General features: G+C 32.2%; 13 protein-coding genes across 27 annotated transcripts; 9 read left to right on the forward strand and 4 right to left on the reverse strand.

Moving 5' to 3' along the window:
• Window positions 1–2,457: 2,457 nt before the first annotated feature.
• On the reverse strand, window positions 2,458–8,920 carry LOC107906189 (uncharacterized). 13 transcript variants are annotated; one of them, XM_041093524.1, is made up of 15 exons: window positions 8,739–8,920; window positions 8,249–8,347; window positions 7,982–8,109; window positions 7,740–7,893; window positions 7,539–7,648; window positions 7,230–7,313; window positions 7,086–7,134; window positions 6,867–6,958; window positions 6,253–6,394; window positions 5,918–6,000; window positions 4,354–5,846; window positions 3,919–4,026; window positions 3,101–3,798; window positions 2,824–2,980; window positions 2,458–2,721 (listed from the first exon to the last, which is right to left on the reverse strand). In XM_041093524.1, the coding sequence occupies exons 2-13, from the start codon at window positions 8,339–8,341 to the stop codon at window positions 3,746–3,748; spliced, it is 2,589 nt and encodes an 862-aa protein (XP_040949458.1). In that variant the 5' UTR covers window positions 8,342–8,347; window positions 8,739–8,920; the 3' UTR covers window positions 2,458–2,721; window positions 2,824–2,980; window positions 3,101–3,745. The 13 variants fall into 13 exon arrangements, with proteins under 13 accessions (XP_040949458.1, XP_016688598.1, XP_016688599.1 ...); XM_016833109.2 differs by having other exon boundaries at window positions 3,919–4,029; XM_016833110.2 differs by having other exon boundaries at window positions 2,458–2,745; window positions 3,919–4,029.
• An 8,913-nt stretch (window positions 8,921–17,833) lies between these two features.
• On the forward strand, window positions 17,834–20,292 carry LOC107906191 (L-ascorbate peroxidase, cytosolic). The gene is made up of 10 exons (XM_016833118.2): window positions 17,834–18,098; window positions 18,202–18,325; window positions 18,414–18,588; window positions 18,688–18,753; window positions 19,155–19,203; window positions 19,313–19,398; window positions 19,501–19,580; window positions 19,675–19,777; window positions 19,902–19,960; window positions 20,058–20,292. The coding sequence occupies exons 2-10, from the start codon at window positions 18,207–18,209 to the stop codon at window positions 20,071–20,073; spliced, it is 753 nt and encodes a 250-aa protein (XP_016688607.1). The 5' UTR covers window positions 17,834–18,098; window positions 18,202–18,206; the 3' UTR covers window positions 20,074–20,292.
• A 1,545-nt stretch (window positions 20,293–21,837) lies between these two features.
• On the forward strand, window positions 21,838–23,974 carry LOC107906192 (mitogen-activated protein kinase 3-like). The gene is made up of 6 exons (NM_001326970.1): window positions 21,838–22,021; window positions 22,126–22,255; window positions 22,445–22,582; window positions 22,661–22,993; window positions 23,333–23,516; window positions 23,742–23,974. The coding sequence occupies exons 1-6, from the start codon at window positions 21,849–21,851 to the stop codon at window positions 23,912–23,914; spliced, it is 1,131 nt and encodes a 376-aa protein (NP_001313899.1). The 5' UTR covers window positions 21,838–21,848; the 3' UTR covers window positions 23,915–23,974.
• A 13,184-nt stretch (window positions 23,975–37,158) lies between these two features.
• Window positions 37,159–37,917, forward strand: LOC107902734 (secreted RxLR effector protein 161-like). The gene has a single exon (XM_016828861.1). The coding sequence runs from the start codon at window positions 37,159–37,161 to the stop codon at window positions 37,915–37,917; it is 759 nt and encodes a 252-aa protein (XP_016684350.1).
• Window positions 37,918–39,654: 1,737 nt separating this feature from the next.
• LOC107906193 (protein NRT1/ PTR FAMILY 2.7) lies at window positions 39,655–42,125 on the forward strand. Its single transcript, XM_016833121.2, has 4 exons — window positions 39,655–39,804; window positions 39,932–40,149; window positions 40,239–40,780; window positions 41,184–42,125. The coding sequence occupies exons 1-4, from the start codon at window positions 39,675–39,677 to the stop codon at window positions 42,025–42,027; spliced, it is 1,734 nt and encodes a 577-aa protein (XP_016688610.2). The 5' UTR covers window positions 39,655–39,674; the 3' UTR covers window positions 42,028–42,125.
• A 25,250-nt stretch (window positions 42,126–67,375) lies between these two features.
• Window positions 67,376–70,337, forward strand: LOC107906194 (protein NRT1/ PTR FAMILY 2.7). Its single transcript, XM_016833122.2, has 4 exons — window positions 67,376–67,569; window positions 67,771–67,988; window positions 68,078–68,616; window positions 69,274–70,337. Exons 1-4 carry the CDS (start codon window positions 67,515–67,517, stop codon window positions 70,112–70,114), a joined length of 1,653 nt encoding a protein of 550 aa, XP_016688611.2. The 5' UTR covers window positions 67,376–67,514; the 3' UTR covers window positions 70,115–70,337.
• Window positions 70,338–71,200: 863 nt separating this feature from the next.
• LOC107906195 (serrate RNA effector molecule) lies at window positions 71,201–77,402 on the reverse strand. 2 transcript variants are annotated; one of them, XM_016833123.2, is made up of 13 exons: window positions 77,245–77,402; window positions 76,747–77,171; window positions 75,733–75,845; window positions 75,044–75,101; window positions 74,804–74,890; window positions 74,628–74,702; window positions 74,504–74,551; window positions 74,253–74,321; window positions 73,347–74,150; window positions 73,214–73,262; window positions 72,845–73,122; window positions 72,591–72,767; window positions 71,201–71,963 (listed from the first exon to the last, which is right to left on the reverse strand). In XM_016833123.2, the coding sequence occupies exons 2-13, from the start codon at window positions 77,148–77,150 to the stop codon at window positions 71,903–71,905; spliced, it is 2,223 nt and encodes a 740-aa protein (XP_016688612.2). In that variant the 5' UTR covers window positions 77,151–77,171; window positions 77,245–77,402; the 3' UTR covers window positions 71,201–71,902. The 2 variants fall into 2 exon arrangements, with proteins under 2 accessions (XP_016688612.2, XP_016688613.2); XM_016833124.2 differs by having other exon boundaries at window positions 74,804–74,878; window positions 77,245–77,401.
• Window positions 77,403–77,690: 288 nt separating this feature from the next.
• LOC107906197 (60S ribosomal protein L30) lies at window positions 77,691–80,342 on the forward strand. The gene is made up of 5 exons (XM_016833126.2): window positions 77,691–78,782; window positions 78,902–79,007; window positions 79,336–79,437; window positions 79,966–80,034; window positions 80,122–80,342. The coding sequence occupies exons 1-5, from the start codon at window positions 78,762–78,764 to the stop codon at window positions 80,160–80,162; spliced, it is 339 nt and encodes a 112-aa protein (XP_016688615.1). The 5' UTR covers window positions 77,691–78,761; the 3' UTR covers window positions 80,163–80,342.
• Window positions 80,343–80,596: 254 nt separating this feature from the next.
• LOC107906196 (uncharacterized) lies at window positions 80,597–82,971 on the forward strand. The gene is made up of 3 exons (XM_016833125.2): window positions 80,597–81,120; window positions 81,442–81,769; window positions 82,538–82,971. Exons 1-3 carry the CDS (start codon window positions 80,973–80,975, stop codon window positions 82,740–82,742), a joined length of 681 nt encoding a protein of 226 aa, XP_016688614.2. The 5' UTR covers window positions 80,597–80,972; the 3' UTR covers window positions 82,743–82,971.
• Window positions 82,972–86,352: 3,381 nt separating this feature from the next.
• Window positions 86,353–91,675, forward strand: LOC107906199 (probable inactive receptor kinase At5g10020). Its single transcript, XM_016833127.2, has 3 exons — window positions 86,353–88,025; window positions 88,601–90,169; window positions 90,786–91,675. The coding sequence occupies exons 1-3, from the start codon at window positions 87,122–87,124 to the stop codon at window positions 91,397–91,399; spliced, it is 3,087 nt and encodes a 1,028-aa protein (XP_016688616.2). The 5' UTR covers window positions 86,353–87,121; the 3' UTR covers window positions 91,400–91,675.
• Window positions 91,676–94,999: 3,324 nt separating this feature from the next.
• Window positions 95,000–96,792, forward strand: LOC107906200 (NDR1/HIN1-like protein 13). The gene is made up of 2 exons (XM_016833128.2): window positions 95,000–95,376; window positions 95,825–96,792. The coding sequence occupies exon 2, from the start codon at window positions 95,849–95,851 to the stop codon at window positions 96,629–96,631; it is 783 nt and encodes a 260-aa protein (XP_016688617.2). The 5' UTR covers window positions 95,000–95,376; window positions 95,825–95,848; the 3' UTR covers window positions 96,632–96,792.
• Window positions 96,793–100,524: 3,732 nt separating this feature from the next.
• Window positions 100,525–104,070, reverse strand: LOC107906201 (protein ETHYLENE INSENSITIVE 3). The gene is made up of 2 exons (XM_016833129.2): window positions 103,586–104,070; window positions 100,525–102,727 (listed from the first exon to the last, which is right to left on the reverse strand). Exon 2 carries the CDS (start codon window positions 102,609–102,611, stop codon window positions 100,773–100,775), a length of 1,839 nt encoding a protein of 612 aa, XP_016688618.2. The 5' UTR covers window positions 102,612–102,727; window positions 103,586–104,070; the 3' UTR covers window positions 100,525–100,772.
• A 4,018-nt stretch (window positions 104,071–108,088) lies between these two features.
• LOC107906202 (leucine-rich repeat protein 1) lies at window positions 108,089–111,510 on the reverse strand. Of its 2 annotated transcripts, XM_016833130.2 has the most exons (7): window positions 111,298–111,510; window positions 110,952–111,198; window positions 109,901–109,972; window positions 109,536–109,679; window positions 109,246–109,317; window positions 109,065–109,136; window positions 108,089–108,346 (listed from the first exon to the last, which is right to left on the reverse strand). In XM_016833130.2, the coding sequence occupies exons 2-7, from the start codon at window positions 111,158–111,160 to the stop codon at window positions 108,274–108,276; spliced, it is 642 nt and encodes a 213-aa protein (XP_016688619.2). In that variant the 5' UTR covers window positions 111,161–111,198; window positions 111,298–111,510; the 3' UTR covers window positions 108,089–108,273. The 2 variants fall into 2 exon arrangements, with proteins under 2 accessions (XP_016688619.2, XP_040949464.1); XM_041093530.1 differs by having other exon boundaries at window positions 110,952–111,379.
• Window positions 111,511–116,560: the final 5,050 nt, after the last annotated feature.

Consider the following 116,560-nt stretch of genomic DNA (forward strand, 5'->3'; position numbering starts at 1 on the left):
TTCCCTCCAAGGTGGACCAGATTTCTAAATCCAAACAACCTATGAATCTTTGTAACATATTTTATAATTAGTTGTTTATTTTTTTTAAAATATCCGTATTGAAGGAATTAATTTTTGTTATTAACGAAATATGTGTTTGAATAGTTTAAAGTCTCAAAAGTTAGTTCTCAACTTTTCAGTCGAAAAGTAACATCAACGAAGATGTGTGGATGCACTATTTCGCAACGACGAATTTTTCTTTATTTTGAAGATCAAGAATCAATTATTATTTTTGTTCCAATTTTTATCTCCTCTTATCCCTATGAATTAAACTTTTCATATGGAAAAATCATATGAGGGGTAAAATACTTATTTAAGGTAAAGAAGTTCAGTCAAATAGAAAAGCATTTTAAAATGAGTTCAAATTGTGGTGAAACTAAATTCAAAACTACTGTTGAGTGAAGAAGCTCCATTTTCACATTTTTTATCTTTTATTTCTAACTTCTTTTTTGGAGTTTGTAGTTGACATGTTTTAGAATTAGGATCAAATGGCAATTAAGCCTTTATGTAATTTTATTTTTTTAATATTTTATATTTTTAAGTCTTTTATATAATAAATTATATTTGGACTAAATTAAAAATTGTGTAAATATCGATGGTTAAATTTGTTAAATTTTTCTAAAATTAAAATCAACTTGATAGAATGAGTAAAGTGTTAAATGCTAAGTTTGTTATTATATACCAATAAAAAGACTGTCAAGTCAACATTCCATTCATTGACCAAAGCATTTCAACAGTGGAGTGATTTATAATTACAGTTAATATTAACGAAGTGACTAAATTAACAAAAAAAGAATCAATGATCAAAATAGGAATGCATTAAAACTTGGGTGACTATTTGAGTAGTTTACCTTTTAAAATTTTTAAAATTATTATTAAGAAATTTTTTAAAATTGTTATTTTAGTTATAGTTCAGGGACTAAATTGGTTATTATCCTTTTAAATTAACATGCCATGTCATTTTCTTAACGGAAATGTAAATTTTTTATATCTTTAGTGACAAGTATATAACTTTTGAAAATTCGGTGATTAAAATGTAATTTTAATAGGAGAATCGGTGTAGTTTAACCTTTAATTAATTATGTCAGTAAAAAGAAATAGTGATTAGGTTGAGGTTGTTGACTACTGATTCGGATGCATATAAATAGGAATTAAGTGGAGGAGATAATTTTAGTAATTAAAGGAGACAAGGCAATCAGGCTAAATTAATAGAAAATGTTTTTTTTATTAGTCATTTAGGTCAGGTTTTTTTTATTTAGAAAATATGTTATTTTTTTGAGAGTATGTGAAAGTGTGTCTAGTTAAATTTAATTTTTTTTAAGTTGTAATTTTTAACTTTTTTAATATAATTAAATTTTTTGGTCATATAATTAAATATTAGTGTTTTTATTCTTAAGTCTGAAGTTCGATTTCTCCCTCACTCACATTAATATTTTTTATTTCAACTTGTTTTAAGTGTTTTTTATTAGTATTTCCCTAAATAAATAAAAAAACCAAACTTTAGCCAGGCAATCAATTGTTTTTTTTTCATGGCTTATACCACAATAATGTATGCAAAGTTTAAGACCTGGTTCTCGAAACAATCAAACAAAACGACAAAGCCAAAACAGTACGTTTAATACAACGGTTATTATTACGATTCTGGTTTCTGATAAAAAGTCATGCGAGTTATGATGATTGAAGAGGTGGTGGACCCAAACTCCACCCTCCTTTTTCATTTACTCCAAATCTATCAATCTTTCACTGATCTCCCCTCCACTCAATTTTAGGAGGGGGATTGTGTGGGCTTGGGTTGCATTCCCAAATACCAACACAATTAATGTGTGGCTGACACCCACCTCCAAAATTGATGGGCAACCTTTCGTTTCCTCTCCACGATAAAAACAGAGATGGATTTAGGGTTTCTCATGCTTCTGTTTTCTTTTTGCTCTTTCAGTTAAAGTTTCTGTTCCGTGTTGATAATAATGGTGAAACAAATGTCGCAACGAAATGGTTCTGACATCGATTTTTTTTTAAAAAAAGAGAGGATCCAACTCTAACCGGACCGAATTTATGAATGATGAAAATTGAATGAAAGCAGAAACCCCAATCCTTTTTAACTGGATGGATAGCCCTGCCTCATCTCCCGAAAGTTGGAAAAGGGATTCTTACAAATTACAGTTAAATTGGTATCTCCTCTTTACCCAAATTTTGATGTGTTGTTTCCTTTGCAGACATCAGTACCAAACTGATCTTGTTTAGCCATTCTACACATTCGGGTATTGTCTTCACTTGAGAATATCCAACAAAAAAGCCAATCTAGTATTATAGGCCCAAAGATTTATATATAAAGACATATCAAGAGTTCCTCCTTGATTTTATAGTGACAATTGTCGCCAAATAGAAAATAAAAAATTTTGTAAAGCAAGAAATAACAAAGAACAGAAACGATCATCGTTTTCTATATATTGAACGGAGCCTTGTTGCTTCCACAATATGCCTGTACAGACTCTTAAGAGACGGAGCAAAAAGAAAAATGACAAAATGCTTCGGGGAAAATATATCCTTGTCGTTTAGACAATGACCACTTCGGCCTCAAAGCTTGGCTCACTGTTATAAAGAACTTCACCCCTCACAGATTAACAGGATAAAGATTATACTTACCCGAGATCTGGGATTCCAAAGGTTGCCAACGAAACGCCACTGTAAAATACACATACCAACTCCCTATTAATTTAATTAATTAAATTCATTAATAATAATATGTAAAGAACTATTTAAGTTGTCAGAGCCAAAAGCAACCACCAAATTTTACTTCAGGAGGTATTTAGTACAAAACACTAGGCACCAGGAGTGGATCAACCTGCCTGCCAGTTAAAACCCTTTCTTTTTTTAATCTTGTACTTCTGAGGTACAATCAAACTATATATATAGATTAGATTATAACGGAAGTTCGCTTCACCTGCAATATTCAAGAAAACCCCAATCAATTAACACAACAAGATGTAGGCTTTTATAGAAGTCAGGTGCAGACACAACAGGAATGAACAAAAAGCATTAACTTAAAATATTCCCTCAATACCTGCACGTTTCTTCAGACGAAACTTTTCTGGCTTGGTCACCGGTTACAAGGATTCAGGAGATTTATCCCTCATGAGGCTGCCCAAGGAGACTCGGCATGCATGCAAGATTGCACAAAAATTCTTATTAGCAAAGAAATGCCAATTAAGCAACAACTTCGTTCCAACATCTGGAAGCAATCACATCCCAAATGTTCTACTATACAGATCACCCGAAGTGGGCATCCTGTACTTATTAGAATCTTCATAACCGGAATAAAACTTGTTAAATCCCAGTCTCTGATTTTGGAGGAGCTCAGCAACACCAATACCGTTTCCACCTTCGACCTCATTCCATCCATCCCAATGACCATTTGTATTTCTTGATTGTGGGAGCGACAGCTGAGCAAATGGGGAGATTTTGTTCACTTGTGATTGATCCATTAGCCCAGAAGAAATCCCTTCAAAATAAGGAGAGCTATCCCCACCATCATATCTCATGTTTTGGTTAGGAGAAAGGGATCTCTGCATCAATAGTTGAAATCTGGCCTCATCTTCATAGGGATCCAACTGTGGTGGAAAATTTGATCTCATGTCTAAGCCTGAACTGTTTAGTGCTCCCTGAAGTCTACCCTTACCAACTGCTAAAATAGCAGGATCCATAAACTCTATATCCCCAGGGCCACCAATCCCACCACTTGCCAGAGCCTGATAAGAATTTCTTAACAGCGATGAACAGTCCATCAAATGGTTTCCCACATAAAAAAATAGTTATCATTAATTTGCTAGAAACGAAATTCCAAATATAAATTTGAGCCAAATGATAAATAAGAAAACTTACCAGATGTGGTGTCATAGGCATGGTCAATTCTCTCATGAGAAAAGCCTGGAGGCGGTGTCCTGCTAGGAACAGAGAAACCAGGAGGGGCTGAAATTTGAGGTCTTGAAACTGCTAGACAAAATCAAACAGACTACATCAATATCAAACTTGGAGATTAAAAAAAAAAAAGACAACAAATTAAAATTTTTAAAAAGAAAAAAACAAGTCACTTGGTGTTACTCAGAAGCCAGAATGAAACAAATTTCAGGTAGAGAAGAAAACAGTGGATACAAAAAAAAATGACAAACTAACATATACATAATGCTGTTAAAGATCAAACTATCAAAAAGCTTATTGCATTATTATTAAACAACATACAGAGAAAGTAAAGTTCACCAAATTCAATAATAGAATTGAACCGAAGATAGCAGAAGTGGAGTAAATTCCTACACTCACCAGAAAGCTTGTTAGAAGAAAACACTGAAGGACCGCTGATTGCATTGTCAGATTCCGCAAAGTGATGAGATGAAAAACCATTGGAAATTCCAAACTTATTTTGATAGAGATCCGTGCTTTCTGCAAATTCCTGGCTAGAAGGGTTCTGTGGCATTTGCCCAAAAAGACTAAATGAGGACTCCATATCAAATGGATGATATTTGGAATCCTCCTGTCTTGCAAATGAAAATCTGGACTGACCATTATTCGGAGCTTTCCAGGAAGTACATAATTTGAGTATGTTTGGCTGCTTGACAGTGTCACACAACAAATTAGCCAAGTTATGAGGAGAAGCTAAGGATTCATCCCAAGTATCAAAATCTAGTGACAATATGTTAGAAATTATACTGCTCTCTCCTGTTTCTTTAGCATCATTACCCTCAACATAATCAAGGAATCTTCCAATCTGCTTCCCTTTCCCCTCACTTGGAAGCAGATGAGAGCCATCTACGGTAATATCAGAACCGATACTACTGCTTATGTACTTCTCAGGGTATCCATTTGATAAAGAAGAAACACTTGATCCATGAAGATGCAAACTGTCACTAACTTTATTGTCTACATTGAATGCATCAGCATCCAAATTAACAGCACCACGTTGAAACCAATGGGGCCTAGATTGGTTTGATAAATGAAGTGATATTGGTGAATTTGGAACATAACTTGAACGGCTAATTACTTTCGGATCGTTGAGTCTTTGATTATCAAAAGACAATATGTCTTCCTCTATGTCAGAGCTTCTATTTGCCACTGGTTGAGTTTGTCTATCATTTATCCAATCAGACTGCTGTTTAGAAACACAAAACCCACTGGGAGACGTCACAGTTCTCCCAATGGCTAGTGAACTTAAAGGTTCTCGGTAATCCTCGGTATAAAATTGTTGTAAGCACAGACTACTAGGTGAGCCGCTCGATCCATGATCAGAATCTGCACTGCTTGGTCTAAGTACATTAGATGGTCCACCATAGACATTCCTATCTACTGTCAACTTCTGCATATCAGAGCACAAACTGTGTATCTTCCCATCAGTAGAGCCAGTACATCCTGGTTTTTCACTAGAGGAAATAAAAGACTGCTCTGCATGGAAAAAGGTGGAGTTTGTAACAGTTGATGGCATATTACTTCCCTGTTCATAATGATTGAATACTGGTGGACAAGATAACTCGCAGCTCAATGACTTAGAAGCAGAAACTCCACCAAGTGTAGTTGGTTTCTCTAGTACAGTTGTTTGACAATCCAAATCAGCATTCTGCTGTTTACCCTTCATTTGCATATCGTGAATCTCCTCAGATGACTTCTTTATAACATCTCCATGTACTGGGTAATTCTGATTTGTGTTTGTTACTGCAGATGAAAATGGTAATGCGCTTCTAACCGTATCAGATTTCTGCTTAGACGGTCCATTTGATGACGCTAAACCAGCTGTTTGAGGATGGTTTAAAGCACGCATTCCCCTGGCAGAATGTCAGAACTTTTAGCCAAAGAAATAGACATAAAAAAACAAAACAACAATTAAATGTCATACCATGACGCTCCAGCAGGAAGAGCAACAGATCTTCCAGTGCTTCCATTTGGCGGAGAACCTTTAGGAATGCACACTGTTGTATTCTGTACCACAACAAAATCAATAACGATCATGAGCAGGAGCCAAGGACAAGTATACATAGTGCCTTAACCTAAGCCATCTGAAACAACTCACACCATTGTGGAAAAAGTTCTTTAGCGACCCAAGATAAAACAAACTACCAACAAGCACGGAGGTCTGCTTGCATGTAGAGCAGATCATTGTTTTCCTAGTTTTTTTTTAATATAATATTTGAACTTCCCATTTTTGTTAGGAAGGTGAAAAAATGAACTTACATTTGGAGCATTTTTAGAAATGGGTTTTGCTGCAGAAGCATAACTGGGGGTGGGGCAATAATCATTCACCGGCGGAGGTAACATATTCCCAGCAGGCCACAGCATATTGTTTGTTGCACCAGTTATCTGTTGAACCCTGCTCCTTTAAACAACTAAGTAAGTCCTAATCAAGAGAATGCATTACTCAAAATTCAAGGAGAACTTGGTTTACATGCTTGGAATTGAAAAAAAAAAGAAAAAAAAATTTCAAAGACAACAAAGGGAGTCAATTAATCCAGAATTTGATTTAGAGCTTCTATTTGGACTGCAAGGACTAAAGTAGTTAACCAATTTTTGAAGAGATTCTTTTAAAGTAGGTGATTACAAAAGAAAAGATGACAACCAATAAGTCTTAACAAAGACGACAGAAAACCAAATACCAGAGACAAATTAGGCGAAATATAAATAAAAGCTGTCAACAGTCTTTTAAAAATGTTAGACTCTGTTATAGAAACATGTGGAAAAAACATTTGGTAAAATAAAATTTTATTTCTATAATAGTAACATGAGAAATGAAATCCTAAAAGTTGGATGCAACAACTACAACTAGAGTAGCAAAATTAAAATGAATATACCTTGTGTATGCCGATATAATCTCATCTTTTGTGAAACTATCCTCTTGAGAACCAATCTCATGCAAATATAGACAATCAGGATTGTTGCAAGGCTGATACCACCAGAGAAAAAAAAAACACTTCAGACTACACTTTATTCCTATTTTCTGAACTTAGCAGCAATAAATGACTTTCTCCAACTTAAAAAACAAATTAGCAAAAAATCTCTTCTAAACATACCACATTTCTCAGCCATGCATGACAATACTTTGTTGTACCAAAGCAAGCCCTGAAATTAATATTCCAAGTATTATAGATTATAACCAAGACCAAGTATTCGTTCAATGATCAAGAAAATAAAAAAATTCCATAACATTCTCATACTTTAATGGTCTACCCTCCAAAACAAATCCATGTATAGACCGGATACAATGAATTGCTTCTTCTTCTTTTGAATAAGTAATATATCTGCACACAGGATAAGCAAATGCAAAATTAAAGAGAAAAAACTAAATAACAGAGAACAACAGAGCAGCAGGAAAACAATATCTTCAAATTAATAAGATACGATGTTCCTATTCAAAGAACTCAGCTACATAATATAAAATACTTCTATTTAAGATCCAATATACAGACAGGTATATCTTAATATTTGAAAGATTTAAATCAAATAGATGAGATTTATGCACTTACACACTACATGTATTATTTGGAAATTGCTGAATGACACCAGTTGCAGTCCGAGACATAGATACTTTCAAAACTTTTCCATATTGACCAAAATATTCTCGCTGTTGGAGAAGCTGCAGAAAACAGTTGTATATTTAGATCATGATACAAGTAAAACAGTTAGCTTGTAAATGCAAGTATCTGAAAAGTGGGAATGGTGAGTACATCTTCATCTCCCAGATTAAGTGGCAACCCAACTATGTAAACAAGATTCCTTTGAATAACCCGCACACTGCTCAGTTGCCTCCTTCCTTCAGATGATTTAGTCTTTGCCTTTGTTGACTTACTTTTTCTCTCCGAATTAATTTCAGCAACCAACCTGCTTAGAAAAAAAAAGTACATGAGACAATGCCAGGTAAATATTGCACTATCTTTAAGGAGAACAAGATCTAGGGGAGCTTGACAACCTCTCACAATTAGCAGCCATCCCTACAATCCTGTCTTTGTCATAAGCACAACGACATGCTGGACATTTCCCCTCTGTCTCATCCTTCTCAGCCATTTCCATTATGTGATGCCAACACCAAACACATATCTGTCGCAGAGAGAAATAAAAATAAGAACAATGGCCAACCAATTCTCATCCCTTTAAACTCTCTCACTTGTTTTTTTACTTAGTTTTTGGATTTGAATCGCCAAAGAAATTTAAAAAAAAGTAAAAGAGCAATTCAAACCTCGTAACCACATTTGCAAGGCTTGAGCTGCTGATCAGTCAAATCCATCTCCTCGGCGCAAAGGGGGCAAGTCTTTTCTCCCTCATCACTCATGATTGCCTGAATCAGGAACTAGAATCAATTAAATAAACCCTAGAATTCCATATTCCCTACTTAAATAATCTAAACCCAAAAATTTTCCAAGAATTAGAATCAATTAAATAAACCCCTGCCGCTCAATAAATCAACATAAAAAGACACATTATCATATCTCCAACGAAAACAATTAACAACCGCATTCCTAACCAATACCAAACCAATAGTTACCCTCGTACCATATAATAAATCGAGAAAAAAACTTTAAAAATCCAGATTAATCGTCCTAATGCAATTTGGAAAGGAAAAAAATCAAGGATCTTAAAAAAAATTAAAACAAAACTAAAAAGATCGAAGAGCATATACGAAGATTTAGGGTTCCAGATTGCTAGAGGGAAAAGGTGGAACAACTTACAGTTGGGTGAAGATCAACAAGATGAAAAATCTGTGAAGATGAGATAGTGTGATTAAAAAAAAGAACAAGCAACACCACACCACCAAGAGAAAATCACCGTTAGGGAAATAATATAGAGAGAGAAAGAGAGCGAGAAAGAAAGAGAAGAGAGGGATTTTTTTTTTTTTGGCTTTTTTATTAATATTTTCATCTTAAACGTCGCTGTCATTTAAATATTGTGAACTTCCTAACCTTACCCTTGGATTTTTGTTTTATTACGGGATTGTGCCATTGCCTTTTCCTGTTTTTGTCGAGGTCTTTTTTGTTTTTTCCTTTTTTTCTCTTCTAGTCGGATTCTGTTTAGCAAGGATACTACTTCTAATGACTTTTGACGTGATCCTGATGTTTCCGATCTGCGCCACGTCGATATAGTATTACATCAACGGCTCATGTTAGTAAATGAGACATCCATTTGAACCGTTTGATTTGAATCCACGGTCCCAGCTACTTTTTTTATTGGTACGTATTTCTTCTAAAAATACATGCTTTCAACGCCCCCCAGAAAAATCAAATCATATATTATATTTGTAGTAGACTTTTTAGTCAAGGCAATTTCAAGTAAAATTATTAAGGCAATGCGTATAATCGCAATCTAAATTATTCGATTCACTAATAATTATTACTAAATAAATATTATATGATTCAGTTTATTTTCTTTATACAGAATTAGTAAAATTGAAAGAAAAAAAAGTTCTATGTCATTCTTCAATAATAATAAAAGGAAAAAACTTATAATTTAAATATGTTTTTAGTATTCCTCGATCACCTAATTGAAAATAGGGTAAATTCCATCAGTGGTCACTAAACTATTGCTGGCATTTTATTTTAGTCATTAAACTTTTAATTTTTCTTATTTAATTACTGAACTATTCAAATTCAATTTTTTTTTATCACCGAATGTTAACAGTCGTTTGAAATTTTATGCATGTTCTGAGTGGGTTTGTTTTATTAGTCTAATAACAAAATTAGCTATCTAATATTTACACATTCTATCATTTTGATCTTAAATATTTAAAAAAAATAACAACAACAACAAATTTAGTCCTCAATATTTACAAATTTTGTCATGTTAGTTCAAGTTCTAAAAAGTTCAATAAATTTAGCCCTCACATTTACAATTTGACAAATATTTATTTTTTAAAATTTTGTACAAAATAAAAAAAATACAATATTTACAAAAATTTTAAAATATAAATAGTTTATAGAAATTAACTTACAGTTAAAACTCAATAATTGAAGACTATATTATCTAAATATAAAAGGTTCAACAAATTTAGCACTCAATGTTTGTAGAATTTATCATTTTAGTTCAAAATCTTAAAAAATTTAAAAGTTTAGTCCCCAATCTTTACAAAATGACAATTTTTAATTTTTAAAAGATTTTGTAAATTTTGTAAACCCCAAACATATATGCCCAAGTAGATTATGATGGATCACGCGAGAATCAAGCTTTTAAACTGCTAACATTGATTACAAGAATAATGAAAAAGAACTCCATGAATCAGTGACAAAGAATAAGAAAAAATAGAATTCCCTCATCCACAGACCATTGTAGGCTCATTAAAGTAATCCCCTTTGGAAAAAATTATCGATTTATGAAATTGTGATTTGTGCGGTAGTCAAACTTGAATTTGTTGCGAGAGGAATTTCTATTTCTATTTCTATTTGGTTCAACTGTAATTATTGGACTTAGCAAGTGTTTAGTATTGCTTCTAAAAAGTATTTTTAAGTATTCTTAAATAAACTGTTTTTTAGAGAAAAAGTGATTCTCCTAAGTCAAAAATTAACCTAAAAACTTTTTGTTTTTTGAGAGACTGATTTTAGTTTTTTCCCAAAAAAATCTTTTGGTTTTAGTGTAAGCTTTTATTGCAAAGGAATATGCATGAATGCCAACATTTCCAGCTTCTTGACGTAGTAATATAGAAGCAGGTAAAGAAAAGGACAGTCTTAAGAATGTGAGAAAGTGAACTAGAAAATAATATTTCTAAAATCAAAATTGATAGAATGTATAAACATTAGAGGGTAGAATTTGTTATTAAATGTAACCCTCTAAAATTCTCAGCGTCACTAATAGTAGTGTTTCAAAAGAAAAATAACAAAATTTCCAAAAAGTAAAACTTTATCAATTGAATAATGATAATAAAAATTAAATTGAAAATCTATGAAAGATGGACTAAAAGTGCAATTTTTCCATTTAAAAAAGGTGCAAAATTTTAAGAAATGTTTTTTTATGAATATGAAATGGATATGAATTGATAGGTGGAGTCGAAAATTTGATATATGAACTAGATTGAAAACTAGTGAAAACTATAAGGACTAAGGTGTATTTTTTTCATTTTGTGGAGGAGGCACCTAAATTTAATACAATATAAATATTTAAAAATGTTGTTTTTACCATAATTTTCACAATTTTATTTTTAATCCCTTGACTTTTAATTTATACCCAAGTAAATCCACTTATACCTAGTGTAATCAGTCTCACCAGTTGGTCTGATCTAGTTTTTAAAACCAAAGTAGCGGTCAAACTGATTAGGTCACCGATTTGTTGGTCCAATTGGTTCGATTAGTTTGACTGGTGCATCCATCTTATAGATCCGTCTGGTTTTATTAAATAGAACTTTAAAAAAATTAGTTCAATCACCCAATCAACAGGTATGTACATGTTTTTGGGTCAATCATTCTAATTCATTTTTCCAAATTGATACATTGGTCGGTTCTTGGTTCAACCAGCCAACTCAATTGGATTCAAATAACAATGTTTAAAATCCTCCTAAAATAATTTGATTTTAAAATAATATTTTTAAGGCTTAAAATTAGTTGAAATCCAAATCTAAATTTGAATCATCTACGTAATAAATTTAAATCAAGTTAAAATTTTAAAATTCAAATTTAGATTCCACTTCCTAAAAATTACATTAAAGAATCATAATTGAAGGATGAAAAAAAACCATAATTAAAGAAAAATAGAAAAGTTGTAGTTTATGCCTATTATTATTATGGTAAAATATAATATTTATTGTTGTAAGATAAGATTCATTTATATCCAAGAGCAATGAAAATTTTTAAAATACATTACATTAATACAAGGAGCGTCGCATTGGAAGGATTTTCCTAATCACGGTAAAATCGTTAATATATTGAAAAGAAGGGGCAAAATATGAAGACCTATTAATAATCTCGTTTTCATTTTACACGAGTACAATCTTCACGAAACTTTCCACTTACTTTCCCTCCCTCCAAATCATTATCACAGCAACAGAAAAAGAAGGAATTCCATCCAAATCATTATCACGCCGTTTCCGATCCAAGAGAAGCCGGAACGGCTGATAATTATCAGTGATGAGTAATAAATAATAATTGCTCAATCAAATCCCATTATTTTTTATATTGCGCTGTAAATGTTTGGTTAGCATGGATTTTTTTTTTGTGTGTTAAAACCTTTATTTCTTCTTCAACCATAGTTTGAGTTTGGTTGCGGAGAAAGAATATTAAGGAAAAAGGATACAACTGTATGGATTTTGCTGCGAAGTGATCGGCGAGCTATTTGTTTGAGGGCAATCTGGATTCCATCTATTTTTCTTGCTTATCAATTGACCCAGATGTTTTTATTCGGCAATTAATTTTTCTTTTTTCAAAACTATAAAAGCTTTAAGGATCCCTAGCAAGTTGTAACGCTTCCATTTGATCACATAGACTAAAAATTGTAGTAGTTTTGTGATCCAAAGTTGGAAGTTTTAGACGTTAAAAAGTTGGTGTCAGCATTCTAGGTTGTCTCTTAGTCTAATTTCTTCTTTGCACTGAACATTTATCACTGCATTGGTTTGCTTGACAAGGGTAAAGATAGAGAAAATTTGATGTTTGAATCAGTATGGTTTCCAGCTTGAAGAAAGGGACTAAGTTTGTGTTAAATTTATGCACATGCATAACCTATATCTTTAATGGCATTTTTTTTTGTTGCTAAATGCTAGTTGAATTTTTTTTTTGAAATGAAAATTACACGTCTCGTCCATGCATGGGCTGATATGACCTAATGTTTAAGCTATATAAAACTGATATTGACTTTGTCTGGAACGGAAATTGCATGTCTCGATTGACTTTCCTGTCAAAAACTGAACATTTTGTGATTTTGGATTAGTAAGAATAAATTACGATTATCAATTTATATTTATATTTTTCAAATATAATAATAGTTAAATTAAAGTAGAGTAAAGATAAGTATAAAATTATAAAAAATTAATATAAAAACAAATTAATTTAACAATACAAATAAAATAAATAACATGTAAGAAATTATTAAGACTATTGCTTAAATTATAATATACAAATATTAATATTCAAATCATGATGAATTTTTGTATTATTGTAATATTTAACATTTTTAAAATAAAATAACATTAATATAACGGATTCTAAATTAGTTAAATATTTTATAATTACATTAATATGACAGATGATGGACTTTATAGTCTAGACGACTGAGCCAAGGTTATAGCTTCTCAAAGGGGCATATGTATATCGGAAAGTAATGCATGTGAAGGCATATCAACAGATAATGCTGCCACCTACTCCAAACATCAGACTATGAATACGCATCATAACCATGTCTCCATGGTTTGTGTCTATTCTAAAACTCAAAACACAGAGAATTATAAGACCCTTTGCATCCTGGGCCGACTCTAATGCATTCATTTGAAAGATCAATGGCAAATGTTGCAAGACCCTCGCTTGCTGGGCCCAAAAAATGTTACGGATTACTTAGCTGTCAGCTTAATGGGCCTTGACAACGGCAATAATTTGATCTAAAAGGGCAGCTTTCGGGGCATCCCCCAAAACTGTTACTCCAATCTGAGTTTTCTTTTTCATCTTCTACTTCCTTTTTTTGCTTTGATTCTCATGAGACACTGAGACAGGTATAAAAAACATAGACCAAAATTTCGAACAAAAAAAAGGACCAAAATTCTTTGTCGTGCAAATAATGCTTTTATAATTTTTAATTTTTTTAATAAAGTCTTGCCTTAGTAATTTTGTATGATAGAACTTGGAACTAAGAAATATTTACGTTCAGATTTGGGACTACTCGATGAACCACTAATACTGTTGAGAATTTGAATAATTCTTTCACTTTATTTTTAATGAATATATTTAAAGATTGGTCGTAACTTTCAATCGTAATTTGATTTAGGGTTCGCATATGATTCTATTGTTTTTTTAGATGAGATATTCAAACGGTTTAATCATATTTTCATTTTCATGTTATTTTTTGATTATGCCATGTCTTAATTTTCTCATTACAATTTTTTATTATATTTCTGCTTATCTCATATTTTTCGTATTTAAAATGTAAAATTAAATTTATTTGCATATGATATGAAATATCAAATATTTAACAATATATTTAAATAAATCTATCGTATTGTTCAAATTATTTCTTTATTTTTGAATATTAATCTCATTATCATACCTATTCTTTTTTTTATACAATGTTTAGAACTTCCTATAACCCCTTTTCCAACTCTTAAATAGAAGAATAATGCGGTTTACAGCACCCAAACCCATGTCTTCTTGCACTAGCAATAATGGTAAGACTAAAATGGACAAAATATATTGTGTATGTTAAAATAAAAATGAATAGAACATATCAAATTTAAACTTTGTAAAGTGGTAAATTTAATTTTTTACTAATCTAACTGATGTGGATTTAAAATCCCATCATATCATGTTTTTGTTTTTATTGGTTTTTGTTAAAGTAAGAATATTAAAGCATAATATAACTTATTTTAATTACAGAATGATATTTTTATAATTTTTTAATCGAGTTGATGTTTGGTTGACTCGTGACACCAACTCAATCAATAACTTAAACAATAGTATAGATTTAAATAATATTTAATTATTTATAATTAATTTTTAAACCCCAAGCATAGTGGAAATTAAAAATAGGATGTGCAAAATTTGGGTCAAATCTACTAAACTAACCAAACTAGTCTGTTTCAAAATTTTCCATCTTTGGTTTTGGTTTTGGTTTTGCTTTTAAAAATCCAAAACTAAATCAACGGACTTTAAAATAAATATTAATTTAAAATTATATTTTAAAATATTTAAACCCAATTAAAATTTATTTATACACAATAAATTTAAAAATATAAACTCAATTGATATTTTTATTTACCAGAATGCGTACAAACATTTTAGACTCTTATAAAGATACATTAAACAAAATAAACAACCACCCTAAAAAAACCCATTTGGCCACAAGTAGTAACCTCATCGTCATGCTCCTCCAATTTCCTTCACGCTTCTTTCTTCCACTTACTCTAATGTTGATGTTCCTCCCCTTTTGATCCTTGTTTCAATTATTTTGTATTTCTCTTGCTAGAGAAAATAAATATAGAAATATTCCAAGAAAAAAAATTGCATTGCAAGTTGGTTAATTCGAATTTTTGATGGACAAAAATGAAATTGATTTATTCGGGGTTTTTTTTATATTTCAAATATAATAAATCAAGTTTTAATTTTTTTGAATTAAACAGCCCCTCACCCCTAATAATTTAATAAAAATTAAATGTTGAAGTGGAGGAGTATTTTTTATTTTTAAAAATAAATATTATAATAGTTTATTGATCATGAAAAGGTTTGTTTTTTAATGCATAAACGTGCAAAGTGGCACAAAGTGCGTTTCGATTTGCTTGTGGTGTGAACGTGGGTTCGGTGGACACCTCGTAAACAAAACTCATGATTAACACGTCCCACGTGGCGAATACCAATTGGCAAGGCTCCAGTTCCTCGAGAAATGGGATTATTGCAGCTTTTGATTCAATAGGAAATATGCGGGTGATCAACATGGAGCTTCTGCGTACGCTAAAAGAAAAAAGAAAAAGAAAAAAAAAAGTTTATGATTATATCGAAATCTATTATAATTCTTTTTCAACTTATAAAAAAAGAGAATATTACGTTTACATTTTATTAATTTAATTGGTTATAAGTTATTTTGTGTGTATGAATCAACAAGGTAATTATGTAAATAGGTTTAGTAGTATATATTATAGATTTTAATCATTTTTTATATATTATAGATTTTGTGACATTAAAAAATTATATAAAATTATTTGTTGGTATTATAAATTTTAATTTTTTAATTAATAAATTTATTTTACAATCTTTTAAAGTTTTTTTTATAAAGTTAGGTTTCCAATAAGATTTTGAGTATTTGATTATAAAATCATGTTTCTTTTAGAAATTTGAGTAAATAATCAGTGGTTTTTGTAATTGTTATTTAAGTAAGTATTTTGTTATCTATTATATAAATAATTTTAAACATATTGACTTTAAACATTTATCAGTGTTGATCGATTAACGTGTCACATAATTGGTTCACATAAAATATTTTCCTAAATAACAATTACAAAAACCATCAACTATTTACTCAAATTTCTTCCTCACAAATTTGTAACCAAAATGTTAAAGTTGGTAAAAATTCTTCAAAAATTATAAAATGAGAAGTAAACAAATATTTATTTTACAATCTTTTTATAAAGTTGAGTTTTGAATATGTACAAATTTGTGTTTTTATTAAATATAGTAAATATTTATTTTACTCATGTAAAGAAGCAGACACAAGATTTAATCTTCTTTCCAGCGTATTCACACCGTATTACAGGTATTTTCCTTTGTTTTTAAAATTTTGGGGATAATAATTGAATCGACCAAAACACCCTGCATGCCGTTTCTATCCTATGCGGCCGTTGTAGTGAAACCTGCCATTCAGAACTTGAAATCTTTTTATTGATTTTTCTTGAAAACATTATACCATTAATAAATCAGGTTGGGAGATATAAGATGATCCAAAAACAACTATCTAACTGCAAACTTTGTATACATAAAATAAAAATAAAAATCTATGCAACTAAACCTTTGATGAATACCAAAACCTCAAAACATTTGATTTTCTTTATCTTTTGCAGATAAATTATTTCTAACATTGGGTTAATTTACATCTTCTGATTCACACTTGTGGTTTTGATTTTTTTCATTACCAGGATAACACTAAATTGGAATTGTAAATAGTAATTTGTACCAATTTAAAATTAAATTAATTATGTATATGGTGAGGAAAAAGGGATTCTCATGCTTTCAACCTAAATGTTTTATGTTAATCAATACTTGATTTTAAGATTAGTTTTTTATTACCGCGCCACAAGTTTAGTTAATTAGTAACTTTTAACTTAATATAAACACAAAAACACACTACTTAACTATGTTGATTTAAAACTTAAAATCCATCGTGCTTCAATTTTAAAACAATATAGATACATCAACATTAGTTCAAATGAGTTAGCGAGATATTGATTTTCGATATCAATTGATGATTTGAAACCAATATCCGATCTAATTGATGGTTGGATTGATTTGATTGTTTCAATGTCCATTAAAACTGTAGAGATTTTAATTTTACCATTCACGTAACATGTTTGAGAGCTAAAAGGTCTTGATAGACGAATAAGTAGTTGATTTTAAATATTATCGCATGAATGTCATTTTTAAATTACTCATGCACTTGACATTATATCTTTATATACATGTTTTGGTTTACTATCCTTTACCTATGCTGTTTGAAACGATAACAAAGTTATATATTATATCAAATTGATTATTTTTTTATAACTGATGATTTAAAAACTCTAATTTATGCAAATTGAACATTTATTCCAATAGAATTGTCATTGTTAAAAGTAACCTCAAGTATTAAAGATAGCACAATTATTTAGTACGCAGGGTACTAAAGTTTTTTATTTAACAAATAATTGAGATTTTTTATCCTAAAAAATATTAGGACAATTTTAATTTTGAGGATGTCAAAGAACGCCGGAAAAATACGAAACTCATACTTAAGGGTGTACGTAATCCGCAGCCGCAGCAAATCCCATCTCCTTTCCTCGTTGTAGGGCAAACCTGTCATTTCAAAATTCCACATATTCACTTTTCCCCGACGTTCCGACAAATTTTGACTATTTATTTTCTTAAAATAAAAAGCACAATTAACTTCTTTTAATCAGCTCACCAACCCCAAAAGCACAACCGCACATCATAGGTTTTCAACCCAAATCAGAGTTGTCAATTCCTAAAAGAAACACCAACCACAAGATCGTAAATTAATCCAACGGTTATTAATAATATACTAGAAGTCTAGAACCTTCCCTCCCTTACCCCTCGTTTATATCTCCCCCTTCCATTCGGAGTGTGCTTGTGCTCAGCTCGTGCCATTTAGTGGTTTAAGGGATTTTTTCATTTGTTTCTTCTTACGCTCGATTACCTCACGAAAAGGTTATTTTCGATTTGAGTTCGGATCTGGATTTTGAAACTTTTTTAATTTGATTTCAATGTTCTTCTGTTAATACGAATTTACTTTCATTTAAAAAAAACCCAGAGAAAATGACCAAGTGTTACCCAACTGTGAGCGAGGAATACCAGAAGTCAGTTGAAAAGGCTAAGAGGAAGCTCAGAGGTCTCATCGCTGAGAAGAACTGTGCTCCACTCATGCTCCGTCTAGCGTAAGCTTTTCTTTTCTAATCTACTTTTCTTTTTCGAAGTTCTGAGATCGATTGTGTTGATGGATCGAACGTTAATGGTGGAGGACAGGTGGCACTCAGCTGGAACTTTTGATGTTAAGACCAAGACAGGAGGTCCATTCGGAACCATGAAGCATCCTGCTGAGCTCGCACATGCTGCTAACAACGGCCTTGATATCGCCGTCAGACTTCTCGAGCCGATCAAGGAGCAGTTCCCTAACCTCACCTACGCTGACTTCTATCAGGTTTTAATTTTTGTCCATTATTTTCCTGATTTATTTATTTTATGTATGATTTGACAGATTTTGACTGGATTGTTTTTCGCGTGTTCGAATTATTTGTAGCTCGCTGGTGTCGTCGCCGTTGAGATTACTGGTGGACCTGAAATTCCCTTCCATCCCGGAAGAGAGGTCAGTCAACTTCTACAGTTCTACTGCGTCTTTTTTTCTGCGACTGTTAAATTTAAGAAATGTTGATGCTAATTTTATGTGCTTACGACTTGACCATGGAATCTGGCTTGACTCTTGAATGGAATTTGAAGTTAACAGTAATTGATCTAATTGAAATTATGTGTCTATTTTGCTTTTACAGGGGAATTGATATTTACATCTGAAAACTAATGGGTTTACTTTGTAAAAATCTTTTTAGACAGTTTTTCACTTTGTGAAATGGTTAGATGTATAGAAACAGATATAGACACAGTAGTTAGCTTCCATTGTTTCGAGCAAAAACTTAAGTAAAATTCAATCCTTGATGTTGTCGATGCTGCTACTCTATTTACCTACAATTTTTTTTTTGTGACAAATTCCAGGACAAGCCTCACCCACCACCTGAGGGCCGTCTTCCTGATGCTACCAAGGGTTTGTTGATACTATTTATTCTGAAATGCCTTCGTTACTACTGAGTATAAGATCAGTGGCTTTCATTTAGCGATGATTTTGGTTTAAACTCTTTATAAATATCATGCAGGTTCTGATCACTTGAGGCAGGTGTTTAGTGCTCAAATGGGTCTCAGTGACCAGGACATTGTTGCTCTTTCTGGTGGCCACACTCTGGTATGTTGTTAACTTAAAATTCCCATGTTTCCTTCAAAGCTTGATATGTTCTTTGTGTATTCGGTTAATGATATATATGTTTCTTCTTTGTCTTTGATATAGGGAAGGTGCCACAAGGAGAGGTCCGGGTTTGAGGGACCATGGACTACCAACCCTCTCATCTTTGACAACTCTTACTTCAAGTGAGTTTTAGAATTAATGGGTTATGCATTTTTCTCCATCTTTTTGGCGTATACAATCCCATTGAGTTGGTGCTAATTGGGATACACTTTGTAGGGAGCTTTTGTCGGGAGAGAAGGAAGGCCTTCTTCAGCTACCAACTGACAAAGTTCTCCTGTCAGATCCTGTTTTCCGTCCATTGGTTGAAAAATATGCTGCCGTATGCAACCCTTTGCTTCAGTCATCTCTTTCTGTCCATATCAATGGCTTGAGAATTTGATACAATCCCTTGCTGAGAAGTTGGATTTTATTTATTTATTTGGATGAATCTCCTGTGTTTGCAGGATGAGGATGCCTTCTTTGCTGACTACACCGAAGCTCACCTGAAGCTCTCTGAGCTAGGGTAATGTTTGAATTAAATTCATTTTAAACTTAAATTATGTTATACATGTTTTCAGTTTTCTCGTTACGGTACTGATGGTTACCATTTTATGTTGCAGATTTGCTGATGCATAAGCTGATGGTTGCGGAATAGAATGAAGCCAACAACATTTGCCTCCACAAAATGAATGTATTGGGTTTTGTCGTCTCTTAGTAGTTTATAGGCAGTTGTTGCTTGATGAATATGGGTATTTGCAGTTTTATTTTGTTGAACATGTTGAATTGAGTTTGTGGGAGATTTCGATGGACTAACTAAAAAGCTCTTTCGTAATAAATAATATACAATTTATTCCATATAAGCGTACCTATTTTGCCTCTTAATTTTTTGCTTTTCGAGTGGTTGATGCTCGTATATGAAATGCTAAATTCATTGCCGCAGCCATGCGACCTTTCAGCAAATTCTCTGTTACTGCTTGACAATGCTGTTCTGTATGTAATGTTTGACCGAAAATGGATATATGGTATTGATTAATCATCGCTCTCTTACTAATTTAAAGTGGTTTGGTCATGTGTTGCAAAAAAAAATAGTCCGAGTTTGAACAACAAAAGAAAATGATTCTAGCTCATAGTTGCACTTGCACTGCCAATCGTAGGATTGAACCCTTCGGGAAAATACAGCTGTGGATTGACTTGATACTTGGTAGTCGTAGATCTTTCTCATGCTATGTATCCATAGATAATAACAAAACAATAAACAATTTAAAGGAAATTAACATAACATTCTATTCTCCTCTCTCTTTTTTTTTTCTTAAAATAATAAAAAAATTATCCAAATAAGGAAAAAGGAAATTATTTTCCTTGCTTTCTTCCCTTTCCGTTTCTTATCCAAACATGGTATGACAGGCAGGCTCAGCGGTAATCGGTCTGAGTTTGGACATAAACTTTTTTCCTTAAAATACTTAATTGATAACAGTGCCTTTGGTTTAATTTAGGCAATTACTAGCCAGATGGCTAGACAGCAGGTCACCAATAAGATTGGTGTTTGTTTCACTCACAATTAAGGGAAGAACACGTGACCAAAATGTTAGTACTAATAGTTTAGTATTGGTTTGGATTTGAAAACAGACAATGTGAAGTTTAGTTACTACTCAAAACAATTACTTACTGTTTTTTTATTGAATACAACAATATTAGCCTGTGAACGTAATTTTTTTCAATTTAGTCTCGAAATTTAGTTTTGGTTAAAAATGTATTTGATATTATTACCTACAAATTTTTTTAAAAAGTTGAAAAATAAAAACTGGTAAACTTCAAAATTAATGTGGAAAAAATTTTGAAGACAAAAATGGAAAAAATTGTTGAATTTCAGAATTAGTTTTAATCTTTCACAAGTTTTGACAAAAAGAAAAGAGAAAGTAATAATATTATGTAAATTCCGTACATCTCTTTGCCGCGTGGCACGGAAGGGATAGATTCGGGGTCAAAATTTGGGGCACTGTGTAATGTGTATCACCATTGAGGAGAGATATGAGACGTGTAGAAAAGTATGTTTTTTCCGCAAAGGTCAGAGTTATCATGCATGCATTGTAGTTACCTTTGATTTTTCTTGTTTAAACCTAGCTTTTTTTAAACTCCACAAAGTCTAAAAGGTCGGTGTAGTAATCAGGCGAGTAAGAGACCATTCACGCTACTCCATCAAATCTCAACCATAGATGTAGTGGCGGCTACAATCTCAGCCCTCTCGCGCTTTCCTTCCTCTTTCCTCCTAATACACACCACCCTCCTAACTCTCTCACTCCAACACATCATTAACTTTTCTTCTCTCTCTTTTCTTTTTAATTTATAAAAAGCCCTTGCGTTTCTTTCAATTCCTCAACACATTAAAAAAAAGCAAGTCAACAGAATACAAAATGGCCAACGTTGCTCCGGGAAATGCCGGCGGTCACTTCGGAGATTTTCCGGCGTTTCATACCTACGGCGGTCAATTTATTCAGTACGGTATTTTTGGAAACTTATTTGAGATCACGTCTAAATATCGGCCTCCCATCATGCCAATCGGTCGTGGAGCCTACGGCATCGTCTGGTATGTTGCGAAATTAATTGTACTTTTTCTTTTACTTCATTCTTTTTCCTTTCGGTTTGATTATAGAACTTCTTTTTGTTTGTTTATATTTTTGGAATTTAAAGCTCGGTGTTGAATTCGGAGACGAATGAAATGGTAGCGGTAAAGAAAATCGCCAACGCTTTCGATAATCACATGGACGCTAAGCGTACGCTTCGTGAAATTAAGCTCCTCCGACATTTGGATCACGAGAATGTAAGCTTTTATCTGTTGTTTGAATCATATTACTTGTTAAGATGCTCTCGAGCTTCATAGGAAAATAATCGATACCTTAATTCAAAATTTGACTAAGTCCTTTAAAGTGAAGTGAAGTTGGAACCATATACAAGAATATTGAGCTTTAGTAGATTCAAAAGTAGCTAATGGTTTTGTGCACGATAACAGGTTATCGCAATTAGAGATGTCATTCCTCCGCCTTTGCGGAGAGATTTTACTGATGTCTACATTGCCTTGGAGCTCATGGATACCGATCTTCACCAAATAATTCGCTCCAATCAGAGTTTATCTGAGGAGCATTGTCAGGTATTACTCAAAGATGTAATGATGGCGTATAACTACGTCTATTTTGATTGGATTTTGATTTTATTGTACGGTATGCAGTATTTCTTATATCAGCTTCTTCGAGGACTCAAGTACATTCATTCTGCAAAAGTGATTCATAGAGATTTGAAACCCAGCAACCTCTTGCTGAATGCTAATTGTGATCTTAAGATTTGTGACTTTGGTCTCGCTCGACCTGCCTCCGAGAATGAGTTTATGACGGAATATGTTGTCACGAGATGGTATAGGGCACCAGAGATATTGCTGAACTCTTCGGACTACACGGCCGCCATAGATGTGTGGTCTGTTGGTTGCATTTTTATGGAGCTCATGAATAGAAAACCTTTGTTTCCTGGAAATGATCATGTACATCAAATGCGTTTGTTGACAGAGGTAAATTATGATTTGAACAAGTATTGAATAGAGCTAGCTGACTTCGTAGATATGCATAATTATATGACCTTTGTTTACAAGAATTGCAACGAGGGGAAAGGTTAATCAATGGAGAATCCATGAAATAATATCCAACACAAGATACATTTTACAGCTAATTGTCTAATTTGGATTCTATGCTGATTATACCTTTAATTGAAGTAGCATTTTACACTTCAGACAAAATACTTATAGCTGAGGGTATCTAAGTTAGTATACGTGGTATAGATTTTAAATTTGAGCTGCTTTCTTTCCATGTTATCTTTTTTGTTGTTTGGATGACTACTTTTTGCTTTATAGCTGCTTGGCACACCAACTGAATCTGATCTTGGGTTTCTTCAAAATGAGGACGCGAGAAGATACATCAGGCAGCTACCTGCATACCCTCGTCAACAGCTAGCTAATGTTTACCCACATGTTAATCGGTTGGCTCTTGATCTGATTGATAGAATGTTGACATTTGATCCAACGAGAAGAATTACTGGTGAGCGGCATTTACCGTCATGCTCTTTTGGGTTGTTGAATTTAATGTATTTGCTAAAATTATATGATATTATTGAAGAATAATGTGAACCCTGTTTGGTAATCATCATGGAAAAAAAAATCCCCTTCCTGTTTTGTGGTAATTTAATTTAGACTAGATTTTGTACCGACTGAATTAAGCAGTTCCTTCATTTTTCTTACCTGGAAGTAATTTGTGTGTGGACAGTTGAAGAAGCATTGGCCCATCCTTATCTTGAAAGGTTACACGACATAGCTGATGAACCAGTGTGCCCTGAGCCATTTAATTTCGATTTTGAGCAGCAACCATTGGGAGAAGAGCAGATGAAGGACATGATTTACCGGGAAGCCTTAGCTCTGAATCCAGATTATGCTCGATAACAAAATAGAGTTATCTTCTAAGTGCGCCAGTCCAAGTAATCTTTGATGTAAGAGTGTGGTGGCTGATGATACATACCGACCAGAATATGCCGATGGGTTGCCCACCTTGATTTTAGCTTTCACGAGGTCAGTCCCTTGCAAGCCACAAGACTCTGTGCTTTCGCCATTTCTGATGTGTTGATATGTTATTTCTTTGACCTTGATTTTCTGAATGTCTCACATGTATTATTTATTTATTTATTTATTATTATTATTATTATTTTCTGATTGACTGTAACACGGGAAAAAGATCAATCCTGCTGTAAGAAATATAAAAAGGATGTTTACATTATTTTGTATAAATTTGTCAATCAAATAGTATTTTGTATGTCAAACTGAATCCAAGTTAAAGTCGAGTCATAGTTGAATATCATTGCCAATTGCCATCCCACATCCTCTGCAGTTTGTGGATGTAGTAAAAGAACAAGGCGGCCTTTAATTTAGTCTTTTATGATTGATAGAACATCCACATCTGAATATACAAATATAGAATAGCTAAAAAGCACTAGAATCTAATTTGAAATTGGTGTATAATTTAGGCTCTGTTCATTTTACTGAAAATAGCTTCCAGAAAATGATTTCTGAAAATGATTTACTTTTCTTGAAAAATTAATATTTTCTGGTATTTAGATGAATCTGTGTAAAATAATTTCTTTTGTTTGGTAGATTCTTTAAAAATATTTCATAAAAGTTGTTTTCAATTAAACAAATATACATTTGATATTTTTTTTATTTTTTCATTGTTTAATTGAGTTTATTTTATATCTATAATTTTATATTTTACATTATTTTTACATATATTAAAAATATTTTGTTAAATTTAGATTTATTGACACGATTATTTTTTAGTTACATGATTACCAACTGAGTATTTTTTTATTTAAAAATGGGACTTTAGCAAAATTGACAAAAAAATCAACAATGTCAGCAGTTGGACTTGATTTTTAAATCTGGAAAGTAGAGGTACTAAATTCTTAAAAATAAAAGTACAGAAACTAAATTACAAATTTGTGAAAAGTATATAGACTTATGACATATTTTAACATTTATACTACAAAACGTTTATTATTAATATATTTATAATTGTAATAAATATTTAGTATTAAAATATTAATATTGATATTTTCAATAATATGTGAATAATATTATTTAAAATTATTATTTTTAAAATTTACTATTAAAATAAAATTTAAATATTAAATAATTTATTAAAAATAATAAATTATATTAATTATGTTAATAATTTATTATATGACTAAATATAAATAATTAAATACGTATGTTTAATACTATTAAAAAATATAATATTTTATATTAATATTTTAAATATTTTTAAAAATAAAAATAAAATTTATTATTAACATAATAATATTAAACTTGATTTAAGTTAATTTTTATATAAAAATAAAATTATCTATTAAGGAGCTTTTTTCTAAAAAATTACTTACGCTTTTCGAAATGGTGTGTCATTTTATAAGTAAAAAGACTTACTGTTTTCTGTGAAACAAACACAAAAAAATATAAAAAATATTTTCCGTAAAACTTTTTACATGTAAACTCTTAATTAACTCAAAGTCTGAAACCATAAATATGACTGTGTTTGCCAGCTTACAAAGCGTTTTCTCAGTGCAGCAGATGACGTCATTGCTCGTGATTCGCGGCATGCATCATAGATTCATGAGTATGCTCCGCATTTGATTGTCTTGGTAATTTTAACCATAGGAAAGAGCATTTATATGATTGACTGATAAACGCAGTGGTTGGATTAGTATTAAAAAAAAGTGTTAAATTACATTCAAGGTCACTAAACTATTAGTAAGTTTACGTTTTGGTCACTCAACTTAAAAAAGTTACAAATGGTCCTTGAACTATTCAAAAGTTTTCATTTAAGTCAATGACCTATTAAAACTATTGTTATACGGCCTTCTCTGTTTGCACCGGTTGCACCAATTCATGAAATAACTTCGAATGTCATGAATTTGCGAACTAAAATCCAAATAGCTTACTTCTCTAATTTTTGACACTAACTGTCAGATCGATTTGGACTTAAAGTATGTTCTTCTACTCACCAATGGGTACTAATCCACCATATTAATTGTTGAAACGTCACTTTGAGCTTGCTAGTCGGACTTTTAAAAGAACTTAACAGCCTAGTGACTTAAATGAAAACTTTTGAATAGTTCAATGATAATTTTGTAACTTTTTAAAGTTGAGTGAACAAAATATAAACTTATTAATAGATTAGTAATCTTGGATATAGTTTACCCTAAAAAAAATTCCATTCTTCTTTCATCCTTACTAGACATTTAGACTCCCTTCTATAATTAGTTAAATTGACTCATTCGAGATTAAAAATAACAATGATAGTGAAATTAACTATTGTAGTGATTGGTGAGATGTGTTTGAACTCAAACGCAATGATGACAATAAAATGATAATAAAAATTTACTATTAAAGACATTAAATGAATATATACAATAAATTATCAAAAATTTTAATTAAACGATAAAATTAGTAAAGTTATAATTAAAATTTATTAAATTTTTTATAATAAAATTTTAAATTATTAAAAGAATTTGTATTACATTTATACTAAATATTATATAATAAAATCATATTATATTAATATTAAAAATAAAATAAATAATATCATAAAAACTAAAGGGTAAAAAATAATTACTTCATTTATTGGATTTTCATGGATTCCCTCGAGGGGTATGTTAAAATAAATAGAAGACAAATGAGTTTTTTAGGTTGGAGATAGAGGGGCTTGAACTCTCACGATTTTTAAAGTGGACGAATTTTACTTTTTACTTTCTATCTTTATTCTCATTCGATTAATTAATTTTTCAAAAGATTTATTAGATTATGAAGTGAATGATTTGATTAATATTATTCAATTCGATTCTTTCTTCAACTTAAAATCGATTCAAAACAATTTCTTTTTATTTTTCATATAAATTGGTTTTGCATGTAATATAAATAAAAAAATGAGTTCAATTCATTTTTTTGAGATAGTTTTTCATTAATATAACTATTTTTGTTTTATAAGTATACGTTAGAGTTTCGATATAAAGATTCCTTTACAAACAATCAACCGTATTTTCCATTAAATCGTGGATATTTACATATAGTGAAATTTCACTACTAGATTGTTGATATGTCAAACACTTACATTTACCACTTCGTTTCGGTCGAAAAAAATAATTTCACATTTCAACGCCTTACAAGTACGTTTTACATCCAGGAAGCCTAACTATTAAAAATTCTTGATTTCATATTTCGGTCACATTTTGTTATTAGACCCTGTACTTTGCATAAGTTATGGATTTAGTACATGCACTTTAATTTGATCACTTTCAGCCCATAACTTTTAAATTTATTAAGTTAAGTTCTATTATTTTAAAGTTTGATGTGTCAAACATATTATCATTTTTGTAATGCTATGTTTGTTTATTATTTTCATATATTACTCATAAAAAATTAATTAATAGCTTTAATGACTGTTGTTTGCATTAAGATTAAAATTTTGAAATTAAAAAAATATAGCCGCTAAGAATGATCCAGTTGATCAAACGTAGACTAAAGCTATAACTTTACGCATAATACAGGATTAATGACATAATTTAACCAAAAGAAATTTAACTGTTATCATTGGGTCATGATTAAAATTGATCGAATTAAAATACATATACTAAATCTATAAATTACACAAAATATAAAGTCTAATGGTAGAAGTTGACCTAATATTTCCAAGTAAATGGTTCTCATATATATATATATGCAAGCACAGCTTGATTTTCAAACGTAAAATCCAAATTGGTTTTATTTTGATAAACAAGTTGCATTGTGTTAATACTAAATAGTCAACCCTATTTGTTAGCAACAATTATTTCAGCTGCCATCACACGTGAACCAGAAAACAATGAACCAATCACATCTGGATTAAGAATTTAAATATTAAATAATGTATAAAAGACACAAGGAAATATTAAATTGTATTATTTTTTCAATAAAATATTGCTAACACTTATTATGGACATATGCTGTTTATCTATTTTATGAATTCAACGATTATTTCAATTAAGAGTTAGTAATATGATTAATCATAATTTCATAGTTTTTTATTGATATAATGATATGTTTAATCTTCAATGCTTATACATTTTATTATTTTAATTTTAATTTTAAATAATTTAATAAATTTAATCTTCCGAATAATTTAATCTTTAAACACATATAATTAAATGAAACGAAAATTTGATTATTCATCCTAAAAACATCTTACAACTAAACAAAACGAAAAGCTCTAGAGAGAAATATTGTGTCTCCAAAATTGTAAATTGTTCTTTGTTATTGTTGGTTTCAGGTTTAATTTTTCCATCTTGTCACTGCTGTTTTCTAGCAAATTTTCCGAGGAAAAACAATTGGTAGTGGCAGCAAGGGTATGGTAATTGTTTTTTTTTTTTTTAATTTGAAGCTATTCCTTAAAGCATAGAATAGTCATCTTAAGTGGGATTTTTTTTTTTATAAAAATAATCTCAAAAAAACAATTAATTATTTAAATGATCTATTTTTTGATAAAATACGAAAATAATCTAAAATTTATAGTAAAAGTTGGTGGAGCTAAGTGTTTGGTGCCACCAACATGCCACGTCAACAATCTGCATTAAAAAATTATTTTTTTGGTGGAGCCATGTGAAATAGTATGGAAACAATTATGGTAGTTAGCAGGTAGTAGTTAGAAGTCTTGACAGTTAGTAGTTATGGTTAGTTAACAAATGTATTATAAATAGTATGATTTATGTGATGTAAAGAAAATAATCATTTTCAATAATACAGTTTAAGTTTTCAATCTCAACATGGTATCACAGCCATAATTTTTTTCGACTATGGCAACAGATGCAGTATCTAGTAATGATGGTGATCATCAGTCCGTTCACACGGCCACACCTGTAGCTACTTCTTCTCCTGATCTTGGATACGCTTCCTCGCGCAAACTTCATCAGTTTTCTAAACATGACATGGTGAAACTTACTGTTAAAAATTTTCTTTTATGGAAACAACAAATCTTGCTAATTCTTAAAGGATATGGTTTGCATGAATTTGTTCTTGAAACGGTTCAGGTTCCTCCATAGTCTGCTCTTGACAGTAATGGTTCTCCTGTTTCTAATCCTGATTTTGTCTTTCATAAGCAACAAGACAAGCTATTGGCTTCTTGGTTGTTGTCCACCATTTCTGATAGTATTCTGGTTCATCTTACTGGAGCTGGTTCGAGTTTTGATGTGTGGAGAACTGTTCTTAGAAGGTTTGCTGCTAAAACTTCTTTAACAGTGTCGACTCTCAGACATTCGTTGTATTCACAGAAGAAAGGTCAGTTGTCTATTCAAGAATATCTAGTCAAGATTCAAGGTCATGTGATACTTTACTTGCTGCTGGTACTAGTATTTCTAACCAAGAACAAATCAGTATCATTATTGCTGGTTTACCAGTGGAATATGAGTCAATATGCATTGTAGCATCAGCAATGAACGTTTTTCTTGATTATCTTACCGAAATGCTGACAGATTGTGAGGCTCGACAGCAAGATTGTAACAACCCTATACCTGGTCTAATCGTACTGACCCAGTATAAGGCTATTACATTCGGTGCCAAAACGGTTATAGCTAGATATTGTTTAATTAAAACATTTATACATAGCATTTTAACTTACCAACCATATTTGTAAACATACATATAGCTTTACTAATTCATTTCATATATATATACCAAAATACGTAAATTACCTAAAAATAGATAGAAGTTCAAGAGTTTACATTTTAGTTCCTAACACATGGAAGCATAACTGACTGTCTATGTACATGCCATTTTAATTCAAAACATGGTACTACTTTTGAAGCTCTTGAGGATGTGATGAGATGAAAGATCTTCTATTATGACTTTACCTCTTCGGGTCAAACTGTACCTACGCGTTAAAATTAAACGCGTTAAGCCGGTGAAGGCTTAGTAAGCACTACAAGAATAAACAGATAAATAAATCTAAACAAAATATGTCAAACTCATTCTGTTATTACGTATTTACGTACGTACAAGCTTTATAAAACTTACCTTAGCATTTTAATGATTCGCTTTTATCCACAAATCATAATCTTAGCCCAAAGTAGATTTTATAGAACACACCGGATATACGGAACAAATACAGAGGTGCATTATTATGCACTAATGAACAGAGAGCATTAAAGTGCTATACAGAGAGCACTGACATGCTAAATATCAGAGAACACCAACGTGCTAATAGTCAGAGAGCACTAACGTGTTAAAAATCAGAGAGCGCGCTAAAGTTCCTTAATGGCATGCCACTAATATCCTGGTAGTTCTAAATTCCATCTACTTGGGCATTAAAACTGAATCTCATTCATTTAAATACTTTATGGAATTATTTCGAAAAAGATTTCTCATTTCTCCTTCATTACAATTTAGTGCACAATTCATAATTCACAATTATCACACCATTTTCACATATATATACTTTTGTCACAATATTTACTTAATGTTTAAACAATATATCATCTTATATTTTCCATCTATAATTTTCTTTACAAATTTCATAGTTCCATAATATTTTATTTTACTTTATTTTATGTTATTTCTAAATAATTCTATACTATAATATAGGCATTTAAATAAAACAATTTAAAGAAAAAAAAATAATCTTGTAGTACTTACAACAAAAAGGTTGGGATGATGTCTTCCTTCACTCCTTAGCCTTCTCTTTTCCTTTTTCTTCAATTAGGTCCTTTCCTTTCTTTTCTTTCTCTTCAATTTCATATAAAACACATAACATTTATATATTAGAAAAACAATCAAATAACTTTCCTATATTATTTAATAAAAATAAACATATATGATATAATAATTTCATAATTTCTTACCTTAGCTAATATTTCAATTTAATTCATAACTAAATTTATTTCTATTTCTATCACAATCTATACCTTATTTTTACTTAAATTCTACTTACAACTTGACTTAACTCTCAAATTTTCACTAATAAACCTGAAATTTTGAATTTCTTACAATTTTACATTAAACTTATAACTTATTTCTCAATTTAATCCTTTTCCCAATCCTAGTTTGAATTTCCATCAATTCAATCTCTAATTCATCCACTAATTCAATATAAACTACATAAAAAAATTCTACGAACTTTCAAAATTTCAACATATACCTACTAGTATTTTGATCTAGAATCATAAAAACTCAAAAATTTCAAGAAAAAGACTTAATTTGACTTACCAATTTGAAATTGAACCTTAAAAACCCTAATTTTCTTCTTTACTTTTTCTTTCTTTCTTTCTCCCCTGTTTCTCCCCTGTTCCGTTTCAAATTCTATTCTGTTTCTTTCTTTCTTTTCATTTCATTTCTTTTGTTTTATATATAATAATAATATAATATAATATAATATAATATAATATAATATAACAACTTACTTATTAATTAATTAATATAATATATAATATATATTTTAAATTAAAAAAATATCTTAGATATTTCATTTGTTATGCCGCCTCAATTTTAGAAAAAGGCATAATTGCCTATTTGGTCCTTTTAACTTTCTTTAATTTATAATTAAACTTTCACACTTATTTCAATCTAATCCCTTTTTCCTAATTTCTTCTAATTACATCAAATTCTCCTAGTCAAAACATAATTAGACACACAACTAACTTCGTAAATATTTATAATAAATATTTACGAATCTGATTTACCGGAACAAAGTCCCGAAAATGCATTTTTTTATTTAACCTATTTAAATAAATTTTACCATATAATCAATAAAATTTTATTATCAAAATTTTAATGCAACATTCCTATCATAATATAGACCATACCACAATATTAAAATAAATTTTCTTTCTAGCTCGGATTTGTGGTTACGAAACCACTATTCCGATTTACTGAAAATGGGTCATTACAAAGATCTTGTTTCGAGTATGACTTTACAGGCTAATGTTGTTCAGCACACTGAGCCCGATGCTAGGCAGGTTAAACAATTTGGTCATGGTTCTCGATCATCTTATAGAGGTGGTGGCTTCAGAGGCAGAGGTCATGGAAGGAAGTTCACGCATACCAAACCTCAATGCTAACTTTGTGGTCGGGTTGGACACACTGTGCACAAATGTTATTACAGATTTGATGAATCTTTTGAGGGTGTGTCTCATCAATCCATGCAAGTCCAGTGTCATCAGTTTCAAGAGTCTCCTAATCTGCCTTGTGCTTCTTCACCTTGTTACACTCATAAGGGGTCTTTAGAAACCTCTGATTTGTAGGCTAATATGGCCTCTACCTCGGGTCAATTGTCTTCGAATAATATGACCTCCAATGTTTGGTTTCCTGATTCAGGTGCCACCAACCATGTAACAAATGACTTGAAGGGTCTGCGAGAGGTGACTTAGTATACAGGTAAAAATAAACTTTTTTATGGGGAATGGTATGTCTATACCAGTAGACAATATTGGTTCCTCGTCATTTGTTCATTCCAACAGGAATTTCCATTTGAAGAATGTGCTTCATGTTCCTTGAATATGCAAGAACCTAATGTCTGTTGTGCAGTTTGCTAGTGACAACTGTGTTTATTTTAAGTTTCATCCACTTCATTGTTTTGTGAATGGCATCAAGACAGGGACCATATTACTGGTGGGGCACATGTATAATGGAATGTATCAGTTTGATCTCTCTTAGCATCTTAATACTTCTGAAAATCTCTGCACTTCTGGTGTTCCAACTGCAGTTTATACGGCACAGTCAGGGGTGTCTTCTCCTGGTGGTTCAGTTTTTGAACTGTGGCATAGGCATCTTGGACATCCTTGTCAGAGGACTGTTGCTACAATCCTTCAAAACTGTAATGTTGTATCAAAGAATTGTAAATTGAGCTCAATTTGCACTGCTTGTCAACTTGGAAAATTACATAAACTTCCTTTTTTACCTTCAAATACTGTTTATTCAGCTCCTTTTGAGCTGATTGTTTCGGACCTTTGGGGAGCTGCTCCTATGATCTCTGATGGTTGTCTTTATTACATTTCATTTGTGGATGCTTACTCTCGACACACTTGGTTGTATTTGATTAAAAGCAAATCTGAGGCTGTGACTAAGTTTCTTCAGTTTCAAAAACTTGTTGAAGTACAGTTTGGTTGTAAGATACGGGCTCTTCAAACAGACTTGGGAGGAGAGTATCGTCCATTTCAAAAGATGTTGGCTCAGCTTGGGATTCAGCATCGGCTTTCCTGTCCTCACACTTCAGAACAAAATGGGTTAGTAGAGAGAAAGCATCGCCATATTGTCGATACTGGTTTGACTTTAATGCCTTTATGATTTTGGACTCATGCGTTTACTAGTGCGGTGTATCTCATTAATCGACTTCCAACACTAGTTCTCAATGGCAAATCACCTCATGAGGTTCTCCATAAGACTATTTCTAATTACCAGCATTTGAAAGTCTTTGGTTGTCGATGCTATCCGTATCTTAGACCATTTCATGCTCATAAGTTACAGTTTTGGTCTCAGCCTTGTGTATTTCTTGGCTATAGTATGGTACATAAAGGGTACAAGTGCCTTGCTGGGAATCATAAAGTATTTGTTTCCAGACATGTCATTTTTGATGAGGGTTGTTTCCCTTTTATGAGTGGTTCTAATTTTGCAGGTGATTCACAGTCTGCTCGTGACGTCACTAAATTTCAACATCAACAGTCTGTTGTTCCTATTGTGGTGCCTATCTCAGGGTTGGTCAGTTCTTCAAATTCAGCTATGTCTTTATCACCTCAGAACACTTCTGTCAGTATGCCAAGATCTGATAGTCCACAAGGTCGCCCACAAGTACCTTGCTCTCCTATGAATATGGTCCCTAACAGTCCTTCTTCCAATTCTCCATGTCAGAATCCAGCATCCTCTTGTTCCTCGTCTGGTCTGAATGGTTGTCTGCCTAGTCAACCTGCTCAGGCTTCTCCAGTTAATTTGCATCCCATGCAAACGAGGTCCAAAAGTGGGATTTTCAAGCCCAGGATTTTTTCCGCAAAGCTAACAGCAGCTGAACCTGTTACAATTGAACAGGCGTTCACCAGTAAAGAGTGGACTCTTGCAGCACAACAGGAGTATGAAGCTTTGATGAAGAATCACACGTGGGACTTGGTTCCTTTACCTGCCGATGGGAAAGCTGTGGGTTGCAAGTGACTTTTCAAACTTAAAAGAAAATCAGACGGTACTATTGCTTATTACAAAGGTCATTTATTTGTCAAGGGTTATCTTCAAGAGGTAGACATCGATTTTAAAGACACCTTCAGCCTAGTTGTCAAGCCAACTACTATTCGAGTCGTCTTGTCCTTATCTGTTAAATTTGGATGGCAGCTTCGACAGGTGGATATTAGCAACGCTTTCCTCAATGGAGAGTTGTTTGAAGAAATCTATATGACACAACCACCTGGCTTCGAGCAACACAGTGATGAAGGGTTGCGTGTGCAGACTGAAGAAAGCATTGCATAGTCTCAAACAGGCTCCTCGGGCATGGTTTTCTAAGCTACGTGAGTTCCTGATTGGCTCGCAATTTGTTTCTGCTAAATCTGATTGTAATACCCCGAAAATTACTACAGTAAGAAAGTAGGTATCCTAGATAGTAAAATAAGGAAATAAAGTGACAAAAAGGGAAATTTTGAGTTATGGAAACATTGGGAATTATATTATGACATATTAATTCAAGAAAGGATTAAATCGCAAAAGTGAGAAAAGTTTTGTTGCCCAAGAGTAAATACTCAAAATTTGAGGGATTAAAGTGTAAATACAAAAAATTTAAAGGACTAATAGTGTAAATATTTTAAGGGTGGAATAATCTAGAAACTACGAAAAATGGATGAATTAGGACCAAATTGAAAATGTGAAGAATTTTGAGGGACTAAATCATAATTTTACCAAATTAAGTGATGACTCAAGAATGAAATTTTTAAATATTATAAAGGGCAAAATGGTCAATTAGAAGAGAGAGAAATCTAAAAAATAATGATGATATTAGAGATATTTTATATTAATTAAATAAATATTAGTTTATTAATATTTTAATTTAATTTTTAAATAATATTTTATTATTTTATTACTATTTTATTTAGTATATATAAGAAAAGGAAGATGAAGAATCATTCATTCCACCATATTTCCATGCAACTAACGCGAGAAGAGAGGAGAAGAAAGAAAGTTTTGCTTTCTTTACAAAGAAAGAAAGTTTTGCTTTCTTTACAAATTGGTCATTCCACAAAAAAATTACCATTTTCACCTAGAAATCAAAAGAATTTCCATAGCTTCCAAGAGAGAAGAATAACAAGGAGACAATGAGGAGCTAGAATATCAAGTTAGATTCAAGAAATAGAAGCCGGATGAGAGAAAAAATCAAGTTAAAGATTGAAATCAATAGCACAAGTTAAGAACATCAAGATTTTAATATATTTTTAAGTTTGATATTATTGAAAAAGCATGGAAATAATGTTATAGTAGAGTTTTCTTATATAAGTCTTATGTTCTTGATATATTAGTGAAGAGAAATAAGTGAAAGTGATGGGAAATATTATAGAGAAAGGGAATAAGGGAGTTATACACTTAGTAATCAACATTTTGCACTAAAACAGTTTTGGACAATAGCAGTAGGTTAAACTTGAAAAATCACCATAAATTGTGGAAATATAATTAGAGTATGAATAAAATATGTAAATAAATCTTATTTAACCTAGTTTCTCATAGAAGAAACGGTGTAAGTAATGGAATTGTAAATCATGAGATATAATAAATTTTGTGAGACAAGGTCAGAATGAATTTGGGTTCCCCTATTCTGACTTGGAAAAATCATTAAAAATTTTACAAAAATAATTATGGGTTATAATTTATATGTTTAAAATCCTTAATGATTCTTTTTTCAATAGAAACAAACAGAAACATCATCCAAATTTTTTACAAAGAGATAATTAATTTTTAGTGAAGAGGGGTCGGAACTGTCAAACAGTGAAACATGGGAAACTTTAAAGAATAAACTGTACTTATTGGCTAAACCAAAAATTCTGAAAATTTTATGGTAAAAATATATGTGAGTCTAATTTTATAGAAAATTTTGGGATCTCAATTCGGAGTTCTGTAGCTTAAGATATAATTAATTTAGTGGCTATGACTCAAGTGAATAGCTTGGTATGAGTAAACAAGTTAATAGTGGTATTATGTATATATCAAGGATGTGGAATAGAGTGGAGGAGGAGGAAAAATATATGTGAATATTCAGCTAATATGAGTTTATTTTAAAATAGCTAATTTACATGTTTTAGGTTCAGGGACTAAATTGAATAAAAGTAAAAATTTAAGGGTAAGTTTGTAAAAATGTCAAAAAGTGACCAAATTGCATGAAATGAATTGTTTTATTATTTAAATTAATAAATTGAATGAAATATTAATTTATATCAAGATTGGGTGGAAATTCGAGGAAAATAGAAAATTACCAAAATGTCTCTAAATTTTGGTATTTTTGCAATTTAGCCTGGTAAGTTCGTGTAACTTGAATTATATTCTTAGATGACTGAAATATATATATTGGATTGAGAAATTGATTTGAATTGTGAACATGAGAAATTGTGAATTGAATGAAATTGAAATAAAGCTTTGAATTACATGAGTAAATACCGGGTCTCGTAGGCCCTATTTGTTATGAATATAATATTTCAAGGATATGTTGTAAAGAATTATGAAAGCACGTTAAAAATTTGAAAGTTTTAATTCGGATGAAATTTTGTAACTCGGTTTAATACGTATGCAAATGTATGTCTTCTAGTAATGCCTCGTACCCTATTCCGGCGTCGAATACGGTTAAGGGGTGTTACAATGTGACATCGCCAGATTCGGTCATAACGTTTAGACCAGGTTTGGGGTGTTATACTGATGCTTCTCTTTTTGTTAAGAAGGCTGAAGGGGTGATCTTGTATGTCCTAGTCTACGTTGATGATATAATAGTCACTAGAAATCATCAACAAAGCATTGACAATTTTGTTTCGTCCCTGGACACTCAATTTGCTTTAAAGGATTTGGGGTCTCTTGGTTATTTCCTTAGTATTGAGGTAACCCCTACTGCTACTGATTTTTTTTAAAATCAGTCAAAGTATATCATTGATCTGCTGAAGAAAGCCAATATGGATCAAGTAAATAGCTCTTCTATTCCTATGGTTGCCACTTCCAAACTATCTCAGAATGATGGGTGTACGATTGAAAATGAGGCTGAATATCGTAGCATTGTTGGTGCTCTTCAATATGTGGTCATCACCAGGCCGGATATTATATTTGCTGTGAACAAGGTATGTCAATTTATGCATCGCCCCCTTGATCAACATTTTAGAGCAGTCAAACGCATTCTCAAATATCTTCAAGGCACTGTTGATTATGGTATTCAATTCACAAAGATTGCTACGTTGGATGTGGTTGGATACTCCGATGCGAATTGGGGTACGAATGTAGATGATCGAAGGTCTACTACGGGTTTTTGTGTATTTCTTGGAGGTAACCCTATTGCATGGGGGTCAAAGAAGCAGCTAGTTGTCTCCAGGTCCACAGCAGAGGCGGAGTATATGGAGCCGGCTCATACAATTGCGGAAGTTGTTTGGCTCGAGTCACTTTTGTCAGAACTGCATGTTCCATCTTTGCGAAAACCTACAGTGTGGTGTGATAGCTCAGGAGCTGTTGATGTATCTGCAAACCTAGTATTGCACTCCAAATTTAAACACGTAGAGTTGGATCTTCTCTTTGTCCGTGAGAAAATTGCAGCTGGAAAACTTGCTGTGGGTCACATTCCAGCGCATGAGCAGATTGCAGACGTGTTCACTAAGCCACTGTCAATATCCTTGTTTACGAAATTCAGATCATGTCTTAAGCTAGGTCTAAAAGACTCCGTTTAGCAGGTGTTGTTACCAGAAGTCGAAGAGAATGGTGGCATATTAGAGTATGGAAATAGTTATGGTAGTTAGCAGGCAGTAGTTAGAAGTCTTGACAGTTAGTAGTTATGGTTGGTTAACAAATGTATTATAAATAGTATGATTTATGTGATGTAAAGAAAATAATCATTTTCGATAATACAGTTTAAGTTTTCAATCTCAACAGTCGCCACTTGTATAAATAATAGGGAAATACTATAATTTTTGAAAGTATAGGAGGCTTAAGCAATTTTACCTTTTTCTGGTGGAGCCAAATAAATTGGCGCCACCAGATTCCAAGACACTAGTCTGTTCTGCCTATTGAAACAACCTAAATTTTTTATTTTTTTTTCATTCCTTACTTTTTCTGATTCTTTGTCCTTTTTCATTTTTTAAGTTTTTTTTTGTTCTTTTTAAATTATCATGTTTTTTTAGAGTGAACAATTTACTTAATGAGAAGGGATTGTATGAAAATAAGATGCCACGCCATTTATATCCATTTCCAATAGTTTAATGTTACATCAACTTTTTTCTCTTGAATTTTAGCATTTCCCTCCTAAAAAAATCAAATCAAACTGAAAATACTAGAATTTAGGAGGAAAAAAAATTAATGTAACATTAAACTATTGGAAATGGATACAAATAATGTGTCTTAAAAGAAAATCAAATTTGAAAAAGATGGAAAAAATAGTTTTATAAAAAAAAAAAGATTAAGAAAACAAATTCTCAAAATCAGACATATTCATATAGGAATTATTGAAATGGAAATAAAATCATTATTTTGTAAAGGAGTAGACAGCCCTATAATAGTAACACTACTAAATATAAGGAATGCAATCTAATTTAATTATTGAAGTAAACCTAATTATCAATAATGATGTGAATATAAAAGAAAGTTTAATATTAAGGCTTCAAATCAAAACATTTGAATGAATGAAACCAATAATGATTTAGCAATCAAATGGAAAACAATTCAAGAATTTACTGCAAATAAGTGTATTTAAAGTTAATATAAAATTTTCAACAACTAAAATTGAAAACCTCAAGTTGAAATTCATCAATGGTGGGTAGCATGGAATTTTGGAGTCCAAGTTGATGTTATGGTTTTTATGTATTCTTTTTTATACTCATGAACATTCATCCTAATATTCATTTTTTCCTTTTTGATCTCTGCTTATATGTTTGGTTTATTGTTGTTGGTATGTAGGGATAAAAATAAATTTATAAGAAATTAACAAAAGTTTCAAAATGTGGATTAATGTTATTTTCTTTAAGATTCTATTCGCTCCACCTATATTATGATGTGCAAAAGAATGATTGTCTACATTTTGCTCTCATGAAAGCAGTCCACTAATCAATTAAACGGTGCATAATAAGGATACCAATTTCTATATAAAATTTCTACAATAATTCTTTATAGAACAATTTAAGAATATAAAAGATAGTGAAAAATAAGAATTAGTAGTCATATATCTAATTTTGATAATCAATATGTTAGTAACAAATTAATAGAAGTCAATGTACTCTCTAAGTAGTTTGCCTAGTAGTATTATTCAATTGATTTGTTAACACCCACTGAATCAAATAAATTATAATTAGTAATAAATATGTCAGTTTACTTTTTTTTTTTAGAAAGTAAAAACTCAAAAAATGTAAAAGTTAAAAATTATGTAAAAAGATGTAATGTATATAAAAAGACTGCCAAACACAAAGCATCTCTGATCCAAAACTCCAAAGCCAAAATGTCATCCATAGAGTTGCAGCAGCCAACTGCTACTGGTAGCAACAAGAATGGTGACCATGAATCACAGTCACAGATGTTAAGTCCTGGCCATAAACGTGGTGGTTGGTTCACCTTTTTCTTTGTTTCAGGTTACTCTCTCTCTCTCTCTCTCTCTCTCTTAATTCTCAATTTCAGACATGTCTAAAACAACCTTGTAATGAAAACGTGTTCGTGTTGTGTCATGTCGTGTGTGTGTGTTTCTTTCTCTGTCACCAGCAACTTTGACAGGATTGATGATAGCTGGTTGGGGATGGCTGACGAATTTGATTGTGTATCTGATCGAGGAATTCAATGTTAAGAGCATTGACGCTACTCAGATAAGCAATGTAGTCAACGGTTCCATCAACTTGATACCAATTATTGGTGCTGTTTTGGCTGACTCTTTCCTCGGCTCTTTCCATGTCGTTTCAATCTCTTCATTCTTCTCTCTACTGGTCTGTATACCTCAGTCATCCTTAACTCACAGATCTTAATTCCCAGTTCACTAAATTCGATTTCTAATGTCCATTTTAAACTTTTCCAGGGAATAATTGCTCTAACCTTAACAGCGACACTTAGTCACTTGAGACCACAACACTGTGGAACTGGTTCAACCTTGTGCCACGCTCCATCGAAACTCCAATTAGCTGTTTTATACACGGGTATTGCTTTGGCATCAATAGGCCTGGGAGTGGTTCGTTTTACTTTAGCATCCTTGGGAGCCAATCAATTTGATAGTCCTGAAGATCAAGGAGTTTTCTTCAACTGGTTTTTCTTTATATTTTATTCTGCCTGTGTCGTAAGTTCTTTAGGCATCGTCTATGTTGAGGATAGTATTAGTTGGGGACTGGGATTTGGCATGTGTGCAGCTTTTAATTTTCTGGGCTTGGTTATTTTCTTCCTGGGAAACCGTTTCTACCGCCATGATAAGCCTCAAGGTAGCCCTTACACGAGTTTGGCTCGTGTGATTGTTGCTGCAATACGAAAGAGGAACGTCTTGGTTTCATCTGAAAGCAAGTATTATTATCATGAGATTAATGATGGAGCTAATAAAGCCATCGCTGCAACACCTAAACGCAGCTTCAGGTATGAACTTGATTATTCTTTTGATATAAGCATATAAAATTGCAGTCTTTTTCCTGCCGATAAATCATATTATTGCTTTTGTCAGAAGTATGCTCTTTTTCTTTGAATTGGACTCGGAAACTTAAATAGCAGGGCAACCTGATATTACGATAATGCACGATAACAGTCGGCGCCGTATCAAAAACACTTTCACCTACCACCCACCGTAACTTGAGGATTTGGAATCTTAGAAATTTCCTTACTTTTTAATTTCTTTGCATAAGGAAAATACAAAAATTGACTTCGGTATACTACTTTAACACTTAAAATAGCTTTTTGGATTTGAACCTCTAAAAATCCACCAAAAACAAGACAATTATCATTTACTTAACCTAATTAAAATCCCTTAATTTCATTTCTGTAGGTTCTTGAACCGTGCAGCACTGATAACTGAAGGAGACATTAGTTCAGATGGATCCATAGCCAAGCCGTGGAATATAAGCTCAGTTCAACAAGTTGAAGACTTGAAAACTCTGATTAGGATTCTCCCATTATGGGCAAGCACAGTATTTTTAGCCACCCCTATTGTAATTCAGACCAACATGACAATTCTTCAAGCTCTAGCAATGGATCGTCACCTCGGCCCAAATTTCAAGATCCCCGCCGGTTCAATCACGGTCGTGGTTTTAATCTCCTCAGCCATCTTTATCGCCCTGTTTGACCAGTTTCTTTACTCCACCTGGCAGTCCCTGACCGGCCGCTCATTAACACCCTTACAAAGAATCGGAGCAGGCCATGTTTTCAACATCCTAAGCATGGCAATCTCCGCCCTGGTGGAGTCAAAGAGGCTAAATGTAGCCCATGATAACCACCTCCAAGACCAGCAGGGCGGCGCCGCCGCCGTGGTGCCAATGCTCGCCTTATGGCTGTTTCCACAACTCATCGTAGTTGGGATGGGTGAAGCTTTCCATTTTCCGGGAAACGTTTCATTGTACTATCAAGAATTCCCTGTCTCAATGAAAAGCACAGCAACTTCCATGATTTCCGTAGTCATCGGCGTCGCTTTCTATGTCAGCACTGCTGTGGTTGATCTGATAAGGAACGTTACCGGATGGTTGCCGGATGATATAAACGATGGAAGACTAGACAATGTTTATTGGACTTTCGTTGTGTTGGGATTGCTTAATTATGGCTACTTTTTACTGTGTGCCAAGTTTTACAAGTATCAAAATCTCGAACAGGAGGCGGAAGCGAACACCCAGATTTGATCAGAACGTTTAATTCAATTTAAGTTTACTGTAATTATAGGAGAACGTAAGATTATGGACAAATTTCTAATAACAGCGATTAGTATGATTTAATTTCATATCACATCACACTTAAAACGGTGAATATTCATGTAAAAGTAAATTTTATTATATAATTTAATAATTTATAATAATTTAATAAATTTATTTTTATTTACATTTCATTTTATTATATAAATTTAATGAAACAACCATTAAATATTAAAATTATGATAAATGATATCTCTTTGCTTTATTAAAGAAGTTATGTGCCCAATTAATAAATACTATTTAATAAAAATAAATAAAAATTGAGATTATAATACTATAAGGCAATAATAAAAGAAATTATCTTAAAAGGCTTCGGTCATCGCACACGTAATGTTTTCGTTCAAATTTTTATATAATAAGCTGAATATGATTGAAAATTTTCAACGAAGAAATTATTTGAACTAAGAAATCTATAATAAATCATTTATTTCTTTTTCTCAAAACTCAATTTATAATTATTAATTTTAAAATTTTGCAATAAAGAATATGAAGATGTGAACTATTCGATGTGAACTCAACTGGTTAAAAAAATATTCTAACATGATTTTTTTTTGTTAAATTTCAAGTATAATTATTTAACTATTAAAATTTCTATTTTAAAATACTCAAAATAAAAATTTTATAATTTAAACATTTACATTACATAACGATAAGTTGAAATGACAATTTAAAAAATCAGTATAATAATCAATTTAACTATTAATTTTTACATATTACCAATTTAATCATAATCTTAAAATTTAAAAATAATCTTAAATTATCCTAATTCTAAAAAATATATAAATATTTTAAAAATATAATAATAAATTTAAATTATATAATAATATTAATATTAAATAAAATAAAATCCCTCCCCCCACCATCCCCTCTCCCTTCCCTAGTTATATATCTCACTCCTTTTCACGCGAAAACACCGCACGTCTCTCATTTTCCCCCATTTTTTTTTTCTTATCTTTCATTTAGCTTTCAAATTCTTCTATTTCTCAAATTGCTTGCATTACTTTCGCATCTTCGAATTTTTGTTTATGTTTTCAGAGCTCTTTACTCTGCCTTTCTGTTTTGCGTATTAAATGTGTCCATAACTCTTTGAAGTCAATTTGAGTTCAAATTAGTTTGTGTTTAGGATTTGAATTTCTCATTTCTTGCGTTGCATGTCATTTTCTTTGAGTGGCATTTATTTATAAACCCATTTTCCAATCTGGGTTTATGTCAATTTTTGTTATTTACTGGGAATTAATTCTTTTTTAAAAAAAAGAGGTATTTGTTTTCCTGGGAATTCTATGCATTTTCTCTTTGTTTGGTAGGTTTTGATTATATTAATGTTGTTTGAAAAACAAAACCCTGATGTGTATGGGTGTTTTTGGTGGGGGTGGTGATTTTAATTTTATTTAATATTAATATTGTTATACAATTTAAATTATTATATTTTAAAAATATTTATATATATTTTTTGAATTTTTTAGAGTTAGAATTAAATTGAGATTATATATAAATTTTGAGAATTAATTTTGAAAATTATGATTAAATTGATATAAAATGTAAAAGTAAAAAAAGAGAGGCTAAATTTATTATTATATTCATTTTTAACTGTGACATTTATTTGTAAATTGTAATTTTAATGGGAGTAATTAAAATAAATGAACGAATATAAATATTTAAATTATAATCTTTTATTTTAAAAGTTTAAAATGGAATATTTTAATAATTAGATAAGTTTATCCATGATTTTTTTTGGGTATAAAATGGTGAAATAGAATTATCTTCATTAATGGTGATGGATGCCAGCTACTTTACTTGAAAGTTAAAAGACCTGATTCCTTCCCAAAATAATTTTTCGAGTTTTGAAAGCCTATGTCTACATCCCTTCATCTTTTATTTGCAAAAACCTTTTCAATTTCTCCTCTTTGTTGTCTCTTCAAAAAGATCTTTTCAAAATCACTTTTAACTAAATTCCAAATATAAGCTAGCAACAAAAATAAATGTCGTTAAAAAATAATAATTCACCTTTCACCAACCAGATCTCATTTTGGCGGCGGCAGTGGCAGGAGAGGACAGTCGGCACAAAGGCTAAAGAGGAAAAAGTAACAACTACAGATCTTTAAATTACATTAGTGGAAAATTTTTATGGTAGAAAAGTAATAAAATAATTATTTAATTATTTACTTTTGTTTTTTTATTTATCAGATATTAAATGGTTAACGGGAGAATGATGTTTTAACTTTTTAAAATTAGTATAATAGTAATTTTAATTCTTAATATTTATAAATTGTGTCAATTTAATCTTAATTCTAAAATATTTAACCTATAATATTTACACATAGTATAATTTAGTTTTTCTTTCTGTGACTCTTTTACTTAAAAAGTTAAAAAAAAGTTATATTTTCATTCTTTTAAAAATAACCCTTAATGCCAAAAACATAAAATAAAACTGTAAAAAAAAATTTAAATTATACAATGTGTAAAATTTGAAGATTAATTTTTTTAGAATCAATATTGAATTGACACAATATATACATGTTAAAGGTTAAAGTTGTTATTATGTTAATTTTAAAAAATTATCAAGTCATCTTTCTGTTAGTGTTTGATAAAAAAAATTTTAAATAGTTAAATAATATTTTGTAACTTTTCTTGGTTAAGTGGTCAGAAAAATAATAATTATAATTAAATAACTACTAATATAATTAATATTTTTGTTTTGATATTTTAATTTGGGTTAGGTGCTTCTTAAATGTTATTCGGCCAATTTGAACGGGAAAAAGGCTTCTTTTTTTTTGAGCTAGCAAAATTAGTCCAAAAAGTAATTAAAAAAATCAATTTTGTATTTTTGATCGGTTCATCGATTTATGATCTAATCATAGTTTGTAATTGAATCAGTTCTCTCTCTTATTCAAAATCGATATATTGATCGATCCAATCTAATTTTAATAATTATAATGTATATTTATTATTTTAAAATTAAATTATATTTGAATTATATTTTGGTTTTCAAAATTGATAGAATATGAAAAAGAAAACATATATTTTTGTTTATAATTACAATTAAAATGATTGTGTGTGAAAAAAGGTTATACTAACTAATATAATAAAAATAAATGATAATTTTGTTATAAATTTTTAAACCCACTTAAGAAAGGAATGATAACGAGATTACAATGTTTAAAAACATAAAATTAAATATTTAAAAATGTGGAGAATGTAAATATTAAAATTCCATCATAGTTGAACCATACCATCAATTATGTTATGAAATGGACATGAGAGTGGACAAGTACATATGGATAAAGCTGTTGAACAGATTCCTTCTTTAAATGAATTAAAAAATGGGTGTGAATGAAGGGCATAAAGAGCGGCAAACTAAGACACCAGTTTAAGACAAAACAATGCTTCCAATTAAATAAACAAAAAATATTTTATATAGTGTCAGTTATTAGAACTCGGTTACGAGGATTAGGTATAGATATAAATATATCTAATTTCGAGTTTTTTTTTCTAAAAAATTGAATATATTTTAAAAAAACATTTGAAGAACCAATCATAATTGAGTAATTATCGCATAAAAATAAGAATAATGTAAATTATATGCATTGCGAGCCATACCAAAATTTTTGAAAATAAAAATAAAATTTTGGGTTAATGGCATGAAAAACCTTTTTAAAATGATTAATTTAACTATTCTGATTTAGAATCCTAAAGTTATCTTTTTTTACTGACATACCATATCGTTCAATAAGGGGCCACCATGTGGTTGTTTATTGACTTTTGACCAGCTAATTGAGATCTTTTTTAACCAATTTTCCTTTCTCTTTTTCTTTTCATACATAATAAAACCTCAACTTCTCTACTTAGATAATACAAAAAAAAATATTTAAGGTTAAATTTCACTAGCAGTCACTTAATTTTGATACAACTGACAAAACAGTTACTTCAATTTCAATTCAATTACTCAACTTTTAAAAAGTAACAAATCAGTCACCAACGTTATTGAAAAGTGACAAATCAATCACTCATTAATATCGTTATCGAAAAGTTACAAATCAGTCACTCATTAACATTTTCAGTTACAGGCCTAACGGGACAGGTGATGTGGTCAGTAAACTAACTGATGTGGCTAGTTAACTTGCCATGCTAGACGAGACAAAGTTGAGTGACTGTTTTTTTTCGTCTTTCCTTTTCCTTTGTTTTAATAAATTTCCTTTTCTATTGTTTTAATAAATTGCCTAATATTTTTACTTTTTTGCATAAATGACCCAATGTGTTCATACTTCTTCTTCTCCATCCCAACAATCTCACCGTCGCCGCCTCCGCCACAACCATCTTTGGCGTCACCATTGTTGACCTCCAAACTACCATCCTATCCTCTCTTTTTTCTTTCTTTTTTAACCCCCCATTAGAAAAGCCACCATGGTTGGGATCCAACTATCTTTTTCAATTGCCCAAAGCCATTAACTCTGAAAAAACCAAATCAAAATGGGATTGGAGATAATTTTGGGTCAAACTATCATAACCACAACCAAGCAGGTGAGGAGAAAATCCTCTATAGCAAAATTCAAGCGATTCAAGAACCAAAATGACTTGGATTTTTCGAGATCTTCATGGGATATGATGATATAAACAAACGAGTCGTCAATTAAACTAAACAACACTAACTTCATTGCCAAGATTATCAAGTTGCATAAAATAAAATCAGAAGCAAAACAAAAGGAACATTCAGACAAACCAAACAATTGATTGAACCCATGATTTTTAGGAAAAAAGGAAGCAGTTCCTCTAAAGGGACAGCCAAATACCGACAAGTGCAATTCTGGGTCGAGTGGGTGATTAGCAAGATCCCAAAGTTGAAACCGGACTAGGTATTGTAGCGAAAGAGGATGATTTGAATGGTTTGTCTATAACGGAATGGTTAGTAGGACTGATTTGTTATTTTTTGAAAGTTGAGTGATTGAATTAAAATGAGAGTGACTATTTTGTCAGCTGCATCAAAGTTGAGTGATTGTTGGTGTAATTTACCCAAAATTTAATTACAAAAATGGGATATGTTGTAGATTAATTATAAAATTGGTACAATTTTTTTACCCTATTATTTAACAATCATTCCAGGTGGAAAAAATATTTTTTTAAGTAGTGCTGCCATTTTATCAGGCAACACAAAAAATACGAGTATTTTATTTAAATACATAACAAATATCGTACGTGTAAGAAAAAAATATTATTTTTTAAGGTGGTGTTGCTTGACACGGTGGCACCAGTTGGGGATTCTAAAAAAAACTACTAATTTGTGAGATCGGAAGGTGCAACCGGATAGTGTGGCGACACCAAATATGTGTTTATACCCCCTTCCCAACCCAACAAACAAATCTATTGTTGTTTCGAGAGAAAAATATTGAGTTGTTAAAGTTAAACAATTGAAATATTAAGTTTAAAGCAGTTACAAAAGTCTCGAACTTGGGTCCTACAGCTATTAGAAATCAAGATTGAAGATCAAGAATATTTGTTTTCATTTCATAAATCAAAATTATTATTTTTACTTTAGAAATCAAGTTTCAGCTAATAATGTTAGTTTGTAATTATTTTTTTATGGAATTTCATTTTATTTTACTATTATGTATAATTATGTGACTATATATTGATAATTATTTTCTAGTATGAGATGCAAGTTACATCATTTGACAAAAAGTTTTTATTGGTTTAAAATGTTATGAATTTTTTTGTAACAACTAATATATATATTTTTATTTTAATTTATTTTATAGATTTAGTATTGAAGATGAATAACCAATTTTTCGTATATGTCAATTTCGATGAGGTAATTTTTCAAACGAAAGTTGGTTGGATATTTGAATCGAGGCCCAATTTATGCAATAGAAACAAGTTGGGACCAAATCGAGAATTTAGAGAATTTTTCACGAAGTTTTAAAATTTTTCTTAGGTGCAGGGGACACACCCCCGTGTGGCCAGGCCGTGTGAGTGACACACCCGTGTTTCAAGCCATGTGGGCATTCGATGTGAGGCATACAAATAACATGCATCCAAAGCAAATTGGCCAATTGCCTAAACACATACACTTAATCAAGCAAGTTAGTCATGAATTCCAAGTATTTTTTTTCAAGTAATAAAGATGAGCTCATCGTATAAAAATTTCCATGTATTTTTAGATAGATACAATTTTTGATTTATTCAAACCTTATCTTAACTTGTATCAGAAATTTGCCCGTTGAACCTTATGAAATATCGATAGACATCGGGTAATACACATAAAGTGTACGAATCTATAATCCGTCAATTCATATTCAGAAGTGTTCATGAGAACACTTAAACAGGAAGCATTCTCTCGAGCCATATAACGGGAAGCTCATGTGAGCCATGTAACGGGAAGCTTATCCAGGCTATAACAGGAAGCTCATAAGAGCCATAATCAGGAAGCTCATACGAGCCAATAACAGGTAGGTCTGAAAAGCCATTAATCAGGAAGCTCTAGATAGCCATATATCGGGAAGTTCAAGCGAGTCATATCGGGTAGCTCCGGAGTGCCATTAATTAGGAATCTCACAAAGAGCCTTTAATCGGGAAGCTCATGAAGAGCCATACATGGGGACGCTCATAAGAGATGCAGTGTGTCCACAACACATGCAGGATCACAACCGATCGAGATGCTCCGAAGAGCTATTAACAGGAAGCTCGTAAGAACCATATAACGGGAAGCTCGAGAGGGCTAATAACAATATGCTCTTTTGAGCTATGGTGTGTTTGCAACATATGCTAGATCACAACCAATCGGGAACCTTGTATCCATCGAATTTCATTTATTCAAACGGAACTTAATATTTTTCGGGCATGTCGCATATAAGTATTTTCACATGCATAACAAATTCATAACTCACATATAATATTCAATTCAAGTATGAAAGTATACACAATTTAGTTACACGAATTTACCTCAACACTTGCTCGTGTATGAAAGTATATAAATGAATTTAATCATTAATTTATTATATTTCACATTCAAATCAACGCAATTCACCTCTTAGGCAAAAGTACCATTTTTCCCCTATACTTTTCATTAATTCAAATTTCATCCCTAAGCTCGGAAAATGAAATTCATGCAATTTAATCCTTATTCCAAGCCTAGCTGAATTTTTTGTATAATAATAACAGTCCATGTAATTCAAAAAAATCAAAAATTTTCCATGAATTTTAAATCTTTACAATTTAGTCCCTAAATCACAATTTCATCAAAATGTACTTTACAGAAGTTTATCTATCAACAACCTTTTATTTTCTACCATAAATTTCAAAATTTCAGAGCACTCATCCATGGCAAGATTTTAATACTTTGATAACTTTGCAAATTGACCCCCAAAATAGATAGATTAAGTTATTAGGATCTCGGAAATATAAAAATTACTAAAAACAGGACATGATTACTTACCCAATTAAGTTTTCTTGAATTTATCTCTCTTTTCTAGGGTTTCCATAGAAAAATTTAGGGAAGATGATATAAAATGATGATATTTTCTATTTAATTAAAATATCCATCTTTTATTATTTCATCTTTCCAATTTAGCCCTTTTCTTTATTTAAATTTTCCATTGATGGCTAAGCATGCTTATCTACTAACTACATTTAATGGTTTAATTGCCATAAAAGGACCTCAAATTTTAAATTCCATAGCTATTTGATCCTTCTAGCTACTAGAATTCAACTTTGCATTTAATGCAATTTGGTCCTTTCTATAATTGAACATGAAATCGGTAAAATTTTCTTATCGAAATTTTCATACGTCATTCCTATCATAATGCAGATCATATAATAATATTAAAATAAATTTTCTTTCTAACTTGGATTTGTAGTCCCGAAACTACTGTTTCGATTTAACTAAAAACGGGTTGTTACATTCATGACCCATATACAAAGGTCCCAAGAATGTTTGTGGATAGATGATCTTTTGTACATAAGTTTGACTTTGATCTGAATGTTGGGTGGGTTCAACTGTACGATTATGGGCAACATCAACATCGGACGACAATCTACAAAGTGCTCCTATTGTGTATAATAACCTTAATTAAGGTCCTTGTGTGGTGACTAATATTGATGCAGATGGTGAAGAAGAATCTTATAATAATAATGGTTCCGATCAATAGGGTTAGGATTTTAGTGACCTCGATCTCGATGAGGTTCCGAATGATATTGATAATGGAGGCACAAGTGATGATAATGTATACATCCTTCTGCTCGAGAATCAGACTCGTGCCATTATTATACGAAATGATCCTTTAGCCCATATGCTAAGCGTAGATTCTGATGTTGTGCATGTGTAATGACCCGATAGTCACGGGTGTCAAAAAGTACATTTTCGAGACTCCGTTATCGTAAATCAGACTCGTAAATATTTATTAAAAATATTTATGAAGTTAGTTATGTAGTTAATTAGGTTTTTGTTAGGTGAAATTGCATGAATTAAGAGTAATTAGGTAAAAGGACTAAATTGTATAAAAGGTGAAAGTTGAATTATAGATTAAATAAAAATTAAAGGGACCAAAGGAGCAATTATGTCAATGATCATAATTGAGGCGACATAAGTGTATGTTATAAATATGTGTTTATGTTTGAGGTCATATTATGGCAAGTTTAAGTTAATGTTTAAATGAACATGAAATAGGTAAAATAGATTGAATTTAACATGTTTACAAATTGGATTTGAATGATGTTTTATTGATATGTTTTGATGATATAATTGTGGTTCTTATGAGAATACATTGGTTAGGCACCTAGGATGATTGTTTTGACATATTTTGTGTAACACCCCTAACCCGTATCCGTCGTCGAATTAGGGTTAAGAGGCATTACTAATCAAAACACAACTTAGAACAGACATTCATTAAAGTTAAATAATTATAACTGTTATATATGATAAGCTAGGTCTAATATTAAACATGCAAAATTTTAAGCTTCTCTTTTGACCATTTAAAACAAAACAAACACATTACAAACTAGCAAATCAATAAGGAAATAAACTATTTTCGTATGGCTATTAAATTCATATACAATATAACAAATTACGACCTTCAAAATATTTATCTAGTCTGTACATGCCATAGTTAGAATTTAAACATTTTAATACCGAGACAGTAGATAGAGTGATGATCTTGCTGACGATCCCCGAGCTTGAAGCTTGATCTTTAAGTCTATAAAACGAAAAGACATAAACAAACAAAGTAAGCTTAAGTCTATAGCATAACTAAACATATATATATAATATAACTTTTAAATTTAATTCACTGAGATTGCAATTAACACATATAACTAATATTCATACATTTGTTGTATTCAGACCTTTTTATTTATAATCAAATATGTGTACCTATTGAATGCGTTCAACTAAATATATGTATATTTATTTCAAACAACATTACAACCGAATGTATATAACCGAGCATATATATATGTTAAATACATATCATATCCGATTGTGTATGTATACTCATGATAAACTTATAACCAAATACAAATCTAATACATATGACCGAATGCATTCATCTCCATCAAATACTTATAAACAAAGGTATATACATATCAATTTCATATGTAGATACTTATCAAATACATATACCGAATATTTATACGTATACATTTATCAACTGCATAAACCAAAAGCGTATATGTATACAAATGCATAGATCGAATATATACATATTGATTAAACACACTTAATCGAATGTATATATGCTCATCAATTAAAGATAACCAAAATCATATAACTGTACACTTAATCACATACTTTAAACAGATTCACCGGCACTTAGCCTGCTAGGCTTAAAGCCTGATTCAGTACACCGGTACTTAGCCTACTAGAAATATAGTCTGAAATGTTTCACCGGCATTAACCCTGCTAGACGTAAAGTCTGATATTGTTTTACCGGTATTAAGCCCACTAGATGTAAAGTCTGAAATTATTTCACCGGCATTAAGCCTGCTAGACGTAAAGTCTGATATTGTTTCACTGGCAATAAGCCTGCTAGGCACTAAGCCTGAAATCTCAATTTCGCATACACAAAATAATTCCTCGAAAAATTCTTAATAGCACACACATGTTCGTTGTAGTACATGTTCAATCATAAAAAAGGTTTACAAATCATACTTTCAATTCAATTCAAGTATTTATAAATTTATAAACATATATATATAATCAAACCTCACATATAAAAATATAAGATTTTATATCTTTAATTCAATCCAAGAACCTATATACGAATATACATATAGATATACTCAAACTCCCATGTACGTATTTAACATTTATACCTTTAGCTAAAATCATAAACTCATACATGTATATACATTTATATTCGAATATTTATGTATATATATACACATTATTGTCTTTATCTAAGTTCATAATTTATTCATGTATATATATGATTACTTAACTAAATTCAATACAAGAAATTTACATGTATATATATACGCTTATTCGAAAATAACATATATATATATTTAATTTCATACCTAAGTTCAATATAAAAACATATACATGTATATTCATACATATTCAAAACTCCACATGCATACTTAACATTCATGCTTTAAAATATATTCAAGATTTATTCAAGTATTTTCATATACATTCCAACCCACATATACATACTTATTCAAAATTACCTATACAATTACAATATACATACCTTTAATTAAGCCAAGAATTTATACATGTATATACATATATGTATTCGAACCTTGTGTATACATATATAACCCTCACACAATCAACTAAATTTAAGAACATATACATATAGATACCTATATAAATATTAGAACATTATATATATATCTATATACCATTCATACTTTAACTTAATTCAAAGATTTATATAAGTATATACCTATATATTCGAACATTGTATATACATATATACCATTTTTACTTTAATTTATTCAATCAAATTACTTTTATTTATAGCTCAACAAAAATACAATAGACATACATACATACTGATTTAATAACATTAAATAGCTAATAAACTTACCTCAGACGGTGAAAAATAGAAACCGGACAATTAGTCGACGACTTTAGCTTTTCCCCAATCCAATTTCAATTTATTTGGTTCTTGATCTAAATATATTAAAAATGAGCTAGTTTAAATATTATTACATTCAATTTAGTCCAAAAACACATAAATGGGCAAATTACCATTTTGCCCCTAGCATTTACACTTTTTGCAATTTAGTCCCTATTGCATAAAACACAAAATACACAAACTTTTCCCACACTATATAAGGGCCGAATATTCCTAGTACTTTTACAAATCCACACATTTAATTTATTTTGCATTTTAGTCCCTCAAAAATTTAATTTCACAATTTAGTCCTAATTACTCAATTTCACCAAAAATTCAAAGACAAAACATGTTAATCTTTCACATATCTTTCATATTTCATCATTAACTAACAAAAATCTCAAGCATTCATCAATGGCATAACACAAAATCAACACCAAATTCTAAAATTAAAGCATGGGTCTTGTAGTACACAAAGCAACGATCTAAAAAACGTAAAAAATTTTAAAAAACGAACCTCTAATTTTGGATGAACATAGCCGAACCTTTCAAAGCTTCCATGGATTTTTATTCTCCTACTTTCGGCTAAAGAAGATGAAGGCTAATGTAATTTTTATGTTTCAATTAACATATATATTAATATTTAGCCATTTACTTAATTAACCTTAGTTTCTAAAAATATAATATATAAACATTAAGGTTAATTTAGTCCATAACCATCTACTATCTATATAGTGAGCTAATTTCACTTTTAAGCCTCCTAATTAAAAAGACAACCACAAATAGATGCTTTTAAATTAAAACCCTAAATTTTCATATTACGCGATTAAGCCCTTTTTATTAAATTGAGCACTCAAACGATCAAATTTTCATACGAAATTTTCACACACAGTAATTCACATACTGAAAATACCATAAATAATTTTAAAATATTTTTTTGACTCAGATTTGTGGTCCCGAAACCTCTTTGTCCGATTAGGGTCAAAATCGAGATGTTACATTTTGGATGTGTTTGATTGTGTTTTGAATTGGTTAAACGATTGATTTTTGAGTTGCTTATTGTTAAATATTGTAAGGAATGGTAAACTTATTGTTAAAGGTACATTCTGAGTCCATACGGCCAGACACAAGGGCATGTGAACCCTACAGCTTTGAAATTTTTTAATATTTTACAAAAAATTCTTTGAGTCTCCGAAATAGTCCCGATTTGTTTCTAACACTTATTTTGGGCATCGAGGGCTCAAATAAAGGATATTATGTATGAATTTAATTGGTTTTTGACCTGAATATTATGTGGTATCAATGTATAAATTTATGTCTGTTTGAGCGATAAGTTTTGGTAATGCTCTGAAACCCTATTCTGGCGATGGATATGGGTTAGGGTGTTATATTTAGTGGTATCCGAGCTTGGTAGGTTTAGTCGATTCTCAGGCCAAATCGAGCTCGAAATCGAGTCTAGAGGTACATGCCATAATTGAGTCGAATTGACTCGAGATTTGGATGCTGATATATTTGTTTTTGTTTTATAGTTGAAAATGTCGAATGATTATAATGATTATGTTGATGATAAATGTTACGTTATATGTGTGTATATATGAGAGTCAAATTTTGAGGCTTTACGACCTTCATCCCCTCACATGTGCAGTCTTATACAACGGAATTTACAAGATTTATATTCATTAAGCTTACAAGTGTGAAACTTAAGAGTTCAATAGCTGAATGAATAATAACGCGGCTAGCGCTGAGGATGGGTTAACAAGTAAAGAGAGTTCTAGAAAAGATATCAGATTTTTCTGAAGATTATTCGGGATATGCGATGTCGCTATTAAGGAAAAAGTTATTCATGAGTAATCGACTTATTCAGGTATGGTATTTAAAGAACGGGTTAACCATAATTTCTTCTAAATTAATTTCTTTAGTGATTGGGATAATGTGGGATCATTGATGACTGTAGTAGTCAGTGGGATAGAGTTGAAATTACAAAGATATCTGAATGCAGCTGTTATAGTCGAATATCTTATAGTGATCTTTTCTAGGTATTCTATATGTTCATTTATTCTAAGAGGTATATGTAATAATTCGTTTTCGAGAGGTGGTGCTAGAAAGGGAAGTGATGTTATTACTCAACAGTTGGAGGCCAGAACGCCAGTTCGAGCTTATGTTGTGGGGACTCGTGAAGATGGTGATGCTAATGATGTTGTGACAGGTATATTTTTATTCCATTCAGAACATGTTTATGCTTTGACAGATCCGGGATCTTCACATTCATATGTTAATACTAAATTGGTTGAGTCAGGAAGCTTAAAATCTGAGACGTCTAGAGTATCGATAGTGGTGTCTAGTCCACTGGGACAATTTGTGTTAGTGGATTAGGTGCGTAGGAGATGTCCATTAATGATATAGAATATGACCTTCCCTGTTGATTTGTTGATAATGCCATTTGGTGATTTTGATGTGATTTTGGGAATGGATTGGCTTACGGAGCACGGGGTGATTATGGATTGTTGTAAAAAGAAGTTTGTTGTTCAGAGTGAAAGCGGTGATAAGATTGATGTGAATGATGTTTGAACAAGTGGTTCATATAACACCCTAACTCACATCTGTCGCCAGAATAGAGTTTCGGAGCATTACCGATCAAACAGACATAATTTTAAAACATTTCATATCATATAATATTCAAGTCAAAACCAATCAAACACACCCAAAATATGTCAAAAAAATCATCCTAGGTGCCTAACCAATGTACCATCATAGGTACCATAATTATATCATCAAAACATATCAATAAAACATCATTCAAATCCAATTTGTAAACATGCCAAATTTAATCTATTTTTCCTAATTCATGTTCATTTAAACATTAACTCAACATGCCATATTATGACCTCAAACATAAACATATATGCTGACACAAAAGAAAAAGCATCACCACGTTTGAGTTTGGGATTGTTGTTGGATTCTAAATCGACGATCAAAATTAAGTACCTAACCTGCGCACGGAAAATAAAACCGTACGCTGAGTAAAACTTAGTGGTATTTCTATAATCTGAATGCTTAAAAGTAAAATAATATAACATACAATAACTATAGTCATACAATTATTCAATTCATAAATAAGGTATTTATAACACATTCAATTTTTATCATTTGCTATCCCAGATAGCTTTTCACAATATGAGCACAAATCATTTGAAGAACAATATTGTCCATTCATATTCAATATTGTTCATTCATATTCAATATTGTTCATTTGAACAACCATATTTCAAATCACCAACCAATATCAACCATAACACTATTTTAATCAATAACCCTTATTAACATGACACGGACTCGGACGAATACACGGATCCAACCAAAACACACCAGTTTGGCACCGAGTGCCTCATCGGATAATTCGAAGCAATAAGTTGACACCCAGTGTCTCATCGGCCATGCCGAAGTAAATTGGTACCCAATACCTCATCGAATTTATCCGAAGTAATAATTTGACACCCAGTGTCTCATCGACTCGAAGTCGAAGTATTCCTAAACTCTTCCAATCCTATGGCATGCCATCTATATTCGACTCAGCCCGATACAGTTAATTAGGTTTCAATTCACTTTTCTAATACCACAATTATCCAATAGTCAATTATCACATAAATCACAATTTCACATGCATTCAATTCAATATAAAAAATGCTAACACTTACCTTATTTACTTACCATACACATTTAAATCAAAATACAACAATTAATAATTAAATTCGGATTATAAAAATACAAACCAGAAATTCCGACCTATTCCTCGTCGACTTTATCTTTTCCCTCTTTAGTCGAGAATTCCGGTACAAAGTTAGCTATGAAATTAAAATTATTAAAATTTATCAATACAATACAATTCAATTTCATATTGAATATTTCAAATTTTTACTCAATATTTTTCTAAATTCCAATTTAGCCCCTAAACTGAGACTAATTTTATTTCTTCACAATTAATTCTATATTTTCATTCAATTTTCACTTTAAAATAGATTTAAATCTCTAATTTCTCTTAAATCTCTAAATTTTGAAATTTCACAATTTAGTCCCTAATACTCAAAGTTTATACTTTATTTTACAATTCAATCATTTTTCATTTCTAACTTACAAATATATCAATTTAGTCTATAATACTCAAATTATTTAACATAGACAACATCTAAAAACTCAATAATTTCTAAAATTTCGACATGGGTCGGGTATTATTTAATACCAGGATTCTAAAAACATAAAAATTACAAGAAAATGGACTAAATTGACTAACCAATTAAGCTTTGAACAATTGAAACCCTAGCTTTTTCTCCTTTCTTTCTCTTTCTCTTTCTCTTTTCTTTCTTTCCTTCTCTAGTTTCGTTTCAATTTATTTCTTTTTCTTTTTCTTTTTCTATTTCTTTTTCATTTTATTTCTTTTGTTTTAATTATTATAACAATATAATATAACAATATAATAATATTTACTTAAATAATAAGTAAGTAATAATTATTATAAACGTATGTATTTAAATGTTACACATGTACTCACCAACACCATCCACTTGTTGAAATAAGGATTAATTACTTTTTTAGTCCTTTTATTTTATTTAATCTGTAATTCAACTTTCACTCTTTAATTACTCTTAATTCATGCAAATTCACCTAACCAATACCAAATTAACTACACAAATATCTTCGTAAATATTTATTAATATTTACGAGTTTGTTTTACAAAAATAGAGACCCAAAAATACATTTTTCGATACTCGTGACTATCAGGTCGTTACAATTAAACTCGTATCATTTCAACAATTCGAGCTAATAAACTTCTTAATAAAGGTTGTGAAGCTTTTTTAGCTTATGTTATCAATTTGAATTCTGTTGATAGTCAGTGCAGTAAGATTCGAACTGTTTGTGAATTCCCTGATCTGCTTCTCGAGGAATTACCAAGATTACCACCGGATCGGGAGGTTGAGCTTACAATTGTAGTGTTTCCTGGTACGGCTCCGGTGTCAATGCCCTCTATCATATGTCACATATAGAATTGAAGGAATTAAAAGTACAACTGTAAGACTTATTGGACTGTGGTTTTATACGCCCTAGTCTATCGCCTTAGGGAGCTCTAGTGCTTTTTGTCAAAAAGAAAGATAAATCAATGCGGTTTTGTATTGATTAATGATAATTGAATAAGTTGACAATTAAGAATCAATATCCTCTACTTCGTATTGATAATTTATTTGATAAACTAAAATGACATTTTGAACATGGTATGGTCATTATGAAGTTTTAGTGATGCCTTTTGGATTGACGAATGCTCCGGCAATATTTATGGATCTCATAAATCATATTTTCCAACTGTATTTGGATCAATTTGTAGTAGTTTTTATTGATGATATATTAGTCTATTCGAAATCTGAATCCGAGCATAAACAACATCTCAAAATTGTTTTGCAAGTGTTACGAGAGAAACAGTTATATGGGAAGCTTAGTAAATGTGAATTCTGGTTATCAGAGGTTGTATTTTTGGGTCATGCTATCTCAGCAGATGAAATTAGAGTTTATTCGAAAAAGATCAAGGAAATTGTTCAATGGAAAACACTAAGGAATGTGTTAGAGGTTCGTAGTTTTCTTAAATTAGCTAGTTATTACCGAAAATTTGTAAATGGATTTTCGAAGATAGCCTTGCCGATGACAAAGTTGTTGTATAAGAATGTTCAGTTCGTCTGGGATGATCAGTGTCAATAAAGTTTTAAGAAATTGAAGAAGATGTTGATTAAAGCGCCAATTTTGACTTTCTTAGAATCGGAAAAGGACTTTATCGTTTATAGTGATGCTTCTTTGAATGGTCTTGGTTGTGTTTTGATGCAAGATGAGAAAGTGAGTGCTTATACGTTTCGTCAGTTGAAAGCGCATGAATGCAATTATCTAACATATGATTTAGAGTTAGCTGTTGTGGTTTTTGCTTTAATACATTGAAAAATGTTATATTTATACCGATCATAAGAGTCTCAAATACCTTTTATCACAAAAGGAGTTGAATTTGAGACAGCGTCGTTGGGTAGAACTTTTGAAAGATTTTGATTGTGTTAATGATTACCACCCTGGTAAAGTTAATGTTGTAGCTGATGTGTTGAGTAGAAAAGCAACAATTGAATTGTGAGCAACGTCTACTCAGCTCAGTATCAATGATGATGGAAGCCTATTGGCTGAATTAAAGATTAAACCAATGATGTTTGATCGGATCAAGTAAGTACAGTCAGAAGACGACAAGTTGGTGAAGAAAAGAGAAATGGTTCAAAATGGTACATTAGAAAATTTCAGTATTGATGATTATGGTTATTTGAGATTTTATAACCAAATTTGCGTCCTGGATGTTTCTGAATTGAAAGATTTGATATTTCGCGAAGCTCATGATAGTCCTTTTACTTTGCATCTTAGAGGAACGAAAATGTATCGTGATCTACGAGAATCTTATTTGTGGCCAGAAATGAAAAGAGATGTGGTTGAGTATGTGGCTAAATGTTTAACTTGTCAACGAGTTAAGACAGAACATTAGGTTGTTACTAGATTACTTACACCTCTTTCTATTCCTAAATGGTAATAAGATTGTATCACGATGGATTTTGTAACAGGGTTACCTTTATCGGCATGTAAGAAAAATGCTATTTGGGTGATTGTTGATCGACTTACTAAATCGGGTCATTTTATTGCAGCCAGGACTGATTGGTCACTTCAAAAACTTGTTGAAGTTTATATTCAAGAAATTGTAAGATTGCATGGTGTTCTTATGTCGATAATTTCTGATCGGGATTCGCGATTTACATCAAGATTTTGGAAACAGTTGCATAAATATCTTGGTACACTACTTAACTTTAGCACAACTTTTCATTCGCAGACTGACGGACAATCTGAGCGAGTTATTCAGATTTTAGAAAACATGCTTCGTACTTGTGTTATTGATTTTGAATTAGGTTGGGAGCGTTACTTACCTTTGGTTGAATTTGTATACAACAATAGTTTTCAATCAAGTATTCAAATGGCTCCGCATGAAGCTTTATATGGTTGTAGATGTCGATCACCTATTTGTTAGATGGAATTGAGTGAAAGAAGAATGATCGGGTCGGAATTAATTCAAGAAACGAAAGATATTGTTAAGAAAATTCCAGATAAATTGAAGACAACTTTTGACAGATAGAAATCATATGCAGATTTGAAGCGTCAAGATATTGAATATTATGTTGGTGATAAAATATTTCTTAAAGTTTCGCCTTGGAAGAAAATTTTGAAGTTTGGCCGAAAAGGGAAATTAAGTCCTCGATTTATTGGACCGTATAAGATTACAGAAAGAATGGGACCAGTTGCATATCGCTTGGCCTTGCCTGCAAAGTTACAAAAAATACATGATGTTTTTCCGTTTCAATGCTTAGAAGATATCAATCAGACTCATCTCATGTTATTTTGACAGAGGATATTGAACTTCGACCTGGTTTGTCATATAAAGAAGAGCCGGTTGAGATTTTAGCACAGAAGTAAAAGAATTGCGTAATAAACGAGTTCCATTAGTGAAAGTATTATGGCGTAGTAATAGTATTGAGGAAACGACTTGGGAACCGGAAGAGATAATGAGATCTCAGTACCCCTACCTCTTTTCAGGTAAATTTCGGGGACAAAATTTATTTAGGGGGAGGATTGTAACGACCCGATAGTCACAGGTGTTGGAAAGTACATTTTCAAGACTCCATTACCGTAAATCAGACTCGTAAATATTTATTAAAAATATTTACAAAGTTAGTGGTCTAGTTAATTAGGTTTTGGTTAGGTGAAATTGCATGAATTAAGAGTAATTAGGTAAAAGGACTAAATTGTATAAATGGTGAAAGTTGAATTATATATTAAAGAAAAATTAAAGTGACTAAAGGAGCAATTATGCCAACGGTCATAATTGAGGCGGCATAAGTGTATATATTATAAATATTTAAAGTTAAAAGATATATATTATAATATTATAATATTAAAACTTAAAAGTTAAGTATAAATATTATATTATAAAGATAAAGTAAAAGAAAAAGAAATAGAAAAGAAGGAGAGAAAGAAACGAAACAGAAAAGGAAAGAAAGGAAAGAAAAAAAAAAGAAAGAAGGAGAAAAGTTAGGGTTTTAAGGGTTCAAAGCTCAATTGGTTAGTAAATTATTCCATTTTCTTGTAATTTTTATGTTTTTGGAATCCCGGTATTAAATGCTACCTAACCTATGTCAAAATTTTAGAAATTATTAAGTTTTTAAGTGATGTGTATGTTGAATAATTTTAGTATTAGGGATTAAATTGATAGATTTTTAAGTTAGAAATGAAAAAGGATTAAATTGTAGAATAAATTGTAAATTTTGAATATTAAGGACTAAATTGTGAAAATTAAAAATTTAAGGATTTAAGTGAAATTAGAGAGTAAATCTAGTCTAAAGTGAAATTTGTATGAAAATATAAGATTGACTATGAATATAAGATTGACTGTGAAGAAATAAAATTAGACTCGGTTTAGGGACTAAATTGGAATTTAGGCAAATATTGAGAAAAATTGAAATATTAAATATGATGTTGAATTGTGTTGTATTGATGAATTTTAATTTTTTTAATTCTGTAGCTAACGTCATACCAAAGTCCTCGACTAAAAAGGGAAAAGATAAAGTCAACGAGGAATAGCTCAAAATTTTTGGTTTGTATTTCTATAATCCGAATCTAATTATTAATTGTTGTATTTTGATTAAATGTTATGGTAAGTGATTAAGGTGAGAATTATTGTGTTTTACAATTGAAATGGATTGATTTAGTATGTGATGAATTTATTGAATTTATCTTGATTGAATTGGTATATATATTGAATATATTGATTATTTGAATTGAAATGAATATTGATTGTATTTGGAAAGTGAATTGAAACCCTATTAACTGTATTGGGCTGAGTTGGATATAGATGGCATGCCATAGGATTGGAAGAGTTTAAGGATTTCTTCGACTTCGAGTCGATGAGACACTGGGTGCCAATTTATTACTTCAGATTAATTTGATGAGGCACTGGATGCCAATTTACTTCGGTTTAACCGATGAGACATTGAGTGTCAATTTATTACTTCGAATATCCGATGAGGCACAGGGTGCCAAACTGGTGTGTTTTGGTTGGATCCGTGTATCCGTCCGTGTCCGAGTAATGTTAATAGGGGTAAATGAATAATAAAGTCTTATAATTGATATTGAAATGGAATGATATGAGAAATGAAGTGGAATAGTGAATTGAATATGGTATGGATAAAGCAATTGCATAAATGAAATGTGATTAAAATTGTGAAAAGCTATTCTATAACAAGTGATGGAATATTTAGTATTATATGGTTTTAAATGTTCAATTGTGCTTAACATTTTATTATACATATTATATTGTTTTATTTTTAAATATTCGGATTATAGAAATACCACTGAGTTTTTACTCAGCATACAGTTTTTTTTCGTGCGTAGCTTAGGTACCTAATTTTGATCACTGATTCAGCATCCAATAACGATCCCGAACTCAAATGTGGTGAAGTTTTTCCTTTTGTGTCGGCATGTACCTAGGGTGTCTAAATATTAATCATTTTGTGGGTTGATTGTAAATAAGATTATAAGTTAATATTGGATGGTTATATACATATAAATATGTGTTTATATTTGAGGTCATATTATGGCAAGTTTAAGTTAATGTTTAAATAAACATGAAATAGGTAAAATAGATTGAATTTGGCATGTTTACAAATTGGATTTGAATGATGTTTTATTGATATATTTAGATTGTTAGGGATCGACCCGATTAAGCACCAAGTAACAAAAATAGCGGAATAAATTGAGAAATTGAATACACGGGCAGAGATAATTTTACTATAATTTTACTATAATGGCAAAAGAACGAAGAGTACAAAAGATGGAGATAAAACTACACCCCAAACCCCAAAAAGCAAAGAACCCTCAAAATGTAAACACAAAATTCTCTAAATGTGTTATGAGTTCTAATATCTAAATGGGATGTTTTTTCTAAGGTTGTAAAAGAGCCTATTTATAGGCTAAATTCATATGTCAAATAATAATAAAACAATCTAAACTAATCAGTGTTTGATTGAAAGAAATAAACAGAGTTTAACTAGAAGATTATTTTTCAAATTTGACTAAAAATAGGAGTCATACTTAACAAATCTCCATCTTGACTCATATTTCTACAACGCCATCTTTGCCAAATCCTGTCACGAGCCTATCTTGAACTATGCAAGGAATTAACTAAGTCGAATCTGTGCTTAGAAACTGGAAGACTTCTATCCTTCGACTTGTACACTGCCAAATCAAAACTAACCCGTGTCTGATTTTCACGAACACAATGCCCTAACTTTTCAAAACCTGTATCCACAAGAGAACCTCTATTCAACGAAACGGTCATACATTTTTCCCTCTTATGACCAAGTTGCCTCCGCTCCAAACGAGTTGACTTCGACTCTGTAACGGGCGAGGGACGTCCGATTTTACCGGTCACTGTAGAACCTTCCAGAATATAAAGACTGCCAGTTCTTTTACCTTTTAACAAAACAAGAGCTCCACGAGATACTTTAATGTCGCTTGACTCAATGTTGATTTTGCGTCCTTTCAAGTCTAAAATACTCAAGGAGATGAGATTCTTTCATAAATCAGGTACATACCCGACATCTGAGAGTGTCCTAATCGTCTCATTATGTATCCTAATTTTAACAGTACCAATACCAATTACCTTGCTAGATGAATCGCTTCCCATCGCACAACTCCACCTTCAACCGAACTGTATGTGGAGAATCATTCTCTATTGGGACACATGTGGAAAGAACATCCTGAATCTAGGATCCACTCGGACGTGAACTTGGAGCTATCGCTCGTTGACACTAACAAGAAATCATCACCGCTTTCATCGATCAAATTAGCACCAGCTACATTTTCCTCGTTACTCTTAGCAGCTCTTTTATTTCGCAATTTATAACAATCTGCTTTGACGTGACCTAACTTTTTACAATAGCGACACATTTTGTCTCGTTTCTTTGATGCCATCAAAACGGAAGCTTGCCTATCTGCCTTGCTATCCAAATGAAGCTCATTGTTGAGTTTATCTCTACTCAACAAATGACCCTTCACATCTTCGAACGAGAGTTTGTCTCTTCCATAAATTAGGGTATCCCTGAAAGACTTGTATGAAGGGGGTAAAGAGCACAATAATAGCATAGCTTGATCTTCATCATCAATATGAACATCAACGTTCTTTAAATCATTTAAAAGAGTAATGAATTGACTGATGTGATCTCTGAGAAGCTCACATTCGTTCATGCAAAACGTAAATAGACGTTGTTTCAACACTAAACGATTAGCCAGAGACTTAGTCGCATAAAGAGTTTCTAACCTTTTCCACAAGGCGGATGAGGTCTTCTCCATCAATATCTCTTGCAATACCGTATTCGCGAGGCACAACTGGATTGCAGACAAGGCCTTTTCATCAAGCTCTTCCCATTCTATTTTATTCAGATTCTTAGGCTTTTTCCCAGTAACAACCTTTTTCAAACCGGATTGAACTAGAATTGCCATCATCCGAACTTGTCACAGATTGAAATTTGTCTCACCATCGAACTTCTCAATTTCAAACCTTGTTGCTGCCATATCTGAATGGGCTGATCTATGAAAATTAAACTAGCTCTGATACCACTTATTAGGGATCGACCCAATTAAGCAACAAGTAACAAAAATAGCGGAATAAATTGAGAAATTGAACATACAAATTTAACGTGAAAAAACCCCTCCAAAGAGGATAAAAAACCACGGGCAAAGATAATTTTACTATAATGACAAAAGAACGAAGAGTACAAAAGATGGAGATAAAACTAAACCCCAAACCCCAAAAAACAAAGAACCCTTAAAACGTAAACACAAAATTCTCTAAATGTGTTATGAGTTCTAATCTCTAAATGGGGCGTTTTTTCTAAGGTTGTAAAAGAGCCTATTTATAGGCTAAATTTATATGTCAAATAATAATAAAATAATCTAAACTAATCACTGTTTGATTGAAATAAATAAATAGAGTTTAACTAGAAGATTATTTTTCAAATTTGACTGAAAATAGGAGTCATACTTAACATAGATGATATAATTGTCGTACCTATGAGTGTACATTGGTTAGGCACCTAGGATGATTGTTTTGACATATTTCGGATGTGTTTGATTGTGTTTTGAATTGGTTAAACAAATGATTTTTGAGTTGCTTATTGTTCAAGCTTGTAGAGAATGGTAAACTTGTTGTTAAAGGTACATTTTGAGTCCATATGGCCAGACACACAGGTGTGTGAACCCTGCAGCTTTGAAAATTTTTAATATTTTACAAAAAATTCTCTGAGTCTCCAAATTAGTCCCAATTTGTTTCTAACACGTATTTTGGGTCTCGAGGGCTCAAATAAGGGAAATTATGTATGAATATAATTGGTTTTTGACCTGAATATTATGTGATATCAATGTATAAATTTATGTCTGTTTGATCGATAAGTTTCATAAATACTTTGAAACCCTATTCCAGTGACAGATGTGGGTTAAGGGTGTTACAGCATGCATCTGATTTCCCAGAATACTCAAATATAATACCTTTCCAAAGGTTGGCGCCAAATCCCAAATCAAAAGAGTTGGTTGTAAGTCAACAATTCCCAAATAAGGAAAAATGTTTAGTTGTCATCAAGAAGTATAACATAAAAGTGTTGTGGACTACAAAATCGTTATATTTAAATTGACATTATATATCGGGGAGTGTTGAAGGTCTACAGAAGGTTGCAATTGGCAGTTACAAGCTACATTGATGCATATGTCACAACTATGGAAGATTCAAAAATATGTAGGGCCTCATACATGTACTGCTACTAGAATGACACAAGATCACAGGAAACTATATTTGACATTAATTTGTAATTGCATCATGCCACTAGTGAAAGACATGCCCACCATTCTTTTATCGATCTTAATTATCGACATACAATCCCGGTTTCAATATAAAATGCCATACATGAAAGCGTGATGGGCTAAATAGATGGTGATGGAATTGTTATACGGTGATTGGGTTGCATTCTACAATGAATTTCAGGGTGGTTAGCCATGATATAGGAGTACATGCCAGAGACTATGATTGACTTGTAGATACTGTCTACTTATGGCCCGGATGACCAACTAGATCCAAGGAAAAACAATTTCCACCGTTTTTTTCTGGACATTCGATCCATGCATTAGGGTCTTTTCTTATTGTAAGTCGTTTGTGCAAGTTGATGGAATTTGGTTGCATGAGAAATATACACAAATCCTCCTTATTGTGGTTGCATAAGACGATAATCGGAACGTACTACCGATAGTGTTTGTCATTGTGGAGAGTGAGAACATGGAATCGTGATAAATTTTCTTGATGAACTTGTAGAGGCATATTGTTAGACAACATAAAATTTGCATTATTTCTAATCTATTACAGGGGCTAATTGTGACGATTAGACGTTCCAAAGTTTCGTGTACTGCATTCGACACATTGCAATTAACTTTCATAGGGACTTTAAGAAATGACATCTTGTACAATGTCCAAGATTGCAACAGTAACAAACAACTGTCTATATCTTGTGCATCGTGTTTGTCGCCAAATAAAGTTCACGATATAACATTATTAATACCGTTGAACCGCAACTATATGAGCGAGAAATTGAAAATCTACCAATATAGGCAAGTACATCAGGTGGACGTTATTGTTACATGAGTCTGGTGTGAGTACCCCCTATCAACTCCATTATATACGTTCGAGTAACAAACATCTTCTCCCACTCAAAGACAGTATTCGGTGAAGTTCTGAATTTTAACAGCACAATCACCCGGTGATCGTCCAAGCAACTGATAACAAAGCAACGCAAGTTTGATTAGTTTACCTGAACCCGTGACCGTTGCACCGCCAACCGAGAGCTCAAGTTACAATGCAACATCTTTTAAAGTAATGGTGCACTCCCCACATGATAAATGAAATGTGTGGTCTTCGGACGCCACCTCTCAACTAAATTTGATATCAAGTCGGCCATGATGCTGACTTGAGTTGGTATATTTGGTTGTACAGTAATTATTTTAACTGCTACATGCTGCTACCTTAATTTTCGGGCTTGATGCTAAGAGGGTTGACACAAGAACAAGCAATTTATGAGGCACATTCAAAAGTTATAACAGCACCATATCTCTCTGCCTATAAATTGAGCGCCTGATAACAGCTCTTCAGCAACAGCCATTAATGGCAAAACCACCGAGCCCAAGCTAGTCCCTGCTGATATTGAAGCTTCTGAAATGCCAGATTCCATGACCAAAAAGGGTGGTTTCATCACCTTATTCTTCATTTCAGGTCTCTCTCTCTCTCTCTCTCTCTCTCTCTCTCTCTCTCTCTCTCTCTCTTAAGATATTCTAAGCTCCCGCCTACAGTTATGCATGTTACATAGACTTGGAGCAACATTTGGAGGGTCTTAAGCATATGATTTCTTCTCAGACTTTAAATAGCATGTTAGAGATTGGGACTAACATTTGTGTATTGGCACGCAATAAGCAGGGACACTGTCGGGAGTGATGTTGTCTGGTTTCGGATGGTTAGCAAACCTGATCGTTTATCTGGTTCAGGAATTCAATGTGGAGAGCATTAATGCCACTCAAATTGCCAACGTTGTTCATGGTTGCATAAACTTGCTTCCAGTACTTGGAGCAATCATTGCTGATTCATTCTTGGGAAGTTTTCATGTTGCTGCAATTTCTAGCTTTATATCTTTTCTGGTAAACTTAATCTTGCTTTACATTTCATTCTTCTTAATCCTGGCCGGTCAAGTAACTTCATTGATCAATTTTAAACTTTTCTTTTTCAGGGGATGATTCTGCTGATTTTAACAGCAAAGCTTAGCTCTTTGAAACCTCCACCATGCGAGATTGGTTCAAGCTTCTGCAGAGCTCCATCTAAACTACAATATGTAGTCCTGTATTTAAGTATAACAACGGCGTCTGCAGGGTTAGGAGGAAGCCGATATACGCTAGCAACATTGGGAGCAAACCAACTTGATAAGCCTAAAGATAAAGAAACTTTCTTCAATTGGTTCTTCTTCACTGTTAATGCATCTAGCATAATAAGTTCCACTGCAATTGTCTACGTCGAGGACAGCATTAGCTGGGCTCTTGGATATACCATATGTTTTGCTGCTAATTTCATTGCTTTAGCTGTTTTCTTGGCCGGACAACGATTCTATCGATGTGACAAGCCTCAAGGGAGCCCGTTTACTGGTCTGCTTCGTGTAGTTGTCGCTGCTGTAAGGAAAAGGAAGGTCTTGCTCTCATCAAGAAGTGAAGATTATTACCATGAACACTGTGAAACGAGTAAGGTTATGCCCGTAACAGCAAATGGGTGGTTCAGGTAAAAACTCATAATTTACAAATTCACATTATTCATAAGCAATTATTAGATCCATTAAAGCCTATACTTTCATTTTTAAAAAAAATTTAATAAAGTTCAAATACTCCAATTAAAGCATTATCCCATGATATCGATGTCAACCTTAGGCAACTAAGACATTAATTGGCATGGTTTAGGAAAATTCTTCCATGATGATTTACAGAGTATGGGCATAAAAATCATGGTCGATCCTTATCCAAGATCATCTTTTTAAGTGTAACATCAATATGGGTGGGGGTTTCCCATAACTCATTGTTTGATCACATGAAATACCATATGATTCGAAGGTCATGCACAAGAGGTATGATGATCTACCTTCTGTTCTGCACATCACACGTAGAGATTTCAACATTGGGCCTTTTTAAGTTGTAATCATTAGATGCATGACATTTTAATATAGTGGTGAGCCCATGGCATGTGCTCTAGTCAACCCTCGTTCAAGAACTTGAACTCTTACTTTTAGTGAGTTTTGACACCACTCTTCAAAGAACTGCAGAAAGGACAAAAGATATTTTCATATGAAGAAATAAGACATGAAATGAGCGGCTTAGAATGGCATTCAATAAGTTTTTTGAATTCAAATCTCAACATTTGAAACAAATTAAGCTTTGGATGTAGGTTTTTGAACCGAGCAGCGATGAAAACCGAAGGAGACATCGATTCAGATGGATTAATTGCAAGACCATGGAAGCTATGCAGTTTAGAGCAAGTAGGAAATCTGAGAACTGTAATAAGACTTGTCCCAATATGGTCAAGTGGTATATTTCTTATAACCCCGGTAGCAATCCAATCCAGCATTGCAGTTACCCAAGCTCTATCAATGGATCGTCACCTTGGTTCCAATTTCAAGATCCCTGCAGCGTCAATTATAGTTGTGATCCTAGTATCCTCATCCTTCTTCGTAGCCCTGTTTGATCGTTTCGTATTTCCCACGTGGCAGAAGCTGACTGGCCGGCCTCTGACGTTGCTACAACGAATAGGAATAGGCCACGTGATCATTGTCCTAAGCATGGCAATTTCAGCAATGGTGGAGTCAAAACGGCTCAAAACAATCCAAGATAACAAGCTTGAAGCACTTCCTGGTGCCATAGTGCCTATGCAAGTCTGGTGGTTATTTCCTCAGCTTGTTGTGATTGGTATAGGTGATGCATTCCATTTTCCAGGACAAATTGCATTGTATTACCATGAATTCCCAGCCTCTTTGCGAAGCATCGCGACCGCCATGGTTTCTTTAGTTGTCGGCATTGCTTTCTATGTCAGTACAGCTCTTGTTGAACTAATCAGAAGACTTACAGGATGGTTGCCTGGAAACATAAATAGTGGAAGACTAGATAATCTGTATTGGATCTTAGTTACAGCAGGGGCACTGAATTTTATGTACTTTTTAGTTTGTGCCAAGCTGTACAAGTGTCGAAATATTGAAAAGGAAGTGGATGCTAATTCCGGCTTTGATATATAGTGGTGATCCAGAAACAAAGCTGGAAGGCCTAGTGTGTCTTATCCCCAAATCAACCTGCTTGAAATTTAAGACTCTCAACTCAAAAAAATCTCATGGTCATGGGAATATTGGAAGGTTTGGTTTAATAGATTAGAAAGATCTATGTAGAGCCAAATACCCTTCATTTAGTGATGTTACATATTCAAAAAGAAGAAAATGACAAAAAAGTCACCATTAAACTCTATTGGTTCATGTAATAATTGTAGCTATCTGTAAGAGGTAACATCTTAATCCGGATTACTAACATATTTGCAATCTGTCCCTTTCTATCAGAAAAAGAATAGGACAAAATTCCTTTCAATGAAAAGTACAAGGTGATAAAACAAGGTAAAAATAAATAAATTAAATAAAGAAAAAATAAGAAAGTCTCAAATATATGTTTGTTTCATTGAAATTAACTTTTATGAAATATTTTTAAGAAATCTACCAAACAACAAAAAATCTTTTACATAAATTTATCTAAACACAAAAAAATATTAATTTTTTTAAAAAAATAAATCATTTTCTAAAAATCATTTCCTGAAAGTTATTTTTAGTGAAAGAAACGGAGCCTAATACTGAAAGCATTTTCCTAATTCTTGAAGAAAGATGATGATTAATTTTGCACCAGAAATCTGTAGAGAGTGGTTCACCATCCGCTAGTCAAAATGAACATAGAAAGATGGAAAAGTACCCATGACTGACTGGCTGGAATCACTTGATAAAGTACCCACTTTCTTAATGCATTCTGATGCAATGTACTATTATTACGTTTAAAAATGGGCTGTCCCATGTCCATTATTGGCAAATGCTTTATTCTGTAGTTTAACTGTTTTGGGATATGTAGATAAATACTGATACTTCTTTGAAATCATAATGGGATTGAAATATGGTAGGACCCTTTTTCTGCTGCTGTTTCCTCGTGTTTTCGACAATAATTGCTTTGAAATTTAAGGGTGGAAAAAGTCATTTTCAGTCACCCCATTTGAATATTGCTTGTTAAAATTCGCCTGTCAACATACATACATACATACACAGATACATACATATAGGAGCACACTATCCCAGTAGTTCTAATCTTTACCATAGCTGAAAATGAGATTATATTGTTCCACCTAAGAACAAAACAAAAGGGAACTCTAAAAGCCTTATCATTTATTGAATCGTGTTTTTCCCTGTTCATCCAACTTCCAATTTTGTAAACCTCTGGAATTTCCAAGGCTGAACCACAAGCAGAGACTTTAAACATCAAAGAAGCGAAGGAAATGAAGGCTTTGATGTTGGGACGAGTAGCTTCCTTTCTCTGTTGATGGCAAGCCATCTTTCATTGATTGGAGATCCTAACTTAATCCTCCACCACTGCCGGTTGAAGGTCAAAACAAAGTACCAACTATATGAAAAGTCTATCCACTCAAAAGTCCATGTTACAGATTTTTTTAACCATGAATGCCCCATCCCATGTTCATAAAAATCTCTTGTCAGGTGGGTTAACTAGGACAAGAATAACAGAAGACAGTTCCCAGCAAACTACACACTACTTGGTTAAATCACAACATCAGAATACTCTTAATTACAAAGGGAAACAGCTAGCATGCGTTATAGCAAGATTTAAGAATTTTTCATGTTTTAACAAAATCGAATAAGGTCGATGCTTTTCTAGTTAGATAATCATAAAATAACAGCATTTTGACCTTGGACTGCTTGATGAATAGCTTTCTGCCTCAGTAGGATAGATTTTAGTCTTTGCCAATATACCTCCACTTCTAATACCTATAAGCTCCTGTAGTCTATAACAGTGACTTCATCCTCAGGTGCATCTAGGTCTTGATAACTGCATAAATAAAACAAGGCAAGCTTTACAAACCTGACTGTAGAAGAGATAAAGAGAAACACTATAATACTAAAATAACATAGGAAATCTTCATCCAATTAATAGTAAATTGTTAAAACATAATGTAGTGTTCTCATGGCTTAGACTTCACACTCACATACTACTACACGGAAAGAAGCAAAGTAAATGAAAAATCGAAATACAGAAAATTGCATCTATTTTCATCTTCCAAAACCATAAGAAACAGGAAACTGCTCAGAAATTGTGAATTCAAAGGAAAGCAGGGCAAGGAAAGGAACTTGTGAGCATATTTCAATGTAAATATAGATTTCAGAAGGTGAGGAACAGTGTTTTATAGATTAGTTACAAGGACACTAGAGTCATTTAGATATAAGCAAGTTCCCCACCACCATATTTTGGAAAAAAAAAAACATTATAGGAAAAACATAGATGCCAACACTATGTATAATTAAAATATATTTTGAACTAATGAAATCACAACATTTAGAAACATGAACTGCACTCTCTAATTCTGTATTCAAGTAGACAAGTATTAAGGCTAAGAACTGCAAATAAAACAGCTGCAATACATCCCAATTGCTTTCAAACAGTCTCAAGCAAACTTACCTTCTTAAACGACGAGGATCCTGTTGAAAGCCAGGAGGCAAAAGAAAGGGGGCTGGTCCACTTAAATTAGGTCCAGGACGTCCCCCTCTAGTATTGCCTTCGTAAGGAGGACCACCCTGCTCTCTGAAGACCTGCATTGCAAGTTCAGGTGGAGCTGGAACGAAGGGGCCCAAAGGACTGCAATTACACACATATGAGACCTCAAGAAAATAATAAGCTCATTACAGCTACTTCTAGAACAGCATGAGACCTACCCAGCACCAGGAACAGGCATCAATACTGGTGGAGGTGCAATATCTGAAGAAAATGGAGCTGCAACATGCATCCCTTGAGCACCAAAAGCATCAAACATTGGATCATCACGATTGCCATCATCAGGACCATCCTTGTTGGATGGAAATTCACTTGATTGAGGGTTCTCAGACCTATCATATCTATCGCTACCATTTGCTCGATTATCACGTCCTCTACGAAAGCCACGTTCATCTTTCAAGCGATTTTCTAGCATTCTACGTCTTGGGGGCTTGTCCTTCTACAACAAGAAAAAAAGAAAGGTGAAAAAATGAGGTTATAAAAGCAGAAACAGAGAACATAACATCAAAACAACAACAATTGTAGCATACCGGTAGAGATTGCTGCATAACAGGTGTCCCCCCAGGTGCATCTGGATCACTGTGAATGGAAACAGTGCATATTATACAGGAATCATTAAGATTAAAACAACAACAACAATAAGTTGCATGTAAGACCACTTACTTCATGTAATTTTGGTAATAAAGCTCTTCACGAACTTTAGACGTTAGCTCCATCATAAGCTCTGGATGTTTAAGTTTAAGATGCTTGTGCACGAATTCTGCAGCATGGAAGAGCTTTGTGCAACCCTTAGCACCACATCCATACTTCCAACCATACTTTTCATCCCTAATCTTACGGACAAAAGGATTCAAAGCTTCAACAGCAGCAGCTTCTATTTTGTCTTTCGCAGTCATTAATTCCAAAGGATCTTGACCCCTCAATCTCTCTTGCCAACGTGAGTCAAGTTTCTTTTCCCACTCAGATCCGCTATTAGTAACATCAGAACTCTTTCCCTCTGGTCTCACATGCCTAAGACCCTTAGCTTCACTTGTTTCAATCATTCCATAATAATCCAAACCATGGACACGCCACAAGTAAGTTATAAGAGTATCAAGAAGCTCAACACCCTCCAGGCCTTTCACAGAATTCGAGCCACGTATAATAACCACCGGACCAGTCAAACTACCACGAGATTTATCTCTATTTACTTTGTCATTGTCGAACCCCCTTAATATGTTTTCCTCAATTCCTTTTTCAGAATCCAGTTTACGTACAAGACCCTGTGCTTGTTCAATGTCAATATGAATTCTTCTGGGATCATAACTGATCGGGTGAGCCTTAGGAGCAGCAGAAAGAATATCAGTTTCTTTTGCAGGTTCCTTACCATGCCGCCATCTTTTGTCACCGATGTCAGTTTCATCTTCGGAATTAGGATCACTAGTTTGGCCTGATTTACTTGATGACAAGGGATTTACCCCAGGATTTCTGCATCACAAATATAAATTAAAGGTTAGCTGGTGGAAATAAAATGCCGGGAGCCAGGTTGAATACACAACTAAAGTCAGTGAGCATGAATTTCCATCTTACAAGTCCAGTGTTCCACTCTGCAGATCAAGCAAAAAGTCCTTTGCAACTCTGCATACAAGTTCGTTCCTCCTAAAAAGATAAGACCAAAAGCATAACATAAAAAATAAAGAAAAAATCCAACAATCGCATGATAAATTGACACCAAATCATCAACACCACCACACAACAAAATGCAGGGCGGAGGGAGTCCATTGGCTTACTAACAAATTCATGAACTGAAAAATATCATGAAATGTGTAAGTACAACTAACCTTTCAATAACAGTGACCAAGTTTGTTGGATGATATTTGTCTCTCAACCTACATGCATAAGCAAGTGAAATTAGAACAATGAAGTGCGCAAATAGGCAGGAATTCAGTAACCAATGTGAAGTACCATTCCTCGTCTTTGTGAGCATCAAAAAATGCTTGTTTTTGGGTTGATATATACTCTGACTTGTATTCTTGGTACCTTCACAGTAATAAGTAAGAGTAACTCAATATTCCAATTTGTTTAAGCCACAAGTCACAAACAAGACAAACCAAACAGATGATATTATTTCTCATTCGTACCTACGCTCAGCTTCAGCGGGTAGTATATCATCCTCAAGCTCTTGAATGAATTGCTTGTATGACATCAATCCTTCTCTGAAAATATTACTTATCATGCCATGTTATCGTATAAGATAAATAAAGATCCAGCAATGAAATGATAAGAACAACTTTTGAAAGTCCCCTCAATTAAAAGAGAACGTGAATGGTGTCAACACTGCAACAAAAAGTACATGTCTGTAAAGAAGATAAAAAGCTAACCTTTGAGTACTCCTTGAATTGGAAGCATCACCATAACCACCAAGGCCAGAATCGCAATCTGAAAGGCAATATCATTGACAAACTAAAATAAAACAGCATGGATAGAAAACATAGATAAAAAGTTTGTTGCTGTTGCATTATACTATAATGCATCATCACTATAAGGAATTTTAGAAGGAATCAATCTACTCAACAGAAAGTCATCATTAACTGCAATTACGCATCATTTCATAGATTCCCAAAGTTACTTTGATGACATGCATTTCAATACTTTCCAAACCGACACTGTAATCTGAAGAGGCAAGAAAGGACACCTAATGCAAAATACTAGTTTTTGGTTTTGCCCATTCTCAACAGCCAAATATCATAACTCACCACGTGAAAATGAGCTCTTCATAGAAGAAGAATTTGCTAGCTTCAAAAAAGAATTATATGTAAAATTTAATTCTCTATATTATCAACACTAACCATAATATATCAAGATTTTATATTAACAACTAAAATGAAAAATTAACCGCAATAAATGTGAGTCTATAACCGGCATATAACGTTTTAAATTAAAGTGATAATATGTGCAAAAAAGACACAAACTACAAAGTGGTCAAATCAAAACTCAAAAGTGCTTCAAGTTTACTCCAAGTGCAATAATTGAAATTTGAAATACTTAAGCAGTTTCTAGAAAGGACAACCTTGATAGCCACCGGAAGAGCGACCTGAGTACCAGCCATGAGGCCTTTCTTCAGGGTAACCAGGCCTTCCCATCATCTCACGATCATATCCACCACCATAGTCATGCCCAAACCTACACCATCAAAAGTGTTTTACAGCATGAGCAGAATCCGAGTATAAACCAAAACAGCCAAGTGAAAATAACTTATCATATATGAAAGCATCATAGTTGATGACTAGAATATGAACAAGGGTAGAATTCCAGAGTCAAAATAATTAGAGTCATGCACGGAAGATACACTGGATCCAGAGCAACATGAGGAAACTGAATCAATGATCCATTCATAGGTACCACAGTTGAAAACAAAAAGTTGGTCTCAGATGTTTGTCCAGGCAGTCCAGAATTTTGTAATAACAGTGTACCTTGCATTAGTAGGAAAAGGAAAGTCCAGTGTAACACCAAGGGATACTAGTGATGTGTAAGCATTTACAATAAGAAAATCAAATTGAGTCTCGCAAAAATAATGCAAATTTATCAAGAAAACCAGCACAAACACTTGGAACACTCTTCATCAACCATAAATTTGTCAGTCCCTTTCCAAGAAAAAGCATGCTGCCCAACTACTTACTTACTTAGTGAGTCATATTCAGTCTCCTATATTTAGGGTTGTTTTGCAGGTTCAGCAGTAGCCATTAGGATTTTGTAGCAGTGATTTGTATTCAAAATAGCCACATCATGGTCAAACAGCGTATATTTTACAAGACAATACCTAAACTACTGATTATATTCCGTCTTAATCCCATGTCTTGAATCTCAATCTTTCAGTTAAAGAATTTTCAAAGCTTAAATCAATCAACCAAAATACTAAGTTGAAACAAATCGGAAATAAGTTCATAAGATTTGAAAACATTAAGCAAAGAAAATCCCGAAGAAGTTAAATAAACCAAAAGTATAAATGCCTATAGCTAAATTAAGCTGTGTTATTTTACATTCTAATTGTAATTAAATCTGAAAAAATAAAATAAAGGATTACCTTCTATCTCCAGGTCCAAATCTTCCTCTAGGGCTCCCTCTTCTCCCTTCGTATCCTCCATCCTCACGCCTAGACCTCTTATGAGGGGGCGACCTCCGCGGCGGAGGCGAGTGTCTTCTATCCCTATAACTCAACGGCGGTGGCGGGGGGCTAATGCTGCTGCGCCTCTTGTAATCTCTCTCTCTGGGAGGTGGAGGCGGAGGAGAGCGATTGCGATCGTAGTAGTCGCGGTCCCGTCGCTCACGCGAGTCCCGATCGCGTCGTCGAGGTGGAGGCGGCGATGGGGCAGAGGAATTGGGATCGTCAGACGACGGAGGCTGTTTATTGTTATTGTTGTTGTCTTTACGGTCGCCACAGCGACGGCGGTCGAAGGAATCGACCGGCATGGTTATGACTTCGGCCATGACGGGCGGTAGAACGAAACCCTAGAAAGATGAAAATATAGATAAAGGAAGTGGAGAAAATTAACTTTTCGGAGATTGAGGATCGAGAGCAGACCGGAGTCACGAATGAGTAGCCAACTGTAAGCAAAATTCAGTTATAACTGCCTTAGCTGATTGAAACTGAATTTGGTCTCTAAGATTCGATTATTAAGTTCGCCGATTTTCAGTTTCACTTCCCTCCTATTCGATTTGATGGGCCATTTAATTATAATTTTTTAAGACTTAATCCACGCTTTAGTCCTTAAAGTATATAATTTTTACATTTTAGTCTTTAAAAATTTTCTGGCACATTTCAGTTCTTAAGATTATTTGACGTTCTCAATTCAATCCCCAATGATATTAAATATTATCGTATCAATCTTTTGGCCGTTAAAAAAACCAATTAAAATAATCCGTCACCATAAATTGCTACCTATCATGCATCATAAAAATCTTTAATTTAAAAAATTGTTAGAAATTTTTAAAAAATTTGTATTGAAATTTATTAATAAATTTAGGAAGAGCTTGCGTAAGGGCATCAACAACTCTTTCTTTCTTCTTAGAGGTTTCTTTTTGAACACCCGAGCTCCTCCATCGCCCCTATTATCAAGCGCCCTAAATCGTCGATAACTCCCACGAGCCAACCCTTAACCTGTGTGGGCAATGCCTTTAAGTTTATCTGGCCTTTATAGTTTTCAGCATCGACAATGACCAAGCCATCGGAACTTTTTTCTTTACAAGTAGTAAACCCAGATGTGGTTTAACCTTAAATCATTAACGGAAAAACATGAGCTTGCTTTTATAACGGTTGAATTGGATTACAGCAAGGTCATCCTCCTCAAGATGGGGCTTGCCAATAAGCTTTAGAGAACTGGGTTCCTGCCATACCGTCGGGAAGAAGAAGACACCCAACTGATCTTTCACGAAAGTGTATCGGATTTTCTATTGGTGCTAGTTATTTGGTTTGTGGTTGACAATTTACACGCCAACACTTGTGTTGGTGGACGCAATGGAGCCTCTACTGTCCTTGCTTGTTAGTTTTCCTGGAAAAGTCACTTTTCCATTACTTCAGAAAAAAAAAAGCTAGAAAAAAATGCTTTATCATTTTAAATTTTTATATTTTTTAAAATTTTGAAATTTTAATTTTTTTTACCAACATCGTTATAAGTTCAGATCATATTTATTTTTCTTGACACAATACTTTTTTGTATCACTTGAAAATAATAATCTAACATGATATTATATATATGATAATATATTTTTAACATAAAATTTTGAAATAATAGAATTTAACTAAGAAATACAGAAAATAAAAATGGCAAAATTAAATTACATAGACTAAATCCCTTAACTTATACATAGTAAAAGGGCTTATAGAAGAATTTGACCTAAAATTTATTTATTTATTTTTAGTTAAAATTGGTTTTGGGTCATAAGAGGTAATTTTCCTTGGCCCAACCCTAGAAACCTTCAGTCAGGCATCGAGATATTGGTTTAGGTTTTAGGGTTTCTTCGCTTCTTGTGGTGAACCAGTTGTAGCTGCCGCTGTCACTTCCCCGCTTCCATCTTACCGAAGCTCTCCCGTCGACGACAATGGTTGCCGCCAAGAAAACCGTAACTATCCATTCCCGTTTTGTTTCTTTTGAATTTTCTGCACTTTTTTTATTCTTAATTTCCTGAAAATATGCTAATAAATGGATTTGTTTTTAATGGGGGTGTTTGACGAAATGCAGAAGAAGACTCATGAGAGCATTAACAACAGATTGACTCTCGTTATGAAGAGTGGGAAATACACTTTGGGTTACAAAACTGTTCTCAAGTCTCTTAGAAGCTCCAAAGGTATTGGATAACTCTGCGTATTGGTTTGCGATTTCTAAATTTTTGAGCTACCGTATTGATGATTTGACTATTTCCGGCGTTTTAATCCTCCTGATTTAGATGAAGAATGATTAGATTATTTTATGTTCATTGTTTGGTGGTGAATTGACGTTGAATGCATTTCATCTTGGTTAAAAACTTAAAATGGTCTTTTTCTTGGATAAGGGCATGTGGGTTTTTGGTAGATTTATATATACATTGGATTGCTTCATTCCCGTTGCTGATATAATGTTGATCAGTTGAGCCTTGAAAGCAGGTATTCATATGTAATTTTTCTAATGTTTTATAGGTAAGTTGATTATCATTGCCAACAACTGCCCTCCTCTTAGGAAGTCGGAGATTGAGTATTATGCCATGTTGTGCAAGGTTGGAGTTCACCACTACAATGGAAGTATGTTCCTTAACCTTTTGTTCTCGTGTTACATGCTTTAGCACGTACTTGTATCATGATTTGAGTATTTGTCTCTTGGATTAATTTCCTTTTCACATTGAACTAAGCAGATTATTAATAAGATTAGTTCAGCTATGTTGCTCCAACATCCATATCTAAAGACTATTTCTGCATGAGTATGGGATATGATTTTCCACATACAAGAAAATCTTGGGAAAAATAGAGCTGATCTGTGTTAAGACAGATACCCATATTCAACACTGCCCCCTGAATCTGAATAATGTAGATTCTGCCCTTCCTTGCTTCCTTCCTTTCTCTAGTTATTACAAACAAAGCTTGTATTTCTAGTGTTGCCGATAGAAGTGGTAGGATGAACAACATTCCTGATTGATATAGCCCATTGCATGTGTTCTTCATCTATTTAGCTCAACTTATCTCGAGTTCTATATATAATGTTGTCAAAAGTTTTCGAGCAGTCATCATTTGTTTTAAAGAGTAATCCCCTTGACAAGGGTTTTTTTTTTGCAGACAACGTAGACTTGGGCACTGCTTGCGGCAAATACTTTAGAGTGTGCTGCCTCAGCATTATTGACCCTGGTATATATAAGAGTGTTGATAACATGCTGAATTTACGAATACATCTGTAGTTTCTGATTGTGGTAAATATCTTTTGTGTTTTTACAGGTGACTCTGATATTATAAAGAGCATGCCCGGTGATCACTAAGCTATGGGGGGATAACTTCCTAGGTGCTGATTTAGTTTCAATTTTTGGGTGTCTAAAAACATTGTTGATGTTAAAGACAAACTTATTCTGAAATTCAGAACTTTCTTTGTAGTGTTTGTGGGACAGTGATGTTATTGGCCCATGTATTAGTGATTTTTTTGAGTGGATTTCGTTTAAAAATCTTTCTTTCAACATTTTTTTATGGTAGATTATAAATTAATGCTCCTTTAGAAAAGCTAAGAAGTTGAGGAGGACATGGTAACTTGTGTGATGAAGTGAACATTTTTATTCTGAATATGGAAATATAAAATACATAAATTTGATCTAATACCAAAAAGAAAAATATGACATTGATCAAAATTTTAAGTAAAAGTTAGAATAATGCGGTAAAGCAAAGTTATTATTGTGAAGGAAAAAAGCAAAAGAGGCGAAGGAGATGACAGTAGTAGTAGAAGCAAATGAAGCTATTAGTTATTATTTTTCCCCATTATGAAGAAAACAATTTTCAGTTTTTACCACCATAAAATATAAGCTCCGAATGTATGTTAATGGAAAATTTGAAGAGACTGGTGCGAATAGACTCCATCAATTTTCATTTCATTGTCAGATATCTTTCTCAAAAGCTTCAGCTGACACCAAAACAACCCCCATTTCATTTATTTCTTCACCATTTCTCCACCCCCCCCCCCAAACAAAAAATGTAAAACAAATATCAATGATGTAATGTAGTTTAGGTTCTCTTTGGATCTAATCAAGTCACAGAGAATCCTGAATTCTTAAATCTCCATTCACTCTGAAACAAAAGTGTTCATGGAGAGTTTTGGCGCCGAAGATCTGTCCACAATAGGCGGCATAGCCACTGTTTCTCTTCTTCATTCTTTCATTCCCACCCATTGGCTTCCATTCTCCATCGTCGGCCGTGCCCAAAATTGGACCCTTTCTCGTACCCTTTTTGTCAGTAAGTCCCCTTCATCTAATTATTTATGCTTTCGATCTAATTCGCATATACTAATACCCAGACTAAAAAAAAAAGACCCCTTTATTTGCAGTTGATAAATTTCTCTGTTCTTTAGTTTTTGATATCTTAATTTTACCGTAATTAATGTCACGATCGATTCTAATATGTTGATTTGCTTTTCTGGGTTTCTTTAATTTTAGCAAAAGTAAGATTTTTTAGCAGATAGTTAAAAACAAGGGAGTCGAATACTATTAAAAATTAAAACTACTTTTGGGCATTGCTTGATCCTTCTTTATCATTGTATTATTGTCTATGGCGCAGCCGCATTCGGAGCAGTTTTGCACGTAATATCGACTTCTCTTCTTGGTATAGCTGCAATAACTATGGCGAACACAATTGCTGGTGAAGAAACAGTGCATAAACTTGCTTCACTTTTGCTCATAGTTCTTGGTGGTAGCTATATATTGTTGTTTTTGTCTGGTAAGGGTGGACACAGTCATTCTCATAACCAACCCATGGAGAAAATGGCCGTCGCTGGCCTTGTCCTCGTTCCAGCATTGTCTCCTTGTGCAACCACTCTTCCTGTGTTCCTAGCTGTCGGAAATTCGTCTTCCATGATGGTACTTGCCATGATAGTGTTGCTATTCAGGTATACATGACAAACGACTTTGAAAATTTGAGAATGGCTTATTCAATTTGATTTTTATATATAAATAGTTAGTTGGCAGTTTAGTTGAAAGAGAGCTTATTTTCATGTGTTTCCAATTGGTATAGCATCTTCAGTTAACTATAGACTGGTGTTAACATACAAGTACTTTGATGTATGTCTTCAATTTTTATCATGCATATTGATTTTAATCTTTTTCTTCTTTGGTAAATAAGCAAATGAGAGACAGTTTTGATCCTGTTACTATTTATAGTTTGCAGAAATCTAGAACTGCTAAGGGTATGGGGATAGAGACTGATCTGTGCTTACTATAAAGAACTGGCAGTAGAATGTTGAAATCCTTGTAGACCATTGAACTACTTTTAGACATGAATCATCTTATGTTTTTGTGCTAAGCCAGTTACTTTGTTTCTTGAAAACAAATTGCATGATTTTTGTTTCTTTTACTAGCCTCCATCATTTGTCTTGGACCTGAGATATTTGCATTATACTTATCTGTGTTTACAATAATTTTCTTCGACTGACTCAAGCTTCAACCTATAATCTACACTGAAATTCATAATATTAATTGGTAGCAATACCATTGATTGTATAGAATTTTAATATTATGAGGAACTGATTTAAGTTATGGTTTAACACTAGCCACTAATTTGCCAGTATACATGTATAGGTGCATTGCATAGTCTGCTATAAGCTTATAACCCAGGCTTTACTGTAGATGGCTTAATTAAGGTGACATTGAGTTTGCAGCACAATAGCAGTGATGACCTCGCTGGTGGCTTTATCCTTCTATGGTGCTAGCCAGCTCAAGTTTCGCTGGGTGGAGCGATATGACAAAATTCTCGTGGGTTCGGTGCTATGCTTGGTAGGGATCTTAACACTCATTTTTCACGATCATGATGGAGAGGAAGGCTTGCATGCACATCAGGTGCACAGGAAAGTTATTGGTCTTTGAGGACTGCAACATCCTGGAAGCTTCCATCCCGTCGTCCAATTTAAACAGTTCATTGTGCCGTAAGTGGATTACAAGATTGTTTTCTTGGTGCTAGCCAGTCTTTTATGTGTTTATGGTATGTTTTGTTTTTTGTCGGTTACTTACATGGACCAATCCTATAAATAGCCATTAAAATGCTAATTTGACTCGAACGATATGCAAATACAATGAATTCTCTTCATTTATTTTATCCTCTTTTTGTCAAGTCATTATTGACCACTGTTTCTCAGACTTATGGTGAAGTTTCAATGGTTTTTTTTTTTTAATTTCAACCAAATAAATGCTATATAAGAAATTATAAGAAAAACATTCTAACTCGATATATAAAAAAAATCTAAACTATTCTATAAATCAGTTTTGAGTAAATTATTAAGTTAATGAAAGGACACGGTTTCTTCTGCTCATCAATTTGTCTGTAAGTGCAGCAGCCATGGTATCCAATGAAAAACGCACCCTCCCTTTAAGGGCATATAACAAGGGGTTTTAATTTTTTTTCATTAAAGAGAGAGTCAAAAGTGTCCATTGAACAACATGGATAAAGCTGAAATAAATGAACAACAAACTTTTAATAAAATATGAGAGGAAAAAGAATAGTAAATTATGTATATAATTAAACCCAACCCTTGGTTTCCTTCACTAAAAGTTGTTGAAAAGCATGATTTGTTTGATAAGTTTTTAAGGTAAACATGAATTATTTCATGTTCTCAAAGAGACAAAAGAAGTGGAAGACACGACATATTTTTTTATGTTTCCTAGCTATTTCTGTACATCTGCTTCTTCAGTAATAAATTTCTTTCTAGCTTTCTTTCAACAATTAAACATGACCCATCATTTGAAAACCTGTAAAATATTAATTGGTTTTATATTAAATAAACTCTTTTATAGTTGGGTCAGGTTCATATCACTTCACTTTTCAGGCTTCAACCTTATATTTCTTTAAAGTAATTCGGTTTTTTTTTAATAAATTTGAACGAGTTTTTTTTGGATCAGACCAATTAAGACTCCCATTTCTTTGATGTTTATCAGTTTATACTCTCAATAGATAGTCAGTAGCAATACTAGCTGTTAGTTAAAGTTATTATATAGTTGGTTCAGTTGTAACTATTTGCTATTCGTTATAGTGTATTAAGGAGTTAATATTCTTGTATAAATAGTTACAGAGACTTTATTGTAAAGAGATCATCTTTGCATATTGATGATATTTTAATATCAGATATCTTTCTTCTTGTATGTTTAGGGCGTATCTTGATATGGTATCATTTTGATCTTGTTTCTTGTTTTGGAGGAAAGAAGGAAGTTTTCAACACTGAGTTTGATGGTCCAATGTTTGATGTTTCTACTACTTGTTGTTCTTCAACTGAGAGTTGTAATCATTTTGACTTGTGGCATCGACATCTTAGCCATCCCTCTTTAAAAGTTTTAAGAACAGCTTTGAAATCTTGTAATATTCCTTGTCAAGTGAATAAAATTGATCAGTTGTGTGTTGCTTGTCAGTTTGGGAAGTCTCACAAGTTATCATTTCCCACTTCCAACACTAGTTATCACTCTCCTTTGAATTAGTTGTGTCAAGTGAATAATACACGGTCGTTAATTCCCTTACCTGCTGGCAAAAGGCCCATTGGCTGCAAATGGTTATTCAAGATCAAAAGGCACTCTGGTGGATCTATTGAGAGATATAAGGCAAGGCTAGTTGGAAAAGGGTATTCAAAAGTGGCAAAATTCGATTTTCAGGATACATTCAGTCCCGTGGTGAAGTCAGTTACTGTTAGAGTTATAATTTCTTTAATTGTCACGAGAGAATGTAAACTCAGGCAGGTTGATGTCAATAACGCTTTTTTAAATGGAGACTTACAAGAAGATGTTTTCATGGAACAACCTCCTGGGTATGAGCATCATCAAGATGGAGCAACATTGGTTTGTAAGCTACTAAAGGCTTTGTATGGGCTTGAACAAGCGCCACGTGCTTGGTTTGAGAAGCTCAAAGTCTACTTGCTTTCAGAAGGGTTTGTTGTGATCAAATCTGATCATCTTTATTCACTAAGATTGTAGGGACTAATGTGATTTATCTTTTAGTCTACGTCGATGATATTATCATCACTAGAAGCAATGAGTCTGCTTTGAAAGACATGGGGTTGTTGCATAGAAGTTACCTATACTTCTTAGGGATTATATCTTTCTCCGCTCAAGTATATTGTAGATTTACTGCAGAAGAGTGGTATGGATCAAGCACATGAGTCACTATTATTCGACTAGAACTAGCATTTGCTGTAAACAAAATCTGTCAATTCATGCATAAACCTTTGAATACTCATTTCAAGGCTTTAAAGCATATCTTGTAATACTTAAGTGCAGGGACGAGGCTAAAAAATTTTGTTAGCTGGGCCGAAATTAAATTGTAATTTTATGATAGTAAAAATATAATTTTATCATTTTAATAGCCTATATCATTATAATTTGTAAAGTACTGAATCAAATTTTTATCATTTAGGAGGGCCAAAGTATAATTTTACTTTTACTAATTTAAAATTTTAAAAATTTTAAAATTCCTAAATGAAACCCCTACGCCCCTGCTTGCGCTACTTCGCACTATGGTTTGTGTTTTAAACCTGCTCAACGCATGGCTATTACTGGTTTGGTTGATGCTAATTGGGAGTCTGATATTGATGACAGAAGTCATACAATAGGCTAATGTTTGTATCTTGGTGGTAATCCAGTCTCATGGTGCTCCAAGAAACAGCAGGTTGTCTCTCGAAGTACTGCAGAGGTTGAGTATCGGAGTGTGGCCTATGCCACTGCTGATGTCTTATGGCTTGAATCTTTGCTTGGAGAATTACAAGTTCAACTTGATGATCGAATCATTCTTTGGAGTGATAATTCTAGTATCGTTGCTGTGTTTGCAAATCCTGTTCTTCATTCTAAATTCAAGCATGTTGAGCTTGACTTATTTTTTATAAGGGAAAAGGTGGTTGCAGGCAAACTTTTTGTTGGTCAAGTTCCGACTCAGGACCAAGTAGCAAACATTCTGACCAAAACCCTTATCTGCATCTTTCTTTCTTAAGTTTCGAGACAAGCTTGGTGTTTGTGTTATTCCTTCTATTTGAAGTGAGTTGTTTGGTAAGATGGGTGAATGTTAAGGATAGTCGGTAGAAGTTAGTCAAGAGTAGTTGTTAGTCAAAATTTTTATACAGTTGGTTCAATTTTAAGTATTTACATATTCTTGTATAAATAGATATAGAGACTTTATTATAAAAAAATAATCTTTGCATATTAATAATATTTTAATATCAAATATCTTTATTCTTGTATGTTTAGTGTATCTCGATACATATTGTTTTCACCTATAAATTAATTGATGAAATGAGAAACAAGGAGTTAAAAAAAATGTATATTTATAGATCATTAATGCTGGATCAAAATTAAATGGAAGATTCTTTGGTGAAAGCAAAGCAAGCTAGCAAAGCTAGTAGTAAAATATTTCACCTACATAAAAACAAAGCAATACTGTCTTGGGATTAATCAAAAACTTTTCTAAGGTCAAAAGGAAACAACAAGGCACCAACTCAAGCAGCTATTACTTCAAACAATTCATTGCATGTTACTTTTTTTTTTTATGATTTAATTATCTGATCTTAAGAACTATTCAACACCCAGAAGCTCAAATCATTGTTCTGTTTTCTTACTTCTTTAGTGTTCTTCATTAAATGTGTCTGCAATTTACGACCACATTAAAAACAAGACCACCTAACACTTCGTTCTCACACACACACGCACACTCTCTCTCACCTCCCTTATCTCACTCTTCAACATGGTTTTTCTCTCTGTCTCTGGTCTTTTTCTGCATCTTTGACCTTCTCTTTACTTAATATAACTTCCAATCGCTACTCTGTGTTGTACTTTCTTTGCAACTTCCCAACCCAAATAAAGCTCAAGATTCTCACTTTTAGCGACCCTTTTTCTTCCCCGGTTTGTATCTTCTTTACTAGTTGCTAAGCATTATCTTCTCGCTTCTCACTCTCAGCTCCTTGGTGTGATGTAGTGTCTTGTTATGAGCTTTTGAGCTTGTTTCACTTGATTTGGGTTTCTGTTTATCTCAATGGACATGGGTTTTGAACTTCATTCATTGGCTGCTTAGATTAGTTTAAAAAGGAAGCATCTTTGTAAGTATCCCATTGCTAAATTAGTTGAATTTTTTTCAGTGTTAAAACTATATCCATGTGTAGTCCTCTAGCTCATCCAAGCATTGCAACTTGCTGTAGAAGTTCTCTATAGCTGTTGTTGGTCCCATTCTGATATATTCTGAGATTTGTTGTGGGGTGGGCTTGGGGACTTCATTTGAAGGAATGCAGAGATTCAGTTCAGTAATTTTGTTGTTTCTGGTAGTGACTGCATTAGCACAATCTGATTTTGAAGCACTGTTAGAGCTCAAGAAGGGCATAGAGAAAGACCCTTCTGGTAAAGTCATCGATTCATGGGACTCTAAGTCCTTGGCATCTGATGGGTGTCCCCGGAATTGGTTTGGCATCACCTGTAATGAAGGCCATGTGACTGCAATCACCCTAAACGGCTTGGGTTTGGTTGGAAACTTCAGTTTCCCTGTCATTGTTGGTCTTAAATTGCTTAGAAATTTGTCCATCTCAAGCAACCAGTTGACAGGGACCATCTCAAACATAGGCTCAATTCGTTCACTCCAATTTTTGGACCTCTCGGTTAATGCTTTTCATGGGGTTATACCATCAGGCATTGCCAATTTAAAAGATTTGGTTCTTTTGAATCTTTCTTCAAATAGTTTTGATGGCACATTTCCCTCTAGGTTTAGCAATCTTAAGAGGTTGAAATACTTAGATTTACGATCTAATGTCTTTTCTGGGGATATCATGAAACTTTTGTCCCAATTGCAAAGTGTGGTGCATGTGGATTTGAGCAGCAATCAGTTATCTGGTTCACTGGACTTGGGACTTGGAACCTCCCATTTTATTTCTTCAATTCAGTATTTAAATATAAGCCAGAATTTGTTGGTTGGAGAGCTCTTTGCTCATGATGGAATGCCGTACTTTGACAGTTTAGAAGTGTTGGATGCTAGTAATAATCAGTTAGTGGGAACCATACCTTCCTTCAATTTCATAGTCTCTTTGAGGATTCTTCGGCTTGGGAGCAACCGCTTGTCAGGATCACTACCAGAAGCTCTTTTGCAAGAAAGCTCCATGATCTTATCTGAACTTGACCTCAGCCTTAATCAACTCGAAGGTATTCCCTTTTTAAACAGCCTAGTGTAACTTTAGTGAGCAATTGTATCTGTTAATGTATATTCTGCCACCCATTCCTAGTCTGCGATGTATTTATATATTTCGCCCTGCATTGCTAATTAAGTTTTGCTGTTTTTTTCATACGCTGCAATGACATTCCGGAGTGTTACATCATGCCTCTTTACATGTAGCATTTGCTGATTAAATAATATAAGACACTCCCTGTTTTTCCAGATTTCCGAAAGTATTGTACTCTCTATAACTTTAACTAGACAGTGCTAGAAAATGCATGCTTTTTTTCTGGCTTGCCAAACCGGAAATGAAGTTTGTGTTGGATCACAAGATAAATGAAGACATTACAATAAGTGTCTGGAAATATTATTAGGTTCTGTCTATCTATTTAGGATATGCAGTTCAAAGTCAATTGTACAAGGTTTCATATGTCAATTACTTTGGTCAGTGATTGCTGAAGCTATGATTTTCAATCTGTGGCAGAACCTGCTGCCCCACTGTATTATGTTTTCAAACACTCTTGTGATTTTTTCTTATTCATGAAAATTTTTGCATCCGTGGTAGGGCCGGTGGGGAGTATAACCTCAACAACGCTAAAGAAGCTCAACATATCATCAAACAAACTCTCAGGGTCCTTGCCTTATAGGATAGGGCACTGTGCTGTCATAGATCTCAGTAACAACCTGCTCTCAGGGGACTTGTCCAGAATCCAAGGTTGGGGGAATTATGTGGAAGTTATTGAATTGAGTTCAAACTCACTGACCGGGACCTTGCCGGACAAAACTTCTGAGTTTTTAAGGCTGACTGCCTTCAAGGTCTGTAACAATTCATTACAAGGTGTTCTCCCATCAATTTTAGCTACATACCCGGAATTGAAGATTGTCGATCTTAGTGTCAACCGCCTTAACGGATCTCTCCTTCCAAGCTTCTTCATGTCAACAAAGTTGACTGATCTCAATCTCTCAGGCAATAACTTTACTGGTTCGATACCTCTTCAGGACATAAAGAACCTGCCTTCTGTAAGTTCTGCTGGAAATTTGAGCCTGTTGACTCTTGATCTGTCTCATAACTCATTAACTGGCAACTTGCCCCCCGAAATCGCCAAGTTCCATAACCTGGAAATTCTTAACCTATCCGATAACAAACTTGAGGGCAGCATCCCTGATGGTCTTCCTAATGAACTGAAAGGATTCAATGTGTCTCTTAATAATTTCTCTGGTGCTATACCCAACAACTTGAGGGGGTTTCCTGATTCATCATTCCATCCAGGAAACTCCTTATTGAAATTTGGTTCTTTTCCATTGTCACCGAAAGGTTCTTCCGACCTGAATCTGAAGCCTCACAGGTCTCAGATAAAACCTGTCACCAGAATTATCTTGATTGTCGGCTTGGTTGGCGGTGCTGCTATAATAGCTCTTGTGTGTGTAATGATTTACTATAGGAACAACTGGCAGGAAACTAGGAGTGAGGGTTTGAAAAGAAATGTTGATAAAGAAACCGTATGTCAAGGAGAGTATTCCCTTTCTCATACATCAGTACCTTACAGAAGCAAGGATACATCATCTTCCTCATTTAGCTTTCGCCAAGAACTTTTGTCATCGTCCAAAAAGAGCTCTGCATTTGATCATGGGAACAGTTCATTCATTTTAAATGACCCAAAATATCTTGGTCACCTTGAGTCCACGAGAAGAGATGAAGGATTGGCTTCACCAATGTCCATCTTGTCATCTTCAAATGCATCTCCATCCAAAGCTGAATTTCCATTTGAGAGTTCCAGTGCACTAAAGGTTCGTTCTCCTGATAAACTAGCTGGGGATCTGCATCTCTTTGATGGATCTCTGGCGTTGACAGCAGACGAACTTTCACGTGCTCCGGCTGAAGTTATTGGAAGGAGTTGCCATGGGACATTGTATAAAGCCACACTTGACTCGGGTAACGTATTGGCTATCAAATGGTTAAAGGAAGGGATAGCAAAAGGTAAAAAGGAATTCGCAAGGGAGGTAAAGAAACTCGGGTACATCAAACACCCAAACTTAGTTTCTCTTCAGGGTTATTACTGGGGTCCCAAGGAGCATGAGAAGTTGATCATATCAAATTATGTAAATGCACGATGTTTGGCCTTCTATCTTCAAGGTAAGATTCTGTTCATTGTGTGATTATAGGCTTCCAAACTAGAAATTACTGCATTTTATACCTTTCGTAGCCTCTGGAGAAGGATTATGATGATGAAAAGCCAATTTTTTGCCCCACTCTCCAGTATGCCTAGATTAGATGACAATTTCCATGCTGGCCAAATTTTCGGGATCTGGAGTTTTCATTCATACCGTGCATTGTTAATAAACAAAGAAAGAAACTGCCTCTATTATCGTAGTTTAGGTACTAGGGAGTTTGAATCAAGTAATGCTGTTATAGAAATATAATCAATGAGTCTAAAGCTGGATTAATAAGTGATATTATAAGCAATTATGAAGACAACTCCTAAATATATGCTAGATATTTGCTTATTTTATTGAAATGACTCTGTTTCAGTTAAACTAAAGCACTGTCTTGTTTTTACATTAAGGTCATTTGATCTTGTAGATTGAACTGTATGCAAGAATACCCTTACATAAGCCATTCTTTCTGCTTTTCTCATGGATAAATGATTTCTTTTAATATATACTTTTTTATCATTGTCTCAAACTGCAGTGCGGTGCATATGTGGTGGAGTTTGTGTTTCACAATTAACTTCTTTTAAATTCTTCTGCAGAGACAGAGCCAAGAAAATTGCCACCCTTGTCCCTGGACGAACGGCTTAGGGTTGCTATAGATGTGGCTCGGTGTCTGAGCTACCTACACAATGAGAGAGCAATACCCCATGGCAACCTTAAGTCAACAAACATTTTACTAGAAACTCCTAATTTGACTGCACGCCTCACTGATTACAGTCTGCATCGGATACTGACATCAGCTGGCACAGCTGAACAAGTTCTGAATGCAGGTGCCCTTGGCTATCGGCCCCCTGAGTTTGCTAGCTCAAGTAAACCATGTCCATCCTTGAAAAGTGATGTGTATGCCTTTGGGGTCATATTGATGGAGCTTCTAACTGGAAAAAGTTCAGGAGAGATAGTTTCGGGGAGCACAGGTATGGTTGATCTAACCGACTGGGTGAGGTTGTTAGCATCGGAAAACCGTGCCGATGACTGCTTTGATCCTATGATATTGGAAAAGGATAACATGGAACAAACACATAGAACACTCGACGCCATGCTACAAGTGGCACTGAGATGCATCCTACCGGCTCAAGAGAGACCCGATATGAAATCAGTTTACGAAGATCTCTCGTTAATTGTGTTACAGAAAAGTAAACAAAAGGGGTTCTAACTATGTAGTTTAACTACTAACCCCACATTGATTGGTTAATTACTATCATAAGTTGGAATTCATGTCTCGGATTGTTTTCTCTGGCTCGAAATTCGTACCGTAAATATCATTTTGGATAGGGTTAGTAGGAAGAAATAAAGTTTCATTGTAGATGGTGGGTTAACCATTCCTTTTTAACCCTTGTCTATGAATGTAACTTTAGGAATCGATTTCATTGACTCATTCTGTGAAATATAACCATAAGCCTTCATATATATATAACCCTATGTTTCTTTACAAATTGAAAATATCCGTATCAAGCATGCATGCATCAATGTTTGGTAGTCGAATGGACAATGAACAATTGAGAGAGTGATATTAAGCAAGTCCTGGAACACCAATGTAGAATGTGGGTGGAGATGCTTTTTGCAGCCGGTGTTTGAACTTCCTAACCAGATTTACAGGGTCAAAAATGGTAGTCTAGATTCGGTTTCTGTGGCAGCCATTGAAGGCCTGATGAAGAACATCATTCCAGGCTATCAGATTTGAAAATGTTTGGGGGGCTTTTGGATTTGTGGGACATTATTGTCCTTCAGGCTTTTTCACTTTTTAAATCCAAGGCTTCTTCATCATCTAGGTCCACAAAAGGGTTTCCAAATTAATTTGATAAGTCATAAACTCTGATTTATCCTGATAACATCGTTAAATAAATCTGAACTAGATAAGTTTTAAAAATAACCTCTTACTTTTATAATTTAAATTTATTTTTCAAAGTTAAAGAGCATTAATGCTATAAATCATGCCAAAAACAATATAAGCATAGATTAAGCTTCTTCTAATTGTATAATTACCAACTTTCATTCAATTTCAAAAGTACTGATTGCAGCAAATATTTCAGTTTCGGTAAAGAAAATTGAGATAAATAAAGAGTAATTATTACGTCCACTTCTAGTAGAATAAAAAAAAACTTCATAAATGAATTTAAGAATTTTTTTAATTATTTTTTTATACTCTAAAAATAAATCACATCAACCTGGATCCATTTGTAAAATTTTTTTTATTAGTGTATAAGATGAATATAATGTTAAAACTATACACATTATAATTTCTATAATTTTGGTTTCTTTTTCTTCATCTTTCAACATCAAATATTCAGAATAGACAAACCTAACCAAGCATATAAGAAATATTCTCCAACTGCCCCATTTTTATTTTTATTTTTATTTTTATTGTAATCCGGCATTTGATTCTTTTTTTTTAAACTAAGGTTTTGAAGTCTTTTTTTGGGTCTTTCTTAAAATAATTAATATAAAAAAATTTTAAATAAAATTGGCAATGAGTGTTAGCAAAATAGTTTTAAAGTGTATTAATATATTAATCATAGTAGTATTGTAATTGTCTATAATTATTGGATAAAAATATTAATTTATATGGTAACTTAAAAGAAATTTTAAAACGGAATATTGAGCTTAACCGATTAATTCTCCATCAAATTTAAATTTCATTGTCAGCATTTAATATTCCTTTTATTTTTCTTTACCAATCAAATCAAGGAATGTCCATGATTAATTAATCAGATAAACCACCTCCCGACGAGGTGAATATTGGCTCCAAATGTTTCTTCTATTGTTGTTTTTCATTGGAAAAAAATAAAATAAAATAGTGGGTGTATAATTACTTGTAAGAAGATTTCAAACATGTGTGCAAGAAAAAATAGGGCAACTTGTCTAGTTTACCAAGGCACTACAATTCAAGTTATGCTTTTAAAGGTCCCAACTATTTTAGAAATATTTGTAAATTACTGCTCCTAACCACTGAGGTTAAATGTCAAATCCGCCCTTTCACGTGTGAAAAGGTGGGGGCAGTCAACTAAAATAGACAATGTGTGATGGGATACTGATTTTGAACTCCCGCCCTGCAATTTGGCTATGAACTAAAACCCACACTTTTTTGTTTTATTTGTTGGAAACTATTAGCTTTTATGAATAAAATGGAAATTTTTAAATATGAATACTTGTTTTTTTAAAGAAAGGCTTAAAATTTTTTCTGAAAATTATCTAATTTAAAAATATTTGGCTTTTTTTTAACAAAATAATAGTTTTCAAAGAGTTAAGTTGTTTTTAGATGTATATTATAGAATAAATTAAAAGACACAAATACCCTATCATATTTATTCAACAATTTATAAAAATTTAAGTCGATCAAAATTGTTTAAAAAAAATCACAAAGTTATTTGACTGTGTGATAATGTATGTATATATATGCAAAAATTAACTATTAAATTATCTATTTTGTATCGATTACATTAATAATTAATTAGGTTTACATCTAGTTGAAATAAAAACTTGAAAATTTCATATTATCAAATCTATCTTCAAAAATATAGCAGCCCCTCCTAAAATATATCACTCTTTCAAAAATATTAATGGTTAAACTTATTTAAGCTAAATTTTCTTTTAGCTATAAAATTAGCTCATTTTTAAAATGGATGTATTTTCATCATATTTCACTTTCTTAACATAATAATTCTATTCAATCTCTCTCACGACAACTAGCTTTTTAACTCTAAATATATTTAATGTCAACAATTAACGCCATAAAATTGTTATTTTGATATATATATATATTACAAATTGAAGGAGAAATTATAACAATTTTTTAATATCAAATTATTTTATATTTTTTTATTATTCATAGAAATTAATATTTTCGAAGTTTACAGTTTTTTCCTTTTAACATTAAATAAATTAAATTAAAACGCATCTATCATGTGAGTGAAATATTTAATGTTTTTTTAACTAGATTAAAATCTAGTTGATCTGTGACACAAACCCAGCTCCTTAATATATATACTAAAAATTCTGTCACATGTGTATGCATGTGGAAACCACGTATGTAAAACACAGACGCGTAATTAAAAATAACATATAATAAACAATAAAATGTATGGTTTAAAAATAGTTAATAATAACATATTAAATGTGTACGATATTAAAATAAAATATTAGATTAAATTGTAAATAAAATGAAATTTAAACAAATAAATATATTAAATTAAGAATGCTAAATTGATACATTTCTTTAAAATGGTGTTGTAATCAATCCTAAGTTGATGTCGAGTTAATTTTTAGTTACCAACTCAATTTGACAACATAATTAAATATATACAATTGAAGGAGTTAATAAAATGTGCATAATAAAATTAAAATGTATTTAAAAATCAAAATAAAGTTTTTGTTGAATGATAAAATTAAAGTGTTACTAATAAGATTAATTTGGGATCGAATCTCATCATTTTTATATTTTTATTGATTTTTAAATTAAAAAAACTGAAATATCTTTAAATAATGTAATTTTTTAAAATATAAAAAATTATTTTTATAATTTCCGCAGGAGACTTAAAAGTTCTAATAAAAAGTACAGATTATAAACAAACAAATAGAGAATTATGTGACTAAAAAGAAAACATTATATTTATCCCTCCACGATGAGAAAGGAAATTAGAAAAGGGGTCCAGTGCCAACTGGCCCACGTTCAATTCTCCCACACGGAGAAGAAATGAAAAGCAGCGGAGAAAAACCAGAAATGAAGTAACACGTACGCCCCCAATCCACCCACCTGATGATTAGATGAAAATCAGACGCTGTTTCTTGACTCCTTCGCCCTCTTAATTAGCAAAAGTTAAAACCCTTTTTTTCACTTCTTTGACATCCAAGTCTGAACTGTACTCCATCTTTTACTATTTCTTCTACCGTCCCTTAATCCATTTCATAATATATACTTAGGTGACAAATCAAATCCCCCATTGATTTGGCTATTCTATTTGTAAACTCTTCAGACCCTTTCTGGTATTATCCCTGTATCTCCACTTCTCTATAGCCAGCCAGCAGCATTCAAGAACGAAAACAAAAGCTTGTTTTCATTTCTCTTTGATCTCTGAAGGAACCCATCTTCTTGTTTTTCTGATCAAAGGTTGCTAGTTTTAGCTTTCTTTTCAGGTACGTAATATGTTCTTCCAATCTTACAGCCTTTCCTTTCCTTTTCTTGCATGCATGCACATATATCACTCTTTTAAGATCAATCTCTAGCTAGTTATTTAAAGACATGTTTGGTTCGATGGAAAACTCGTTTCATTACGAGCTGATTTAAAGCAATGTTACCATTTAGTTTGCGCCTTCGCGGAACGTTTAATGGGAAAAATTACCATTGATTTGTTTGTTTCTTTTGTGGAAAGTGCATTGATGAATGTGAATCTTTTAAATAACACAGTCAATTACTCGCTTGATTAAGACAAGTGAATTTTGTTCCTCCTTTAATTAAATCTCTGATTTCCCCCCGAAACGCGTAAACGTTGGTGTTTAAATACGCGTATCCAAGCTTTTGGTTTCTCAGTCTCAGACATTCAAAACACTTAACTGCGGCTCTCGCGATTTTTTCCTCTTGTAGTGAATCACTGAGTTAAACTGCACGATGACTGAACGAGTCCACCCCGGCGATTCTCCGCCCACCTCCGGCGAACACTCGGTACCAAAACCAGCAACTTCGTCCCCCGAGAAACCTGCGCCACAACCTGGAACTTACGTCATCCAAATTCCCAAGGACCAAATCTACCGCGTCCCTCCGCCAGAGAACGCACACCGCTATGCGCATCTATCCAAACGGAAGCCTCGTCGGAGCACCTCTCGCAGCTGCTGTTGCTGCTTGTTGACTACCATCCTCGCTCTCCTCCTTGCCGCCGCCATTGCTGCCGCTGTGATTTACTTCGTTTTCAAGCCCGAGTCTCCAAATTACTCCGTCGAGAGCGTTGCCATAAAGGGATTCAACTTGACGTCACCATCGCCGCTCTCTCCTGAATTCGACGTCACCGTCCGGGCACACAATCCCAACGATAAAATCGGTATTTACTACGAGAAAGGCAGCTCCGTTAAAGTTTACTACGGTGACATTAACCTGTGCAACGGCGCGTTGCCGGTTTTTTTCCAGCCAACGAATAACGTAACGTTGTTCAAAACTGCTTTAAAGGGATCTGAAATTGAACTAAACAACGCCGTGCTCAGGACTCTTTCGGACCAGCAAAACAAAGGAGCGGTGCCGTTTAGTTTGAAGCTGAAAGCGCCAGTTAAGATTAAAGTTGGGTCCATTAAGACGTGGAAGATTACCGTTAAGGTGACGTGTAAGATAACGGTGGATAAGTTAACGGCGGCGTCCAAGGTTGTGTCAAACGATTGTGATTACGGAGTAGATCTTTGGTGATGATTGGAGTACAGTTGGTACAGTTAGAGTGTTTGGTTGCAGGGATAGTGCGTCTTGAATATAATATTTTCCTTGTTTTGTGATTATTACATCATAGGAGTGGCATACATGAACATGATACAGATTTTCAAAAATATTTTTATATGATACGCATTTAATCATTTTTACGGTATTTTATTAATTATTAATTAATTTATATTAATATATTTCCTTTTAAGATTTAATTTTGTACAACAATTCCAAAATAAAATCCAAATCAATGTAAAAAAAAAGTACTCCCATCACAGTAGAATTGATGATTTCCGTCCACAAGAAAAATCCGATTCCAAGGCCATTTATAACTTGGACTAGTTCAAACTTCAAAGGATTTGAAATAATAGGCTTGTGTTAAATAAAATGCCTTTTTTTTTTCTAAATGATTTAAAATATATTTTAGGGGTGGTTGATTAAATGCATTAAATCATTGACCCAATAGTTTTTCTCATATAAAAAAAGTCGCAATTTAAAATATAAAATTTAAATTTATTAAAAATTGTTTCATGAATTAATTAAATTTAAATTTTATTAATCCAGTAATCATTATATATAAGATAAAATGTTTTGGATTTGGAATACACACAGACGTATATATAAGATAAAGAATGGGTCGTGCATGCGGACCACTTCAAAAGATTTTCTATAATATGTTCCATGACTTAATATAATATTGAATTATTGGTATTTGAATAAGTTTCACGTAAAATTTATAGTGTAATGGCAGGGAAAAAACAGAAAGAAGATTTCAAATGTGAAATCATCTTCTAATATCTAACCCAATGCAGTGTAATTAGAGACTTTTTGAAACTGCTGGCCTTGGGTGAAATCTGGATAAGAAAATGATTATTTGCCCAAAGAGAGCTCCTCCCCGTCCCTACTCCGGCAGCGGCAGAACCACCGTCACCTTCCAAGAGTTTTAGACATGCTCTTGTTTTGTTTTGCTTGATTATATCAAAATGTAACTACTGAATTATTAAATATACTTCTATAAACACATTTTTGAATACGAAAGCATAACACTCCAAGAACCCTTTCAATATATGAAATAAAAAAAATTGAGTAATTATTATTTTCAATTCAATTGGTATGGGTATTGTTGTTAATATCGGAGGACGTGGGTTTGAATGCGCTGAGATGTATTATCCTCTAATTTATTGGTTGGGAGGGACAATAGATAATTTTAGGCATTGTATCTAAAAGAACAACTAATGTTAAAAAAAATTATCATTTTGAGGTGTGATTTTCATGATTCAATACATAGAAAGATAAAAAGGTTGGGGGTAAAATTGGCAATAATAATGAGGATATATGTGGCAATGCTGATAAATAGTTGAATTCTTAGTTGATGTCATGATGCGATCATATTGTAATAATATAATTCAAAATTGTAGTGTTTTGAATTTCAGTAGTCTTCTAAAAAATTGTGAATTTCACATACGCCTTGAGAAATTCAAAATTAGATTGTCAACATACATGTAATGCAAGCTTATAAAAGGAAGCAACAAGCTAAGAGTAACAAAACCCCGAAAGACCTATGAACCTAATAAAACATATCTAAATTATGTTCTGACCATGTCCCATAAGTTGCATCAGATCATGTTTGAAATATTTATAAATGATTATAGCAAAATCTAATCATAACAATAATAATACTACTCTCAAAAAATTATTAATGCCCATGAAAGTTACATTGAAATGCTTATTTGTTCCCATGTTTGTTTTCTCTTCCAATGGAATTTGGCACTTGGCTAATAAATTAATAATAAATGGGTAAATTATTAAAATAATCTCTCTCTTTTTTACTTCATGTAATATTTTAGTCACTTATGTTTGAAATGTTATATTTTAATCACTTGCGATATTATTTTGTTACGAAATGATTATTTTACCGTTGAGATCTATTACCTCCCAAATGGCAATTCGACGTGATAGTTAAACCATAATATCTACGGTTAAAATGTTATCGTTTTAGTTACTTATGTTATCAGTTTGAGCATGTCTTTTTTGTCTGTCACATATACAGTAAAACATGAAAAGATGGATCACCTTTTTGTAAAATAAAAAAAAACATAATATCTGAACCCAAAATCCAGGTAAAGAACAAAAAAACTCATTACTTACCGTAATCCATGCTTGGACCCTCCATTGAATCGATGCATTGTTCTTTCATTTTGAATAAAAAATCCAATCGATTGGTGGAGCACTCACTTTGATTTCTACTGTTTTGATTCAACAAAGATGATAACGAAAATTGATGATTTTTTCAGTCAAAATGAAAACGAAAACTAAAAGAAAAAGGAGACTAAGATTTTTTTTTTCGATTCAAGGATTAATTTGATACATTGGTTTTGATTATTTCGAAAAACTAAATTAACATTATTCTTTTAATTAATTTAGAAATTTCAATTAATTAAATTTATGTAATTAAAAATCAATTAATTTATCTAGCCGGATATCTACATTAGTATTTAAAACCCATTTTAAATGTCATGTCGGACTGTCGTTTGGGAGGTAATAGATCTTAACAATAGAGTGACCATTTCATAACAAAACGATAACATAAATAACTAAAATGTAAATTGAAACCAATAAAAAAATGTATCTATTTTAATAGTTTAGTCATAATGAATTTACAAATAAACTGCTGGCATCTTCTTTCGAAGGAAAAGCACATATTTCTCTTGTTGTTATGCTTTTTATCCTGTCTGATCTCTTGTCTTTTACAATTATTACGTTTGGCAAATGGCCGCCACACCATGACAAAAGAATCAATCTGTTACAGATAAATTGTCCGAATAATTTCCGAAACTTTTAAATCTTATCATCAATGCACCAGAAAATAGCATTTCCATTTTCATGAACTCCCATTCTAATTTAAGAATAAAGTACAATAACTCAATACTAAAATAAAATTCGTTACTTTTTCCTTGAATCATTTATAAACTTGTATGATCCTTTATTTCCTGCAATTTATCTTTTTATCATATCATAGCCGCCATATATCTCAAACTGAAAGAAATATATTTGAAAGAGAAGTCAATAAGTGCATACCTTAGATTAAAAATGAAGCCTTTATACGTACATATATGTTTATCTCTAAGTTATATTGAAATGGAGCTCCCTGCTGGGTTGCTTCAGTTCCATTTCCAGTAAAATAGATTGAGAATAATATAAATAAATTATAATAATTATTAAGTCAAATAACCCCCCCCCCCATGTGACCTGGTCATGTATTTCCCTTGTATGCAAGGAAAGGACTAAAATCCAAAATATCAAAGGGGAGATGAATTTTGCAGATAAAAGCTCAACTGCAACATTTATAAAAATAAAAAATAAAACCCAACAATGAAAGCAACACCATACCATAGTGCCATCAAGGTTTGGATCATTATCCTTTTGCTTGAAATCTTTTCTCTTTTCCATTTGGGTAAAATGAACTCTTTTTATTGTGTGGTTTTTGTTTTTCCTGAAATGGGGGCCATCGAAATGATAAGTTTCAAACTTTTGAACAAAGCCAAGAAAACAGCTGACCCTACCACCAAACCCACACACGTGGCACACAACCACAACAGTTCCATTTCCATCTTCCATGTACGAGAAGATCCTGTTCAACTTAACCATGTTCTTTGCATTAACTGCTGTGGGTCTAAAGCTCACATAAGATGAACAAGAAGGATTGGATTGCATAAAAAGACAACCAGTTTCCATTCAACACCAATCTGTCAACTATGTACCCATTACAGGACAGAAACACTCAGATTCCTACAAAACATGACAATGGTTGAAACTGATAAAAAGTTCAAAGAAAGAGTGAATATGGAAGGGGAGGAAAGAAGAGGAAAAAAAAAACCCAGAGATAATACATATAAACTTATTTATGAGACAGTAATATTCTATGTAAATCAGTTGCAAGATTATGGGACTTTTTGTTTTTATTGAAAGCCCATATGAAGACCTGATAAAACTTGCCAACTTCTAACAACTACAAGCATGAAGATAAATACAACCACCAAGTTAAAAAAAAAAAAAAACATAAGGTTTTTAGCTAATGCATGTGTCGGCAGGCCTTAGTGGGGATTACCACTTGTGACCTGACCTTTGTTACTCAAAACCAGATTGAAACATCCTGCTTTGGCATGGTATCGACCCCAACAGCTTGTAGATCTTCCTTGTAATCAAAAGAAGCCAGATCGAACGGAGAACCAAACATCAACTGGAAGCTGTTGTTATTGTGGCTAGCCTCGAACGGAGAATTCAAACCCTTAAAACGGTCAAATTGACCTTCCCCTTGCATAAACATCTGATGATTACGAGGCATGCTGGACTCCTCGAAGAAATTCCCCTCCATCATGACTCCTTGATGACCGTTGAAGAATTCATCTTGTTGAGGTTGGCTTTTCGACTGGAGGAGGTTTTGACCTTCAGTACCTGGATTGTTACCGGGATTCATGTTTTTGTTGCCTTGAATGTTGTTATCATATATTGACATGAGCTCACTGATCATTTTCTGCCCATCTTCTGGAACTCCGAGTCCTGATAGTTCATAGGGTGTTGGAGCAGATGTAATAGATGGTGCAGCTGGCTTGGATGGTGCAAAAGGTTGAGGGAAAATGACTGGTTTCACTTCATTCACGTTAAAATTTGAACCGCCAAACTGCGCAGAAGAGTTTCTGAAAGGACAAGTTAATTGATGATTGTCCCTGGCAGTCCTGTCACGAAAACCCAGGCGGAGTTCACTATAAGGGCACTGGAGGAACTCACAAGTGTAGATCTTGTGTTCCATCATGTTCAAATCATCGGATGGCTTCCTCTTTCGCATGAAATCCAAATTATTGACAACTCCCTTAATAGGATACGATTGTTGTTGGACAGCCCTCATTGTATCCATGCTGAAATTAGATGTATTGAGATGCCCGGGTTTGAGCTCTTGTACATCAAAGTTTGGCTCATCTTCAGCCCCTTCAACATCATACTCATTGCAGTCATTTATAACAAAAGACCCACTTCCTCCACCTGAGGACAAAGGTGGGCAGGAATCAGGGTAAAGCTCTCGTGCCAAGGCCTCCTCCTGGTTAATGATAGCGAGCCAAGTTGCACTCTCCTTTGCTGTCATCTTGTCCTGCAAGCACTTAGACTGCCTTACAAGCTTGCGAATCTTGGCAATATCAGGAGACATATGCTTGATTACTGCCGTGAGAACCCCCACTTTCCATGCCTTCTTCAAGTCATGAGGTTTCTTATAAGGAGGAGGACCTTGATCTTTGGGCAATCCCAGTTGTGGCCACCATTCCTCGTTGCCAGTAGGCCACCATGGTGGGGGAACACCTTTCTCCAAAGGAAACCGCCTCTGAGGGGGATCACAATGTTGCATCAGTGCAGACAAAAGAGAACCAAGAGTTGTATCTTGGAGTTCTTGTAAGGTGTGTGGCGTTGGCCCAATGTTGTTACAGCCATCATTCTTGCCAGGAATCAAATTATCAGCCTGGTACTTAGCAATAGCAGCAGGACCATTACGATCAAACCGGACTTTATCCTTCCACCATTCTCGAAGATTGTCAGATGCTCCAGTTACCGGCTTTCCCTTTTCCGGAATAATCCCGTAAACAAAACCTTGAGCCTTGCAAACTTCCATCATCTTCAACATGTACTTCAATATTCCATCCTGTGCCCTCGACATCTTCTTTCTCCTCGCCTGCTCTTGGGACTGGCGCTGTTTCGCGATATCAATCCCCTCCTTGCCCTTATGCTGCTCTTTAAGCCGTTTGAGACGCATTTTGTACCTCCACAACCTCCTCTCAAGTTCATCAACATCAACCTCTTCATCAGTATAATCATCCTCGACAGTGGCCTCTGCTTCACTCTGTGAGACTGCAACATCTTTTTCCCCAAGCGGAGCACTGAAGAAATTCATATCCCCACACATAGTCATCTCATCGAACATCATCGTTATTCCAAGATCTGATCGGACTCCAAGATAAGTCTAAAACTTGAGGGAATCTCAGTATCAGCAACACCACCTTTCCTTCTAGAAATAACCCAATAACTAAGGCTTAAGTTAACCTGCATATAAAAACAAATTGGTTAACAAAAACCATGTTAGGACTGTAAGTTTTCCCGGACAAAAAAGCAGCATTTAAAAGCTGAACTGATACAGACAGTCTAAACATAAATTCACTGACGAAAATGGCTAACAATTCAGGTCAGCCAAAACCACAAAAGCATAAACAAAGATGCTCCGTTCCTAAAATCTATATAATACATAGATTATTTTTAGTAGTCCAAAACCTAAATTTCTGTAGAAAATAAGAAAATTAAACAGAACAAACTAGCCTACAAATAATATCAGCTGGTCAGCTGCATCCTTCTGCGGTTATCATGACATAGGAGAGACAAAAATACAAAATCTGATTCATAAATCTTAAATTAAGGGACAATCAGATAAAAGTCAGATCTCCAAAAAGAAGAAAGAAAACATCTTAAAATGAAGAAGTAACTGAAAAGATAGAACCCAACTCAAATTCATTGGATCTGATACAACCAGTTCCTGCATTTTATTAATCAATAATAATAACAAAAACTGTCATAGAAAGTAGAAAATCCCAAAAAGACATGCAAAACTTCAATTTGTTCAATCAATGACCCGAAAAGCCAGACAATCAAAACCTTTGGTTTAAAAATAAAAGCTCAACTTTACCAACAAACAATGAAAACCCCAATCAGGGAAAAAAACACAACCCAGAAAATCAAACAACTTTATCAATCAATAATGAACCCAAAATAGAAATCAAGACTTCAAGTTTATAAATCAACAATAAAGAAAAGCCCATATCAGAGAAGTAGTAGAAAACTTCATAGAAGGTACTAAGATCAAGTAAGACAAATAGAGACCCACTCAAAACCAAGTCCAAATAGACTTACCAGGAAGGAAAAAAAAAACACACACCCAGAATTTGGCTTATTCCCCAAAGCTCAAAGAAGTTAATTTTGAAACTGAAGAAAAAAAAAAAGAGAGAAGAAATGGATGGATAGAGAGGGGAAGAATGGGGAAGAAAGAAAAGGAATATTTATCCCTTGGAGTTCTGCAAGATGGAACTTTTTAGTACCCCAAAAGAGAGAATTATTGAAGAGAGGGGAAGAAGTGAAGGGCGAGGGTGGGGAGGTGGCTGCCTGTCTCCCAGTTTGGTGATTGTGAAAGCATAGATAGATGAAAAGAGAGAGAAAGTGGGATGAACTGTTGGGGATTTTTAAAAGCAAAAAGAGATTCAATAAAAAAGGGGTGTAATAAAACCAAGGTATGGGGAAGTGAGACTTTGGATTAAATAGTAAAGGAAAATGGAAAGTAGAGGGAAAAAAAGAGAGGGAAATAAATGAAGTTCAGGTCAGGTTAATCCCATCTGATTCTTGGGATAGACGGTTTTTCTTTTCCTTTTCCTTCCCTTAATTTTAATAATAAATTTCCGTGTGAATTAATTAATTAAGATAATTTGAGAGGCTGGCTGGCCGTGTTTCTTTCAGCAATTATAGGAAATTTATTCCCGAGTGTTTTAATATACGTTTTATAGTTATTATGTAATAATATTTTTATGAATTTAATTGACTATTTTATTAAAATTAATATTATATTAAATTTCTGGTACATGAAAATTTTATATACAAATACATTTATAAAACTAATATTAATTAATATACTTTTTGTAATAATATTAATTAATTTTAATAAAGATCTTAAAAAATGATAATATATTTTTCAAATGCATTACAGAATATTAATATATTTATAAAAGGCAAATGAGGCTTTTACTAAAATGATAAAATCAAGTTATTGAATATCATAGTATTTGAAGGTCAAATATTACCATAGGTGTGTATTTTCAGATTTTATATGAAAATTTTAAAAACAAACCTATCGTCGCAATAATATTTGTTACTTTATACAAAGTTGAAACTTGATTAATAGGTGACACTAATTCAATTAATAGTTTCAAAATTTTTTTATAAAATATATCATGGATAAATAGAAAACTATATGAATTTTGATTCAATATGCAAATCGTTACATGAAGTTTGATTTAGTATAAATATAGACATGAAACTTTAATTACATGATTGTGGTTAAATGTATACATGAAACTTTTATTTTGATTCATCTATATATATTAAAATAAATAAAATATCCATTTATATTCATGTTGGATTGGATAGGTGTGATTATTTTTTCAAATACATGTAAGCGTAAAATTAAAGATTATTTGATTAATTTATATGATTTTAAAATTTATCCTAAAATAATAAAATATGAATGAAATATTATTTAAAGTCTTATGTAATACCACAGTCGCACATTTGTATAATTATTAACTAGAGAAAACTTCTTTTAATATTTTAAGTGAAAACCTTGAAAGCCAACATATTTTAAAACAAAATACATGAAGAAGATTTGGTGGTATTAAAAAATAAATAAATAAATAATACAACTTTATTTTGAATATAGAATAAAAAAAAGCATTATGAATTAGATTAGATTTTAAACTTCAAAAGGTTTTAGTAGTTGATTATAATTGTGAATAAAAACTGTAACTTAAAAAATGAGTAATAAATAGAAAAGAAAAAAAGTTGCCCATTATTCTCTCCACTTTAGGAGGAAGAGGGAATATTATATAAATTTTAAAAGTAATAAACAGTTGTATGGAAGAAAGTAAGAAACATTAGTTTTTGTTTGTACTCAAACTTAAAAATAAAATAATAGTAAAGAGAATAAAATGATTGGACTACAAACAACTTAACACATATTTTAATCAACACTGTCATTTTATTTCATTGCTTGTATAAAAAAACTAATCATCTTGTGGACTAGTATTTGGACACGTAAACCATATGCGATGCTCTTAATCTATTATTTTTCATGCGCAAAACCAAGCCCAAGATGAATGCTAAGCCGATAAGATTCATTAACTAATCAATTATCGATGCTTTCTTATTATTATTTTAGTATGGTTCCCCACCTACTTTTTGGGTTGGGTAACTATTTTTTCAAGCACATTTAAATTTGAGTTTTCATATTTTCAATTTGATTTAAATTTTAATTTTAGTCCATCTTCGTCTGATATTTTAAATTTTTTAAAAAATACGTCAATATTTTAATTAAAATAAAATATCTAGACTAACTAATGACATTGTAAAAATTTATGTATAAATTTATGTCAAAAATTGAAGCACAGAGAATAAATTTTAAATTTGGGCATAATATAATAACCAAAACTAAAATTAGACCATTGTTATATAACCCAAGCAAGGAGGTATCAAATTTAGGAATTTAATCCCTATATTTTTTAGTTTTAAAATTTTAATTTTATTTGTTAATACCATTAAAATTATTCTATTAAATTGGCTAGTCTGACATGTTGAATTAAAAAAAGACGCTTTACAATCATATAATGAAAAATGATATTGCAATTAACTTCAATTTAACAAATAATTTTAATAGTGCTAACAATTCTTAAAAATTACATCATTATTTTAATTAAAATAAAATATTTAAACCAGTTAATAATATTATAAAAATTGAGTAGTAAAAAGTTAAAATATAAAGATTAAATCTTAAATTCCAACCTAAAATAACTACCAAAAGTGAAAATTAACCATGAATATATAAATTAAAAACTGGAAATGGCAATGAAAGAAAAAACCAAATGACTTGACAGGTGTCACAATAAGGAATAGGGTACTATTAGGTTAATTGTTAATTATTTCTAAGTTAAGTTGTAGAATAAATATTTGAATATTAAAATATATTTCAAGTCTTTGTATTTTATGTATTTTTGAAATTTAGTATTTGAGCTAATATTTTTAGAAATTTAGTCTCACTATTTTTTAAATTTAAAAATTCAAATTTAATTATTAACATTATTAATTTTTTATTAAATTCGTTAATGTAATGTTTTGAAATTAAAAAAAAATAATACTCACTTAGTAGTCATATAATAAAAAAAGACGTAATAAGCTTGAATTTAACAAATAATTTTAATAGTATTAATAACTCTTAAAAGTTACATAAGCATTTTACTTAGACTAAAGTATTTGCGCTAACCAACGACATTGTAATAAAACTGAAGTACCAAATTGTATCAAAAAGTTGAAATATAAATATTGGATCTTAAATTTGAATTTAACACAATGATTAAAATTGAAATTTGATCACTATTATATAATTTAAAATTTGAGCATAGGACTAAAAATTAAAAATTTATCATTTCTTATAAAATGTAAAAAGAAAAAATGGTAGAACATTCCATGTGTCAGCATGAGGAGGGTCAACCTTCCTCTTATACGTTGTTAGTATGGTCCATGCTTTTACTTTGGGTTAATTATTTATTTAGCTAGTATATTATCATGTCAAAAAAGAAAATGAAAACATTAGGCACATATATATATATATATATTTGCCATTGCTTAACAGGAACCAAGTTACTTTGTCTTATGTACAAAACATATGTACATGTGTGGACATCTGTTGAGTAATAACACTACTATTAGTCATGTTTTGCATAGTTTGAATAATTCTACCTAAAGGAAAGAAATTAGAGGGAACTACGACGACAAAGAAATGTATAATATCTGCCATGTCCGCTTTCTCATATTTACTAATATATCTTGAATACAATAATAAAACATGTTATATTTTAAAAGGGAGATGCAAATTTAAATTTTAAAAATATTGTTAGAAAAAATATTCATGAATTCTGAACATAAACATTAAAATAAATACGAAACATTAAAAATAAAAAATTTCTGTTAATTAAATATAATTCTTTTCCACAACAACCCAAGATTAACTCAAGAAAGAACTTCATTTTCATGTTATACATACATATATATATACATATACATTCATATATTATTCTATACCATATATAATAAGTGTGACTCATTCATGAGTCAAAAATACTATGCCGATTATAGAAAAACTCAAATTAAAATTACTATACTAAAATTGATTAGAAATATTTATAAGTTTTAAATTTTAATAAAAACAAAATCGAAAATAACATCCACTTAGTAAATTACTTTTTCTTTTCTCAAAATATGATTATTTTTTTAATTATTAATATATTACATATTTAAATAATTATATTTACCCAATATAAAAACAAATTAATGTATTTATTTCTTTAAATACATATAATTAAATTAAAATTAAAGTTTCAAACCTAAATTTAAATCACAATCAAAATTTTATATGTATAATTGAACCTAATCAAAATTCATGTATCAAATGACCCATTAAATCAAGATTTTACTAGTTTGTTATAATTTATCTTTATTTTTTAAGAAAATTATTATATGTACATGAAACAGAAAAAATATTTTCTTTTGTCAAGATACTCTTGTATATATATTCCATAGTGCCACGAAAACCAAGGATGCACACCACAAGGGAACTTGTCGCTACCATTACATTCACCAATACTAGTCGTCTTCAACATTTTAGGAGTAGGGTAATTGAGTTACAGATGCTAATACAGTCGAGCTGGTATACAGATTTACATATTACTTCAAACCATGCGGATTCATATCTAATTCGAAGCTTTATAGCGTCAACATGTCCTTTACGAGCAGTTTGTGTCATAGCTTGCAAGCCCCAGCAGCTCAGGACCTTCCAGTCGAGGGTTTTTCTCAAAGCTATATACAATGGATAAATAATGAAGATCAGTGACTTCGCACAAGGAAAACAAAAGAAACAGAACTGCTAATAAACTTAACCCCCGGCAGCAAAGAAACAAAAGTATAGGTGAATCTAAATAATATAAATATTAGCAATGTACTCAATGAGACAAGCACAATGACAGGGTCCATCAAACTGTGCTTCCATCAAAGCCAGTTCAAGAAGAGATGACGTAGAAACCTATAGGCAGATTATTGATAATAAACACTTAAAATTATAGAAGCTATACTCGCCCAAGACTCATCCCCGTGCACTATGGTGTAAAGGATATCAGAACACATACGATCTTTCTGCAAAACTGTCCATTAACAACCAAGACTGATAGCAGAACCATAGAGAAGGGCAGAAAGTCACAGCCAAGGACTATGCTTCAGCTTATCTATGCCGGTTACAAATTCACCTTAATCTTTTCCAGAGGGTTTAAATGACGCAGCTATTTAGTTTTTATTTTTAAAGATTCCTTGAGTAACTCTTGACCGTCAAGGTCTTTATAGTTTTATCTCAACAACAAAATTAACTTTAGTACCACGTGTGCATGAAAAAAGAGTTAGAAATCCGGCTTAATTTTTAAGCAGGTTTTAAGGGTTGCACATATCATTACATCCTAGTAACAGATCATGAAATTTGAAGAGATTGAAAGAAATAAAGAGAGACTGAGAGAAGGTGTAATCTTACTTGTTCAAAGGAATGTGCTCAAATGGTCCACTGGTAGGAATTGTTCCACACAAGTCATTGTTTGAGACATCACTAGAATAAAAGAGGTAAAGTTTAAAAGACCATAAGTCTAAGGCTTCACAAAACAATCCATATAAGAGTCTTTTATGAAAATTAAGACTCTAAAAGTCACAATACTTACACAACTTTGAGGCTTGAAATACCGGCAAGTTCCCTAGGGATTGGTCCAGTTAATTTGTTGTCATTAAGCCGTCTGTAAAATGAAAGAGTGAGAAACTAACAATTGAGGTTACAAAGATGTATAAACTAAACACCAAAAGAAAAGGGAGAGTTGAAATAACTAGAAATAATGTAATCACAGGTCACTCTTTGAACATTAGTACATAACAACCGTTAGTTGATGGCCATAATTTACTTAAGCCATGGTCTAATTATGCATGAAGAGATTAACATTTGGACGAGAGAACTCACAAAAATACAAGAGACTTCAATTTCCCTAGTGAAGGAGGAATGGTCCCTGAGATGTTGTTGTTATATAGGTCCAAACTAATGAGGCTCTTCAAGTTCCCAAGTTCAGTTGGGATGGTTCCCTGGATCTTATTTTTGTAAAGCTCCCTGCATGACCGAGAAATAGCTAGAAGTGAATAACAATGTCAGCATCAACAGTTTATACCAAAATACCATACACCACTATAAGTTTTTAATGCATGGCAATGTATAATCAACAAGTGAAAAAATTATGCACAGATAATAAACACATGCAAATATGTTGGGAGCTCCAGAATCCAGATATTAGGGGCAGGATGGGACAAAGGTTAAAGGGGAAAAGAACATACAGATACTGCAAATGCTCAAGCTTCCCAAGCTCAGGTACCAAATGTCCAGACAGGTTAGAATTACCTAAATCTCTGCAAAAAGAAAGTTAAAAAATTACCAATTGAGATGACATGGCAAAATCCCATAATTTCAGAGGGAGGTAATTCTCTAAAGAAAAAACATATAAGTATGCAAACGTACATAAACCTCTTTCTAATTTGAAAACTACAACTAAAATTGTTTCATCAAAAACCAGCAAAAAGTACCCACTTCTATATTTTTTATGTCACAAAGCACAAACCTGTTCTTCTCAAAGGGACATGCAGATTATACACAAAACCAGTAGATACCCTAACTTCCATAAAAACAAACACTAAAAACATTTAATGATCCAAATTGAAGAATAGAAAAAAAAAATTAAACAACCAGGCAAGAAGAAGATCTTATGTTCCATAATAAAGGGAAAGGGAGATCAACATACATATATAGTTCTTATTCAGGCAGGCAATTGTGCTACTTCCATAGACTCAAACACGCATATGCTAAAGAAGTTATGAAGCAATTCTGCTTATAACATCCTAACTCGACCATAGGCATAAAACCACTATTTTAAGATCTAAAGCATCAATTAAAAGATATCACTATTGCAATAAAGGGAACTATTGTGACAAATCTATCACTATTGCAGATAAAAATACTTTAGCATGCTCCATATTTGCCTTTTACAGTGGTCACCCAATCCAACAGTTTTCTAGAGAATTTGCCCTTTTTCCCGTTCAAAAAAAGGTGGGGGGGATAAACAAAAATAAATCAATTAACTTAATCCAAACCCAATTTAAACCGAGCAAATATACCCCCAAAATTACAAGCTTCAGATAATACAACAGTTTCTCAGCATCCATTTTACAAAATAGACATTAAATTCAATTATTTTAAGTTACCAATTCGGAAACGATCAAACAAGGAAACCAACATGTTATTACATGTCCCAGAAATCAGTTTAATTTAATTCTTTTACGTAAAAAAAGATAAATAAATTAAAAAGAAAAGGAGAAAGAGAAATCAGCATACACTCGAGTGACTCGATTATTTTGGTTACAAGTGATGTGAAACCAAGTACAAGGATTAACAAGGTTCGGATCCCAGCTCTGGAGTATGTTATCTGGATCGGTCAAACTTTTTCTCAACGTGTTAAGAGCATCTCCTTCAGAGTTTCCAAAAACAGACGGAACCAGAGTTAGGGCTACAGAGAAAGCCCATAGCCAGATCGGTGCCGCCATGGATGATGATGATGTTAGGTTCAGCTGCTCTGTTAGGGCTGGTTTTTGATGATATTGGAAAAAGAGGAAAACAAAAGAGAAAATGATGAGAATGGAAATGAAGGGGGAAAAAAGTAAGCTTTTTTAAAGATGCTTACCCACTACCACTTCTTCTACCAAATTTCCAAAGAGAATCGGCTTTGGGAATGGCAGAGCAAAATATGGGCTTTATTTTTATGTTCTTTTTTTCTTTTAAGTAGTAGTAATATCAGCCTAAAAAACACTATTTGGAATTATTTTGTTTATTAATTTTGAAACTTTATACGAACATATTAATGTTTTTTAATATTTTAAAAGGATATGCCATTGGTTTTCTAATCACACTCTGTCGCCAATTTTGCATTAATAAAGAATATCGAATCCATTGAAATCATTAATTTATAAAATAAAAATTAAATGCAACATTTGAATTTAGCGACACCAAAGGAAAACGTTGGATTTGGGTCTGGGGTGAGTTGGTCTTTGGTTTGACTAAATTGATTAATTTTTGTCGTCGGCCAACTTTGCGTACATAACGTGCAACCACTAAAGTCTTGTGTTGACCGGACAATCCCGTGTCACCTTACGTCCACTTCCTTATCTTTACTTTTGCTAACTCAAAGCATTTGACGGAGTTTATCTCTCGAATAAATAGTAACTATTTAAAATAATAAATCTTATTAGAGGAACCTTTATACTTTTTAACAATTTATATATTTTAAAATTAAATGGCTTAAACAGTAGTTATAAAAATAAATCATTCAAAGAAAAAAAAAAGGAAGCGGCAGATATTCAATTTTTATTTTAAATTTTGAGTTAAATTTTTAGCAAAAATTGATGTTTTAGTTCATGAAAAACTCCTAAATTGCATTTTGAATGGGTCTTCAACCAAAGTCTAACAAAAGGAAAACGGAAACCAAATCAAACGTCAAGTTTTTAAGTAAATTTGAGGTTAAAAGGATAACTTTTAATATAGGTGGGTGTCTAAAGTCAAAATCTCATACTTAAAATACTATGGTTTTCATTGCATTTGGAGATTGGCTTGAGTAAATTTTTAAGGTTATAATTTACTTAATTTCTTTTCCTTTTTGTATATTTCAATTTGAATTTATTGTTTTTATTTTTAAGAATTTAGTTTATCTATTTTCTAAATTTAAAATTTTAGATTTATTTATTAATACTGTTAAATTTCTTTGTCTGGTATTTTGAAATTTTAAAAAAATAAATTCATTTGATATACATGTAACAAAATAATAACATTGTAAATTTAATAAAAAAAATTAATGGTGTTAACAATTCTTAAAAGTTCACATAAACGTTTTAATTAGAATAAAATATTTAGACTAACTGATGATGTTATAAAAACTGAGATGTCAAATTATGTTAAAATTCAAATAGATAGAAATCAAAATAAAATTTAACCATTCTTATAATTCAAAAAATAGAGAGATTAAAATTGAAAGAGCTTATAAAAATTATATAAAATTATAAAAATTCATACAAACTTATAAAAATTCTTAAAAAGTATAAAAAAATTATGTTCTGAAATATTTAATATTAATATGTATAAATTATAAAAAAAATCATTTATTGATTCCTTAATTTGAAAATTAAACCTCTACCATCATAATGAACACATAGTATCAGACCAATCATTAGAGAATGAGAATACTTGTCAAAATATTTCATTATGACATATACTCATTACAATAGTAAGATAATGACATTTTTGTTTTATAGTATGTAATCGTACTAAAAATATTTACAGCGAACAACACTTAGCAAACACTTTTCAACTTTTAAAGGTCCAACCATTGCATTGTACTTCAAATATTGTAGATAAAAAAATTGTCAATAAAAAGGAAAGGACCCAACCAACAATTCTTTTTAATAATTTTTATAGTATGATATATATTTTTTAATTCATTGGAATTTTTAATAAACTTTTAAATATATATTTTTAAATATTTTAATAAAATTTTAAAATAAATAAACGAGTATATTATAATTGTGGAAGGGAAAAATGGTTTACGAATATTAGGACCAAACCTTAAACATCATGCCAATCAATTTGAAACCCACACAAGTGTCCCATTGAGCCAATGATGTAATTCACTATAAGTTTTAATGATTTTTTTAAAATAAATTTTAATAGTTTATATAAGTTTTTAAATATTTTTTATTGTTTTTAAGTTTTTTATGAATTTTTATAATTACTTTACAAGTTTTATATTTATATATATATATTTTGCAATTTTATAATTTCATGTAAAATTTTATGTTTAATGTTTTTTTATGTTTTTTTAATTATTTATGAGGACAATGAAAGATTATATCAATGTTTATCATGTGTCGCTATTCGATTAGTCCATTATTAGTTTTAACTAGTAAAAAATAGAAATTAGTAATAAAAAAGTTTAAATGATATTTTTAACTATCGACAATGACTCAATTATATGCAAATTAATTGAGGAACTTAATTGAAATTTAAAAAAAATTAATTACTTTTTATATTTATAAGTAAAAAATAAATTTAACTCAAGACTAAAATATGCATTTCATTCCTACAAAATCTAGATATTTAGTTTAGCTAGACTGACAGGAGTTTCCAAATAATCAAGTCGAGATTAAATTTATATATCTGTGATTTCAATTTGAAAGAAAAATACAACTTATACTATATTCAGTAATTCAAATCACAGATTACTTCTTTCAAAAAGAGTATCACAGTTGACTACATATTTGTTGTTGGAATGGTTTTGAGGAATCTGACCAGCTCCACCACATTGTCCCCTATACATATACCTTTCGAATATGTTCCACTCCCTTCCATAATTAGGGTCCATTTAGATAGTGGTGGGTTTAATATATTAATTTAAACCTATTTGAATATTTTAGTTATTTAGTGTATAATTATATAAATTTACTATTGCAGTAAAATAAATAATTTAAAACCTTTAAATGAAAATAGTTAAAAAGTTAAATAAATATATGTTGTTATGCATTGGTAATAATATATTAATTTATTTTTAAATTAATAAAATTGTTTAAGGTGTTTAAATTTTTTAATGTAAAATAACCAAAGAATGTGAATGTGAGGGGACAAGATAACATAGGGAGCAAGGATATAAAAGGGAAAAAAAATAGCAGTGGGGGTCTTAAATATTGACCGATGAATAAAGCTGCAGTCGGTGCGATGGAAATGAACTCCATCATGCCATCCAAACTACTTGCTGCAACACATTTGACCCATAAAGTGCCCAAATCGTGTCACTTAGAAGGAACGTTTAAATCCAAATGAAGCATAACAATTTTAGATAGATATCATATAAAAATTTTACTGTGTTGGTATATTTTATTAAATCATAAACCTTTTTTTACATATTTTATATTTATATAAAATTTGATAAATTTTGTCTAATCATGTTTCATATTATATCAATATAATTATTTAATATTATTATTGAGATAGTATTACTATTAATCGAGTCATAAATTCAATTATGAATTTACTAAAAACACAATATTTTTACTGAGCAATATAAAAACACATACACATAAAAAAAATTCAAAATCAAAATATTATATCTTTATTCTAATTTTATCATCTCAACTAATATTTAATTATTTTAACATTATCTTGTAAAGTTATTATATAATTATCTTCGTGTGTAAAAAACTAATAAAGTTTAAAACATATATTTATTATGTAAAACACACACGTATATGTGTTCTTGTTTTATAGTGTTGTGCTTTAATTTGTCTATTTTGAAAATGAAATTAATTAAGCAATGTTCGAATATCTATAAACTATAAGTAAAATGAAGGTCAAAAACCTTCTTTGCTTACACGTGGTCTCTCGCTCTATTCTCTTTTTACTTTTTACTTTTTCATTATAGATTAGTGGTTAAATTCAGTATTAATCTGACTAAACTTGTAATTTAATTTCTGTAATTTTTAATATAATATAATTTTTATATTGTTATAATGTTATTTAGTCTAAATAGTTAATACCATTATTTTTTATTAAAATATTATATAGTTACATATAATTTGACCAAGGGCGAATTTAAGGGGTTAGCAGAGACCCGGCCCCCTAAAAATAGAAAAATTTTCATTTTGACCCATTAAATTTTTTAAAAATTTATGTTAGTAAAGGTAAAGTTACACTTTGACCTCCTAAAAATGATAAAATTTTGATTTAATCCTTTAAAAATTACATTTTTATTATAGTAAAAATTATAATTTAATTTCGGCTCACCTAAACAAATTTTCTGGCTTCACCATTGAATTTGAGTGCATTAAGAGTCTTAAAAACTTCATGACTTATCATTTCATTTGAGTTTGCTTTGCTCTTTGTTTTTTTTCTTTTACATTATAAGACAATTATCAAATTTTAATTTTGCCACTTATATTATGTTGAAACTTGAGATTTAATCTATCTGTTTTAATTTTTTATATAATTTGGTTCATGTAACACCCCCTACCCGTATCCGTCGCCGGAATGGGATACGAGGTATTACCAGATTTTACTAAATTTTTTTCTCTCAATATAACCCCTTTATAAATATCTAATCTTCCCTGCAAATTTTAAACCGAGATCAATCTGACACAACCAATCCATTTCAATATATTTTCAAGATAGATTTATCGTATTCATAAGATAATCTCATCACATACCAAAACCAAAATTTGTTAGCCATACCAATGGCTAACTATACATTCATTTCACATTAACATCTACTTTACTAGCTTATACATGCCATTGATTTCCAAAATAAAGTTTCTTTATATACCGAGATTTTGAGGTTGATAGTGTGATGTGTCTTTGACCAAATCCGACCTCTAAGCTCTTAACACTACAAAACAGGGGAAAAGGAAACAGGGTAAGCACTTTGTGCTTAGTAAGCTCATGTAACAAGAATTATACTTAACTAATATTTTCCATACAATGTAATAAACATTCATACACCCATTCTATACATTATTCCCCTATCATGCACAAACTCAACATTCAAATTAGTCCAATAATTTCCACATATCAATAATATATATCATGATTGATGAGCTCATCAATTCCATAATTTCCATTTTCTTGTTATTTTTTCATATTTATCTCGTTGAATTTCTCGAAATTTCGATGGATTTTCAGAGGTACACCTAAGTGTACAATCCGGGTCCGTCAATTCATATTCATGTGCGCACATTTCCATTTCAGAGAGCACACTCTCGCAAACCTCATCCTTACAGCGGGATTACCAGTCCAGGCTAAATCCCCTGTAATATAAACTCATAGAGTATTGTCGGGATTATTAGTCCAGGCTAAATCCCGTGCAACGACAATTACTCTAATGAGCTTGGATCTAAATTACCAGTCCAGGC

Source organism: Gossypium hirsutum, chromosome D05, assembly GCF_007990345.1.
Source record: "Gossypium hirsutum isolate 1008001.06 chromosome D05, Gossypium_hirsutum_v2.1, whole genome shotgun sequence".
NCBI lineage: Eukaryota > Viridiplantae > Streptophyta > Magnoliopsida > Malvales > Malvaceae > Gossypium > Gossypium hirsutum.

What these genes read in the sequence shown, in the direction of transcription:
- LOC107906195 (XM_016833123.2), bottom strand. Translation starts at nt 77,150, where the DNA reads ATGGCCGAAGTCATAACCATGCCGGTCGATTCCTTCGACCGCCGTCGC. An exon ending in CTCTTCCGGTGGCTATCAAG is followed by an intron (nt 75,102 to 75,732) that starts GTTGTCCTTTCT and finishes ATTGCCTTTCAG; the next exon opens with ATTGCGATTCTGGCCTTGGT. An exon ending in TATTACCAAAATTACATGAA is followed by an intron (nt 73,263 to 73,346) that starts GTAAGTGGTCTT and finishes TTCCATTCACAG; the next exon opens with TGATCCAGATGCACCTGGGG.
- LOC107906194 (XM_016833122.2), top strand. Translation starts at nt 67,515, where the DNA reads ATGCCAGATTCCATGACCAAAAAGGGTGGTTTCATCACCTTATTCTTC. An exon ending in CTAGCTTTATATCTTTTCTG is followed by an intron (nt 67,989 to 68,077) that starts GTAAACTTAATC and finishes TTTCTTTTTCAG; the next exon opens with GGGATGATTCTGCTGATTTT. An exon ending in ACAGCAAATGGGTGGTTCAG is followed by an intron (nt 68,617 to 69,273) that starts GTAAAAACTCAT and finishes CTTTGGATGTAG; the next exon opens with GTTTTTGAACCGAGCAGCGA.
- LOC107906196 (XM_016833125.2), top strand. Translation starts at nt 80,973, where the DNA reads ATGGAGAGTTTTGGCGCCGAAGATCTGTCCACAATAGGCGGCATAGCC. An exon ending in TTCTCGTACCCTTTTTGTCA is followed by an intron (nt 81,121 to 81,441) that starts GTAAGTCCCCTT and finishes TCTATGGCGCAG; the next exon opens with CCGCATTCGGAGCAGTTTTG. An exon ending in ATGATAGTGTTGCTATTCAG is followed by an intron (nt 81,770 to 82,537) that starts GTATACATGACA and finishes TTGAGTTTGCAG; the next exon opens with CACAATAGCAGTGATGACCT.
- LOC107902734 (XM_016828861.1), top strand. Translation starts at nt 37,159, where the DNA reads ATGGATCAAGTAAATAGCTCTTCTATTCCTATGGTTGCCACTTCCAAA.
- LOC107906197 (XM_016833126.2), top strand. Translation starts at nt 78,762, where the DNA reads ATGGTTGCCGCCAAGAAAACC. An exon ending in TGGTTGCCGCCAAGAAAACC is followed by an intron (nt 78,783 to 78,901) that starts GTAACTATCCAT and finishes GACGAAATGCAG; the next exon opens with AAGAAGACTCATGAGAGCAT. An exon ending in AGTTCACCACTACAATGGAA is followed by an intron (nt 79,438 to 79,965) that starts GTATGTTCCTTA and finishes TTTTTTTTGCAG; the next exon opens with ACAACGTAGACTTGGGCACT.
- LOC107906201 (XM_016833129.2), bottom strand. Translation starts at nt 102,611, where the DNA reads ATGATGTTCGATGAGATGACTATGTGTGGGGATATGAATTTCTTCAGT.
- LOC107906192 (NM_001326970.1), top strand. Translation starts at nt 21,849, where the DNA reads ATGGCCAACGTTGCTCCGGGAAATGCCGGCGGTCACTTCGGAGATTTT. An exon ending in AAATGCGTTTGTTGACAGAG is followed by an intron (nt 22,994 to 23,332) that starts GTAAATTATGAT and finishes TTTGCTTTATAG; the next exon opens with CTGCTTGGCACACCAACTGA. An exon ending in TCCAACGAGAAGAATTACTG is followed by an intron (nt 23,517 to 23,741) that starts GTGAGCGGCATT and finishes GTGTGTGGACAG; the next exon opens with TTGAAGAAGCATTGGCCCAT.
- LOC107906200 (XM_016833128.2), top strand. Translation starts at nt 95,849, where the DNA reads ATGACTGAACGAGTCCACCCCGGCGATTCTCCGCCCACCTCCGGCGAA.
- LOC107906193 (XM_016833121.2), top strand. Translation starts at nt 39,675, where the DNA reads ATGTCATCCATAGAGTTGCAGCAGCCAACTGCTACTGGTAGCAACAAG. An exon ending in CACCTTTTTCTTTGTTTCAG is followed by an intron (nt 39,805 to 39,931) that starts GTTACTCTCTCT and finishes CTCTGTCACCAG; the next exon opens with CAACTTTGACAGGATTGATG. An exon ending in CTTCATTCTTCTCTCTACTG is followed by an intron (nt 40,150 to 40,238) that starts GTCTGTATACCT and finishes AAACTTTTCCAG; the next exon opens with GGAATAATTGCTCTAACCTT.
- LOC107906191 (XM_016833118.2), top strand. Translation starts at nt 18,207, where the DNA reads ATGACCAAGTGTTACCCAACTGTGAGCGAGGAATACCAGAAGTCAGTT. An exon ending in TCTTCCTGATGCTACCAAGG is followed by an intron (nt 19,204 to 19,312) that starts GTTTGTTGATAC and finishes AATATCATGCAG; the next exon opens with GTTCTGATCACTTGAGGCAG. An exon ending in TTTCTGGTGGCCACACTCTG is followed by an intron (nt 19,399 to 19,500) that starts GTATGTTGTTAA and finishes TCTTTGATATAG; the next exon opens with GGAAGGTGCCACAAGGAGAG.
- LOC107906189 (XM_016833117.2), bottom strand. Translation starts at nt 8,341, where the DNA reads ATGAGTGATGAGGGAGAAAAGACTTGCCCCCTTTGCGCCGAGGAGATG. An exon ending in ATGGCTGCTAATTGTGAGAG is followed by an intron (nt 7,894 to 7,981) that starts GTTGTCAAGCTC and finishes TTTTCTAAGCAG; the next exon opens with GTTGGTTGCTGAAATTAATT. An exon ending in TTTCTAAAAATGCTCCAAAT is followed by an intron (nt 6,001 to 6,252) that starts GTAAGTTCATTT and finishes GTTGTGGTACAG; the next exon opens with AATACAACAGTGTGCATTCC.
- LOC107906199 (XM_016833127.2), top strand. Translation starts at nt 87,122, where the DNA reads ATGCAGAGATTCAGTTCAGTAATTTTGTTGTTTCTGGTAGTGACTGCA. An exon ending in CAGCCTTAATCAACTCGAAG is followed by an intron (nt 88,026 to 88,600) that starts GTATTCCCTTTT and finishes CATCCGTGGTAG; the next exon opens with GGCCGGTGGGGAGTATAACC. An exon ending in TTTGGCCTTCTATCTTCAAG is followed by an intron (nt 90,170 to 90,785) that starts GTAAGATTCTGT and finishes ATTCTTCTGCAG; the next exon opens with AGACAGAGCCAAGAAAATTG.
- LOC107906202 (XM_016833130.2), bottom strand. Translation starts at nt 111,160, where the DNA reads ATGGCGGCACCGATCTGGCTATGGGCTTTCTCTGTAGCCCTAACTCTG. An exon ending in CTTGAGCATTTGCAGTATCT is followed by an intron (nt 109,680 to 109,900) that starts GTATGTTCTTTT and finishes TCGGTCATGCAG; the next exon opens with GGAGCTTTACAAAAATAAGA. An exon ending in ATTTCAAGCCTCAAAGTTGT is followed by an intron (nt 109,137 to 109,245) that starts GTAAGTATTGTG and finishes CTTTTATTCTAG; the next exon opens with TGATGTCTCAAACAATGACT.